This window comes from Pecten maximus, chromosome 15 (assembly GCF_902652985.1).
Source record: "Pecten maximus chromosome 15, xPecMax1.1, whole genome shotgun sequence".
Taxonomy (NCBI): Eukaryota; Metazoa; Mollusca; class Bivalvia; order Pectinida; family Pectinidae; genus Pecten; species Pecten maximus.
The window spans coordinates 18,762,515-18,906,693 of NC_047029.1; the positions used below are offsets into that span (position 1 = coordinate 18,762,515).

The 144,179-nt window shown below is 35.2% G+C and overlaps 3 protein-coding genes across 5 annotated transcripts in view; all 3 read left to right on the top strand.

Moving 5' to 3' along the window:
* The first annotated feature begins 1,070 nt into the window (after window positions 1-1,070).
* LOC117343100 (actin-related protein 2/3 complex subunit 2-like) lies at window positions 1,071-16,408 on the top strand. The gene is made up of 11 exons (XM_033905409.1): window positions 1,071-1,232; window positions 3,446-3,480; window positions 3,726-3,784; window positions 5,176-5,229; window positions 5,566-5,611; window positions 6,922-7,108; window positions 8,296-8,389; window positions 9,863-9,989; window positions 10,980-11,080; window positions 13,148-13,251; window positions 13,652-16,408. The coding sequence occupies exons 1-11, from the start codon at window positions 1,159-1,161 to the stop codon at window positions 13,674-13,676; spliced, it is 906 nt and encodes a 301-aa protein (XP_033761300.1). The 5' UTR covers window positions 1,071-1,158; the 3' UTR covers window positions 13,677-16,408.
* A 10,508-nt stretch (window positions 16,409-26,916) lies between these two features.
* On the top strand, window positions 26,917-81,670 carry LOC117343095 (SCO-spondin-like). 3 transcript variants are annotated; one of them, XM_033905393.1, is made up of 53 exons: window positions 26,917-27,131; window positions 27,515-27,678; window positions 28,358-28,391; window positions 30,422-30,483; window positions 30,881-30,985; window positions 31,806-31,967; window positions 32,588-32,793; window positions 33,765-33,882; window positions 36,036-36,206; window positions 36,572-36,651; window positions 38,429-38,542; window positions 39,984-40,140; window positions 41,243-41,489; window positions 42,139-42,280; window positions 45,738-46,070; window positions 46,472-46,630; window positions 47,144-47,387; window positions 47,535-47,787; window positions 48,715-48,913; window positions 49,703-49,794; window positions 49,955-50,004; window positions 50,725-51,075; window positions 51,864-52,069; window positions 53,989-54,128; window positions 56,700-56,809; window positions 57,081-57,236; window positions 58,234-58,327; window positions 58,564-58,721; window positions 59,485-59,595; window positions 61,296-61,415; window positions 63,415-63,528; window positions 64,827-65,027; window positions 65,211-65,470; window positions 65,636-65,777; window positions 65,918-66,127; window positions 66,882-67,141; window positions 67,306-67,447; window positions 67,589-67,798; window positions 68,553-68,812; window positions 68,977-69,118; window positions 69,260-69,469; window positions 70,224-70,483; window positions 70,648-70,789; window positions 70,931-71,083; window positions 71,496-71,725; window positions 72,734-72,872; window positions 73,744-73,917; window positions 75,102-75,337; window positions 76,041-76,179; window positions 77,173-77,346; window positions 78,311-79,394; window positions 79,604-79,676; window positions 81,340-81,670. In XM_033905393.1, exons 1-51 carry the CDS (start codon window positions 27,049-27,051, stop codon window positions 78,424-78,426), a joined length of 8,535 nt encoding a protein of 2,844 aa, XP_033761284.1. In that variant the 5' UTR covers window positions 26,917-27,048; the 3' UTR covers window positions 78,427-79,394; window positions 79,604-79,676; window positions 81,340-81,670. The 3 variants fall into 3 exon arrangements, with proteins under 3 accessions (XP_033761284.1, XP_033761285.1, XP_033761286.1); XM_033905394.1 differs by lacking the exons at window positions 75,102-75,337; window positions 76,041-76,179; window positions 77,173-77,346; XM_033905395.1 differs by lacking the exons at window positions 71,496-71,725; window positions 73,744-73,917; window positions 75,102-75,337; ... (3 more) ...; window positions 79,604-79,676; window positions 81,340-81,670 and having other exon boundaries at window positions 72,734-72,844.
* A 43,994-nt stretch (window positions 81,671-125,664) lies between these two features.
* LOC117343297 (SCO-spondin-like) overlaps window positions 125,665-144,179 on the top strand; it is a 45,149-nt gene continuing 26,634 nt past the window's right edge. The window contains exons 1-12 of the mRNA XM_033905641.1: window positions 125,665-125,860; window positions 134,496-134,656; window positions 135,608-135,650; window positions 137,433-137,494; window positions 137,733-137,837; window positions 138,437-138,592; window positions 140,984-141,195; window positions 141,910-142,024; window positions 142,428-142,589; window positions 142,850-142,926; window positions 143,327-143,440; window positions 143,888-144,044. Of these exons, the coding sequence (XP_033761532.1) occupies window positions 125,760-125,860; window positions 134,496-134,656; window positions 135,608-135,650; window positions 137,433-137,494; window positions 137,733-137,837; window positions 138,437-138,592; window positions 140,984-141,195; window positions 141,910-142,024; window positions 142,428-142,589; window positions 142,850-142,926; window positions 143,327-143,440; window positions 143,888-144,044 (1,465 nt within the window). The 5' untranslated portion in view covers window positions 125,665-125,759. The remainder of the gene's footprint in view (window positions 125,861-134,495; window positions 134,657-135,607; window positions 135,651-137,432; window positions 137,495-137,732; window positions 137,838-138,436; window positions 138,593-140,983; window positions 141,196-141,909; window positions 142,025-142,427; window positions 142,590-142,849; window positions 142,927-143,326; window positions 143,441-143,887; window positions 144,045-144,179) is intronic.

Genomic DNA, 144,179 nt, shown 5'->3' on the forward strand with positions numbered 1-144,179 from the left:
ATCATTGGCACGTATATAACTGGGACATCATTGACATATATAACTGGGATATCATTGACATACATAACTGTGATATCATTGACACGTATATAACTGGGATATCATTGACATATATTACTGTGATATCATTGACACTATATAACTGGGATATCATTGACATATATAACTTGGATATCGTTGACACGTATATAACTGGGATATCATTGACATATATAACTGTGGTATCATTGACATATATAACTGGGATATCATTTTGACATATATAACTGGGATATCATTGACACTATATAACTGGGATATCATTGACATATATAACTTGGATATCATTGACACTATATAACTGGGATATCATTGACATATATAACTGGGATATCATTGACACATATATAACTGGGATATCATTGACATTTATATAACTGGGATATCATTGACATATATAACTGGGATATCATTGACATATATATAACTGGGATATCATTGACATATATAACTGGGATATCATTTACACATATATAACTGGGATATCATTGACATATATAACTGGGATATCATTGACATATGTATAACTGGGATATCATTGACATATGTATAACTGGGATATCATTGACACGTATATAACTGGGATATCATTGACATATATAACTGGGATATCATTGACACATAAATAACTGGGATATCATTGACATATATATAACTGGGATATCATTGACACATATAACTGGGATATCATTGACACGTATATAACTGGGATATCATTGACATATATAACTGGAATAACATTGACATATGAATGGGGATAACAGTTTTATTGTCATATGTCGTCAAAATGTCTACCACCCGCAATGCGTGAAGGTTCGTACAAAAAAAAAGACACACGGAATATTAAACACCCCGCAACGCAATAAGTGAATAAGATAAGTAGAAAATCACACAATCACTGTGGTATTACTTTAAAAAATTTTTTAATCAGACAGCATACGAATATCCCTTCCCGGGCCCCATTTCCTCCCATCGACTAATTCAGCCAATAGAAATGTCCGTTATGTATTGACTTTGGTAGTCGTCGGTACTTCCTTTCCAATATTGCTCACACACCCAACTCGGAAGTGTCTTTGGCGTACAAATTTCATTCCAGAACTGTCGCCTTTCCATGCAGTCATGATTTTGTTAGAAATACAAAATCGTATTGTCGAAGAAACGCTTACGCAGAAAATCAGGAATGCCCAAGAAGGGTAAGTAATTTAATTACCTAAAGTAGTTCTATTAGTCACCGGCGAGAAACTGACTTCCGTCTTCATTTACATTGAGGACAGAATGATACCGACTATCAATGAGCTTAATGATCCACTACATTGCAAGAGAAGCTCGTTATTAAGTTAATATTATTTACGTTTATTTATAAAAGAAGTGAAAAAACAAGGACTACGTATGAAACGAAATGAATTTTATGTAGGCCTATGCACGATCAGTTAGACTGCTAAAAAGCGATTTCCTATTTGAGTATTTCCTTCCCCTTTCCTGCTTTTCCTCTGAGTCAGAGTGGGATACCCCCGGTGTTGATCATGACCAATAAGAAAATATACCACACTTCAAGTTATGTCATTCTGACATATGGATATGGATGCCATCGGTCAGTGGGTGGATTCAACCGCATGGGTCTGATGTTCATATATATGTAAGAGGAGTGGAAAAATGCACGGCCAGACCGGGGTTCGAACCCGGGACCTCCGAACACTAGCCGGATGCTCTACCGATTGAGCTACCTGGTTGCAGATGATCGACCTGGTCCAGTTCCGCTACACTCTTCGCTTCCTTTTTTAAGTCTTCGACCCTGAAGACTTCACAACTCACAACCCAGGTTCGGGTATCCCCTTGTCAAGTATTCACCTCACTTGAAAGAAGGTTTGGTCACAGGCACCAAATGTAAGAGGAGTGGAAAAATGCACGACCCGGGACCTCCGAACACTAGCTGGATGCTCTACCGATTGAGCTACCTGGTCGCCGATGATCAGCCCGGTCCAGTTCCGCTACATATATATATTATAGCGAGTATTATATATACTTATTGCTAAAATGCTCCTGTGATTCAACACTCTGACCATCCATCACTAAAGGAACCAATCTTAAACTGTCCAAGTTTACAATTATATTGAGTGTCATTGTTTTAAATGTATTCTTTTTCTTCAAAACCAAGTATGTGTCTTGTAATGTACATGACTCCTTGAGTGCATTATTATATAGTTTCTGTACAATTGTACATTTGTGTACAGTTTAAAAGTTTTAGCATAAAACTAAAGAATGTGTGATAATGATTGTTTCCTTGACACGTGCATAAGTCAGGAATTAGGTGAATGTGATATGATGTTTAACGACTGTTTAATACATGTAACATAATAAAAGTATGATATGGTGAGGGGTGAAGGAAGCAGCACTCAGTTGGAGTGAATATATTTTGTAAAGGAATGAAATTGATGTTATAGTGACATTATACTCATTATACAGGTATATCATAAAAGGAAGTTAAAATGGTAATGTTATGCTGGTAGACTGGATGAAACAGGTTTGATTTGGTATTGTTTAACTTCCTATCTACAGCCAAGGTCATTTAAGGACAGCTTTCCCTGTAGGCAAGTTTCATTTGTGTAGTGTATGTATGTGTTTTGAGAGACTGGTATGTCTTTGTGGAACTGATGCCGACTTTATAGTTCTACCTTAATGAAGCATACTGCAGAAAACACCCAGCAGAACATGTACACCCTCAATAGGAAATGTAACTATTCACTGTATCCGACTGATTGCATCAGTATTTTATGCTTAATAACCTGTCAGTGAGAGGGTCCAACTGAGAAACTTGATTATTATTTCTACACATCTTAGAAGATACTACATTTAATATGAATATGAGTAACCCAGGTATCGAATTTCTGCCAGTGTCTCTGAAAAATGATTATTGATCAAGTTATCAAATATGAGGCTCTTTGGTCACCAGATTAAAAAAAAAATGTTACCTTATTTTTTCAGTCATAATAACTTGAGTTATGTTATTTATGATCCAGGAAAATATTTTCATTTGATATATAATTAAGGTATAGCTATGACAGTAATTTAAGTTTTTATTTCGGGCATGTAAACATAAGATGGCAGCCGATTGACAGATTAAGTTTTATTTGACTTGAAGACCTGAAAGAAAGAAAGTTTCACTATGCTTTCAAATAGCTGTAGAATCTCACAAAAATCAAGATTATTTAAAAAGATCTTTTCATCTGGTTATTAGTACTATTGATAAAATGATATCAAAAGAAAAAAGAGGGTTACTGATATCTCCAAATCAATTTGTCCTCTCATTTTTTTGACAGAGAATTAAAATCATTGTATAACAAATTTATATATTTATTGCAGAGCTACAGCCAATTCATAAACTGATTGTTTATATTTTACATTTCAGTGGGAAACCTGAAGCTATAGACATCACTATTGCAGGTGAAGTAGTATTTAAGTTTTCAATGTGAAACATGTTAAGTGGCAAATTTAAGACGGTGATAAGCAGGAGTTCTAAAGTTGTGTTTACCTAGATTGCAGACTTATAATCACTGTATAATCTGGAATAAGAAACTCGTAACTGATAAAATAAATCTATTAAATCATTGATTCCTCGAAAATTATTGTTGTCCATCTGGCAGCCTTTAAATGATGTAAATAATTTTTTTGTTTTTTTTTTGTTTCAGATTTCGATGGTGTCTTGTATCACATATCAAATCCTGAGGATGATAAGTCAAAAATCAGGGTAAGTTGATTGTGCTGTATATCTGTATATGAAAATAATATCATGTAATATTTCCTTTTTATTTCAAATTCGTAATGTATAAGACAAGTTAGTATAACTAATGATAATCTCATAGGACTAAATAGAAATGTTTTCACTACTCTTCAAATTCTATAATTACCTGACAACTTTTTTGAATTCCCAAGTCCCAGAAAAGATGCATACTACAACAAGTTAAACTAATTGACAAACTAAGGAAATGTTACAAGTAGAAATTGATAATAATGTATAACTTTGTTAGAACTAAAAACATAAGTTTTTGTTTGTTACATGTCAATGTTCAAATCAGGAAAACTGCAGATGTTTCAATATATTTAGTAAAAATTGAATTTTTTTTTTCAACATTTGGGAGCTTATTAAGATTTGATGTCATTTTGTTTTAGTTTCATCGGGGTATGAAACAAATTTTGTTTGCAAACTGTATGAATCCGCGTAGCATACCCCGATGAAACTAAAAAATAATTGACATCAATGCTTATAATTAATTATTCAAAATGATTTTCTAATTTAAAACATGTTTTATGTACAATTTTGCTGGTTTTAAATGGGATTCTTTTTCTCAAATCAATACGCAACGTCAATTGTCGTATTGTGACATCACATTTTCGCGCCATTCTCGGAATTTCTTTCATAGAAGAATGAAAAGAATTTTTCGACCAATCAGAATTTACCATGAAAACAAAGAAAAATTAATTATATGATAATAAATGAAATAAAAAACAAAAAAGATTACCATCGAAATATAATGTGATAAAATTGTAATAAATATACGTTAAAACTGATTATAAAGCCCTATTGTCAGTTTAACATCCTCGGATGTAATTAATGACAACAAAGTTTTATCACCACTGGTTCGTGATCTTGTGATCAGTCAGCAACATGTCCTGTTACTGAAGCTATGTATTGTCTTAGTCAGGGCTCAAAGTGGATATTTTTACCCGGTGGCCTATTTGGCTACCAAGTCATAAAATCTAGGCGCCAATTTGAAAAGTTAGTCGCCGGCCAAGTTGTTTAGTACAGTATAAGACCTCTCTGTAACATGTTCGATTGTAAACAACATTTTAGTATTGACTGCAACCTTTGAAAGATTAACACAATCGCAACTTTATAAAAAAAATTAGGGGCCATGCAGGCGCCTTATAGGTCAATAACTGGTCGCCAATGGTGAATTTAAGGCGCCATGGCCACTAAAATAGGTGCCACTTTGAGCCCTGCTTAATGTCTCCAATGAGGGTTTTTGTTTAGGGAAATGGTAATTCTGAATTGTAAGACAAACTCTTTAAATTGTGATTTACATATGATTAAAGCGTGTATGTTTTTGTCTTACGTTACCTGTTGGTTCTAATTTACAGGTCAGCATATCGTTGAAGTTCTACAAGGAACTACAAGAACATGGAGCTGACGAGGTAGGTTATTGTAGCCCCAGCTATAGATGATGTATACAATTCAATTTTTTTCAAGTTGAAGAAGATACAAAATTTTAACTGTAATGTAAAGAGATAGACAATGAGAGAATGCTAGTTACAGATGTTTTATGTGTGTATTAGCTATTCCTTGTGTTAATTATATTACCACACGATATTTCTGATGGCAATTTGTGCAAGATCACAGTCAAATGGAAGTGCCTTTATTTGTGACGATTTCATTAAAACTTAACACATGATATTAGTTTTGACAAGAATCGATACATGATGCACAATTATATTCTCCCTTGACCCAGTGATAATGATTACATGTTTCAGTTGATAAAGCGAGTGTATGGGTCCATGCTGGTGCCATCAGAAGACGGTAAGTATAATGTTATATAATGTGAATTATTCTCCCACCAATCAGAACTCCCTGTGTAATCTGTTATAGAATTCTGTGTTTCCTGTGTTTTTTCTGTCCTGTCGGTATAATGGTTTGATCCATAGCACAGTAAACAAACTGATAATGTGAAGGAGAAAAGATATTAGAAGTAAAGCTTATAAATCTGGTAGTTGTTCCCTTTGTTTCTATAGGCATTCTGCATTGTGAAAATATAAAACCTGATCAAACTACAATTATAGTTTACTTTACTATAGAAACACATGAAATAAATAACTGTATATACCCGTTAAGGTCACAATATCTGTAATGCCCTTGTTGGAGTCTCAAGTAACACAGGGTAGCCACATTTTATATCCCCTTGAGCTGATTTTTACTATGCATCACGCCGACAGACACTATCCATCACGCCGACATACACTATCCATCACGCTGACAGACACTATCCATCACACCGACATACACTATCCATCTCGCCGACATACACTATCCATCACGCCGACATACACTATCCATCACACCGACATACACTATCCATCACACCGACATACACTATCCATCACGCCGACATACACTATCTATCACACCGACATACACTATCCATCACACCGACATACACTATCCATCACACCGACATACACTATCCATCACACCGACATACACTATCCATCACGCCGACATACACTATCTATCACACCGACATACACTATCCATCACACCGACATACACTATCCATCACACCGACATACACTATCCATCACGCCGACATACACTATCCATCACGCCGACATACACTATCCATCACGCCGACAGACACTATCCATCACGCCGACATACACTATCCATCACGCCGACATACACTATCCATCACGCCGACAGACACTATCCATCACGCCGACATACACTATCCATCACGCCGACATACACTATCCATCACGCCGACATACACTATCTATCACGCAGACGTATACTATCTATCACGCCGACATACATATGATACTTATGATACTTATGATTCTTTTAATCGCCCTATGTTTAGTGTAAATCTCTCAACAATCAAGAACGTCCCCCCTTAAGCTTGGATGGTAAGGACAGATTTCAATGAACTCATCACAATATTTGATAATGTGTGATGTGAGAAGGTACAAGGTCACCTGCCTGACCATGTAGGTTTTCTCCAGCTTTTGAGGTTTCCTTCCACAGTAAAACCCCTTCCATCTGGGCTGTGATTGATATAACTTGTTTTACAATTGTTTTTAAGTATTCATGATTGTTATTACTTATTTCACCAGGGTACGATGTGTCCTTGCTGTTTGACCTTGACAAGCTGCCTGATGAATATGAAGAGGCCGTACAGAAAGCTGGACTTCTCAAGAGAAACTGCTTTGCCTCAGTGTTTGAAAAATATTTTGATTTCCAGGAAAGGGGAGAGACTGGAAATAAGCGAGCTGTGATACCGTACAGAGATGATGAAACCATGTAAGAATCTGAAAATTATAAAAACAGTTTACGGGGAATCTTTGGTACATTTAGATCTAAATTTACCTTCATCAAAGGAGAGTTCAACAGTTTTAACACTGGTCAGAAGTTAAGAAAATATCCTAATCAGAGCTTTTCTTGGTGAAATATATATATCCAGTAGAAGGTTTTGTGAAATAAGAAATTTTATGTGTGGGGTGGTCACAAAAGAAACTACAGATTGCTATGATACTGTTTTAATTAGATCACTTCTAATGGTGGTTTCTGCTTGTCAAACCTTGAATCCTCCCATCGGGAAATTATTTTACTGGAATAGCCGTCAGTAATAAACTACTCTCTGGTATGTATAGTGATGGTACTTAGTGTACTGTAAAGTACTTAGAGAGATAAAGAGAAACATTTGGACACAAAAGAATTTTCAAGAATCTGAATCTGGGTTCTATTTTGCTGTTTCTGGTTAGTATCAATAGAAAAAATAGTAGCCCCTAATCCTGCTATGTCAACAAGGTCTTACACTCGAAAAGTTGGAAGTGGGTGGTGAATTTAAGTTCAATCTTACTAAAATATCAAAATGCACACAAATTTCAGTAACACACCTTGGTTTAGAATCCTTAAATATCAATCCATTTTATTTTTTGTCCTGTGACAATGATTTAAAGATGAGAAAATGGATCAAAAGTGATTGTGATAGCCAGAAGCTAGAAGGAGCAATCTGATTGGTCGACAGCTCTGTAAACAATACTAACTATAATTGTTGACCAATCAATAGCCTACTTCCATCCCACAGTTGATGCATCATCTGATCTTCGAGTGTTACACCTTGTTGTTGTAGTAGGAGCTAATATTTTTTCTATAAGTAGTAACCAAAAGCAGATTAAATGTGCATGGTGAAAAAAGTTTCATTTTACAAATTGATCAGGAGCAGAACTAGAATAGTCCAGATTGGAATGTTTCCTGTCATCTGTCCATCACGGTGAAGCTATTGTGATAGGATGCATAAACAAATTTTGGGAGAAACCTTTTATGCCGTGCCCTCAAATGGAAAAATCAGTTTTCTATTCTTTGAATTTCGACATGTTTCACTTTAGACGTTTGTTTACTTTAATGTGAAAGAAGGTGCATACATTTTTTATAAAATGACTTTTGTTGGTAATTATCACCTGACATGGACGTTCTGTTTGTTCCAGGTATGTGGAAGCCCTAAAAGACAGAGTCACCGTGATATTTAGTACAATCTTTAAAGATGATAGTGATATTATTATAGGAAAAGTATTTATGCAAGTAAGTATACAATGCCACTCATACTTGCCATTGACTAAACAACATTTTCTGTGTAGATCAAGAATGTTATTGTTAAAACCTATAGCATCTACAACATTCCCTCACAGAACATTGTCTTAATTTATATCACTTTATAATGTGTAATGAAAAATGCCCACTGAACCTTCCTTTTACCTTGGATATGTATGCAAAAAAGGGTGTTTTATACATACATCAGCTTTGATGAAAGTATTATGGTATGGCATTGTCCGTATGTCTCTCCGACGTAAACTTTAGTTTGTCTGGAGATCGCCGACATTTTTTGACCGATGTCATTGAAACTTGGTATACTTTATGATCAAGATATGAAGTTGTGTTTTCACAAAAAGAGACTTTTTGCAAAAAGTTATCAATCTTTGTTCATTTCAGTATTTCTTATTTTGTTCTATGCTCTATATGGCTAGAATGTGTTCCAAGTTTGAAAGAAATCAGTCAAAAAATGAAGTCATTTTTCAACTGATTTCTTTCAAACTTGGAATGCATTCTAGGCATGATATAAATATAAAATGTATAAAGTTAATTTTATGTTAACCTTGATTTAAAGTTATTGCCCTTTGTTTATACGTAACACTTTAAATTTTATCACGAGTTCTCCTACTGTTATCAAACAATTTCTTAGAAACATGGCTCACATATCAAGTTGTGTTTAATGATCTGGACACTTTGGATGACTTGTTTTCCTCAAACTGTTAGAAAATTAAACAGTGACCCTGTGATGAAAGACAAGATTTATATCATGCCAGCCAGACACCCTTAAGGTGATTCAAATCTTATTTTCATGCAAGATAATATACAACACTATAAGACATTTGATGGGTGTATATAGTCCGCCCAGCTGTAACCTTATTGTATGTTGAAAATTGTAAAATAATTTTCAGTTGGTAGAAAATAATCTGATTAATGAAACAACAATGTAGATTAAAAAAAAATTCACCTTGTATGTCGTTTCCCTGAAACCTTGACATATATTTTTCAATGTGAACATGGTAGATCCCTTGACTTTAACCAGTTTTATGTCCATGTATATTTTGCCTTTACTTTTTCTTTGTTCATATTTTTCCTGTTTTGACTCGCCTTTCCTGTAACCAACTGTAACCAGATGTATATAATTATTAATATGTTTTTACTTGATGTTGCAAAAAACATGAATTCACAAGAATCTCGCATATATATGCAGATCAAATTGTTTGTATTAAAAAGAAAATAAGAATTAAAACTGTATACTGCCTAATATTGTATGACTGTCATACTGTATAAGTATTTGTGTAGGTAGGATTTTAGACATAGTTCAATATTGACAGTGAAAACTTTATATTGAAATAAAGCATCATACTTTTTCAAACAATTGTAAAGTGAATTTTAAAATGGATTTTTATGATTATGTGTATCATTGATACGAAATGATCGATGTTTTGTTTTGGATATTTTTATTAGGAATTCAAAGAGGTACGGAGGAAGCATCAACAGGCGCCCCAAGTGTTATTTACACACCGAGAACCTCCAGCGGAACTCCAAGGCACACAGGCTCGCACCGGAGACAACATCGGCTACATCACATTTGGTTAGTAAAGTTGTGCTGAATTTGAAGTAAATAACTTTTAAAGAATTTGTATCTAAATCAGGTGTCTCCTTGATTGGTATTCCTTCACTAGGTCTAGATATTTTATCTGGACTTGTTTCTGTTTGATTCCTTCACTAGGTCTAGATATTTTATCTTGACTTGTTTCTGTTACAGTTCTGTTTCCTTCACTAGGTCTAGATATTTTATCTTGATTTGTTTCTGTTTGATTCCTTCACTAGGTCTAGATATTTATCTTGATTTGTTTCTGTTACAGTACTGTTTCCTTCACTAGGTCTAGATATTTATCTTGATTTGTTTCTGTTACAGTACTGTTTCCTTCACTAGGTCTAGATATTTTATCTTGACTTGTTTCTGTTTGATTCCTTCACTAGGTCTAGATATTTTATCTTGACTTGTTTCTGTTACTGTACTTATTCCTTCACTAGGTCTAGATTTTTTATCTTGACTTGTTTCTGTTACAGTTCTGTTTCCTTCACTAGGTCTAGATATTTATCTTGATTTGTTTCTGTTACAGTTCTGTTTCCTTCACTAGGTCTAGATATTTTATCTTGATTTGTTTCTGTTTGATTCCTTCACTAGGTCTAGATATTTATCTTGATTTGTTTCTGTTAGAGAACTGTTTCCTTCACTAGGTCTAGATATTTTATCTTGACTTGTTTCTGTTTGATTCCTTCACTAGGTCTAGATATTTTATCTTGACTTGTTTCTGTTTGATTCCTTCACTAGGTCTAGATATTTTATCTTGACTTGTTTCTGTTAGAGAACTGTTTCCTTCACTAGGTCTAGATATTTATCTTGATTTGTTTCTGTTAGAGAACTGTTTCCTTCACTAGGTCTAGATATTTTATCTTGACTTGTTTCTGTTTGATTCCTTCACTAGGTCTAGATATTTATCTTGACTTGTTTCTGTTACAGTACTGTTTCCTTCACTAGGTCTAGATATTTTATCTTGACTTGTTTCTGTTACAGTACTGTTTCCTCGTCATACGAAGCGTGATAGTCGAGACAATACAATCAACCTCATTCACACCCTGAGGGATTACCTTCACTACCACATAAAGTGCTCCAAGGTAAGGGAAACAACTCACTTCAGTTACAGACTACATCAACATTTCATTTTATATGCCAAACATCAAACCTTTGTTATGGTGACAGTAAGAGTATGGTTAGTAAGTCTAGCTTAATGAATGACTAAAATCTTGTTATCTGTGATAAATTTGTTTAACTTTTCAATAAACATTTATTCAGAGATTAATTTTTAAGGGATAACACATGTTTTGTAGTAATGCAGAAAAAAATATTGGCTGAATTTTCATCAGAAATCTTCAGGCATTAATTAACGAGAAACTGTAGGCTCTAGTTTTTGCAGTCCTTGCCATCCACATATAGATTACCACAAACTCATGTTGTCCTGTTTAGATTACCACAAACTCGTGTTGTCCTGTTTAGATTACCAAAAACTCGTGTTGTCTTGTTTAGATTACCACAAACTCATGTTGTCCTGTTTAGATTACCACAAACTCATGTTGTCCTGTTTAGATTACCAAAACCAAAAACTCGTGTTGTCTTGTTTAGATTACCACAAACTCATGTTGTCCTGTTTAGATTACCACAAACTCATGTTGTCCTGTTTAGATTACCACAAACTCATGTTGTCCTGTTTAGATTACCACAAACTCATGTTGTCCTGTTTAGATTACCACAAACTTGTGTTGTCCTGTTTAGATTACCACAAACTCATGTTTTCCTGTTTAGATTACCACAAACTCGTGTTGTCCTGTTTAGATTACCACAAACTCGAGTTGTCCTGTTTAGATTACCACAAACTCATGTTGTCCTGTTTAGATTACCAGAAACTCATGTTTTCCTGTTTAGATTACCACAAACTCGTGTTGTCCTGTTTAGATTACCACAAACTCGAGTTGTCCTGTTTAGATTACCACAAACTCATGTTGTCCTGTTTAGATTACCACAAACTCATGTTGTCCTGTTTAGATTACCACAAACTTGTGTTGTCCTGTTTAGATTACCACAAACTCGAGTTGTCCTGTTTAGATTACCACAAACTCATGTTGTCCTGTTTAGATTACCACAAACTCATGTTGTCCTGTTTAGATTACCACAAACTTGTGTTGTCCTGTTTAGATAACCACAAACTCGTGTTGTCCTGTTTAGATAACCACAAACTCGTGTTGTCCTGTACAGATTACCACAAACTTGTGTTGTCCTGTTTAGATTACCACAAACTCATGTTGTCCTGTTTAGATTACCACAAACTTGTGTTGTCCTGTTTAGATTACCACAAACTCATGTTGTCCTGTTTAGATTACCAGAAACTCATGTTGTCCTGTTTAGATTACCACAAACTTGTGTTGTCCTGTTTAGATTACCACAAACTCATGTTGTCCTGTTTGGATTACCACAAACTCGTGTTGTCCTGTTTAGATTACCACAAACTCGTGTTGTCCTGTTTAGATTACCACAAACTCAGGTTGTCCTGTTTAGATTACCACAAACTCATGTTGTCCTGTTTAGATTACCAGAAACTCATGTTGTCCTGTTTAGATTACCAGAAACTCATGTTGTCCTGTTTAGATTACCAGAAACTCATGTTGTCCTGTTTAGATTACCAGAAACTCATGTTGTCCTGTTTAGATTACCAGAAACTCATGTTGTCCTGTTTAGATTACCAGAAACTTGTGTTGTCCTGTTTAGATTACCATAAACTCGTGTTGTCCTGTTTAGATTACCACAAACTCGTGTTGTCCTGTTTAGATTACCAGAAACTCATGTTTTCCTGTTTAGATTACCACAAACTCATGTTTTCCTGTTTAGATTACCAGAAACTTGTGTTGACTTGTTTAGATTACCAGAAACTCATGTTTTCCTGTTTAGATTACCAGAAACTCATGTTGTCCTGTTTAGATTACCACAAACTCGTGTTGTCCTGTTTAGATTACCAGAAACTCATGTTTTCCTGTTTAGATTACCACAAACTCATGTTGTCCTGTTTAGATTACCACAAACTCGTGTTGTCCTGTTTAGATTACCACAAACTTGTGTTGTCTTGTTTAGACAACCACAAACTCATGTTGTCCTGTTTAGACTACCACAAACTCATGTTGTCCTGTTTTCAGGCTTACATTCACTCTCGCATGAGGGCAAAGACATCAGACTTCCTTAAGGTGTTAAACCGAGCTCGACCAGAACCTCAAAAGGACAGAGAAAGGAAAACAGTCTCGTATGTATATCTCTATAACCTATATTTTGTCAATTTTTTTTTTTTTTTAAATATCTACAACTTATGGAGTTTTGTATGTATACTTGTACAAATTATGTATTCTCCTATGTATAATCCTACAACTTGTATGTAGTGTTGTATGTAAAGTCTGGAGCTTGTATGTAGTGTTGTATGTAAAGTCTGGAACTTGTATGTAAACATTTAGTATTTATTTGGTGGTATACATTGTTTGTATGAATTCAGTATAGTATGTTTATGTCATAATTTGAATACCTGCTTTCACTTGATATTTTATGGCAAATCCTCTTTACTAGTCTTAAAAAAGCGACACGGATGTCGGACTCATTATTGGATTAAATGTTTTTCTTGATATTTGTCTATTAAATTTTTTTTTTTTCAGAGGGAAGACATTCAGACAAAATTAAAATACAGAGAACAATGCAGAGACCGGCAATGTTACAAAACTTGCATGACTTTGAAGACGAAAGAACTTACTGAGAATGATTTGTGGTTCTTGGTGTTATCTCTCTTGGGAGATTTAGATGGGTGAGAGCGGGAGAGATATTAAGGGTAATTGTGGAGACTGAATGAGCTTGTGCGTCTGTTTCTCTCATTTTACTTGTCTCTTTAGAACATTCCTTTACACAATATAGTTATACTCATTTAAAAATATTAAAGAAATTAATATGATTTTTTTAGAAAACCTTTTGGGAGTTCCTGAGATAGGATAGGGCTTCTAACCAAATCCAGATAAAAACGATTTCTCATGTTTTCTCCCCAAAACAAGATTATGATTACTGTATTTATATAGAAAATTGTGATATATACATAGGTCAAAACATATCTTTTCTATATATATAACAGCTATATAGTGGATGCATATTATAAGATATTAATTTTTTGAATTGTCTGGAAATTATTTAAATTGTATTGTTCCAGGAATGCATTTTCATGAATATACTCTGCATAAAGGAATGAATCTAGAAAATATTTGCTATATAAGTTAAATGTTATTTGGAACATAGCACATCTAAGCCAGTGTATTGTACCTAATGAGATTTTGAGGTGAGAATTATCGCCAAATTATAAATCAAATTAGTCCCTACACTAGGTTACATTCACTTTTACTGAAAAAATAAAGCAGTTTAAATATTACGTGCTAATTTATTTATGAATTGCCGGACAATTTAATTTTGCACTGGTAAAGCCAAAAAATTGGACTTTTATCACATTAGTTTTACAGATTTGGTTTTGTCCCGTAATAGTGTACAAAGAATCATAGTTTTTTGTGAATATTAAATTTACATGTACTTAAAGGACAAAAATACAAATGTAATTTTTGATTGAACACTTCCAGGGTGGATTTTCTACCATGTTACAGAGACATAGTACAGAGAAAAAAAGTAGGATAGTATTGTGTGCAAGATTGCGATTTATTGTTCCATTGTTGTGGACTTTTGTGTGAGAGTATTTTTTTCTGTTAATTGTGTCAAAACATCTGCTACGATGTGATTTTTTCAATATTTTTAATTATAACGTAATTAATATATAATGGAATGAAATTCATTTTGTTTAATACTGAATCCAGCAAACAGATCATGTATAAGCTGTATTTATCTGGCAATAAGCCCATAACTGGTAATAAGTCTACCTATACGTTTTGCTTTTTAACAGATAAAATGATTGAAATACTAAATTGAAATACTAAAATGATTGAAATACTATTTCATTGCCCTGCATTAAGCCTTCCCACATCTTTGAGACAAAGTTTATTTGTTGCCATTCTTGGCATATTAAAAATAAATATGTTGATGATAAAGATCCTGTGTACACTGTTATGATAGGGTGTAAAATATTGTATTATTTTCTTGCATTAACTGCAAGCCAATGCCAATTCATTCATGCTAGGCTAGAAATAAGTGTGTACTCAAATATTACTGCAGATACAAATGTATTACATAACTACTAGTAAAGCTATAATTTAAAATTGAGTTCAATATCGATAAAAAATAGCTCTGGCATAAAATCTTCTAAACAAGGACATATATGAAGTTAACGTAGCTGAGTAACTGAAAGGGTGGTATTCATATTTAAATATCTTAACTTTTTTTCCACAAAATGTTTGGTATGACAGGCAATATGTTTGTTTCACACAAATTTTATCAAAGCTTCTCTCATACATTGTATTTGAGATTGTGCAATCTTCATCTATGCAATTTCGTGTATAGAGTCAGCTGTTTGTTTTGTTAGAAGGTTGGCACTTTACATTGTAAAACGTTTTCCAAGTTAAAGATACACAGACAGTGGGATTGATATATAGTGCTTTCTTTGACAACGTCATTAACAAATGTCTCAATTAATTGACAAAATGAATAAAAAAAAAAAAATGTGGTCTGAACACCAAATAAGGACATTTTCATGAAATAGAGTGACTTGTTACATTTAAAAGTTAAAATTTTATGCAGATAATCATTGTACATGTAATCGTTGCACTTCCCGGGTAAAGTTGGGAGAAGTTCCTGGGAAGCTGTCGTGATGAAAGATTTTAGAACGTCATGGGACTGAAACAGCTGAGGTTACTAGTTCAGAGATTGTTAAACCGAGAAGTATTTGATAATTCCATCTTGTGTCGAAGGGTTCTGAATGACAGAAAATATAACTGACTGAAATTCCTCTCCAGTTTTCCTGTTCATTTTATGAAATGATGCAAGAAAGAATGTGTGTAAGACTATTAACAAATCTTTATTTAAATGTTACATTTTATTGTGTATTTTGTACAAAGAAATATATTCTTACAACATGTATTACTGGTTCTTATATGGTACACCATTGGAACTCTTGACAAGACTAGCGACATTCTTTAGGATACCAGTGAGAAAAAAAATGGCCAAATTGAATTGTTCTTGGAATTTCACGGATTGACAGTTGAGATGAGAATTCAGCATTTTTCAGTTGAGATGTAAAGTATGTCTGTTGGAAAGATGATTTGTTTATAGAGTACAAGTGCTATCCATCGTTTGGTACTTTTGTGTCATAACTTATAAATAATGATTTGTACAAACTTTTGTATTATCTCTATATGACTGAGCTTTGTTCATACATATTATACTAATCGATCAGTCTCATTTTATTTCAATAATAAATGTATGATATTCTCCTTATGTTCTTGGAATGATTTTTTTTCTAATTTAACATTCTAACTCGCATTTCATCAAGATGCAGTGTCCTGGTATTGTTCATCAACTATACATTTCAGCAACTTCTTCTAAAGACACAAAAGACACAGGGTCACGGACACCGAATATTTGTCAATAGCATGCTAGAAGGACTTGAGCTAGCTGAACCGAATATTTGTCAATAGCATGCTAGAAGGACTTGAACTAATTAATGGGTAATTAATGGGTAATTAATTTTTTGTTGTGATCAGCTGGTCATTTATTTCTCGCTGTATTATCCTCTTACATTGTTGGAGTAACGAGGAAGGAGGAGAGGCATAAACTCATTTATAGTCAGATGGGGAAAACAGTGATATGTTATCTTAGAGCTTAGAAGATTGTGGTGCTGAAAGTAATGATATTTGGAATACTTGTTGTAGGGCAATCACTAAGGTAAAATTCTCTTAAGGTTTTTAAACATTTGAATAGATTCAAGTTTGAGTAAAGATTCATTGTTTAGCTTGTGGTGATTGAAGACTATAATAATTGTAAAAATAGATTACCTTTGCCCACTTTTAAAAGGTGTTATAATCAAAGGTCATTGTTTCTCTTCCTTCGTCTTCTGTCATTCCTGAATTTTTTTTCCCACTTTGGACTTTGTTGTAATAACTTCCTAATGTATACAGCTATAATTTTGTGATTATTAAGTGTGTGTGCAACCAGAACGAAGTCGCAAAGGACAAACATTAGTTGTGGGAAAACGTCAAGATACATCAAAGAAGTCAAATAAGACTTATATCGATGTCTTCCAGTGATTCCAGTGATTCCAGTGATGGTGTTTCATCCCTTGTCATGCGCCATACGTAAATTTTACTTTCAAATCGCTACTCCTCCTTAATGGCAAAGCAGATTTCAACCAAATTTTATTTGAATCATCATTGGGGAGGGCAATCATATTTATATAAATTATGCTGGTTTGACCCCTGGGACAGAGGACTGGGACTCCAAATTGGAAACTTAGCTAAAATTTTGCCTTAAAACGCTACTCCTCCTTAATGTCTTAACGGATAACAATTAACTCTGTAGCCATTTCCTTCATTTATGTACATGCATGCCTCACATTTTGTTCATATTTAAGGTTCATGACCAGACCTCCAGAAAATATTATTTGCTATAGAAATAGTTTGTACAAACACCAGGGTGTTTGCGAGATTAGCTATGGTTTTACCTGTGTTTCTTTTGAAAATGGAACACTCTTGTATTCACAAATGCCTACCAACTCTTCCTAATAAACCAAACTGGCTGGTTCGTTTATTGCGAGAATAAGTAGAAACTTCCCAAAAATCTATCTCAAAACAGGTAACAGGTACGAAATTATACTTTTCTATGGAAAACCATATGGCATTTACAAAGGTACTCCTATGCTTGAATTCTAAAAATACATTTTAGATTTTGACTTTCAGTGTTGCAAACTCATGACCTACCCTATGTACAAATGTATCAACAGACCACTTCATGGGGGTAGGTACACGTGTCAATGATTTTTGGTATTTATAATCAATACTCGGGTAAAATATTGATAGCAGTACCTTTCAGACAAATTGATAAACAACTTGTTTTATTTTTATAATGATGCTAGTTCCAGAAATGGCTCTGGATTTTTTTGAAAGGAAATAAATTTTGCCATTGGATTTGCTAATATTTGGCAATGTATAGGTGAAATACACAGATAGTATGTCCTTGGTTGTAAAAGTGCAAGGTAACCTGGGGTCCATTGCAGGTACAGTATACATTTTCAATGGAATCTTACGTAACAACGTGTTTCAGTTTCGTTAAATACCCAATGCAGTACCCCACCAGCAAAACCTGTTTGGAAGCCAGTAAGGCGTCTGCGGTCAAGCATGACGGTGTTACAATTGGCTTCACTGAGAGTGTTGTCTCAATAGCCCTGGGCATATATGGCCAGGTGTGATTACCGTAGTCGCTTCGTACGAAACCCTGGATTTACAGGTAAAATAAATCTGGATGGAGATTTTATGTCAGAAGTGTGGACATGTACCTTAGGAGACTGTGTGTACGTGCAAGTTCTTTTTTGTGTGTAATATCTTTAATGCTTTTAATATTCTTAAATCATTTACTAGCTTTGCATCTTACCATAACAAAAGTAATCGAGGTAAAACATTTGGGTTTATCATCACAACAAAAACGATACACCTATATCACTTACCAGGCTGTGGTCGTGGTCTATTAACAGTTGTTTATGGTGTCACGTGATTGAATATTCCAGTGGGATGCACAACAGCAGAGTGTTGTGGATTTTCTGTATAAATATGATATTTATTCTGTGGCAGTAAATCTTAAATATGAGTGTAAGGTCTTTTAGATTACTGTGCAGCTCATATCTACCATTCGAACCACAGGGGCTTGGCCCCTGTGATTCGAACAAAAGGATGCCCGTTTAATGGATTACAGCCAAATTTGGCCTGAAATGTCATGTTGAAGGTAATCCTAATCTATATAAATAAGGCTGATCTGACGCCTGGGAACGGAGGGGGAGGCCCAAAAATGGGAAATTTAATGAAATTTTGCTTTAAAACACTTCTCACCCTAAATGCCCCTTTCAGAATAACAGCCTTTTTTTTTGTTATTCTGAAACATCATATAGGGAGGACAATCATAATTCATATGAGGAGACTGGCTCGACCCCTGGGGCAGAGGGGGTGGGGGCCAAAAGGGGGTCTTAGCTGAAAATTTGCCTTAAAACGCCACTCCTTCTGAATGTCTTAATGTATTACAACCGAATTCGGTCTGAAATATCAATGGAGAAGGGCAGTCATGTCATAATTTATATAAATGAGGCTAGTTTGACCACTTGGGATGGAGGGTGTGTCCCTGTTGTAAGTGATATTTTTGTCAGATGACCGTTTAGTCCCATGGGCCTTTTGTATTTGGCCTGAAAGATTCTTAAGGGAAAGGGGATCCAGAAAGGTTCAATGGAGGGGTCAACTCCCAAAGAGTGTGTAGTCCTTAAGTTTTAGGAAATGACATAGTTAATACCTTGGTGTGTAAGGAATATATGCTGTCCAAGCCGAGTCCGTGGATTCCCTGTTTGTCCCCAGTAAAGTAATTTGCCATAGTTTGGAGGACCAGATTCTCCGATTGTAAAATGGAAACAGCTAGAACGTAACCAACAGAACGATTTACCAGTAGATTGTAAAATAGGGAACAACCAACCTATTTTACCTAGAAACTAGTACCCCTCCCTGATAGTATTTACGTATCGCATTTACTTCAATCTGCACGGAATATACCGCATTATTACAATTTTTAAAGAGATATGTCGACTCCAGAGAAAAATACAAGGATACAGATTGAAAGTTGCTTGATTAAGGCTATCAAAACTGTCGATGATTTGGAAATAGTCAATTTTGATGCAATATAAAGTTTGACTGTTGGCCTCAGTGTGTACTTTGAGGACATGACTCCTTCTCCTATTCCTACTATATCAACATGATATAACACAATCATCACTTTATATATATGTACGTCTGAAGTTCGGGCTAAGATTGTTCCTTATATCTAATCCTATCAACAATTTAAGTTAGAGAATGTCGATTTTTTATGAACACCATGTATTTCAAAGCATTAACTATTAAATAACAGTTGCCTAGTCAGTTAAAAAAAGTGGTATGACGTCAACCGGAAAATAATTTGAATTTTAAAAAGATGTCTACTGTTTAAAATGATATTTTTTATCGATTTTAAAACAACATATGCACCAGCAAACCAAAAACGTTAGCAATAACGTGGGCATGCAGATTTAATCAAATGCAAATTTTTCATTTAGATATGGAGATAGTGTCATCTTTCAAGAAGACATCATTAAAACGGGTAGTCTATATGACACTCAATACAACACGAAAACAATACAAACAATGCATTCCAGGAGTTGTTGTTTATTCATACCGAAATGATATGTCGTACTTCCAAACTGTTACTCTAAATTGATTCGAGAAAACAATAAAATCTGACAAACGCTTACCCGGCAGCTGGCTATCATGCAAATGTATCTTCTCTATACGATCTATACAGCGCGAAGTATACAAAGGCCGTCTATTGTTCATCAAAGACAGTAATTCAACACTGACTACAGCACATGGACGAAACGCCCAATTTGGCAAGAAAACAATAAATCCGGTCAATATAAAATACTGGTAATTTGACGGAGGCATTGTGACACGCCGACAAATCAACTTCCCTTCGATTAGTAAATAAACACGTTAGACGCGGTGTCATGTGCTTTATTTCAAAACGTTGCAGAAAAAACTATTTTTTTAACTAATAAGCAAAATATGCTTACGTCAAATCATATCAACAGTCCAATTCGTGACGGGTATTGATCAGTAAACCTCCATGAAAAACTTACAAAACCCACACAAGAGAACAGAATGTCCGTAGTATACATGTTTAAAATTGTACATAAATAACAGGAACGATAGGTATAAAATATTAGCAGGAACGATAGATATTAACTCCAGTCTTCCGCCATCCTTAATGAACTTATTGTGTTAACAGGACGACAGATAAAACAGATTATTACTTAATCATCATTAATTTGAATTGTCTTAAGAGTAAATGAAAGTTAATACATGTAGCTACATTGATGTAATGTAAGAGTTAGAAGCTAATATACACCTTTATCAACGGCTTATGGACGTTCATACATAGATCAGGCGCGTAACTGCCTATACGCAAATACGCATTCCCGTACACAGGAATGTCATGGAATATAATGAAACAGCTTTCTGAACGCAGATAGATACAGACATCTAATTTTCAAATGTACAAATTTTGATATTACATATGTTCCCTCAGTCTGATCTTCGATGGAATTACTAAATTAATGTATTTTTATTTGAAGTTGTTGTCCTCTGTAACAAAGACACCACGTGTCGTCAGAATATTTCCATCAGAAGACTTCGGTCGAGTTTTCCTTCATGTTTCCAACAAGTTTTTAGATACCCGCTCTAGGGATGTTGTGTTTAAAATTGTTCATGATATTTTACCGGTTAATTCCCGGATGCATAAATTTGGAATTGAATCATCAAAACAAATGTACATCTGTTTTATGAATGTTCTTTCATTCAACCTTTAGTATCTTTAGTGAACTCTTGGATACACAATATCTCGGATAAAAAGGTCCCTACTGATTCGGAACTTTGGCGTTTCCATGCTCCTGTTAGTCTTACTCTAAAAGTATAGTCCCTTGTCCTGTATTTGGTGGCAGAATCCCTATCGTCCATTAGGTATACCCGTTGCTCCAGGAAATTATACAAAAAGTCTCTTACTTCTGATTCACTTGTCTGCCACTTTCTTAATAATGTAACTATGCGTATGTAGTCTGATTTTACCTGTTTCCCTAGAACATTTTTTCCGAGTATTGGTGTACTACAAGTGTTTTATGCTCTATCCAGGAGAATAAACTTGTAAATAAACTTTCTTTGTAATGTCATGTTTAATCTTATAATATTGTACTTTCTTGTAATACGTTTTTACTTAAGCATTTACTATTTTTGATGTTATTTTAAGTTAAGCTGGTTTCTGTTTGTAAATTGATATTACATGTACTTGTAAATATGTAAATAAACATTTTATCAAGCTTAAAAAAGCCTGGGTTGTCACGAACCAAGCTCCCTAATATTTAAGCTTCTGAACTATGAATTCCATCCGAGTGTAACTGGAACATTTATATCTACAACTGTATATTGATATATTAATAGACTATATCAGTACATGCCGTCATGAAAACATCGCCTTTTGTCGCAATGATCATCCCAAAACGTCGTGTTACGGTAACGCGTATGTAGACACGGTGACACCAAACCCAATATTATTGACATTTAAAAAAAAATTGACTGTCAAGCAGATACCTAGAAGCTCATGTCCTTCTCCACGAACTCTCAATCAAAAAGTGAGACAGTGTCAAGTAAAGAAAACAAACTTTAAGAAAGATGAGACAAGAACTAAGATTTATTCGCCTGTTACGATCGTGTAGGCACAGTTCTTATGTTCTGCCAATAGAGCAAATCGGACCCCAAAACTGAACGCCAGAATGTTGAGAACTGGTTAAGATATAGCGTATTATATCAAAATAGGTAAACCTGCTTATCAACATTCATACATCCACCACGCAGAGTGAACACAGCATGAACTTTTGTTCTGTCAGTAAATTTTAGTGGTTTGATTTTATGTGTCTATGGCAGCCATTCTGTCATAAAATACACAAAATACTTAAGGTCAAATCTTTGACCTTAAGGTCTAATCTTTTCACCTCAAGGGAAAATCAGTTTAAATCCTACATAATAGCAAAAAGTTTTTCCCTTAAGGTAAAAAAAAGATAGGTTAGATAAGTTAAACTGTAACGAATGGTTTCTTGTTTACTAAGAATTGATATTTGCTATGGTAACCTTTATGTAACATTACGGACCAGACTGATATTGGTGACTATATTGTTGATATCAACATATGCATTATCAAAGATGGAAAACGGGTTGAAGTTTGGTCGTTAATCAGGAAACATGAGTTTATCTTTCTTTAACTTTTTTTTATTAATATAAAGATTAACATATAAGTACACTTTGCTTGATTGCTTCAAAAGAGTATGGTGTGACTTTATTTCAATATCACTCCTTGTATCTGCCATTGATGACCAGTCATCGAATCGAGATATTAGGTCTGTGGCTGGTATTTGTGTGATATTAGGTCTGGGGCTGATATTGGTGTGATATTAGGTCTGGGGCTGATATTGGTGTGATATTAGGTCTGTGGCTGATATTGGTGTGATATTAGGTCTGTGGCTAATATTGGGTGAGATATTAGGTCTGTGGCTGGTATTTGTGTGATATTAGGTCTGTGGCTGATATTGGTGTGATGTTAGGTCTGTGGCTGATATTGGTGTGATGTTAGGTCTGTGGCTGATATTGGTGTGATGTTAGGTCTGTGGCTGATATTGGTGTGATATTAGGTCTGTGGCTGATATTGGTGTGATGTTAGGTCTGGGGCTGATATTGGTGAGATGTTAGGTCTGTGGCTGATATTGGTGTGATGTTAGGTCTGGGGCTGATATTGGTGTGATATTAGGTCTGTGGCTGATATTGGTGCGATATTAGGTCTGGGGCTGATATTGGTGTGATATTAGGTCTGTGGCTGATATTGGTGCGATATTAGGTAGGTCTGGGGCTGATATTGGTGTGATGTTAGGTCTGGGGCTGATATTGGTGTGATATTAGGTCTGTGGCTGATATTGGTGTGATGTTAGGTCTGGGGCTGATATTGGTGTGATATTAGGTCTGTGGCTGATATTGGTGCGATATTAGGTCTGTAGCTGATATTGGTGTGATGTTAGGTATTGGGCTGATATTGGTGTGATATTAGTTCTGTGGCTGATATTGGTGAGATATTAGGTCTGTGGCTGATATTGGTGTGATATTAGGTCTGTGGCTGATATTGGTGAGATATTAGGTCTGTGGCTGATATTGGTGTGATATTAGTTCTGTGGCTGATATTGGTGAGATATTAGGTCTGGGGCTGATATTGGTGTGATATTAGGTCTGTGGCTGATATTGGTGAGATATTAGGTCCGTGGCTGGTATTTGTGTGATATTAGGTCTGGGGCTGATATTGGTGTGATATTAGGTCTGTGGCTGATATTGGTGTGATATTAGGTCTGTGGCTTATATTGGTGTGATATTAGGTCTGGGGCTGATATTGGTGTGATATATAAGGTCTGTGGCTCATATTGGTGAGATGTTAGTTCTGTGGCTGATATTGGTGTGATATTAGGTCTGGGGCTGATATTGGTGAGATATTAGGTCCGTGGCTGATATTGGTGTGATATTAGGTCTGTGGCTGATATTGGTGAGATATTAGGTCCGTGGCTGGTATTTGTGTGATATTAGGTCTGGGGCTGATATTGGTGTGATATTAGGTCTGTGGCTGATATTGGTGTGATATTAGGTCTGTGGCTTATATTGGTGTGATATTAGGTCTGGGGCTGATATTGGTGTGATATATAAGGTCTGTGGCTCATATTGGTGAGATGTTAGTTCTGTGGCTGATATTGGTGTGATATTAGGTCTGGGGCTGATATTGGTGAGATATTCGGTCTTGGGCTAATATAGGTGTGATATTAGGTCTGGGGCTGATATTTGTATGATATTAGGTCTGTGGCTGATATTGGTGTGATATTAGGTCTTGGGCTGATATTGGGTGAGATATAAGGTCTTGGGCTGATATTGGTGTGATATTAGGTCTGTGGCTGATTTTGTTGTGATATGAGGTCTGAGGCTAATATTGGTGTGATATTAGGTCTGGGCTGATATTGGTGAGATATTAGGTCTGGGGCTGATATTGGTGTGATATTAGGTCTGGGGCTGATATTGGTGTGATATTAGGTCTGTGGCTGATATTGGTGTGATGTTAGGTCTTGGGCTGATATTGGTGTGATATTAGGTCTTGGGCTGATATTGGGTGAGATATAAGATCTTGGGCTGATATTGGTGTGATATTAGGTAGGTCTGGGACTGATATTTGTGTGATATTAGGTAGGTCTGGGACTGATATTGGTGTGATATTAGGTCTGGGGCTGATATTGGTGTGATATTAGGTCTGTGACTGATTTTGGTGTGATATTAGGTCTGCGGCTTATTTTTGTGTGTTATTAGGTCTGTGGCTGATATTGGTGTGATGTTTGGTCTGGGGCTGATATTGGTGTGATATTAGGTCTGGGGCTGATATTGGTGAGATATTAGGTCTGTGGCTGATATTGGTGTGATATTAGGTCTGGGGCTGATATTGGTGTGATATTAGGTCTGTGGCTGATATTGGTGTGATGTTAGGTCTGGGGCTGATATTGGTGTGATATTAGGTCTTGGGCTGATATTGGTGTGATATTAGGTCTGGGGCTGATATTGGTGAGATATTCGGTCTTGGGCTAATATAGGTGTGATATTAGGTCTGGGGCTGATATTTGTATGATATTAGGTCTGTGGCTGATATTGGTGTGATATTAGGTCTTGGGCTGATATTGGGTGAGATATAAGGTCTTGGGCTGATATTGGTGTGATATTAGGTCTGTGGCTGATTTTGTTGTGATATGAGGTCTGAGGCTAATATTGGTGTGATATTAGGTCTGGGCTGATATTGGTGAGATATTAGGTCTGTGGCTGATATTGGTGTGATGTTAGGTCTTGGGCTGATATTGGTGTGATATTAGGTCTTGGGCTGATATTGGGTGAGATATAAGATCTTGGGCTGATATTGGTGTGATATTAGGTAGGTCTGGGACTGATATTTGTGTGATATTAGGTAGGTCTGGGACTGATATTGGTGTGATATTAGGTCTGGGGCTGATATTGGTGTGATATTAGGTCTGGGGCTGATATTGGTGAGATATTCGGTCTGTGACTGATTTTGGTGTGATATTAGGTCTGAGGCTTATTTTGGTGTGATATTAGGTCTGTGGCTCATATTGGTGTGATATTAGGTCTGGGGCTGATATTGGTGTGATATTATGTTTCAGTTGATATTGGTGTGATAATAGGTCTGGGCTGATATTGGTGTGATATTAGGTCTGGGGCTGATATTGGTGTGATATTAGGTCTGTGGTTGATATTGGTGTGATATATAAGGTCTGTGGCTCATATTGGTGTGATATTAGGTCTGTGGCTGATATTGGTGAGATATTAGGTGTTGGGCTGAAAAAGGGTGTGGTATTAGGTGTTGGCAGGAAAAGGGTGTGATATAAGGCGTTGGCTTAAAAAGTGTATGCTTTCAGGTGTTGGCAGGAAAAGGGTATACTATTAGGTGTTTGCTGAAAAAGGGTGTGATATTAGGTGTTGGCTGAAAAGGGGTATGCTATTAGGTGTTGGCAGGAAAAGGGTATGCTATTAGGTGTTGGCAGGAAAAGGGTATGATATTAGGTGTTGGCAGGAAAAGGGTATGATATTAGGTGTTGGCAGGAAAAGGGTATGATATTAGGTGTTGGCAGGAAAAGGGTATGCTATAAGGTGCGGCTGAAAAAGGCTGTGCTATTTGGTGTGGGATAAAAAAAAAAGTGTGATATAAGTTGTGGGACTGACAGATGGTGTGATAAAATATATCTTCACCTCTGAATACTGTTAACTTGTGATGCATCATTAACCTTACTTTCGTATAAACAGGTTTGATATGTATGCATGTATGATATGACTTAAAGTCGTCATTAATTAATCTATTAAGTACTATTTCGTTATCCCGCTCTGAAAATTAGTCTACGTCCTTTTAATATCAATTGACATATAACTTCAAATTAAGATAATTTATCTTATATCCACATATCATCTGTGTCTGGCCGGTAGGAGGAGTCTCCAATTCGCATAAGCTCGCTGGACCAATTACGACTGATTAGCGCACTAATCAATATTGTAACATAACATGACGTATGGTATATAAACCGCTGAGGCGGGCTTAGGGTTCAGCGACAAACGCTCGAACGGATTAGAGGTAAAATTCACCATTTCGGTTTATTTCATTCCTAAATAAACACATAGTGAATACACCAGAAAGGAAAAAAACTTAAGGAGGAGCTACCTCCCAGCTGACGATGAAGAGTTTAGACGGGGCGATGGGGCCCGGGCTTGTCTTCTGGACCATTGTCCTTTTGATAAGTACCTTTGTTCAAACTAGGTGAGTGATTGCTTCTTAATCTTTACATTTCAAATTAGAGACATCACTATTGTTATATATGTCACTGAAAAAAAAAATAAATAAAAAAAATAAAAATAAAAAACTGTTATCATCATATATCACAAAAATCCTATCTACCCTATATTGAATCTTCAGCTTAAATATGTTTTATGAAATTACGGTTACCCTACAATGCGCATTGATATTGTATTTAAATATTATACATATAAACAAAATATATCTCATCTAAACGCCAATTTTCTGCAGCTTGATCTTTCTTTTAAGATAGATAACCCGTTTTTTAATTATTTATTGGTTTACCTACTTGAAATATCTACAAGTATCTTTTACAATACTTATATCATTAGTTCATTGCATTTTAGTGAGGGCAACATCTGTGTCAATGATGTCGAAAAGACAGAAACAAAGAGAGCACTTTGCTCCCAATTTATGGACATGATGTTCAATACCTCTGGCCAGCAAAAGTACTCATATCACTTGAAGGAAGGAACGTATGACCCCGCAGAGTTAGTAGACATACAAGCCGGTGAGTATTGTCCATGTAATTTACCTCAGTATGCAAAGGTCATCTGTCGTTTTCTTTTCTTTTCTTTTTAAGAAACAAGAACTATTTGAGAAAATGGACACTTTTTTCTGAAGGTAGAATAAATAATCAGTATATTCTTATTTAAATCAATGCTATAGATTTGAATATAAATATAACAATATTTAATCAAAAGTCTGTAAGACATAAGCAACAACATACATACGATACAGTGCTACATATGTATTTGATAACATATTATGTATATACATGTACAGTATAACATGTGTATGTAATATACAGTGTTACATATGTATATGATATTTAGTGTTACATATGTATATAATATACAGTGTTAAATATGTATATGATATACAGTATACCATACGTATATAACATATAGTATTACATATGAATATTATATACAGTATAACATATGTATAGTATATACAGTGTTACAGCGTGATATAAAGTGTTAAATATGTATATAACATATAGTATTTCATATGTGCTATAAAGTATTACATATGTATATAATGTACATGTTTGCTTTACTGTAGTACTGTAAGTTGTACTACATAGACAAAATAACACATACATTTTTCCAACAAAGGGAAATATATAAAATAAAGTATTTTCTCGGGAATGACTTGTTTTGTGATTTAACATTTCATTTTTGTAGGCAAAAGCTCAACAGCCATGTGTACCTATGAAAGGTATTTATCTATTTCTAGTTTAGTAACTCTTTATTTGTCAGTTTAGTAGCCGAAACTACTTTTATGCAGTATACATTTCATGAATGTCATTATAATTCCTTCATTTGCGTTATGGTAATAGTGAGTCTCATATTTGCCATCGAATTTCTATTTTATTTTTTCAGATGGGAATTTCATCTTTTTTTTTTATTTTACTTATGTTCAGTTTAGGTTTCAGCTTTTTGTAAAATATTGCTTTTCATTACTTTCAGAAATTTAAGCCATTCTTTTTGGAACACGTATTCAAATGTTACCACGATGCAGTTTCTTTTATCTATTAACATAAAACATGTATATATTTCGAGATCGTAAAATATTTCTCTTAGCTCGTCCTAACCTTTCTTTTATAACGAAAATGATAATGTAAAAGAAGGAAGTAAAAATAGGGACTGTTTGTTGTACTGAATAAGATAATTTCCAAAAGTGGGTTGTTGGTGTATTTTATTTCCATTAATAGCAGCGAGGCAAATTTTCAAATGATTTTATAATGAGCCTATAAAGCAATGGAATATTGAATAAGTTTAGCGTTCTACTTCAGATAATCTGTATGCGAATATATACTTTGTTTCACTGCCTATTGTGTTCTATGTGTCTTTTTCACATTTTATTTTTTTTGTATACCAAGTTTTTGTTGTATATTAAGTATGTCCGTCCCTCCTTCGAAACGTTTGCCTACTTTTTTCTTTTCTTTTCAATATTATTAATTGTATAATTAACGATTTAATTACCATGTAATGTTAAATTTCGGCTTTTCCATACCTCAACACATGACTTTAATTTTCTATTTCCACCTACTCATTACATTACATTATATTATTGATAATATAACCACGATGCTCTCAAAGTGTTATTGCGCATGGTCTTGACCAGAACATTTTTGTACAGATTTGATCAATATGATTCCACATGTCGAGGTATATACCTCTTTGTTAATATTTGAACCAGGAGCTAATTAGAATAACATTTAGACTTTGAATGTTTCTACAAACGACCGTTGGTCACAGTCAAATTCAAATATCAACAAGTATATCTATGACCGTTTCATTTTGAATTAGAAAGTTGACGCCTTTATTATTTCAACAACTTCTTATAGAGTAAGCTAGATGTTCCGCTTTAATGACATACTTTTGGAACTTGAAATGTTTGAAATGTGTAAACTATACGCGTGGTGGACGGTGCTCGAGGACAGACGAAATACGAAGGCTATACGTCATCCTGATCCTAACCTAACCTTAAAAATGGAGCTATCGGGTAGCATTGTCGCTCAGATTTCTAAAGTTGAAATAGTTTTCGTACATGTCCTTCCATGATTCAAAAGTATGGTAATGCAATCTAATTTTGCGTTAAAATTATAATGTTTTATATACTTATCCTATGCTGTCATATGCTTCATTCTTATAATTCTGACTGTTCTGAATATTTATATTAATAAAACATCTAAGATACACCTATTGGCCTCTGCTATATTTCGGCCAGTATCAAACCTTACAGATCTTGATAAATAATATAAATTACATATACTTTTATTTTGGTAACAAGAGTCGTCAGTGGTGTAATCTTTGAAGAAGATAATGGGCTATCATTGTTTGTGTGTAATGCAAATCGATTGTGTGGTTAACGAAACGACTTAACCTGACATGTTATATTTAGATTTATCTCAAATACGCCAGATATTCTATTTATTTCTCAACCTCGAAAATTGAATGTTTCGAAAGAAATACCCGATAACAAAAACGTATATATTTTTGAGAATATGTTATATGGTTTGAATGTGCTAAAAAATAGGATTAATGTTTTGCATTCATTCGCGACGGAGAAAACTTGATGCGTAGTGTATCTACTTTACCAGTACTCCTTTTGTAACGCACATACATACCACAGGAAACGAGTTTCGGTCGTCGACGGCGTTGCTGGCATCTAGCTGAGCGCTCGTATTTACTGACAATGGCTTCAGCTAACATAAGAGTCTTTCAAATTGATTTTATTCACAGGTCATATAAAGAGAAAGTGTCAGGTTGCTGTGACGGTTGGAAAGGAGACTCATGTGTTGAGCGTAAGTTATAGTATTATTTGAAATAAGTTTGTTTCCCATTCACTAATCAATGGTCTCAGTTATATTTAGAAAGTGTCGAAGAGAGTTTTCAGAGTCGTTCTAACATCTCCAGGATATTCCGTATAAGAGTATGTAGATATTTCCACAATGTGATCTAAAAACATGTATTGTTAGGTTAAAGTATGACTACAGGTTCGAAACAAAACTTTTTCAAGATAAAATGTTGACGACACAAGAAAAGGACTATTACATTAAAATAGTATTCTCCTACCGAATAGACAAGACCAGGAAAATGGTCATCTGCATTATTTTTTTTTGTCAGCACAACAGCATGTATAAATGAATAAATAAATATACATACATTTCGACTAGAATTTGTACTTTCGATTTGTTTCAGCTATCTGCGGCGATGAATGTAATAATAACGGACAGTGTGTTGAGCCTTATGTATGTGAGTGTTACTCTGACTACACGGGTCACCTCTGCGAGGACAACATTGCCGGTAAGTACCGATCTGATTTCCCCACCCATTGATTTCGTCTTTGCATTGTTTAACGTCATGTCAACCGTTATGATGATTAAAGACGGTCTCCATTGCATGCAGGTGATGTGCGGTTTTTGGGAGCTGTGATATGTCCGTGTTTGCCTCCTTGTGTGAACACAGAATTGATTCCAACTTTACAGTGCTATCTCATTGAATCATACTGCGAACACTGATTTGATTTCAATTTATAGTGTAACCTCACTGAAGCAAACATATTGGTAATTTATTATAGTGCGGATACATTTTGGTTTGTAATGTGTCAAATAACACCGGCAAGTTTGGCCGCAACAGAATATTTGAAGTACAAGATATGCTAATTAATATTCATATTAAGCAGTTTTAACTATGTACGAGGTCTTCACATCTTAACAATTTTTTACACATTTCGTTTGATTGATTTCATTTCAGTTTACCTTTTTACTCAACATTTGATAACTTTTTAGTGTTGATGGACCATGAACAATTTTATTAAAATGCTAGAAATAACGTAATTAGTATTTATCATATTATGTCTACGAAAATTGTGCTTGATAAAGGAAAAAGAAAATAATAATAGTTGATTAGTTTCCTTTCGCTTTTTCCTTAATATGTACCAGCAAACTATCATCTTATTTCAGCTAGGACTACGCCCAGCCAAAACAATGTTGCCAGTTGTATAGCTAAAACTGTAATGTATAAAGGAAAAGTGAGAGAGAAAATAACAATAACTTATTGTTTCCAATATTTTTGTTTTGTTTAACTTGAACATTTACCATCACATCATGGTCTTCTATTTTAGAATACGACTACGCCCAAACAAAACAATATTGTTATGGAACAGTCACCTGTCATGGCGATAAAGCTCCCGGTTTCAATCAGTCTCTCGTCACAAAGGACGATTGTTGTAAACTTGGCGGGAAAGGTTGGGGCGCACAAAAGAAACGATGTGACGACTGTTCAGGTAATGTATACTGAATGTAAGGGTGTAATGTCAAATATTTGAGAGATATCCTCAATATAATAGGTAATTCCTTTAACATAGCAAATATATAAAATAATCTCCTTTCATTATTTCGTGATTTAGAATTATAATAAATACCTTTAGTATATTATGATATATTTGACCTAAAGCCACACATTGGGCGTGATTTCTATCAACATATTTGTAAGTATACGTATTACGCCTTTGTGCTTATACTTATAATCTATTTTGTGGATTATGGATATCTAGGAAAAATCATAAACCGCGTGTCGATATATCATTTATAATTGCTTATATCAAAATACGTCAAAGATTGGCCAAATACTTGCTTAACTTACCTGAACGTTTTCTAAGGTATTTACCCAATTTCTGAACACTTCTATTTGTGTTACTTGGTTACAGCACTAATTCCATCGAATAATTGGAACAAAATCTACCTTCACTTCGTACACATTATATTTCCGAAGTATAAACTAAAATTCTAATGAATCGAGAGATTTTGTTTAATGAACTCTTTAAGGATCTATACAAACGAATTTAACACAGATTGGGTTCGACGTTTACAATGACCATAACGTAACCCCTTTTGTACTTAACAGTTGTTGGAAACGAAGAAAACATTAACCAGTCACATGATCCAGGGTTCCGATCGTGCTTAAGTTATGGAGGAGTATACTACAGAACATTTGATGGCAAGCAATACAATTTTGGTGGAAAATGTAAATATATACTAGCTCGGGCGTCAGAACAGTGGCAAGTGGTCATGCACCAAATCAACTGTGAAACACCAACAGGTTGTAAAAAGGTATTTTGAATAATAATAATAAAAATAATGATAATGGTTTGTTTGTACAAATTAGGCCTCCAGTAAATGAACGGTGTTTTTTACTGAAACAGCTAGAGGAATTGGCATTGCGAGGAAAAGGGAAAACATTTTAATAATCATGATAATTAAATGCTGATATTTTTGGTACCAAGGAGCGGTGAATGACAGGTAACCATTTTGGATAAATCGACAGACATTCCCCAAGATTGACAGGGCATGCAACATTGTGCAATGTCAAATAAATTTCCAAATATATCCCATATGAATTTTATTAAAAGTTCAGGGTAGTCAAAGATAGGATTTAAGCATTTTCCTCTCTTTCCCCCTCTTTTCCTCGTTGCTATGGTGAATAAACGTAGCATCGAATGAAATTTTAATGTTTTTTCCCCTTTTTCCCCTCAGTATGATCATAACTAAAATGAATAAATAAAACCCCAATAAAAACAAGAAATTAGATCATATTTGTTTGTTCGAAAATGATAACGAATCCCGGCTATTTTCGAAAAAATCCCCAAATTATCCCGATAAGACTCAAAAACAGAGATAGAGTAACATATTGAGACTTTTATAGGTCGTTAATATCATAGTCGAGACCTCTTGTGGGAATGGAGCATGATCCACTAGTCGCTATAGGGACAGGTTTTTAACGACACACTGATTTTTGTGATGTTTGAACAATAGAAGCGGCGCAGCCAATTTAATACCAATGATCGGTATGGTTGAATAGTCGTGCGAATTCAGTAGAAGACAGATTGAATGATGAGCTAGCTTGTGATATCCGCGCTAAGGCGATGCTGTATCATACAGTACGTCATTTTGTAAGCCTTTTTTTTACTGATGGTTTAGTTACTGAATCCTAATTTTTCATCTCAGTTTTTGTTTAGTAAATTGGATTCGAGAACGTTGTACGATACACATAAAAAGGCAGAACCTGTAATTTTGATTCACAGAAAATTGTTGCGACTGACAATAGAGACAATAAAATTGAAGTGGAAGATGGTATCGTCATCGCCAACGGACAGGTCGTGGATATGGTGGAACAAATGGCTAGTCAAGTCCCTGGGAACGGTACGTCAGATTCACACGTATACATGTGTGATCAAAACCGCCCCTCGACCTCATCATAAAATATAGAACATGAAAGTATAATCAGATATAAGATTGATAAAACGATACCTGGAGTGTACCACAACGAAGTTTAAGGATATATTTGTGAAACCCTGATTTAGTCACATCCCATTGAAGTTATACAACTGGGTTTATTTATTTGAATCCGCTGATTTCATTGCAGTTATTTCCCTTTTACTATGCTTTTAGACTGAATCTTTGTCCAGACAACTCTTACAGTTTTCATCCAAATATTTCAAAACTCCGCTGATGTAATCATCAATCGCTGGCGTTGTGTGCCTGTGCTTGCTGTTTAAATATGATTTGTTGCGCCTTAGTCTGAATATTTTGAATTTTGATATTTTGCAATGAAATGTTAATTTGAGAAATAATGCGAATAATGATTTAATTTGTCCTGACATTAGTTGGTACACATTGCTGATATTAGTTGGTTCACATTGCTGACATTAGTTGGTCCACATTGCTGACATTAGTTGGTCCACATTGCTGACATTAGTTGGTCCACATTGCTGACATTAGTTGGTCCACATTGCTGACATTAGTTGGTCTACATTGCTGACATTAGTTGGTCCACATTGCTGACATTAGTTGGTCCACATTGCTGACATTAGTTGGTCCACATTGCTGATATTAGTTGGTCCACATTGCTGACATTAGTTGGTCCACATTGCTGACATTAGTTGGTTCACATTGCTGACATTAGTTGGTCCACATTGCTGACATTAGTTGGTCCACATTGCTGACATTAGTTGGTCCACATTGCTGACATTAGTTGGTCCACATTGCTGATATTAGTTGGTCCACATTGCTGATATTAGTTGGTCCACATTGCTGACATTAGTTGGTTTACATTGCTGACATTAGTTGGTCCACATTGCTGACATTAGTTGGTCCACATTGCTGACATTAGTTGGTCCACATTGCTGACATTAGTTGGTCCACATTGCTGACATTAGTTGGTCCACATTGCTGACATTAGTTGGTCCACATTGCTGACATTAGTTGGTCCACATTGCTGACATTAGTTGGTCCACATTGCTGACATTAGTTGGTCCACATTGCTGACATTAGTTGGTCCACATTGCTGACATTAGTTGGTCCACATTGCTGACATTAGTTGGTCCACATTGCTGACATTAGTTGGTCCACATTGCTGACATTAGTTGGTCCACATTGCTGACATTAGTTGGTTCACATTGCTGACATTAGTTGGTACACATTGCTGACATTAGTTGGTACACATTGCTGACATTAGTTGGTCCACATTGCTGACATTAGTTGGTCTACATTGCTGACATTAGTTGGTACACATTGCTGACATTAGTTGGTCCACATTGCTGACATTAGTTGGTCCACATTGCTGACATTAGTTGGTACACATTGCTGATATTAGTTGGTTCACATTGCTGACATTAGTTGGTCCACATTGCTGACATTAGTTGGTCCACATTGCTGACATTAGTTGGTCCACATTGCTGACATTAGTTGGTCCACAGTGCTGACATTAGTTGGTCCACATTGCTGACATTAGTTGGTTCACATTGCTGACATTAGTTGGTCCACATTGCTGACATTAGTTGGTCCACATTGCTGACATTAGTTGGTTCACATTGCTGACATTAGTTGGTCCACATTGCTGACATTAGTTGGTCCACATTGCTGACATTAGTTGGTTCACATTGCTGACATTAGTTGGTCCACATTGCTGACATTAGTTGGTTCACATTGCTGACATTAGTTGGTCCACATTGCTGACATTAGTTGGTCCACATTGCTGACATTAGTTGGTACACATTGCTGACATTTGTTGGTCCACATTGCTGACATTAGTTGGTTCACATTGCTGGTTTTGGTTCGTTTAAATTCTTTAATTCGTAACACAGTTTTGTTATGTGCCGTTGTCAGTTTAAATATACTATCTCCCTCAACAGACTGGGACTAGGTATCAGTTTATATACATTCCTTTTCAACAGATTGTTTTTAGACATTTCATAGTTATTAATATATTTGTCGTTATTTCGATGGTAAGTAAGTATTGTATGATGTGATATTGCTGATATCACATTAAAACATAGCACTTTTGTGATTTTCAGCTTACACTGTCATGAAAAATGGTGACTGGATATGGATTAAATTAGAGAAGGCAGGTTTGAGGATAAAAGTGGACAAGAAAGCCACTGTGTATGTTACCCTTGACAAGAAAAATTCTGACTTGCTACCGCGTATCGATGGATTATGTGGAAACTCTAATGGAAACCCTGACGGTAAAAGACATATTGTGTTGATGAAACATTCTTAACTGTATGACGTAAAACATTTCTGGAATAATTGTAACATATTTAAACAACATTAAATCAATATTATCCCATCAAGCACTATTTTCTCGAGTCATATTGAAAAGACAGTGTTGGCAATAAAGGGGCAACGAAAATATATATCAACATATAGGTTATATGAAGGGGAAAATGTTAAACGATTCCAAATAATAGTCGTCTTTGTTTATAATAGAATAAGTGTAAGGACCCATTTATAAACGTCACACTTATTAGAGGTACCGGAAAGGTCAAGGTCGTTATTGTTTGTGATTTGTAGATTTATTGTTTTGCTACGTGTGTTTCCTTTCTTGCAGATGACTTCATAACCCAGTCGGGTGCCGATACGACTAGCCCAACATCTTTCGGTAATTCCTGGGTATACGATGACGACAAGGTATGGTCGTTTTCAGAACATCTTAAAGGAGTATATAGCTTCACCATTATCACATAAATACACATAAATATCCAAAGTGAGCATCATATTGTTGCATATATACTGAAACGAAAAAGAAACGCAACTTCAAATTGTAGGTTTAATAAAATAATACTTGTGAGCATTATGTTTAAATTTCATATGTAATAGTTAATATTGAATATTGATGTAACATCCTTTAAATGTTTAGAGATTTTTAAGAACAGGTCACTTTGCTAGAAGGTCATGATTGGTAGTACCCTACGTGAATCCAAGTTGAAATGGCAGCAGTTTTGAAACCGTGCCCTAATATCGTGTGTGTCCTCCTCGAACAGTTATCACATCTCTAATTCTTTGTTGCATTGAGTTCATCAGGGCATTGACTTTCCGTATTGGAATGTTATTCCATTCTTGGACGAGTGCATTTGCTAACTGAGGGAGGGTATTTGGGGGGTTACGGCGATTTCGAATTCTTCTGTCTAATTCATCCCACAAATGCTCGATTGGGGACAGGTCGGGGCTATATGGAGGCCAATCTATAGGAACAATTTTCTGTGTCGCAAGAAAGTCTCTACAGACTCTTGCAACGTGTGGTCTCGCGTTATCTTGCTGAAAGGTTAGATGATGCTGCCTAACAAACGGCACAACATGGGGCCTAAGGATCTCATCCCGATAGCGTACGGCCGTTAAATTCCCATTGACTATCACCAAAGGCGTCTTCAAACCATGGGAGATTCCCGCCCAAACCATAACTGATCCACCCCCAAATCGGTCGTGTTCCAAAACACAGGCGTCAGCAAAACGTTCGCCTCGACGCCGGTACACACGTTGACGGCCATCTGCTCGAAATAACGTGAATCGAGATTCATCGGTGAAGAGCATAGACCTCCAACGTCTCATAGGAAAACGTCTGGGCATATGTGCCGTTGCCCATTGAATACGACGTGCTCGACGTTGCGGTGTTAGTGGTAAACCAACGTACTGTCGCCTTGCACGCAAATTAGCCTCACGCAGTCTGTTGATCACTGTTTGGGGATGAATTCGACGGTTATGATTACCAATCGTATTCCTTGCCGTTTCAGCGGCCGTTAATCTCCTGTTACGCAGGTGTGCCAACCTAAGAACCCGGTCTTGACGTCGCGACGTTACGCGTGGACGTCCTGATCTCGGCTGGTCATCGACTCTTCCTGTTGCGTTAAGACGTGAAACTAATCGACTAATAGTCGATTTGTGAACTCTGAATTGTCGAGCGACGTGAAGTTGCGTGTTCCCTGCCAGAAGCATCGCTATAGCACGTCCTCTATCAACCTTTGATAACCGTGGCATAATTGTAAAAGGAATTATTGTTTGCAAAAGTATTGGCGATGATGTGGCTCAATGTTAGTGATGAATTGATACTGGTTTGAATGAAAAAAGAACGCATATGTTTGTACAGGCACGGTTTTTGATGTTTTTACCGCGCCGGAAGTGCATAGGTCTCTAGTCACACTTGGGTGATTTTGAAGATTGGTATGGGTGTTAGGCAGGGTGCATGTTTATTTCCGCGATTTTTATACAGATATGTATATTTAATACAAAATTAATCACAATTTACCATGTTGCGTTTCTTTTTCGTTTCAGTATATTATCAAGAATCAATTAATATTTACACAACTTTCCGCGATATTCATGATGTCTAAATTGAAGGCTCTGTTATGATCGATCCCCATTACAGTTGTCGATTTTAAATATGACGAATTGTTCTTGTTCTTCACTGTAGTGTCCACTTTCTGGATCGATTCCAAACTATTGTAAAAATGACAGCAGTAAAATTCGCGCTATGGAGGAATGTGGAATAATGAGGTCGAATCTATTTGCTGATTGCAGAGCGAAGGTAAGTAGGCATTGGTTCATCTATTAACAATAAAAAATAGAATAAGGATATGATCTGGCGTTCCGGAAGGTTAAGTGTCTGCTGATTTGTCGATTACACCTGTCAAGTATATTAATGTCAAATCCTGGCTAGGTCTCATCCACAATATGAGAGCAGGTGATGGTATTGCTTACAAAACGATTATTGTATAAAGGCTATTCAAGGGAGCAGAAAAACGGTCCGCATAGGCATGCTCATGTAACTGATTGTGTAACTCTTAGAACTGAAAAAAGGCCTTTATAGACAGGCTCTTGTCATAAACATTCGACTGTAATATTTCACCAGTCATCATGGCATCGCAAATGCTCCATTATCTGTGGACATTTTGAAATCAGTTGCCTGATTGGCTAAAGCAGCTGTTTAAAATCATAAATGAAAATATTGGTTGTCGTTTTTTTCCCTTAATCATATTATCAATGATAATTTCCCTCTAACAGAAAAAAGCATAGCTGTTTTCAGTTTTGGAAATAGATGAAAGTCTGATGGAGCGAGATCAGGTGAATAAGGCGAGTGCTCAATCAATTTAAGGCCACAATCGTGAATGGCAGCCATGGCAATGATAGACACTTTCACCCTTACCCTAACCGAATTTGTCCATTTTGCAAAACCCGCTTGTCTTTTTACTTTAGAGCGCTACCTCGTCGATATAAACTAACCAAATGAGACCAGTCCTTGTATACACGGGCATCTGGAGTCAGAGGATTGTAGGACTTAAAAAGAACATCCTTGAGTACCTCCTTCAAAACGAGGCTCACAACATATCAATCAACCCTCGTACTTGAATTAGCCCTGGTAGAGAGGAGTTCGATCTTTGATCATTGATTTATTAGCATTTTGGCATATTGTTTGAACGTATTAAAATTACTTAACATTTGACTACAAATAAAAAGAAATCAATAATGACATATTAATATTTGTTAATGACAAAAAGCAAACAATTGGAATCAGTTTTCTATTAATCATATACTTCAAAGGTTTCATGATAGAATGTATAGGGAAATAACAAAACTCTTTAGTTCCTATAAGATTTTATGGTAGAATTGCAATTTCATTGGTTTGTAAGTATTCTCCCGCTTTTCTTTATACGACAGTTAAATGTATGAAGGTTCTATTTCATAACATTTATGATTCGGGCTCGGTGAAATGGGATATATTTGATGTTATTTTGTTATTTTTTATCGTTCGATATTCCGTTTATTCCTGAAACAATTTGTGCATCACCATTCCACGGTAGTGCATGGCTAATTTCTGAAGTAATGGATTTTCAGGTCCAATAAACACAGCGTGCGATTTGCGCGAACAGACTGTATTTATGATAAAAAAGAGCTAGTGTATGCATAACTATTGGCCTAGCTTCTATTTCTTAAGATTAATGATTTATCATATTTTTTCCACACCATAGATGGACTACCTACCATGGCATAAGATATGTGTGAACGAATACTGTCAAACCCCCGATGACGAAAAAGATATATTTCGTTGTGATGAAATAGCGGCTTTTGCTAACGAGTGTGCTCAGCATGGTGCAGTTACCGACTGGAGGAGTCGAGATTTGTGTCGTGAGTATAATTCATGTCCAGTGTCTTCAATCAATCAATCGGAACTCCTCGGGCGTGATATGTGTATGAATAGGTTATACAGTATCAATACGTTTTCGATGTAACCATTGACTACAGGAAAGTGAAATGTACTGAAAAAATAGTTCCCTAGTTAAAAGACTGAAGCTTCATATTTGCGGAGTTTAGTGCACAATCAGTATCAAGCATTTTAAAGACGAAATATTCCAACTAGCAAACATATCACGGTAAGATTTTAGCAATGTTTTAGCTGTATTCACCAAGGTATATCGACCTGATACAGTGCGTGGTTATATGGTTTCTAACGGAGGAACCACTGTCAAGATTGTGCAGATAAATTCAGTTAAATTGCTTTGAAATTATCTATATTTTATGCGCTGTAGGAATATAACAAAACCGGTGAAGGTTCTGAACGCAATACAACGCCGATTTATACAATTCGACTAGCGTGACTGCTTTAAATACATAGTATGTTAAGTTCAAATGAAAAAAGCGTCAGTTTAACGATGGGAAATATCGTTAGATATCTACAAAATTGTCAGAAATTTATCCGCTAGCTCTCCGTCTTTTCTCAGATTCTGAGGGAGACATTAAAAAAACGGAGAGGAACTCTTGCGATAAGAAGCTATACATTCTCAAAGAATACTTCAAATGCACTTCTATTATTGATATAAAAACCCTAAAACATTGTAGTAGTTATCGTGCTTTGTGAATCTTTTGATTTGCTGGAGATGAATTTGAGTTGATGTTGTCATGACAACATATGGTTTTCATTCATTGTTACTCTCCCTTTAGGATTTAAAACTATTTATGACTTCCAACAAGCCAGTGGAACATCAACGTCTATTGTAATGACATTTTTTATTAATATATCTACCAGGAGGATAAATTGATAACATTAACGGATATTTTTTAATATCCTCAGAGAACATTCATGAGCTGTCTGTTTGATATGCCTATACATACAATGCAATTCAAATCAACAGTGGTATTCACCAATAGTTTGCAACAGTTCTAGAGAAGTAGCATTTTTACGGTATTTAATCTTGAAAAAATCACTGAAGTTTACATACACTCTTTACAGCGAAGTCGTGTCCTCCTGGCCTTATATACAACGAATGCGGTAGTTACTGTCCACGCTCCTGCAATCATATCCTGGTTGAGACGTCCGATACATGCGCTAAAGAACAACAGTGCGTTCCTGGATGCGAATGCCCAAGCAACAAAGTATTTCAGGATGGCAAATGTGTCTCTCCTTCCGAGTGTAACTGTCACTTCAATCGCGTAACATACAGCCCGAATGCTACCATGAAAATGGACTGTAATTCTTGGTAGGTAAAACTATATGTAACTTAATTTTGTAAACAATATGTAAAAGACAACCACTTGGGAAAACAAAGCTTACTGTGAAATCAGCAACCACGTACACACTTGTAAAACATATATACTTGCAACATTCAATTCCTAAACGTAAATGGAAATGGAAATGAAACGGCAGGCGTCGCCAGGGCACTGATCGAAAACAAGTTCAGGACAGTTGCATTTCTCAAGAGAAATCTATGTGTAATCAATTACATTTGTTTTAAATGTACATATACCACTTGCGTATACCACAATGGTCACAAATATCTACATTATGAATACAAAAGTATGAACCGATGATTGAGTCAATCACACATACTTGTCAACCTTTTTCTGTTGGAGAAATATTTTGCAAATTTGATTTTTACAATAAGGTCATTATGTCAGAATTTGTATATTCAAACATACACATCCTTACTCCAAATACACAACTATATTCCACGGGAAACAACACAGCTATTCATGAGAGTTATTAATTTATCTAGAAATGGATTATAATTAATTGATTTTTACAAGCAACGACATTGATTTGTTTTGTTATGTTATTTGATAAATGCATATAATTTTCTGTATTAGAGTACTGCGTCGTATTAAAATTGAATTATGCTATGTTAACAGTACATGCAGTTCTGGCAAGTGGATCTGCACAAATAACCCTTGTGCACAATCAGCCAGAGTAAACGGTCTGTCTCACATTACCACCTTTGATGGGAAACATTACAGCCTTGATCCGTCACCATGTTTCTACGACTTTATTAAGGTATATATATATATGTTGTAAACAATATAAAAAAAGTGATAATTCATGGAAAATGTTTCACTGTAAAGCAATTGTGCAGGATAATAATATAATGAGAATGATTATTGACATATCGGTAATAGAATTAAAGATCTTTTCGATGATGTTGATAGGCACCAGTATGCCTACGAATAATCATGTTTCCATGAAAACCAAGGGATGTGGTGTTTATCATCTAAAAGCAGATCAATAAAATAAACTATAGAAATTTGATAAAAAAAAAAAAAAAAACAACCCAAAAACCCCCACAAAAACATGGGATTAAAAAGAAATATACTTTTCAAAACCATCCAATCTCGTGCTTTCAACATTGGAGATAGGTCCATAACCTTGTCAAATGGTGTCAATAAAGCCTATCATTTTTATCTACATATGTGACATGTAAAGTGTTTCTGAAGCTTTTACAACTGCAGCTTAATCCTGGTTATTTGATTGGTCGAAATTTAGATATCGTCCGATTTTTATTAAATTTGGTATGTAGGTATATCATAGGATAACAGTCACATTTTGTGATTCGGTTTCATAATTCAACAAAATGGCCGCCATTTCCTGGCGTCTGACTGGTCGAAGTTTAAATATTGTCCGATTTTGATACAAAATTGTAAATAGGTGTTTAAGGGGACTGTGAATTTAACCGCATTGTTTTGCCTTAAAAAACTACAAGGAGGCACTTGATATCCCCCAAATGTTATTTTGGGACTTAATATATCCTCCACAACAAAATGGGTTGGGGAGGGGTATACTGGAATCAGCCTGTGTGTATGTTTGTTTGTCGTCCGCAAATATTGTGTAGGACAAGTTCTCGTAAACTTGGAATACGATTTCATTGAACGTCATACAAACATAAAAGTATGGGACTTCGATTCTTCGAAATTTGGAAGCCTTGGTAACTGGTCACTATGAACACTATGTTTTCCTATAAAGGGCAATAACACTCAGTAATTTGACTAATTTTATTCAGCCATTGTGAAATTGTGTTACTAGACAAAGCCTATAATTGGACAGAGAAATTAGTTGTTTCCGAAATTAAAACCATGGCAACGCCTTTCTGGTTTCTGAATTTAGATATTTACAGAGGTATAAGGTGATGCTGAGCATCACTGTATAGGTTTTGGTGACATGACAACCAAGCAGAAGCGCGAATTGTCTTTTATTGATCTTAAATTAATGACCAAATTTGTGTACAGGGGGATTAGGGGACGCCAACCATCACTGAGTAGGCTTAGTGGCCATGCCAACCATGCTGAAGCAAATATTGGAATCTTATTGGTTGAAATTTACATACTGATCCATTTCAAATTTGATATTTAGGTTGATAAGGGATACCGAATATATATTGGTCTCTAATGAGTTAGGTTATGACGAATAATAATAGTAATTAGAGTCAGGCTAGAACACTAGGCTAATTAGTGTCAGGCTATGACCGTATGACCATTAGAGTCAGGCTATGACAGTATGGTCATTAGAGTCAGGCTAGAACACTAGGGTAATTAGAGTCAGGCTATGACCGTATGATCATTAGAGTCAGACTATGACAGTATGGTCATTAGAGTCAGGCTATGACAGTATGGTCATTAGAGTCATGCTATGACAGTATGGTCATTAGAGTCAGGCTAGAACACTAGGGTAATTAGAGTCAGGCTATGACCGTATGATCATTAGAGTCAGGCTATGACAGTATGGTCATTAGAGCCAGACTATGACAGTATGGTCATTAGAGTCAGGCTATGACAGTATGGTCATTAGAGTCAGGCTATGACAGTATGGTCATTAGAGTCAGGCTATGACAGTATGGTCATTAGAGTCAGGCTATGACCGTATGATCATTAGAGTCAGGCTAGAACACTAGGGTAATTAGAGTCAGGCTAGAACACTAGGGTAATTAGAGTCAGGCTATGACAGTATGGTCATTGGAGTCAGGCTATGACAGTATGGTCATTAGAGTCAGGCTATGACAGTATGGTCATTAGAGTCAGGCTATGACAGTATGGTCATTAGAGTCAGGCTATTACAGTATGGTCATTAGAGTCAGGCTATGACAGTAGGGTCATTAGAGTCAGGCTATGACAGTATGGTCATTAGAGTCATGCTATGACAGTATGGTCATTAGAGTCAGGCTAGAACACTAGGGTAATTAGAGTCAGGCTATGACCGTATGATCATTAGAGTCAGGCTATGACAGTATGGTCATTAGAGCCAGACTATGACAGTATGGTCATTGGAGTCAGGCTATGACAGTAGGGTCATTAGAGTCAGGCTATGACAGTATGGTCATTAGAGTCAGGCTATGACAGTATGGTCATTAGAGTCAGGCTATGACAGTATGGTCATTAGAGTCAGGCTATGACAGTATGGTCATTAGAGTCAGGCTATGACAGTAGGGTCATTAGAGTCAGGCTATGACAGTATGGTCATTAGAGTCAGGCTATTACAGTATGGTCATTAGAGTCAGGCTATGACAGTAGGGTCATTAGAGTCAGGCTATGACAGTATGGTCATTAGAGTCAGGCTATGACAGTATGGTCATTAGAGTCAGGCTATGACAGTAGGGTCATTAGAGTCAGGCTATGACAGTATGGTCATTAGAGTCAGGCTATTACAGTATGGTCATTAGAGTCAGGCTATGACAGTAGGGTCATTAGAGTCAGGCTATGACAGTATGGTCATTAGAGTCAGGCTATGACAGTATGGTCATTAGAGTCAGGCTATGACAGTATGGTCATTGGAGTCAGGCTATGACAATAGGGTCATTAGAGTCAGGCTATGACAGTATGGTCATTGGAGTCAGGCTATGACAATAGGGTCATTAGAGCCAGGCTATGACAATAGGGTCATGCAAGAAGACAAACTCATATTTGTTTATCATTTTTGGCTTGTTACACTATGTGTCCAGAACATAAAATCAAGTAGGAAAAAATACTGCTCTTTGTTTGGTACTTCAAGTAACTTACCTGAAGCCGTAGTACCGGTGTACGAAATGTCAGTAATATGCTGCACACTATTATGATCTGCATTGGATGCATGATAATTTCTTCGATACCAGGTTTTTAGGTTGAAAACGCGCGTATGTATTGCCTAGCAATTTCTAGAGTTGTATACAAGTTGTGGCATCCTGCTTAAAACAGTAGACCGCGATTATCACTAAGTTTCGTCGGAAATATGCAGGCAATCCCACCCCACCAGCTAAGTACCAGTCATATTTGTTTTCTCTGTCAACAGCAACTCTCTAACCAAAGTCCAGTTAGTTATATACATTGCATAGTTGCCTGTAAAACTCAAAGTTTATATGGAAACCAGTCAATAGAACAAATAAAAAAGTCAATAAATCGTTTTGATTTGTATGATGACTAATCAATATGAAACTGAAATGTCTGGTGACATGGAACGTATAGTACTCTCAACATCACATGCTTTTCAGCCAAGAGATCCAGAAGGGAGTAGCAGAACTGATTTAACTGTGCAAGTTAAATTCGACACCTGTCCAACAACGAGTCCCCAGAAGGGACGACACTGTATGACATCAGTGGTTATCAAATACAAATCAACCAAAGTGGAGATCCGACGGGACGAAATATCCGTAAATGGTCAACTATTAAACAACAGACCAGGTTTGTTTAAGTATTTCTCTAACGACCTGGTTATCGAACAAGCAACAACAATGATGATATCAGTGAGGGGATTTGGATATAATATCTTCTACAATGGACGAACAGAATTGATCGTGCGTCTGGAACGTCTATATGAAAAACAGGTAACTACTCATTTATAATGTTATTATTTAATCAATGTCTTGAATAAAACCCACTAGCTCGTTCTCTATTCGATTAAAAATGATAATAATAATGATGATAAAAAAAAGTTCTCAGGACTTCCATTGTTAATAATTAGTCATGGAATTTATAAGTAACTTAATTCAGGGATGAACATTTCTAGGAAAAGCACAGACAAAAATATCATGCGATGGTAACTTGCTTTTATCTAGTTTTTTTATTCAAAAACATAGTCTTTATCACTGATATCTTTATCTGCTGTCATGTTTACTTATTACATGTATTAACAAGGTATTGGTATGAAAGATGAATTCAGTGTATTTCGGATATCTATATTTCAATTGCGTAAAATATTAATATAATACATAATTCTTGTTTTAAGGTGCTTGGATTATTCGGAAATTATGACGGTGTTACTGCAAACGATTTTGAAACACAACACGGAAGCATTGAGGCAAAGGGTTATGAATTTGCGCATGGGTATAAAGACTGTTTGGACCCATCAAAGGAATATCACCACCCTTGTGACGATATATCAAAGGTACTGTGCTGGTAATCAATGAAATAATCATTTTTGAAAGTCGATATAATCGAATTGTTAAGCGCAATGGCATAGAGGGATCATGAATATCTCTTATTTATATAATCGTAGTTATTTTACATATAAGTTGTTTTACCGTAAACATAATATTTATATCTGACAGCGATTTACATACTTGGGGTCGAAAACAACTGGACTAAAAATCAAATTTAGATAAAATCTGTTCAGCAGTGGTCAAGAAAATACAATATACCAGTCGGCCGATGGATAACCCATCTTCCATGTTTTTAGGGTACTTTAATTTTTCTTCTACAACTGATTGAAGCAAAGACAATCGTCGTAAATAAGTGATCGTTGGCAAAGGAATCAATTTTTGTGACCAAGACTGGCTAAGGACCTTGCTACCTTTTCATAGTTTATATTTTATATCATTTGATATATAAAGACCCTTTATCGCTTAAGTACAGATTGATTGAACTATCATATTGTTATTGCACATCATTTATATTTCAGAGAAAAGAGGCCGAAAATAAGTGCAAGCCACTCGTTGATCACACAATGTTTAGTAAATGCAGTGATCATGAAGCTGCGAGTGTGTTTTACTCTCAATGCATTGAGGATTACTGTGCTAGCAAAAGCCAAGAAGCTAACAATACAGTCTGTGCTACCATCGAAGCTTTTGCACTGATGTGCACCAACAAAGACGATCACAGCGCAGTGAACTGGCTTTCGGATACAACATTAGCCGAGATGTGTGGTATGCTTATTGACAAATAATATATTCATAATTTTCTTTTGGAGATTCATAAAAAAACATTTTAAGACATTTATACACTTTTTATGCGTATTTACTGGGAATGAAACACACCTTAGAATGCACAATCACTTTATTTTTCTTGTTCAGGTGGTTATGCAGTATGTCAAGGTGGAAGTGTCTATACTGCCTGCGCTAGTATATGTGAAGGGTCATGTCGTGATGTTCAAGTCAGTGATTCCACATGTATGGAAATGTGTATGCCAGGATGTGTATGTCCAGAAGGCCAACTCTTGAGTGAATCGAATGTTTGCGTCGATATCGAAGAGTGTGGATGCTTTGACAAGTATTCATCCACATATAAAGATGCCAATGTAATGACCATTCAAGGCTGCACCAACTGGTAAGCATTTTCTTGTCAATATTCTGATTTACGATATATGCAATATTGTCTCAAGATTCATTCCGATAGACTCGTTGTATCTTCAATCATAACCATTGCACCAAATGCGAACGTGAAAACCTTGACAGATCTATTCTTGTAATAAAAAGATCCTCTTAATTTTCAAATTTATGTGAACTTTCCGGATTTACTTGACGATTGCAAACAACTTGGATGGCCCAGTGTACAATTTATATTGACCCAGTTTAAAATATTGTATACCATTCAATACACTATTGCTCAAATAATGTAAGTTAAACTTTTATAACATAAAGATTTATGTTTTATGAAGATGGAAGCGGGATAATGCTACATTTACTTTGGGACTGTTATTATGTAAAGGTCTTTTGATTTTTGCTTTTAAATCAAGCATGGTTTTTAATTAATATTTTACCTTTAATCAGTGCTTTTCGGGGTAAGTGATGCTGGATTAGAATACGAAATAAATCTTTTATTGCTTCTCATACGATTTTTCATTTACTACTGTAATCGAAGGGAGACAGTTCCATCAATTTCCATGGATGAATTATATCTATCCTACTATAAAAATAGAGAAAATTGGTGTACATCTGAAATGTTAAGAAAAAGGGCAAAATCAAAAGTAAAAGGAATTTTATTAATGCAATAAGTGATTAGAGGGTGAAATATAATTCACTATGCACATATTATGGAAACATCATACAAGTGTATTGATATAATAGGACTTAATGATTCTCATATTTGTATATCATTTTCGAATTGATTTGAATACATTAATGTTTCACATGTGACATTTTGCATATATTTTGAACATACGATTACTAAAAATATATATGAGAAAAATGTGTATAAGCACATTAGTATACTGTTATATGAAAATACTCTCAATATTCATGTTCTTTTTGTCAGTACCTGCAAGAACGCGAAATGGGTGTGCGATGATGACCACTGTGATGATACCATATCGTGCCCAAAGAACCAGATCTATAGAAAAAGTTTGACTGCCTGTGAACCGACCTGTGCAACTTTGGGACGTCAAATATCTTGTGCAAATGATTTAACGTATGATGGATGTGCCTGTCCGAAGGATCTGTATCGAACCCCAAACGTATGTCGATATCTTAGAATACTTACAATGTTTCTAATATTTATTGGTAATTATTAAGCCCATTGAAGGCAAGCTCTTCACCGCGGCATCCAGGCTACATTCCTCTGCTCATAGCTATTTCGCCAATATATAAGACTAGAAAACATAAAAATGATCCTTTTTATGGATGGAGTGTTACTAATAATTCTTATGTCATCATAATCAAAATGATTGAAAAAATAATATGAACAACATATATAACAAAACAGCTCCCAAAAAACATTAAAAAAAACAAAAAAAAACAAAAAAAACACCAGTCATATATATGTACATTTAGTATGCTTTTAAAGCATAGGCAAACATTCTATGCATTTTTCATACCAACATTAGCCTCATCACAGTGTGTAGTGATGTTGGGGAACACAAAACAACAGGTAATACTCTCCACCGTCGGAGTTTTGCTTCTTCTCGTATTCTTTTAATAAACGCGATCAATATAGTATATACATAACAACATTGGCTTATGAAATTCTCCATGAATCGCAATAGATTTAATAGTTGGGTGCTTTAAAAGAAAAAAAATCATAATGTAAATATAAGGAATTAAATTTATTTTTTCAACATTAATGAGGTCATAACAACATTGGTTTTCTTCACATATTTGCCATGAATCGCAATAGATCAATCGCTAATGCGATTAATAGAATATGTCAAGAAGCCTATGTTGTAATGACCTCGTGAATGTTGAAATAATAAATTTCATTCCATAAGAGGTTGGCATTTACACGTTATTTTATACATTGTTTCCAGGGAACTTGTGTCACAAAGGATCAGTGTCCATGCCCACTTCATGGTGAATACTATAGTCCAGGTGCTACATTCGAAGAATCCTGCAAGACATAGTTAGTATATTATTTTTTCTATTAATCGATATTCCTATCTGATTAGATCTTCTATGCCGAATCCTAATAAAACAGCAAATTATTGCCATGAAAGAAACAATGGTGTGTCATACACAACTTTTGAATTATCTTGAATTATCATATTGTTGTTTCATTGCAGTCGCTGTAAAGACACACAATGGAGTATCATAGCGAAGGAAGATTGTCCAGGTAAAAATTACCATGACCTTAGATGTATATAATAATGTGAATACGAAAATATTGATACGTTATATTTGTTTGCTTTACAGATATTTTTATTTAACATTTACATGTCACACAGATTACATTGCCAAGGCAATCTGACAAGCGTTGACTGCTATATTTACATCTCTGTCTTCCCTTTAATAAATACATTATTGATTTTCTCCCATTTCCCTGTATGTTTATTTGAAAGAATAACCATAATAACGCAATTGTTTTAATTGGAATCATCGCTGCGTTTGATTCAGCCCTAGTACGATGCGAAGCATTTTCGTGACGTTGATAAATATTGTGTAAGACTCATGTGATATAGACTGCATCGTTACGCTAATAGATGCAGGTAATAATGATTGAGGAAATCGAAGACTGTGGCACCAAATGATTATTTGAAAGTTTGCTGAGGAGCAGCAATAGTTGTGAAAGCGCTAGAAAGGCCGTCGTTAAGTTTTGTTTGTTTATTGTTATATCCACCTATACACGAACGTTTATATATATATCTATATATATATAAAAGCTGTTGGAAACTTTATGATGCATTTTAATTATAATTTTGCTGTACTATATCTAAATATATCTAGGAAGGTCGGATGACACCATGGTAAAAGTTTCACCTTTGTATTGAAAGATGTCAATATCTTCTTTTATACAATATATCACTTAATCAAATATGATTTATGTCTATTGTAGCTGTGTGTTGGGCGTCCGGTGACCCTCATTACCACACATTTGACCAAAACCACTATAATTTCCAAGGAGACTGTTCATACACATTGGCGAGGGAAAAGAATGGCGATACGTTTGATATAACAGCGGAAAACATTGGATGCGGAAGTAATGGTGTCACGTGTACAAAATCAGTAGAGCTGACTGTAAAAGGTGGTTTGGTGGTATCGTTGGTCAGAGGATCACTCGTGAAAGTCGGTGATACAACTGTGAACGGCCTACGCTACAAAACATCCAGTATCGATGTAATTGTAGAGTCACCATGGGTCCGAGTAATCATTCCGGATCAAGACGTTTCCTTGCTGTGGGATAATGGTAAGCCACGTATATAATAATTTAAGGAAAAAACTGATAAGGTGGCCGATATGTGTATATAAACTTATGTACAACGTATATTGACTGGGTTCCTGTGAGACTCATATCACGTGATTCAAATTACAAATATGGCTGCAAAATGTCTTGAAACTATGTGTATAGTCAAGTTTAATCCCCAATTGTATATTTCGGTCTAAGGAGTAACCATGTAGCTGATACATATTTGGTGTATGTCCAAGCGGTGGCATATAGGCAAGGTGCCTCGACACGCACTTGTATTTGTCATGTATGCTTACTTCTACTTTTCATGTTATGAATTATATTAAATATTATTTGTGACTTGATTATTCATACGTAGCAACACGGAACCCTTTTCTAGAACTGTGCCTATATGCTGATTGAGGTAAACGTTATGTGTCTGCGATGATTGACATATTTCGAAATAAAGGTTTCCCCTAAAAGCATGTTTGACTGAGTTTAGACGCAACTCTGAAATACATATATACACATGGATATGTATGCTTTGATCAACTGAATTATCGGCATTTCCTTACTTTGAGCGTACACTATCGGTTATTATGTTATCTTTAACTAGTTTTTTTCACATGTCTCTGATAAAAAAAACAAAAACAAAAAAGCAAAAATGAGAATTCCGCACCGATCATTTCCTGAATGTATGCCTTTTGTCAGCCTTGTTTACTTATACAGAGAATACCTTACATTTTCCAAAATTATGTATTTCTATTACAGCACTGTTAACTTATTTCGTGTCTTGCCTTTTTTCACAGGCACAAGGGTATATATTTACCTGGGATCCCAATGGCGGGAGAGAGTGGAGGGTCTGTGTGGAAATTACGATGGGATCGATAATAATGATTATCAATCTCAGAATGGCATGAACACGCAGGACGTCACTGAATTTGCTAATTCGTGGAAAACCAGTAGCGCATGTGCAGATGTAGTGAATGATAAGGGGGATTTGTTGCCTTGTCAGGTCAGTGGTATGGCATCACACACACTAATTCGAGTCATTCACTAAAAAAGCAAAGATTGAAAAAACTTTAGAATTAACCAAAATTTTTTTAGAATTAAACAATCATCAATTTCCAAACTTATTTGAATATAAATGTTTTTTATACCCGGTTTTAAAACTGATAGAAAATTGTTAGTATAATCTAATAATGGTAATCTGTATAAGTTTAGTTTAAACTGTTTAAAGTCCTTTTAACAGTAAAGCTAATTTTAGGGACGGCCTCGGCTGTGTACCACATGCATGCGTATGGAGACCTTTTTAGTAGTATTTATTATTGATAAATATACTGAAACGAAAAAGAAACGCAACTTCAAATTGTAGGTTTAATAAAATAATACTTGTGAGCATTATGTTTAAATTTCATATGTAATAGTTAATATTGAATATTGATGTAACATCCTTTAAATGTTTAGAGATTTTTAAGAACAGGTCACTTTGCTAGAAGGTCATGATTGGTAGTACCCTACGTGAATCCAAGTTGAAATGGCAGCAGTTTTGAAACCGTGCCCTAATATCGTGTGTGTCCTCCTCGAACAGTTATCACATCTCTAATTCTTTGTTGCATTGAGTTCATCAGGGCATTGACTTTCCGTATTGGAATGTTATTCCATTCTTGGACGAGTGCATTTGCTAACTGAGGGAGGGTATTTGGGGGGTTACGGCGATTTCGAATTCTTCTGTCTAATTCATCCCACCAATGCTCGATTGGGGACAGGTCGGGGCTATATGGAGGCCAATCTATAGGAACAATGTTCTGTGTCGCAAGAAAGTCTCTACAGACTCTTGCAACGTGTGGTCTCGCGTTATCTTGCTGAAAGGTTAGATGATGCTGCCTAACAAACGGCACAACATGGGGCCTAAGGATCTCATCCCGATAGCGTACGGCCGTTAAATTCCCATTGACTATCACCAAAGGCGTCTTCAAACCATGGGAGATTCCCGCCCAAACCATAACTGATCCACCCCCAAATCGGTCGTGTTCCAAAACACAGGCGTCAGCAAAACGTTCGCCTCGACGCCGGTACACACGTTGACGGCCATCTGCTCGAAATAACGTGAATCGAGATTCATCGGTGAAGAGCATAGACCTCCAACGTCTCATAGGAAAACGTCTGGGCATATGTGCCGTTGCCCATTGCATACGACGTGCTCGACGTTGCGGTGTTAGTGGTAAACCAACGTACTGTCGCCTTGCACGCAAATTAGCCTCACGCAGTCTGTTGATCACTGTTTGGGGATGAATTCGACGGTTATGATTACCAATCGTATTCCTTGCCGTTTCAGCGGCCGTTAATCTCCTGTTACGCAGGTGTGCCAACCTAAGAACCCGGTCTTGACGTCGCGACGTTACGCGTGGACGTCCTGATCTCGGCTGGTCATCGACTCTTCCTGTTGCGTTAAGACGTGAAACTAATCGACTAATAGTCGATTTGTGAACTCTGAATTGTCGAGCGACGTGAAGTTGCGTGTTCCCTGCCAGAAGCATCGCTATAGCACGTCCTCTATCAACCTTTGATAACCGTGGCATAATTGTAAAAGGAATTATTGTTTGCAAAAGTATTGGCGATGATGTGGCTCAATGTTAGTGATGAATTGATACTGGTTTGAATGAAAAAAGAACGCATATGTTTGTACAGGCACGGTTTTTGATGTTTTTACCGCGCCGGAAGTGCATAGGTCTCTAGTCACACTTGGGTGATTTTGAAGATTGGTATGGGTGTTAGGCAGGGTGCATGTTTATTTCCGCGATTTTTATACAGATATGTATATTTAATACAAAATTAATCACAATTTTCCATGTTGCGTTTCTTTTTCGTTTCAGTATATAATTAAATCATCTAAATTTGTTACATAAATTCAAAACGTCATACTTTTAACAGGGTAGCCAGAGCATTCGCGCTTCCTGGGCCGAAGAGTCATGCAAAGTGATTCGGGAAGGACCGCTTTTCGAAAAATGTCGACAACACTCTAATATAGAAGCAGAAGAAATGTATCAAGATTGTTTGACCGATGCTTGCAGGTGATTTATTTTATCTTAACTCTTGATGTAAAAAAACATCAGTAGAATACATTCTTTTTCTTTGTTGGCTTCTTTAGTAATCATGAGCATTAAGAAATCCAGACATGGCTATTGTGAGATACTTTTGCTCAACGGATTCTGGATCACTGTTTCATATAAAATTACTATAGATAACGGGAAATGTCATATCGATAACGAGAAATAACATGTAGACATTTTTATATTTCTCGTTATAGAGATAACGAAAAATGTTATATAGATAGCTAGAAATGTTATATAGATAGCTGGAAATGTTTTATAAATAACTAGGTAACGAGAAATATTATATAGATAACGAGAAATGTTTTGTAGATAGCAAGAAATGTTATATAGATAACGAAAATGTTATATAGATAACGAGAAATGTTATGTAGATAACGAAAATTTTATATAGATAACGAGAAATGTTATATCGATAACGAGAAATATTATATAGATAACGAGAAATGTTATATAGATAACTAGAAAAGTTATATAGAAAACGAGAAATGTTAAATTAATAACTAGAAAAGTTATATAGATAACGAGAAGTGTCATATAGATAACGATACATTATATAGATAGCTAGAAATGTTATATAGACAGCGAGAAATGTTATATACATAACGAGATATGGTATATAGATAGCAAGAAATAAATATTGTATAGATTACGAGTAATATATGCATTCAAACATAGTCATCTAAGCTCTTTTGTACCGTGCAATTTTCTAGTTACAAATACTGTAAAATACTGTTAATTATTTTTTGGTAGTAAGAACACTTGAAAATGTGTGCAATATTTGCATAAGAGGCAAAAGTAAAATTAACTGCTAAAAGAAACCTCAAAAGAAAACATTCCTTGATTTTTGAAAGTTATTGTGGGTAACAATATGGCCTATCTCTAATGAAAACTGCTGTATACATTTGTTACCCGTTTGATTTAATGCAATGTGACCTTGACTAAAAGGTGGAAAAAATCAATGCCTCGCAAGGCTTTTGCTCAGAAAAACAATAACATCTCTAGTTGATTAGATGTTACACAACCCGACGTGTACATACACACTACACGTTCGCATACACTTTGATGTTAAATGGTAACAAATACATTTTACGACGTGTTCATCTGTACAGTTATGTTTCAAGCATCTTTTTTGATCACTCGTGTTTTGTTATTAAACTACGAAAAACCTAATGTGTTAGAAAATACAGACGTGCAAGGTCATTATTTACATTAAATTTCATGCAGAAAATCTGTCATTGTGTGGTTTTGTAATCGCCTCCCCGCGAAATGATGCTACGTGTAGAATATACGATACCGCATTATGTCCCTTTTTTTAAACCTTCCCGCGACGAGTTGCCGAGGGGAACTACGTAATTACGTAGGAACGTAAGCACATACGTGATAAATTTTCCCGAACCATAACTTTCAAACCATGCATGATAATTTTACAGTCATTAACCTTTTCCGTAGCATAACTTTCAAACCATGCATGATAATTTCATCAAATTCCATACACATCAAGACCACATTGTGGCCGAGTGCAGTGTGTCCGAACCATAACTCTTGCTACCATTTTCACAGAGTTATTCATCTTTGTGAAAAAAATCTCATTACAAAAAAAAATCTTACATCAAGTATTACTACAGAGGATATCATAATGCAGCATCCAAGAAACGTTTCTTTTGCTTCGGTTTTCACACTTAGGATTACACATCTATTCCTCTTTGTGGAGGATATGAAAACGGAGTGCAATATACAGAGTTGGGTTTGCAGGTTATTGCAGATTATTTCAAACAACCACTGAAATACAAAATTTTCATCTTTATATCATTTTTTGACTTTACTTGAAAATCAGTACAATGATGACATATGCATCACGGAGTGCTAAATAATACCACTTTCATTGATATCACCATATATGTTCACATATTTTCTTTCACACCAGGAGTTCAAATACAAATACAAATGCAGTTGAGTATCAATTTGTTTTTAATAAAACACAATGACATATGCAGCATGGAGTCCTGATAAATTGTTTGATTAATTGTCTGAGGGATACATAATATCATTTCATTGATGTCACCATATATGTTCACATCTTTTCTTTCACAACAAGAGTTCAAATACAAATACAAATGCAGTTGAGTATCAAATTGTTATTGATAAAACAGATCACATTCCACTTGTGTCAGCCTGTTCAATTCATAATTCACGTTCATCGTTAGATTTGCCGCGAGGTGGTTAGTGTCGTCCCGCGATACCTTGTTATACGTATACGTACCCAGGAGGATGCTTAATCTTTCAATTAAATATATTATGCTCCCTGCCGATGACATAAGAGCAACGCATACATATTTTAGTATCCTGTTAAAATTCTTGATATTCATATCTTATTGTAAACTCAATAATTCGCATTCAGGTGCTTACTTAATACCCCGACGTACCAAAAGATAAGAAGTCTGAAAATAAGTCTCAGGAGTGAGGCAATTAACCAATATTTACTATAGTGCAATACTACGACATTATATAGTCCTATTTTTATACCAACAGCTGTGATAAAGGTGGTGACTGCGAATGTTTGTGTACAGCGATCGCCAGTTTTGCAGAGTTATGCAATGCCGAGGGCGTACATGTTAAATGGAGAACACCTCGATTTTGTCGTAAGTATTATATTTAGGAATGTGACAGGAACGTCTCAATTGTGTCACACGTGAAGTACATACTTCTTGTTTACAATTTTGATAAACATTTAACACATATTTAAATAACACAGTTACTTTTACTTATTCAAACTCGCATTAGATATTTCACCGCTTCGAATTCTCAAGGAGACTCTTATGTATTACGCAATACTCTTTATCGATTTACCTCAACTTCAGATGGCGTTGCCTACAACCAGTTAATAAATGATTTGATATTATTTATACTCAGCTATCATGTGTGAAGGAGGTAGACGTTACACGCCTTGTCGATCGCCGTGCGAGCAAACATGTGAAAATATAGGCAACGAACCAGAGCCGTACTGTAATGATACACAATGTGTTGAAGGCTGCAGTTGTCCAGAGGGATATGTGGAAAATGGGAAAGGTAAATAAAATCTTAATTTTAGAAAATAGTTCCTTTTCAAAGAATATTCCGAACAATATATTTTACGCATTCTACCGATGCCATTATTGTATTAAACCCGTACAAATCCACTTTTATAGAAACCTGATACCCTGCATCTTCTCGGGTATAGATAGGCTGTCGGACGGAGATGATAATATATCGCTGTGTAGTGACAATTCTGTTTAAACGGTTTGGGTCTCCGAATGAGGACTTACAGACCTATTGTTGTGAATAGAAATTTCAATTTAAAGTTAGTTATTGATACGAAATTTACAGTAACAACGTCATATCGCTGGCAAAATTCTGAAGAAAATAACTTGCCAACTCTTACCAGTTGTCTGTATAGAACTCACCCTTATTCAAATGACATTGCTGTGTTGAAGAAACCAAAAATCTTGTTTCTGATATTCATGCAGAGTTAGAAAAACAAAACAAAACTGTGTTATTTTTCGGGACTATACTATGCAGATCAAGGAAATCTTACGTCCACATGCACGTAACCCGTCGGTCGATTACGACAAAGTTGCAACAATGGTCGAAGACAAGGAAAATATCGTCAGCGTGGTATAGGATATATGGGGCGCGACATGTTTACAAATAAAAATCACAACATTTAAAGAAATGAATTGATAGAAAGTTATGTAAATCCGCATTTAAGTTATTTATCTCGGTTTACGATAAGATTCACATATCTTTAATGCCGGTCTTTTTTTGAAGTCTTAGTTAATGATGTGAAAATAAATAGTAAAAGTTAATTTTGGACCATGGATATTTGATTTCGCATGATTATTTCAAATAATACTAAGACATCAAGTAGTTTCACGACACGAGTGTATGTGTGACCCTGTTTTCATTTATGTCACTATTACATGCTCATGCCCGAATATAGCAATTCGTTAAATTCTGTATGTTTATTATTTAATCAAAACTAATGTTATATTGTTGAATTTAATCCGGCCTCTTCTCCAACTTGTAGATGGCGAGTGTATGCCTGCAGACAAATGTCCATGCCGTTACCAAGGTGCAATATTTCCTGCAGAATCAGTAATACTCCAAGATTGTATGACTTGGTAAGTTAAGCATAATCTTTTATATTCTGCCGAAATCCTACATATATCAAACTCGTAACTGATTCAATTACATCACAAGACATCTTCAAATCTTCACCAAATGGTGGAACTATTAAAAAAAAGTTGTTTATGTTGTTGAATCAATATCCTTTAAATGTTCTGTTTTCGGAATGAATCTATACCTATTTGAAACGATATTATTTTTGTAAAATAATACAAACCGAATTTCATTCCAGTACATGTGTTGCCGGATCGTTTCGATGTGTGGGTGAGAGCTGCAAGCCTAACTGTACAGAGGAAGAATTCACCTGTTCTGACGGGAAATGCATTTCAAATATATACGAATGTGACACAATTCACGATTGCAATGATGGGTCTGATGAAAATAACTGCAGTGAGTTTCGTTTAAGATATCGATCCAACCGCTAACAAAAAATACAAAAAAACCCAAAACAACAACAACAGAAAATTTTATTTATTATGCTGTTCAAAATTTGGTAAAATAATACAGAACTATGTACAGTTTAGAGATATGAGTCAGTAGAGTACTGGTGTTATATCACCAGCGAAATAAGATATAGTGCATGTGTAGGTTTATCCGTCACTACACCTCAACATATCTAGTTAACAATATATTAAATGATAATGTCATGGCTTTGAAGTATTTGTTTCGGGAGCTTGAGGTGAAATTAAAGAATATCCACTCGAGATTGAAATTTTACTGGAGAGAATACCTCGGGAATCCATAGATATATTTATTTGCCATATAGTATAAACGTCCATTGTGACCAAGGAATAAAAAGAAAGGGTCGCGGTGGCCGAGTGGTGAAGGTGACTCCCATCTTTATAACTAGCCTTCCACATCTGGGTTGCGAGTTCGAAACCCACGTGGGAAGTTGCCTGGCACTGACCTTAGGTCAGTGGTGTTTGTACGCGTACTGCGGCTTTCCTACACCTCCAAAGCCATGCACATCCTGAAATGACCCTGGTTGTTAATAGGACGATAAACAATATAAACCAAAGACCCAGGAATACATTATGATGTTAATCTTAAAATGTTAACGACTTAATTGTCAACCATTTTAATGGTTCATTTAAGGTAGCCTAATAAATGACTCATTTATTATATTATGTAGTTACTAAATTTATTTTTACAGCATGCAGTACTGGCCAATTCCAGTGTCGAAACGGACAATGTATAAATGGAAACGAGGAATGCGACGGCATGAAAGATTGCTTGGACTCGACAGATGAACAAAATTGTGAACGTAAGTAAAGTAAGAAACTTGATGCTACAGCATCACAAAATACTTGTATATTGGAAGCATTATATCGTCCTTTCGTAGAAATCGTTATATACCTAGATCGGAAGGCCGTTGAACAATTACATTAAAGAATACATGTCAAGGATAGGCTCTCAACAAATTAATATTGTGGTTTACATCTACTTTGACACGAGAATTGTTATAGGTTTATACACAAGATGGTGTTCTCATGTTAGCATTAGTACGCATTGTATTTCATAGCCAACTAGTTTTTAAATATGGAATGATTTATTTTATCTTCGAAAACCAGGATATCGGTCCTACATGTCAGAATTAAATCCATGTTTGAGTATTTGATTGCCGAGGATGTTTTTCATGAATGCAAAAATGTACAAGGGATAAATCAAATAAAGGACACTTTAAGTATATGTTGCAAGAATTAAATGGGAAATATGTCGGACGTAAAAAGGAACGGGGTCACCTGCACGACCACGTGCGTTTTCCCTGGGTACTCTGGTTTCCTCCCACAGTAAGACCCCTTGGCACGCTTCCTTCTGGGCCAACAAGCATGATTAATAAAATTTGATATAACCTGCTCAGCAATTAAAAATAAAAAAAAGTTTATTTACTGGTTTTCGGCAGCTCACAGACTTAACGTATAACAAAATAACAATACCTATTTGCTTACGGAAGATAAAAGCATTATTTTTTCTACATTCTGTCGTTATTGATTATAATAGAACTCATACATTGTAAAGCACAATTAGTATTTGAAGCACTACGACGATAGACGGGTACACGTTTGTTCATTATTGTAAGCACTTGATAAACGTAAGCCATCACTAAGAACCAATACTTTTGGAAGATTATATGTAAGCAATGTAAACTAAGCTTTAGATTGAAGAAATCTGTCTCTAAATGAAAATTTTACTAATAATCACTTAATATTGATCATCATCAATCATATCACCACAACTAAATATTTTTTTACTAAGATCTTTACTGTCGACATTCGATGGCCACGGCGACTTCAGCAAAAGCAAGTGTGCATAGTTTATGATAGGAGACATTCATAATCAATTGTATGACTTCCTTTCATTTGATAGTGAAGCATTTCAATCCATCGTATTCACCATCTTTGAGTGTCCCATGCTCTTTGCTTTGATATAGTTTTTCTCTGCAAGTTCGCTTTCGATAAAAATGAGGTCATATCATTTTACATTTGAGTCTGGAAAGTAGACAGCCAAATAACCATTTGGAGACATAGTTTTTCACAATGACATCTCCATGGTTAGTTTCTACACTAAAAATGAGAATCTAGTAAATGAGTGAAACATTGAAATCACGTATACTATATCTTATATAAAAACATTGCGTTAAGCAATGTATGTTTACCTAATAAGTATTTAATTAACGTCATATATATCGCTAAATATGCTTCATTTCATTGACAACAAATATTAGAGAAATAATGAAATGACATTGAGTATTATATAATAAATCACTACATCAAGTAAGATTTAAAACATTTTGAAATACAAAACATCGAAATGAAATTGAACAGGGGAGGTAACTCTCACTTATGTGCATAAATCTTCATCATGTATGCATGGAATATTTATGATATCAATTCAATAATTATAAACAGTGTGAAATTATGCTATTCGAAATACATAATTGTTCGATGAAACATATATTCTCAGATCACTGTAAGGATGAAGAGAAGAGTTATAAATGTCCGGATGGAAACTGCATCCCGGTGACGTTTCGATGTGATGAAGAAAATGATTGTTCTGACGGATCAGATGAAGCCAACTGTACAAGTAAGACTAGATTCTCGATACGATACAGTAGATATCCAATCAAGATGTTCATCAATAAGGTTTAAGGACACGACATCGCCGACAGCCTTTACAGTGCTTATCACGAAAATGAATACAATTGTACCAAAGGTATAGAAACAAAATATAAACAGCATCCTTATCATGATTATTTAAGATCCCTAGTGTTATAAAACTATCAGCGTGATATGTGGTGTTAACTGATTGGCCTATTGTTTCCAGACGATTCGACATTTATGTAGGAAATAGGTACATATCTTATATTTCTTTTATTAAAAAAAACACTTAATTAAGGAATATTACCAAATGGTTTGAAGCAATCAGATGGTGTTCTGGATTACAGACCGATCTCTATAACCTCATGTTTCAATAAAATTAAAAAAAAAAATTAAAAGTTGTATTTACATAACTTAATAACAATCTGATTGAAAAATTCTATCGTAACAAAACATCAGTCGGGATTGATATCAGGTGATTCCATTGTTGTTTATTTGTAATAATGAAATAGATTTTAATATGGACCAGAAAAGGAGCTTACATTTCTTTTTTGTGATGCCGATAGGGTATTGCATGAAGGTATTCAAATGGATTATAAAGACAATTCAAGTTTGTAAATGCAAGGTCACTTTGTGGATCCTTTCTCGAGTCTCTTCTGTTTCTTTTCTGAATTAATGACATCGCTGACAATGTTTCTAATAATACGAACCAAGTTGCAGACGGCACCTTCTAATACGAAATTATAGATGAAAGACGAGCCGCAGCTCAAACTCTAACAACTGATACCTCTAACATTGGTGAATGGCTAGGTGGAGGGACGCGGTGGCCGAGTGGTTAAGTTGTCCCGACACTTTAACACTAGCCCTCCACCTCTGGGTTTCGAGTTCGAAACCTACGTGGGGCAGTTGCCAGGTACTGACCGTAGGCCGGTGGTTTTTCGCCGGGTACTCCGGATTTCCTCCACCTCCAAACCTGGCACGTCCTAAAATGACCCTGGCTGTTAATAGGACGTTAAACAAAAACAAACAAACAAATGGTTAGGTGCCTGGTACAACATATTGAACAAAACCAAAACCAAATCAGTGATTTGTTTTTTCAGAAAACGTAACAAAAGTATCAAAAAAAAAAAAAAAAAAAAAGGAAAAAAGCTAGAATTATAAAAGGATTGAAATTTCAAACATCTCACAATATACTATGTAAACAACTTGGTTGGGAAACACTGTCACCTCAGTACTTACAAGATGTCCTTAATCATTTCATTAATAACCAAAACAAATTATCCAATTCCACCAGACAAACGAGACTATCCAATCCACCAACAATATGCAGAACAAAAAATTATTTAGATAGTTTCTTCCCCGATAGGGGATATACTTCTGATAATAACTGATAATAACATCTTTAACTCGCCTATTCTAGAGATTTTGATTACCAACTTCACAAAAGTGTCATTATTGAAATTTAATCAACCCCTTTTAAACAACGGGGGAAAGAAAGGCTAATACTATTCTTTGTTAAAATAAGAATTATTGTATTAATTCAAATTTCGATTTATTGAACGATAGCGTATATACTTCAGTGAATAAAGTGTGAATGTAATCAAAATATACGAATGAGTTATCTCCCTTTTACTGTGGTTTTTATTTTCATTTCAAAATTTAATGTCTGTTATGAACATAATGCCAGTCTATTACTTTAGCCACCGTCGGAGGAGAATTTATATAGGTTATGCCTGTCATTTGATCCTACTGACCTCATTTTCAGTAAAATTTGAAATGAAAACAACAACGTAAGGCTCGAAACAAAATAAACATGAGCGTAATTTATTGAGACGTACTTTCGTGTTATACTTCCCTTAACGAGAATGATGATTACACACTAGACCATATTAGAAAAAGCGTTTGTTTTATAGACCATTATATAAAATCCGTCAGAAGAATATTTTATTTTCCATTTTAATATTGATATTTGTTTTCTCGTTTAGCCTGCGACCAACCAGGGATGTATCAGTGTACAACCACTCTGAGGTGCATACCACCCTATGTGTTATGTGATGGACATGATGATTGTGGGGACGCGGAGGACGAGATTGGATGCAGTAAGCCTTATTTTACATCAATAATCTATCATCTCGAAATGTTTAAACAACTTATGTTAATTTGTTAGGTGGTTACAGGTATAGAACATGATATTGTCAGCATGTTCTTGCTTGCTTTTCTACAAAAGATAACATTATAGCATTTCTGTTTTAATTTTTGGCACAGAAAAGCCGCTATATTCTTGCGTATGTACATGTTTGGACTTGAAGACCTATTTGTAAACGAATAACTTCAGAGTCTACCAATAACACATAAAAACTTATCTTATTTGCATCTTATGCCATCGGGCCTCTTACAGCGATTGAATTGACTTTATTTTTTCTTTATTTCTTTTTTCGATTAATTGTTGATAGTTTATTTTGTTGTAAGAATGCTATGCTTCTCAACCATTAGCAATACTAGACAAAATTCTAGTAGATAATGCCAGCTAATAGATCAACGTTATCAAATATATTTCACTTAACAAAATGGAGTTTGATGTTTGCTACACATCAGATATTACCGCGACAATAAAAGGAAATTGGCGGATCCTATTTCAAAATGTTTCACTTTTGCAGCAGGTTTCAGCTCGACACCAATAATTTCTTATGCTGGAAATTGGCATTCAACTGCCTCTAAGTATGTTTGAAAAAATGAAATAAAGTAGCAATTAAAAATACAAATGTTGAAGTGCCGTTTGCTGTATGATATCGAGAATCTAGTCTTGCTTGTTCCATATAAAGGATGTTTACCTTTGCTTACACCATACATCAACATTCCCATAATTTCCAACGTGACCCTATATCATGCACGTACACTGAGGTGTGTTTATAAGTAAAATTGCATGCTTACATATCTTATAGCAGAAATGTTTGATATAACAGTATTTCACAAATCTCATATCGATATATCCATTCACCAAGATTTTTTTTTCATATTAAAGTTGATTCACAAAAATAATAGCAAAATATCTTACATTCTGTTTAGTGTTGTAACTTGATGATCTCTCTTCATGTGATGTAACCAGGTACTACATCCATTTGTGTCTCATGTATGATGTCCCAGAAGGATTTGGATATAAGTGTCTGGCTAACATCAAACCACAATCAGGAATGATAACACGTTTCGTCCACACACACTCATCATTTCACCTCTACCAATTAGTGCACTTAATCAACAACTACACGTTTCACACCGGTACGGGCCCACTTCTAGCCGGCATTTAAATGGCACTGGCTGTTTAACAAAATACACCAAATGTTTCGTTTATGACGGTCAAATGTATGCATTCAACAATCAATCTTTTTTCGAATTGTAGCAACAACAACTACAAGGGTGACAACAACCACAACGCCAACCACCACTGCTCCAGAAACCACGTCTACTACTACATCGACTGCACCTACAACAACGACCATACCGACAACTACAGAATCAACGACTCCCGAGGGAACGACATCTACAACTACGGCTACCACTAGCACAGCCACGTCTACGACCACTCAAAGCACAACAACAGGTATACATTCAGAATTATGAATGCTGAAACATATGATTATACATATAACGCATTATGTACTGTAATGTATGTTTGAAAATTATCTATTAGTTACCGATTGATTGGACGTTGGTTTAATAACGAGTGTGGAATGTAGAGGAAAACGGTACCATTTGCTGATAAACATGCACTTTATATTTTCAGAATGTGACATCCAAATGATTTCTAAAGATAACTCGACTGAGGTTGATTCCAGCACTACTGATGGAAACGGGAATGGATTGGATGAAACATTTGTTCCAGACTCTAACGTTTTAAAGTCAACAATTAGATATACGATAAAGTCTACCAATGATTACGTTAAGTTCTTCCAATTTTCGGCCAAAGTATGGAACGTCGCAAGTATCCAAGTGTTTGTACTTGACAAAAACAACAATCCAGTTGCTCCTATCAATACCCTAGAGGTACGTGTAAACAGTAGTATTATGACATATTATAGAGCGTGAAATCTGAATACCACATCATTCAATCAAACTATCATTGAATCTAAGGTAAGCAAAATATCAAGGGTTATGTCGATATAATCAGCGAATTAAAAATGCGATATTTCATGTCTTTGTTGTTTGCAGGTGACAGCTTCCGAACCCTATCCGAAAACGTTAAGTGTGAATCTAGATGGTGCTGTAGGTGTGACGTTGGAGATAGTTCTTGAACCAGCATATGGCAGTCCTAGACTTGACGGCGTGACGTTTGTTGTTTGCTATACACCAGGTATTATTTTTGTATTACATTGATTATCATTATTGACGTGCTACGACAATGATGGCAAAGTCAATATTATGAACATTTGCAAGACGACCAATGTATTTCCTGGGTATGTATTCAAGTGAGTTACTTTCCCCGAATTGCAGCAACAACAACTTCAAGTGTGACCACAAGCACAACGCCAACGACAACGACTGCTCCAGAAACAACGTCTACTACAACAACGACAATAACTGTACCCACAACAACAACTTCGCCGACAACTACAGAATCAACAACTTCCCAGGAAACGACATCTACAACTGCGGCTAGCACTAGCACAACCATATCTGCGACTACGCTTAGCACCACCACAGGTATGCATCGAAAATTATCTATGCTATAATACATTGTTATAGAATGATGTTGATCTGTATTAAATACTTTGAATTGTATTCTTTCTCTTCGAAACCGTATTGCCACGAATTATAGAAACATTATGATCGCTGATACATGTGAGCAATTTCCAGTGCCTGATAGTTCGCGAGGAAGCGACAGAGACACCCGTTTGCAAGTGAATGTTAATCAATGGAAGTATAGTGTTCTATTTCCAGTTAGAGATTAACAAAGAAAGTTAAACATTTAGATATGAATATTGTTGGTCGTTGTGATTTTTCGTCAGCCATCTGACATAACGTGATGTCACATGGCGATGAATATGGGACGTTATCTTGAAAACTGTTACATTTTCGAAAAGAAACGCCAGTCATTATGAAAAGCTTGACCAATTTGGACATTTATTGAGCAAATGTTTGACTTACAAATATAAACATGAATTTGATGTGCTTAGACTAAGATAAATACATACTATAATATCAATGCGTGATTTAAGAAAATATGGTTTGATTGACACTTAGTTTAATACAGTATCTGTATCTTGAAAGAAAACGAATAGTTCAATTTTAAAACATAAATCGACTGAAATTGGTTCAATCTAGAGTTGATACATAACACGATGTCAATGTTGGAATTAAAAAGTTGCCGATTGCTTGGATGTTGGTGTAATAACGAGCGTGAAATATAGAGGAAAACGGTACCATTCGCTGATGAGCATGCACTTTATATTTTCAGAATGTGACATCCAAATGATTTCTAAAGATAACTCGACAGAGGTTGTTTCCAGCACTACTGATGGAAACGGGAATGGATTGACTGAGGCATTCGTTCCAAACTCTAACGTTTCAAAGCCGACAATTAGCTATACGATTAAGTCTACCAATGATTACGTTAAGTTCTTCCAATTTTCGGCCAAAGTATGGAACGTCGCAAATATCCAAGTGTTTGTTCTTGACAAAAACAACCATTCCGTTGCACCTATCAACCCCCGAACGGTACGTGAAAACAATGACATTATGACATATTATTGAGCGTAAAATCTGAATACCACATTTTCAATCAAACTATTATTAAATCCAAGGTTAGCAAGATATCGAGGGCTATGTTGATATAATCAGCGAATTAAATATGCGATATTTCATGTCTTTATTGATTGTAGGTGTCAGTTTTCGGATCCTATCCGCAAACGTTAAATGTGAATCTAGATGGTACTGTGGGTGTGACGTTGAAGATAGTTCTTGAACCAGCATATGACAGTCCTAGACTTGACGGCGTGACGTTTGTTGTTTGCTACACACCAGGTATTATTTTTGTATTAAATTGATTATCATTATTGACGTGCTTCGATAAAGATGTTCAAGTCAACATTATGAACATTTGCAAGACGACCAATATATTTCCTGTGTATGCTTTCAACAGTCAGTTATTTTATCGAATTGTAGCAACAACAACTACAAGTGTGACCACAGCAACAACGCCAACAACAACAACTGCTCCAGAAACAACGTCTACTACAACAACGACAATAACTGTACCAACAACAACAACTTCGCCGACAACTACAGAATCAACAACTTCCCAGGAAACGACATCTACAACTGCGGCTAGCACTAGCACAACCATATCTGCGACTACGCTTAGCACCACCACAGGTATGCATCGAAAATTATCTATGCTACAATACATTGTTATAGAATGATGTTGATCTGTATTAAATACTTTGAATTGTATTCTTTCTCTTCGAAACCGTATTGCCACGAATTATAGAAACATTATGATCGCTGATACATGTGAACAATTTCCAGTGCCTGATAGTTCGCGAGGAAGCGACAGAGACACCCGTTTGCAAGTGAATTTTAATCAATGGAAGTATAGTGTTCTATTTCAAGTTAGAAATTAACAAAGAAAGTTAAACATTTAGATATGAATATTGTTGGTCTTTGTGATTTTTCGTCAGCCATCTGACATAACGTGATGTCACATGGCGATGAATATGGGACGTTATCTTGAAAACTGTTACATTTTCGAAAAGAAACGCCAGTCATTATGAAAAGCTTGACCAATTTGGACATTTATTGAGCAAATGTTTGACTTACAAATATAAACATGAATTTGATGTGCTTAGACTAAGATAAATACATACTATAATATCAATGCGTGATTTAAGAAAATATGGTTTGATTGACACTTAGTTTAATACAGTATCTGTATCTTGAAAGAAAACGAATAGTTCAATTTTAAAACATAAATCGACTGAAATTGGTTCAATCTAGAGTTGATACATAACACGATGTCAATGTTGGAATTAAAAAGTTGCCGATTGATTGGATGTTGGTGTAATAACGAGCGTGAAATATAGAGGAAAACGGTACCATTCGCTGATGAGCATGCACTTTATATTTTCAGAATGTGACATCCAAATGATTTCTAAAGATAACTCGACAGAGGTTGTTTCCAGCACTACTGATGGAAACGGGAATGGATTGACTGAGGCATTCGTTCCAAACTCTAACGTTTCAAAGCCGACAATTAGCTATACGATTAAGTCTACCAATGATTACGTTAAGTTCTTCCAATTTTCGGCCAAAGTATGGAACGTCGCAAATATCCAAGTGTTTGTTCTTGACAAAAACAACCATTCCGTTGCACCTATCAACCCCCGAACGGTACGTGAAAACAATGACATTATGACATATTATTGAGCGTAAAATCTGAATACCACATTTTCAATCAAACTATTATTAAATCCAAGGTTAGCAAGATATCGAGGGCTATGTTGATATAATCAGCGAATTAAATATGCGATATTTCATGTCTTTATTGATTGTAGGTGTCAGTTTTCGGATCCTATCCGCAAACGTTAAATGTGAATCTAGATGGTACTGTGGGTGTGACGTTGAAGATAGTTCTTGAACCAGCATATGACAGTCCTAGACTTGACGGCGTGACGTTTGTTGTTTGCTACACACCAGGTATTATTTTTGTATTAAATTGATTATCATTATTGACGTGCTTCGATAAAGATGTTCAAGTCAACATTATGAACATTTGCAAGACGACCAATATATTTCCTGTGTATGCTTTCAACAGTCAGTTATTTTATCGAATTGTAGCAACAACAACTACAAGTGTGACCACAGCAACAACGCCAACAACAACAACTGCTCCAGAAACAACGTCTACTACAACAACGACAATAACTGTACCAACAACAACAACTTCGCCGACAACTACAGAATCAACAACTTCCCAGGAAACGACATCTACAACTGCGGCTAGCACTAGCACAACCATATCTGCGACTACGCTTAGCACCACCACAGGTATGCATCGAAAATTATCTATGCTACAATACATTGTTATAGAATGATGTTGATCTGTATTAAATACTTTGAATTGTATTCTTTCTCTTCGAAACCGTATTGCCACGAATTATAGAAACATTATGATCGCTGATACATGTGAACAATTTCCAGTGCCTGATAGTTCGCGAGGAAGCGACAGAGACACCCGTTTGCAAGTGAATTTTAATCAATGGAAGTATAGTGTTCTATTTCAAGTTAGAAATTAACAAAGAAAGTTAAACATTTAGATATGAATATTGTTGGTCTTTGTGATTTTTCGTCAGCCATCTGACATAACGTGATGTCACATGGCGATGAATATGGGACGTTATCTTGAAAACTGTTACATTTTCGAAAAGAAACGCCAGTCATTATGAAAAGCTTGACCAATTTGGACATTTATTGAGCAAATGTTTGACTTACAAATATAAACATGAATTTGATGTGCTTAGACTAAGATAAATACATACTATAATATCAATGCGTGATTTAAGAAAATATGGTTTGATTGACACTTAGTTTAATACAGTATCTGTATCTTGAAAGAAAACGAATAGTTCAATTTTAAAACATAAATCGACTGAAATTGGTTCAATCTAGAGTTGATACATAACACGATGTCAATGTTGGAATTAAAAAGTTGCCGATTGATTGGATGTTGGTGTAATAACGAGCGTGAAATATAGAGGAAAACGGTACCATTCGCTGATGAGCATGCACTTTATATTTTCAGAATGTGACATCCAAATGATTTCTAAAGATAACTCGACAGAGGTTGTTTCCAGCACTACTGATGGAAACGGGAATGGATTGACTGAGGCATTCGTTCCAAACTCTAACGTTTCAAAGCCGACAATTAGCTATACGATTAAGTCTACCAATGATTACGTTAAGTTCTTCCAATTTTCGGCCAAAGTATGGAACGTCGCAAATATCCAAGTGTTTGTTCTTGACAAAAACAACCATTCCGTTGCACCTATCAACCCCCGAACGGTACGTGAAAACAATGACATTATGACATATTATTGAGCGTAAAATCTGAATACCACATTTTCAATCAAACTATTATTAAATCCAAGGTTAGCAAGATATCGAGGGCTATGTTGATATAATCAGCGAATTAAATATGCGATATTTCATGTCTTTATTGATTGTAGGTGTCAGTTTTCGGATCCTATCCGCAAACGTTAAATGTGAATCTAGATGGTACTGTGGGTGTGACGTTGAAGATAGTTCTTGAACCAGCATATGACAGTCCTAGACTTGACGGCGTGACGTTTGTTGTTTGCTACACACCAGGTATTATTTTTGTATTAAATTGATTATCATTATTGACGTGCTTCGATAAAGATGTTCAAGTCAACATTATGAACATTTGCAAGACGACCAATATATTTCCTGTGTATGCTTTCAACAGTCAGTTATTTTATCGAATTGTAGCAACAACAACTACAAGTGTGACCACAGCAACAACGCCAACAACAACAACTGCTCCAGAAACAACGTCTACTACAACAACGACAATAACTGTACCAACAACAACTTCACCAACAACTACCAAATCAACTAGTCTGCTGACAACGACGCCGAAAGGTACATATCTATAGATAATACATTTTTAACACACAGGCACAGACACTGGAACACATAAACACACAGACACAAACCGCAGACATATTCACACACCCACACCCATCCACAATCACACCCACACTAACCCACACATCTCCACACCAACACTCACCCACACTCTCCCACACTCACCCCCCACACACACCCACAAACACACCACTCACACACTTCTACACCGACCCACATCCACACCCAACCACACCAACCCATCCTGTCTCCCCCCCCCCCCCCCACAGTGATGGGTTGATTAACAATTAACAGCTGACGTCTGCTGCACGGGTAATGATTAATAGCTCCTTGTCGCTCTGTACGCGTTTCAAGAGGATAAAGACATTTTAATGAGATGATAACTAGTTCTACATTGTACTTTCAGAATGCCAGGAGACAATGGTGAACCCAGAGGAATTCACTCAGAGCACAAGCGACGGAGTGACATATCAACTAAATGAAATGTTGAATATTTCCAAACAAAGCATTTACTATGAGCCAAAAGACACATTTACGTATATCACGTTCAGATCATATTCTGCTTTGGTGTCTGATGTCAACAAAATTACTGTTTCTGTGCTGGATAGTCATGGTGACCCATTGAAATCGTTTGACGTAAGTTGCCATATAGAATATCAGACTGATGATAAAAACTGTGCTATAAGTTAAAAAACGAGAAAAGTACCTTTGGAAATGTCATAGATAAACTAAGAACAATATATTTTTTCCGAATAGCACTCGTGGTTGTTCTCTCAACATCGTTTACATCATACAATATATCCGGTATATAAAAGCTTTTTTTTTTTTTTTTTTTTAACTGAAAACACTTGCCATAAACAAATGTTAAGTGAAAATAAAGAACAGAATAAAAAGTTCGATTCTTGTAAAAAAAACCCAAACCAGAATGGAATCGATTATCTTAAAAATGCAGGATTTAAGCAATTTTTCCTCCTTAAATCCAATTTAAGTCCAGTAATATTTTTCTTCGGAAAATTATAGGTTACGAAATTTAGAGAACGGTGCTAAAACTCAGGCCTTGTGATTGTTAAGGCAATATCTTTTCCCAAAGGTGCTGGTATTTCATCAATAATTTTATCAACCTATGAATCAGCATTCATTTGTATTACACTTACCTGGCCTTTAATGATTATTACAGACAAACCCTTATTGACGTGTTTGCGTTATGCATACTTGCATATCCTGACCAGGATAGAGCAATTATGCCATATCACAATATATATAGGGGCCTTAAAGTGGTGAACGCATTCATAAGGAACATCCCATTTTACGCAATTGAATTCCCACATGCATGTTAATGATGTAAACATGAATTCAATCGTATCTTTGCTAAATCGATTAAGTGTTGGGAAACTGCTTTTTACGCTTATGTTGAACATTAATATTACCCAAAGTATTTTAAAGGTTAAGTCTTTTCATTAGAATATAACTTTATCCTTAACATTTTTTTCTTATTGTTTTTTTCGTAGCTTTCGAAACATTGATTGCTAAAAGATATGCATCAGATTATGCAATTTCAGTGTAAAATGAGCTGTAAGAAGCGTACTTGAATTTTAAAAAATACGATAAAAATAGACATTTGCAGAATGCGACTTGTGTTGACAGATGCCAGTTGAGAATGATGGCAGGGTTGTGGTACCATTGGAAGACACAAAGGGCGTGGCGTTGAAGATTGAACTCCAAGCTGGATCATATTCTAACATGACTTTAATGCTTATAGAATTACTCGTTTGCTTCCCAACAGGTAAAGATTTGATTGTTCCTTGTATAGTGATGCATGTTGATATGAAATGTCTGAGTTACAGGAAAAGAACAAACTGTATAGATTCTTGCTTCAGCAAAATGAGTATAACATAAATTATTCATCGCTTAGGTGTCTTAAATAGTTATTATATTGACGAAAATGTAAAGTATACATTAGTATCAATTATATAAAATGATGCTAGCTGTTCCTTATCCCTACAAAAAAAAATACTTTCAATGGAGATTATTAAGACTTACTGTTTTGGGTAGACAAAAATATTGTGGTTTAGAATTGTATTACTAAGAATGATAATGATCTTCATATCAGAAACAAAGGCGATCCCTGTGGTTTTAGTTGATAAAGAGCTATTGAGCCTTTACTACAAAGAGAAATAACCACATGACAGTTATCTAAGATTTACAGACAATTAGAAATATATATTGATTTTATTGTACAGAAGTATTTAGTCTATAAAACTATAGTAAAAAATTCTCGAAATTGTTCATACAAAAATAAAAGATGACTTTCAGAACAACGCAAACCTCAGTTTTTATCAATAGATCTTGAAGAACTAAAGACAATGTGTTCTTTCGGACATTAACCATCAATGAGCAAAATATAATTCCACAGCTTATAGAATTTGTTTGTATTAAAATATTACGCGAAGAAAAGTTCCGCCAAGCAGAATAATGACCTATGGTATAATTGAGTGTTATGTAATCAACGGATTTTTATCTAGGGCTGTTTGAAAGATTTTGACACCATCCAGCCATTACCTCAAGTATATTTGACATAACCTGTATATCTGCTTCTGAAAAAAACCACGCCCACGCCATATTATGATATGTATAATTATATTTTTTCATGAAAGCTACCGCAACGTCACCGGTTACAGAGACGTCCTCCACCACTACGACATCAACTACAACAACGACAACTACAACAACTACACCACCCACAACGACTGCATCAACGAGCCCAACATCCACAACTAGTAGTCCGCCAACTACTTCCACAAGTCCGACAACGACAATTACCACGGAAGGTATACATTGCATAACAAAGTCGTGAGGAGTGATTAGAAAGGATTGTAATGAATGCATCCTTTGGTGAGAAGGGATACTTGCTTGTATATTATGTAGATTCAGTATAGGTAGAACTTATTTGCTTCATTTAAGATACATTTTTTATTTGTGTGACGTAATACTTCCCTTTATTAGAAAGAAAAGAAATAAGGGCACACACACGTATGTAACAATCATCTATATTTAATTGTGGATGTTCATTTTTCAAGTCATTTGATATCTACATAGACAGAGTCAATAATTCGAAGAATATTTTATAGTTACTACATGTCTGATGCAATATGTGTCAAATATCAATTTCTCACATTTTGCAATGTCTAATTCGTAATTGGCAATTCATTGACAAAATTACAAAATATTCATTGAATCTTTCACTATTATTTTGAGGCAATGTACAATTCCAAAACCATAAAAAAGAAAACTAATAAAATAGAGCCTTTAGGAAAAAAGTAGATCACGGCAACCTAGTTTTATTTCTGCCAATAATGTCAAAGATCTACACTAAATTGAGCCTCAGTACATACAAGACAAATGCATTGATCTTATCATGTTCTTAAGAAAAAAGTTTGCTGTAGTATAGAAAAGCTGAAGAAGTAAGTGATCAGAGGGAAGTTGTAATTTTCGACATATTGAAGTCCGACAACTGCTTTGTTCATCAATCAACTGAAGGGCGTCATACATTAAAGGGGTCACTTACTACGAACTCGTAAATCAAAGGGCGTTACTTACTGCCCACTCATAAATCAAGGGGCGTCACTTGCTGCCCATTCATAAATCAAAGGGCGTCACTTACTGCTAACACATCAATCACAGATCATTTTACTGCCCACTCATAAATCAAAGATAATTTTACTGCCCACCCGTAAATCAAAGATAATTTTACTGCCCACTCATAAACCAAAGGACGTCACTTACTACCCACATACTAATCAAACAGAGTCACTTAATGTTCGTTGGCATAGATCAACCGACATCCTTTATTGCCTACTGGCAGCATTACGAGCACAAAAAAGACGAGAAAAACAAACTTTAATTGCAAAATAACTTTTATTCGGAGAGATTTCGGTGATGTGTTCTGATGCGTTTTGCGATCCCGGAATTGTAAAGACATGATAACAAGTCCTCAATTATGTTTTTCTTACAGAATGCCAGGACACAATGGTGAACTCATCCTCAGAGGCTTTTATTCAGACCACGAGCGATGGAGTGACACACGAGTTGAATGAAAAAATTGATGTAAACCAACGAAGCATTTACTATGAGCCAAAAGACACATATACAGATATAATATTCAGAACGTTTGCTGCTTATTTGACTGGTGTCAAACTCATTACTTTGACTGTCCTGAATAAATATGGCGCCACAGTGAACTCGTTTGACGTAAGTTGTGATGTATCCATATAGAATACTTTAATATATAACTAATGAAACTGTTTGGATCCTATATGAATAATGATTAAAGACAGCATGATGTTATCAGGCCCAGGGCAGGAACTGTACTAATATGTAAAGTAGGAAAACACAATATTTTGATATGGCATAGAGGAACTCATGATTTGCCGAAGAGCACTTAGTTGAGAAATAATGTCCCTGTATACATTTGTAACAGTTTGTCAATGGGTGCTTGGTAAGCTTCCACAGAATATGTGTTCCTTCCTTAGTCTTCTTCATCTTTCTTATATGACCGTCATCGACCGGGTTTTTGTTTTGAAATGATTATTGTTCTTACTCTGTCAAATAACAATATTAATAATCCTTAAAGAGATGAACGCGGCAGATCATTCGTGTGAAACATTCCATTCTACTATCATAGAAGTATTTTTAAGGCGTGGCCTGTTCATCGGAATATAACTATATCCTTTAACGGACATTCCGAAATTCATTTTTTTTTCGCAACAGATATTTTCACTATTACTGTAACGCTAATAAGTTTTATGGTGAAATGCTTTTGAAACATTGATTGCAAGAAAGGATATTAATCGGATTAAGAAATCTCATTGTAAAATGAGCTGTTGGAAGGCTACACCAAGTTAATGATTATACAATATAAATACACTATAGCAGAATACCATTTGTACCACAGGTAGTAGTCCGTAATAATGGCATGGTTGTGGTACCATTGGAAGACACAGATGGATTGGCGTTGGAGATTGAACTCCAAGCTATACAATATTTTGACGCGAGTTTACTGTTTGAGTACTTACACGTTTGCTTCCCACCAGGTAAAGATTTTATTGTTCAACTCATATACTTTCATAAACTGTCCTTGTATAGTGATGCATGTTAATATGAAATGTCTGAAATGCAGGATGAGTATAATATCAATTATCCATCGCTTATGTGTCTTTAAATAGTGATTATATTGGCAAATATGCAAACGATATACTAGCATCCATTATATAAAATGATACTAGCTATTCGTTATCCCTACAAGAGAATATTTTCAATAGAGATGATTAAGATTTACTGTTTTTGGTAGAGAAAAATATCGTGGTTTGGAAAATATATTACTAAGAACGACAATGATCTTCACATCTGATGCAAAGATGAGCCTGGCTGATAAAAAAAACTTGATTTTTTTGCTACAAAGAGAAATAACCATATGACAGTCATATAAGATTTTCAGACAAACAGAAATATATCAATAATATTGTACAAGAGTGTTTAGTCTGACATAACTAAAGTAAGGAAATCTCGAAATTGTTCATAGAAAAATAAAAGATGATTTTCAGAACAACGCAAACTTCATTTTTTATCAATAGATCCTGAAGAACTCAAAACAATGTGTTTTTCGGACAATAACCAATGATGAGCGAAAGATAATTCCACAGCTTATAGAATTTGTTTGTATCAAAATATTACTCGAAAAAAGTTCCCCAAAGCAGAATAATGACATATGGTATAAGTGAGTGTTATGTAATCAACGGATTTTTATCTAGGGCTGTTTGCAAGATTTTTACACCTTCCAGCTATGACCTCAAGTATATTAGAAAGAACCCTCATATCTGCTACTGACAAAAGACGCCTAAAATACGACGAAAGCATTTAGGAAAAATAATCCCAATCCTAATTATAAAAAGACATTGATGACATCAACATATCATCAACATGTCATCATCTTTCATATTACACTCATTAATTGATATAGCCAGCAGTAATATGAAGCTTTAGCCGATATTATGATATGTAAAATGATATTTTTTTTTTCATGAAAGCTACCGCAACGTCACCGGTTACAGAGACGTCCTCCACCACTACGACATCAACTACAACAACGACAACTACAACAACTACACCACCCACAACGACTTCATCAACGAGTCCAACATCTTCAACGAGTAGTCCGCCAACTACTTCCACAAGTCCGACAACGACAATTACCACGGAAGGTATATATTGCATAACAAAGTCGTGAGGAGTGATTAAAAAGGATTGTAATGTGTGCATATTTTGGTGGGAAGGGTTAATTACTTGTATATTATGTAGATTCAGTATAAGCAGTACCTAAATGCTTCATTTAAAGATACACTTTGGTTCGTGAGACGTTATACTTCCCTTAATTAGAAAGAACCGAAATTAGAGCATACACATCCGTAACAATCACCTTTATTTAATTGTGGATGATCATTTGTTAAAGAATATTTTAAATGTTCCATAGATATGTGTCAAACTTCAATTTCTAACATTTTGCCCGGTCTTTTTCGTAATTAGTAATGTAGTGACAGAATTGCAAAATATTGATTTAATCTTTCTTGCATAATTTTTAAGCACTGTACAATTCCAAAACTGTAGAAAATAGTAATGATAAAACATAGCCCATAGTCAAAAATGAGGTCACGGCGTCCTGCTTTTATTTCTGCTAATAATGTTAACGCGTTAACCATAGAAATGTTCGTTGCCAACTGCGGTCATACTACCGTATACGAAGTCAAAATGAGGTACAATCCTTCAATAATGAATTTTTAAAATAGTCTTATTCCTCTAGGAAGAAACAATGTTCTAGATCCAGATTAAAATGATCTTGGTCGTCGATGGTGTGTTAAAATTACGATGTCTATAACGTAACGGAAACGATTTTACTAAAGACAAACTATAGAGCATTATCGCATTTTTGGTGGATAGATATCACTTTAGATCAATTGCTTGCTTTTATCGTGAATTTTATCAATGTAATGTGTTTTTGTTGGCTGAAAATGTCGGATAAAATGTATATTTTCCTTTACATATTTGCAATCGTAAAAAACTTTAAACTTTTCACGATTATCATGATAGTGAATGAGATGGTAATAATTTACGTGCAAATATTACTGTTTTAATGTATTATATGTTCATTTATATATTTTTTTCTTTTAGCGTCATCAACTGTTACCTCTTCTCCTACATCGACTAAAGGGACAACATTAAGTAGTACGCTAACCTCAACTCCAACTTCCACAACCGCAAGTGAGTATTTAAATGTTGAAATCTAAATAGATATTTAAATGTTATTTCAGCAGGTATGAAGATCATCATGAAGACGAATGGGAAGGGACTGGTAAGTATTATTATTAAATAATAATCACATACTTCCAAACAAGGACTTTACCGCAACGAAAGGAGTGATTCAGCATTTAATTACCAATCAAAAAATAAAAAAAAAAACTATAAAAATGCGAGGTATGTTTCGATCCTTTGGGTTTATGAAGAAATGCTGTTTAAAGCATTAAGATATGCTGCAATCATCCTTTTATAGTATGTTGTTAACATCGATTGTTTTTCTTCATGAACATAAATTCAGGTTTCTTTTCAGCACTGAGACATTATATCGATAATATATTTCAAATGAAAACTGTACCAATCTATGAACGTACAATGACTTTGCCTTTTAGAAAGAAATCTCTTTGTCATCACGGAAGGAACGAAAGAAGGTAATACTATTTTGTATGGAACACTTTTGCTTTATATAAGTTGTGCTTCTAGTAAAATTTCTTTCAGCTGATATTTACATTCAACGCATACAGTACTAAGATGGTGTACCATCAAGCTGCGGAGAAAGAAGGCTGTGGTAAGGAATGCGTTTGTACGAATTTAAACCTGTAAGAAATATATATATGTTTAAACTGCTTTGTTTGATACAGCAAAGAGGTAAGTATCTAAGAGAAGCTGTCGGCGCCCAATGAAAACTGTCTCCCAACGACTGCGTAACATCAAAGAATGAAAACCGGAAAGGTAAGTATTGATAATCTTGTAGCAAACATAAAAATTAGGTATCTAATTCCAAACAATTTGGTAACTGATATGATAAGCAATATAAAAAGATGCTTTTTGTTTTAGAAGATGTTCTGTTTTAGATGATGCTTTGTTTTAGAAGAAGTAAACATATGAATTTGCCTTGTGTTTGGCATCTGCAAAAAGTCAACTCATCGAAATGGAACCGGCCAAAAGAAGTTCGATTACAGTAAGTTCGTATAAAAACATAACAAAATACAACCTAATAATAGATTAAACGAGGGCAATACAAATATATAGAATATATAGAATTACCTATGATTTTTTTTTGTTTCTCATTATGTAATAACTAAAGATATTCTGTACATAATGGTGCATATCTTCCTGGTTGCCTGATGTCATTTCTATCTCATTGCGATGTACCGTACCATTTTTCAGTGGTTCTGTTCCATCGGCGCCCGATGTCTCTCTGGATCCGAGCATGACATGACCTGAACCAATGGCTATACCAGTAAGTATATCTAAATGTTTTATTCAGTTTTGGTGGATATTGTCCATCAATCATCTAAACGAATACGTTAAGAGATTATGCCATCTTCCCGCCCATTTTTTTTTTCTAAATATTTGTTTCACCCTAATTAGACTTTTCATATTTCTTGTTTTGCTCCTTACTGATACTGAAGAGTCATAAAAAGATAAAACAGCTTTGTCATGCAGTTGTATAATTATTATTAGACATAACATGTATGCATTACTAAATTCATATTAAAACATATTTTACCCCGGTGGGGGATAATGTTATATTCAGTTTGAGTACGAGTTTCAATATCATAACGTCATGCCTAGATTTAACAAAGACTTTCCAAAGTAAATCAATCAGCGTATTTAGCCGCAAATATGATGCTTATACTCTTTAGATAATGAGTTCTTGGCGAACATTCAATTCATCGTGTAAGCTGATCACTTCCAAAGAAAAATTTGAAAGCATTTTGACGAAATGCATCTCATTCTGAACCTGTATGTATATTAAACCCTGTAGCAATGTTCGACCTGTCGTAATATATAAACTGAATTGCTTTTTTAGTCCCCTGCCGTTTGAAAAACGGTGGGACTATAGGTTTACCCTCCGTCTGTCTGCCTGTCTGTCTGTCTGTCTGTCTGTCTGCCTGTCACGCAATATTTGTCCGGACAACTCCTTCTAAAGTACGACTCCGATTTTAATGAAACTTGGTGCATCCCACATTTTTTTTTCTCGAAAAACCAATTTTCAAAATGGCCGCCGACTTCTCATTGGTTGAGACTTGTCCGGACAACTCCTCCTAAAGTACTACTCCGATTTTAATGAAACTTGGTATACATGATCAGTATAACATATAGTTGTGCATCCCACATTTTTTTATTTCGAAAAATCAATTTTCAAAATGGCCGCCGACTTCTCATTGGTTGAGACTTGTCCGGACAACTCCTTCTAAAGCACTACTCCGATTTTAATGAAACTTGATATATATGATCAGTATAACATGTAGTTGTGCATCCTACATTTTCTTTTCTCGAAAAACCAATTTTCAAAATGGCCGCCGACTTCTCATTGGTTGAGGCGTGTCCGGACAATCCTAAAGTACTACTCCGATTTTAACGAAACTTGGTATACGTGATCAGTATAACACGTAGTTTAAAAAATGGGAAATAAATAGTTGCACTCCTGGTTCAGGCAGGGGACTTTGTATTGCTGTTGCAATACTATCCATCCTTGTTTAACTTTGATGACCTTGTTTTGCTAGGCACAAGCGCCTTACAGTTTAAAACCAGTGACCCCCACCAACCAATATCACATGATTCATCATCGTGTTTTATTTCTTCATAGTGTAAAACTTAAGTATTGTACAGACGATTAACAAAATACCAGCTCCCTTCAAAACAATTTGAGAATTATAAACAGACCCTCAATGTCATACAGCTGTTTCGTCATTCTAGTGCTTGTCAGGAATGCTAATAGCTCTAAAGATGTTTATTCTAGTTAGGTGGTGTGGCTGAAATAGGTCTATCAAAATGTAAAAGTCTACTTGGGAAGTTGCAATAGCCCCATTGTTCTAATAAATGTCAAAATGTGTGTTGCGTATGATTTGTATGGTGAACTATATATACCAATATCTGATCGCTTCGCTTTCTTTCAGGTTGACGTCTAACCATATATTAACTGATTGGATCCTGTATTAGGGAGCTGGTAATAACAATGGTTGGATGAGGAGTAACAGTTGCAGATTTACATGTCAAAGGAACTGATGTGTTATTGGGTGGTCGGGCAGCGTAGTGTTGATGTGCTAGCCTTTAGCCTAGGTATAGGGGTCACTTGCCCGACCACGTGGGTTTTCTCCGGGTACTCCGGTTTCCTCCCACACTGACCCCACCTGAGTGTCCATTTGGACCAACAAACGCGATCAATATCAATGAATATTAACATGTTTCGTAATTAACGTAAAATAAATAACGTTTATAATATTATAAGTACATGTATGTTGTTCTTTATGCTACCTTAATGCTTTTCTCATATCTACAAAACTCGCTGCTTTCGTCATCGTTATGAAGCCAACGCTTGATACCATGCCAAAGGAGTAGGATCTTATCAGAGAAGCTATTCAGTATATTTTACATTTCTGAAAATAGATACATTGATTCTTCTTCAGCACCTTAATAAATAATTGCATCAGCCTCTGATCGGGATTTCTCTTTCAATGTATTGTTTTAAAAAATCATTATGCTAATTAATACAATAATATACACATCAATCAACTATCTACGTTGTCAAAAAAATTGTTAAAAATTGAAGATTTTAATGCAAATTCTAGTAACAGACTACAACATCGATAACATAACCCAATATACACCTGTACATACATTTATCGAAGCTTGGACCAAAATATTGATCTGCTTGGAAACCCATGAATAAAGATAAATATTTGATTAGATCAAAAACCTACTTCACCAAAAACCATACTTTAAAATTAATAGATAAAATAATAATAAACAATATATTGTGCATCCAAACAGGCATTGTATACGGATGTCCGATTAATCATTGAACGTCATTTAAAGACGATATCCACTGATGCTTTCATAGTGACACACTTTTAGTGCAAGATCTCAACCAGACAACATAACACTGATTATGGATAGATATATTTGAACCACCAACTTAAATATTAACCAGTGTATTTATAAAACCAAATAAGTCTTTAGAGGACCAAAACTTATCTGCCCAATTTCAACATTCTTCATCTTTTCCGTTGCGTTCTCTAATAAGTGTCCCTATAGACACGACACAACCAGTTTCATTCCCTATTACTCTAGCTGCCCATTCAATCCCTGTCATTTAACCCTTTGCAACAAACATCTTCATGTTTATTTAGGTCAAATCCTTCAAATGAAACACATCCAACTGAATTAGACATGTAACAACTGCCAGGTATATACAGTAGACAGTAGTACATGTACATCACAGCCTAATCATAAATACACTCGTAATTTGATGTCGTGTAGCATCTTTCACATTTTTTAAATATAACTTTTCTGGAACAGGATAGAACCATAGGATCTGCTATCAAAGTATGCAGTGCCTGACTGCAAGTCTTAGGCAGATAGGTTAATTCTTCTATTGGTACCGGAGATGAAATTCATAAGAGAAAACGACATTATAATTGAATTAATTTTTAAATGTTAATTTTAATATCTTGATAAGCTTTGAATTTAAAGTAATGGTTTTTGGTTAATAGCCGAGTATAGATATCGTGCTACTTAGAAATACAAACAAATAAGATATCTGATAAAGATCAGGGGGGATAATTCAATGTTATCTCCTCCACCCCCTAATTTCTGGACTTTTTTGTAAAATATCAAGGAAAAAAAGGCCGACCGAGAAAAAAAAAACAGGATTAGAGCCATTATTTAGATCAAAGAGTCGAAACAGACATAGGACACGGAACCGGGCTAATGACAACAAAACAGCCATATATATCACCAAACACTTGACTGGGGTGGTGACAACAGAACAACCAAACACATCACCGAATAACGAATCGGGGTAGTGACAACCGGACCCCGATACCGCTACCATTGAAATACAGAATGTATGTCCGTATCTTCCCTGGTCTATGGTCCTCTTGTAACTATACATGGGTCATATTTTCCTTATAAATCCCCTCTGCATCTAAATTCCTCTCTAAATTCTGCTACAATGCCTCAAAGATGAGAATCCCATCCGAAAATGTGGCTAGTCGGTCCCATCATCTGGTTTCCAGGGACTCTGGATAGCACAAAATGTCTTATGCGGCAGCTCGCTATAGGGAGCAACGAACCATTTGTTTTCCCATAGACTTTAGTGTTAACGTTTTGGAGTATTCCATTCAAATTCTTGAATTCAATATGGCAATTATATTTTATAACAAAAGTTTAGGGTTTGATATAACACCTTATCAAAAAGAAAAGTTGGGTCCTTCAGCTCAAATTTTTTCCAGGGTAGCCATTTTGAAAATGGGTGAATTTCGCAGTAAAAATTCTCAAAAATCTTTAATGTTTACCTGTCAATTGTTATTACCTGAACTTTTGGGGAAAAAAAATCAATCGGACTTACGAAATTTATATCGATAGTTACCTATCAGGCTACATATCTATTTTCTCGCTTCATAACATACTGGCCAATCAGTGGCTGCCAGACATTTTATCCTTGGCTCAACTTTCTATACACAGGGGCTGTTTCAAAAATATTTTTTTTCAATTGGTTGGTTGTTCCTTATAAGGCTAACATATTATTGGTTTTGTATTGTTTAAAGCCCTTTCAACACCTATGGTCATTCAAGGATAGCCCCCATGTGTGCGAGATGCCTGCGTGTAGTGCACGTATGTGTTCTGGAGGCCGCGATATGTGCCTATTTGTCTCCTTGTGATGGCGCTAATCTGATGTCGACTTCATACTGCTACCTCATGAAGTGCAGAAGACACCCAGCAGGACACACCACCTTGTCCTATTTCATTGACATCGAGCGAACCAGTCGCCTCACTCTTAAAATACTGAGCGTTTAGAGGAGAAGCAAGGACCATTTTATAGACTCTGGTATGTCTCGGCCAGGAGACAGAACCTTAAGCCTTCCTCACAAAAGAGAGGCAGTGTCCAGGAAGACATTAGGAAGAAGAAAAGATTTTTTGAAAGAAAAGAAAATAATGACATCCCAAATTTAGCCGTCCCTGATGATCATGCAATGGTGACAGCAGGTACTATATTGGTATCCTATCTGCTGGGCTAACTAACTTAAACTATGATGACAATTTAATCTATGATCACACCAGCACAGTTCATATATATGCCCGATAAAATAAGTCGTCTCTCCACCTTTTACAATCATAACATAACAAAAGAAAGTGTGTAAAAATATGTTGTTTTAGATACATATGATACATGTCTTTTGCTGTCCCATACCGTTGATTAAGGTTAAGATTAAAAAATTAATAAAACGCTATTGAAAGGTTTACCAAAGAAATACAAATCGAGAATTATTGACAGAATTTGTCATTCAGCTTGGACATACATTCGATTTTAAAACTGCATACGCCCCATATATAGCTAGCCACAGATGTCCACATTTATTCTGAAATTTTATTCTCATAATCTTAATCGCTTATGCGCGATCGCTCGTTCCTACGGATCAACCTCATTATTAACCTCTGAATGCCAAACCAAATACGAATTATGCCTAATTATATCTATTTTCGCACTAGGTAGAAAAACCATGTTATTATATAGACATCCGTAAAAGATCGTTATCAGTGATATTACAATATATATTGAAAGAAGCAAAAATATATATAGGTTAAAGGGGATTAGCAAAGGTAACAGATTGCTGCTTTCTCTGTATGTATGAGATCGACTTATATTTTAACAGTGAGTTATGTTCTAAAATCAGTGTTATGCTAATAGTCCGTGAAAACTGTTGACACTTATACCGTTGTATCAGACGGAATTTTAAAACAAGACATCATATTTTTCATATGTATTGCTTTCTTGACATAAACGTCAGTCGACTTAACGATATGTATGAGCAATAGCTTAAGATATGGCGCAACATTGAATTTATACTGCATGAATGGTCATATTTACTTAGATAAATCCAATCTCGAGTTATTAACAGTTATCAAACACATATGCACACAGCTTTCCTCATCCTTTTTCATCGAGGTAGAACAAAGTTATTGCATCATTCAAAATAGGTCCATTTTATTTAAATACTGCCAAAACGAGAGTATGAAGATATATGATTTCAGTTTTGTGTTTGTGAATATGACTTGGTTTATTTGGGTACCCAATTGCTATACACCCCATATACAAATTTAGGCCATTTATTTTGTCCAAGAATGATAGGACCACTGAGGGAAGTTGTTATAGTGTCATCACACTGCAATGACACACCTGAACACATGACCTGGTGTAAGACTGTGGTATTATACTGACATAGAGGAAACCCATCCGTAACGCCATCTAAACATCTCAACGTAGGGCAAAAAACAGGTTTAGATTGTATGTTCCTCAGTTTGTTTTGAACATAGCTAATAATATTCCTCTTTACAGTACTTCGACGGAAATTATTGAATGGTATACAATAACATGGTCTTGTCATATTGTCATGTACGGAAAAACCAACACTAAAACAGAAGAAGGTACATGTATTGCTCATCTGAATATTTCAGTGATCCTTGGAAAACATATATTAAAGAAATGTTACAAATATTTCCCTCATCATGGGATCTACCTTTCAGAATCACGAGTAGAAGTAAACTTCTTTTTTTCCCTTTTACTAACACTTTACTTTTTACATATAGTTCAAAGATGATTCAAAGCAAATTCTAAAGCACTTTCATAAATGATTTTGGCCCGTCCACAATTTCGCCTCGCCCCGTGCCAAAGAGGGTTGGGGTGAGTTTTGGTGTGGGCAAGGGTTGTGATTGGTGGGGATATGGTAAAAACGTTCGGCTCCCATCACACAAGAATTTGACAGACCAAATTCGATAAGAATAAAAACATAGTGTATATCAACACACATTCAAAGACATGTTATAAGCAAAATCTACTCAATGGTTCAGGTAGCTTGAGTTTCACCTGGTCGAGATATGAGGCTTGGACATTTGGACATCTAGATGCGTTGTGTAGGCTCTGGCCCTATTCCAGACATGGTGTCAGGGCTAGCGGAAATCTGGGTTATAGTTCAGGACTAGTAGCGATTTAACTGATTTAAGTCTATGCCACATAATGGTTTCCGCCTCTGTCGCATCAACAAGTTGATTGAAAATGATCACTGTATGGTGACATATTAAGTCTTTTAAAATACATTCAACCATATCAATTACGAATATGACAAACATAGCAAAAAGTAAAAGAAAATGCACATTTTTCTACAAAAATGCCACTGAACAAAAGCCCATGTGGGTGTTGTCAAACTCTGCCAATAAAGATAAAAAACATTGCTGAAATTCCCTCAATGGCTGTCAACGTTATATTGTGATAGAAGCAAAAGCTCAAACAGTCTGCGTATAAAACTGACCTAAAATCAATAAACGAGGGGTCAAGGTTACCCTGTTGATGAGAAGAGTGATGAAAGTTTATATACTTAAATAATAATCACTCTTCAACGATCCACAGTCTACATTAAAATCTCAAAATCCTGTCAGTTGCGTTGTTTGGGCGTTCTCCATTATTTCGCTGAATACAAAAGCGGAAACGGGTTGAAAAAAATCAAGATTATCATTTTTTTTCTTCAAATTATGTGGACAGATTTGCTCAATGAAGCGAATAAAACTACTGCTTCTATCTATAATTATCTGCTGTTTTCACAAAAGGGAAGTTTGTAAATATCTTTCGAAAGAAAATACAAGATAATCCTTATTCAATTATACGTAAACTAATATATGTAATGTTATAAAGGTTCAACACGGCCCCTATGCTATTGATATTTGGGTAACTTGGATTCAGAAATAATTTACATAACATTCATAAGCAAAGAAAAAAATACATATATAAACATCAATAGTGTGCTGTTAATTTATATAAGAAAACAACAGATAGTCATATTGTCAAGCTAAAATAATACGTAAGTAAAGATTTTTTAAAAGTTTAACGTGTCGATCTATTTGTACGAACAATCAGCTTGTAAAATGTACAGCAAATGTCAAAGGCGTTATTTTGTGTATCACAAGTTTATAAACTGCGCTTACCTCGTGCTTCGTAGGGGTACTATAACATAAACACTATAACATAAACACTATAACATAAACACCATAAACACTATAACATAAACACTATACATTTTCAGAAATACCATTTACAGAGAAAAGTACCTTTATTGGAAACTATAGATTTGAACAAATCTACTTGTATAAGATGATCTATATTTTATCGTGTCATTATTGTACAAAAGGACCTTTGGATTACCAGGCTTGGTGAACATTAAGCTAAGTGTTAAACTGCCCTTCATACCATATTGGCTCTCCTTTATACATCCAGACCAATATCCATTTAATGGTCCAGTACTCACAGCGAATAAAAGAAGTCAGGTGGGTTTAAACACCAAACTAAAATGAGTTGCGGTAAAAGACTAGGAATCACTCATAGAGAATGGAATCGTGGGGAATAAATAAATAAACATATCTTGGAGAGAATGTTAAGAAACTGTTATAAAATGACAAAAATATAGTTGATTACAAGGTAGGTTGAATCTACCTGTCGTGCATTCGATTTAATCTAACATAGATTGTTTTGTTTGAATTATATGGACAAGGGTCAGAATATTCACATCTATCTAAAGCTATTATTGAAAATTACGAAAATAATAAAATGTATTGAATTATTGGTCTTTTGTATATTTCCTTCCATATTTTGGCATTTATCTTTCGATTTTGTTTTGTCATATCATCAACACTATATCTCTCTCTGTAAAAGGACAGAACATCTGTGTGGTGCACGCAGAGTCCACTTGTCAATGGTGGTAATATCTTGTGTGTTCTGTGTACAATGTAGTGAAGAGTTACCTTTCTTCGTACTTGTATACGTACCAGGATCTATATTTATAAAAGTTCATTATGGAATACAGTATATCGGTTATATTTTGAGTTTTTTTTCAATGTTTCCTATATTTGCGTTTTCCATTAAATACGCGAATTCTGAACGCCAGCGAAATATTTAGCATACCACTGACGTTATGAAAATGTGTCATAGTAATGGAGCATACCTCTGTCAAAATGTAAATCAACAACATTATATAATTGTAAAGCCCATGCTAATCAAATGAGGAAAAAAACAGCACCTCGTGTCAAATATTCTGGACTATTTGAACTGACACCCATGATGTATTTGGATAATATAGGGGAAAATGAAGTCATAATTGATTAGATCATGGAGGAAAATACACATAGTTTCATAGTCATAGTTGATTAGATTATATTGAAAATTCTACCATGTTTGCTATGTAACGCCAGTTTTGATTGGTTTAAAACCATGTATTTTTTTCCAATAACCCACGCTCGTGCCAATAATACACGGTCGTGAGTCACGGCTGTTACAATTTTAAATATCTAATATTCACCCGTTTCATAAAAGGTTGCTATAGCCGAGTGGGCTAATGGGTTAGTCTTTCAATACATTATTATCACTACGCGAGTTCGAATCCTACGGAGGCCCCCCTCTTTTTTTTATCCTTTTTTTTTTTTTAAATTTTCAATATCAATGCCATATGATATATGCTCTTGATCGTAGTACTGTATTGCCTGTATATTTCATCAACAAATAATGCAATACTCCAGAAATAAATTACAAGGTTTTCCCGGGGTTTCTTTGCTGTTTTTCTATTAGAAAGAGGTCGATCTCAGAACTAAACAGTACATGGCAGAATAGAAATAATCAACTTTGACTCGTGTATTGTTGCAGGATATACAACTCGGACTCCGATATTTTGCAATTTTAATTAATAACTCAGGCCTGCGGCCTTCGTTATTAATTTAATTGCAAAATATCCTCGTCCTCGTTGTATATCCTGCAATAATACACGAATCATCGTTAATTATTTCTTAAATATATGATCACGGTTGATAAGATTATATAGGGAAATAAAATGTCTTGGTTGATAAAACTATATAGGGAAATATATAGTCACGGTTGATTTGACTATACAGAGAAATATAAAGTCATTGTAGATTATATCGGGAACTATAAAGTCATGGTTGATTAGATTATATAAGGAAATAAATAGTCATGGTTGATTAAATCATACAGGGAAATGTAAATAATGGTTGATCAGACTATATAGGGACATATAAAGTCACGGTTGATTAGACTATATAGGGAAATGTTTAGTCACTGTTGATTAAATCATATAGTGAACTATAAAGTCACGGTTGATTAGACTAAATAGGGAAATATATAATAACGGTTGATTAAATCATATAGTGAACTATAAAGTCATGGTTGATTAGACTAAATAGGGAAATATATAGTCACGGTTGATTACATCATATAGTGAACTATAAAGTCATGGTTGATTAGACTAAATAGGGAAATATATAATCACGGTTGATTAAATCATATAGTGAACTATAAAGTCATGGTTGATTAGACTAAATAGGGAAATATATAGTCACGGTTGATTACATCATATAGTGAACTATAAAGTCATGGTTGATTAGATCATATAGATAAATATAAAGTCATGGTTGATTAGATCATATAGATAAATATAAAGTCATGGTTGATTAGATCATATAGATAAATATAAAGTCATGGTTTATTAGATCATATAGATAAATATAATGTCACGGTGGACAAGGCTATATAGGGAAATATGTCGTAATGGTTGACAATATAATGCTATGGTTGATTAGCTCATATAGGGAACTATAAAGTCATGGTTGATTAGATCACAAAGGGAAATAACTGAACATTCTTAAGTCTGTTCTTATCATGACAACCTTGTATAAAAATGTATCAATATGGCTCACAGAGCAGATCATCATACAGAAGGAATACAAAATACCGATCTTATACCTGTGGTTGAGGTTGTCATTTTCTAGAAGTCAGGATATTTGTATTCATATTTTCAGTATCGGCTGTTAAATGTGTTCGGCAGCATCAGCAGTTCCGTTTTCAGCTTGCATGCATAATTCAGTTTACCCCCGATTCGGTTTCTCAGATATGCCCACCACAATACTGGTATTTTCTTACTTTCGCTTTACCTTTTAAGGATTGGATAATAAGGACAATCGACATATGAAATCACAGAGGTTCTATCGGCTTAAGTTCCAAGATTGCTGCATATTGGGCTTATACAAGTAGAGACCAAATATAACCTACGTATGAATCCTCGAAAGAACATTCTGAGAGATAAAGAGATTCGACTGTAACAAAGGCAGGCTAGGTATGAAGTTTTGTTTTTTCGATCAGACTTCAAGTGGCGGCCATCTTGGATTTCGGACTAATCCACAAAATAACAGCACTTGGTCAGGACCATCTCAGGATTATTTCAGGAAAGTCTGTGGTTTTTGGTTTCATGTAAATCCTTATACAAAACTTGTAAAAAACAGTTGTAGTTGCTACTCCTGCTTTGCGGTTAGCATTTTGGTAGTGTGACGACTGGTTTGTCCGTTGTCAGTATAATGTGACCAAGTTTTTTCTTGTTTTCTTCATCAGTATGCTTCAGTGAGGTAGCACTTCAAATCGGCAAAAGTTCCGGCCTATCACTAGGAGACTTAACGCAAACATACCGCATCCTCCCAATTACACATGCGCACCCAACACACGTATGCATGTTGCACGAGAAGCCGTCCTGAAATGGCATTAGCTGCTGACAGGACGTTAAACGAAAATAAACCATACAAACTTCAATGTTTGTTCAAATAATACTATTCTGTATTTGATATTATGATATATACTCATTGTTACTTATAGAAAAGGACTTATAAAGTATATGCCTGTTGTTAAATCTTTTTCTTATATTATATTTCGATTAAACGAAATAATATTTTGGTAAAACGAGATAATATTTCGATATAACGAAATAACAGTTCGATTAAACGAAATATTATTTCGATATAACGAAACAAGATTTCGATAAAAAGAAATAAAATAAGTGTGTGACATGTCAGTCAAGGGGCTCCGTACATACCACTGCATATCATGGGAATATTAATCATTTCGTGACGTTCATCCTAATGATGTAGCAATCACATCATGCGATCTCGACATTCATCTATCGGCTTATTGATGTAGCCGAGACTAACAAAGGAGTAATAGGAGACTGCAATGCCAAATGTTACCATTTACGGTATATAATCTTTTAATTTCCACTTTGTTCAATTTAATCAGAAAATTGTATTTTGCGTTGGCAGTGACTGCCTTTAAGCAGGATTAGAATGGAGAGAGAACATATTCTAAATCCTTCCCCACTGGGGAGAATGAATAAACATCTTATAATAATTAAACAAATCACATTTAAAAGATATTTAAATACGGTGATATGTTGATTGATTAGAGGATTGTACATAAGACAGAGCAAGTAGATTGTAGATGTATGTATGTTTGTAGATGTTTGTTTGTTTGTAGATGTATGTTTGTTTGTAGATGTTTGTTTGTAGATGTATGTTTGTAGATGTATGTATGTTTGTAGATGTTTGTTTGTTTGTAGATGTATGTTTGTTTGTAGATGATTGTTTGTAGATGTATGTTTGTTTGTAGATGTATGTTTGGTTGTAGATGTATGTTTGTTTGTAGATATATGTTTGTTTGTAGAAGTTTGTTTGTTTGTAGATGTTTGTTTCTAGATGTATGTTTGTTTGTAGATGTATGTTTGTTTGTAGAAGTTTGTTTGTTTGTAGATGTTTGTTTGGTTGTAGATGTATGTTTGGTTGTAGATGTATGTTTGGTTGTAGATGTATGTTTGGTTGTAGATATATGTTTGTTTGTAGATGTATGATTGTTTGTAGATGTATGTTTGTTTGTAGATGTTTGTTTCTAGATGTATGTTTGTTTGTAGATGTTTGTTTGGTTGTAGATGTTTGTTTGGTTGTAGATGTTTGTTTGGTTGTAGATGTTTGTTTGTTTGTATATGTTTGTTTGTTTGTAGATGTATGTTTGTTTGTAGATGTATGTTTGTTTGTAGATGTATGTTTGTTTGTAGATGTATGTTTGTTTGTAGATGTTTGTTTGTTTGTAGATGTATGTTTGTTTGTAGATGTTTGTTTGTTTGTAGATATATGTTTGTTTGTAGATGTTTGTATGTTTGTTTGTAGATGTATGTTTGTTTGTAGATGTATGTTTGTTTGTAGATGTATGTTTGGTTGTAGATGTATGTTTGTTTGTAAATGTTTGTTTGTTTGTAGATGTTTGTTTGTAGATGTATGTTTGTAGAAGTTTGTTTTTGTAGATGTTTGTTTGTTTGTAGATGTATGTTTGTTTGTAGATGTTTGTTTGTAGATGTTTGTTTGTAGAAGTTTGTTTTTGTAGATGTTTGTTTGTTTGTAGATGTATGATTGTTTGTAGATGTATGATTGTTTGTAGATGTGTGTTTGTTTGTAGAAGTTTGTTTGTTTGTAGATGTATGTTTGGTTGTAGATGTATGTTTGTTTGTAAATGTTTGTTTGTTTGTAGATGTTTGTTTGTAGATGTATGTTTGTAGAAGTTTGTTTTTGTAGATGTTTGTTTGTTTGTAGATGTATGTTTGTTTGTAGATGTTTGTTTGTAGATGTTTGTTTGTAGAAGTTTGTTTTTGTAGATGTTTGTTTGTTTGTAGATGTATGTTTGTTTGTAGATGTATGTTTGTTTGTAGATGTATGTTTGTTTGTAGATGTATGTTTGTTTGTAGATATATGTTTGTTTGTAGATGTATGTTTGTTTGTAGATGTTTGTTTGTAGATGTTTGTTTGTAGAAGTTTGTTTTTGTAGATGTTTGTTTGTTTGTAGATGTATGTTTGTTTGTAGATGTATGTTTGTTTGTAGATGTATGTTTGTTTGTAGATGTTTGTTTGTTTGTAGAAGTTTGTTTTTGTAGATGTTTGTTTGTTTGTAGATGTATGTTTGTTTGTAGATGTATGTTTGTTTGTAGATGTATGTTTGTTTGTAGATGTATGTTTGTTTGTAGATGTTTGTTTGTTTGTAGAAGTTTGTTTTTGTAGATGTTTGTTTGTTTGTAGATGTATGTTTGTTTGTAGATGTATGTTTGTTTGTAGATGTATGTTTGTTTGTAGATGTTTGTTTGTTTGTAGATGTATGTTTGTTTGTAGATGTTTGTTTGTAGATGTATGTTTGTTTTTAGATGTTTGTTTGTTTGTAGAAGTTTGTTTTGTAGATGTGTGTTTGTTTGTAGAAGTATGATTGTTTGTAGATGTATGCTTGTTTGTTGATGTATGTTTGTTTGTAGATGTTTGTTTGTAGATGTATGTTTGTTTGTAGATGTATGATTGTTTGTAGATGTATGTTTGTTTGTAGATGTTTGTTTGTTTGTAGAAGTTTGTTTTTGTAGATGTGTGTTTGTTTGTAGAAGTTTGTTTGTTTGTAGATGTATGTTTTTGTAGATGTATGTTTGTTTGTAGATATATGTTTGTTTGTAGATATATGTTTGTTTGTAGATGTATGTTTGTTTTTAGATGTTTGTTTGTTTGTAGATGTTTGTTTGTAGAAGTATGTTTGTAGATGTTTGTTTGTAGATATGTTTGTTTGTAGATGTATGTTTGTTTGTAGATGTTTGTTTGTAGATGTTTGTTTGTAGATGTGTGTTTGTTTGTAGAAGTATGTTTGTAGATGTATGTTTGTAGATATATGTTTGTTTGTAAATGTATGTTTGTAGATGTATGTTTGTAGATGTATGTTTGTAGATGTTTGTTTGTAGATGTTTGTTTGTTTTTAGATGTTTGTTTGTTTGTAGATGTGTGTTTGTTTGTAGAAGTATGTTTGTAGATGTTTGTTTGTAGATGTATGTTTGTTTTTAGATGTATGTTTGGTTGTAGATGTATGTTTGTTTGTAGATGTATGTTTGGTTGTAGATGTATGTTTGTTTGTAGAAGTATGTTTGTAGATGTTTGTTTGTAGATGTATGTTTGTTTGTAAATGTATGTTTGTAGATGTATGTTTGTAGATGTATGTTTGTTTGTAAATGTATGTTTGTTTGTAGATGTATGTTTGTTTGTAGATATATGTTTGTAGATGTATGTTTGTTTGTAGATGTATGTTTGTTTGTAGATATATGTTTGTAGATGTATGTTTGTTTGTAGATGTTTGTTTGTTTGTAGAAGTTTGTTTTTGTAGATGTTTGTTTGTTTGTAGAAGTTTGTTTGTTTGTAGATGTATGTTTGTTTATAGATGTTTGTTTGTTTGTAGATGTATGTTTGTTTGTAGATGTATGATTGTTTGTAGATGTGTGTTTGTTTGTAGAAGTTTGTTTGTTTGTAGATGTATGTTTGTTTGTAGATGTATGTTTGTTTTTAGATGTTTGTTTGTTTGTAGATGTTTGTTTGTAGATGTATGTTTGTTTGTAGATATATGTTTGTAGATGTATGTTTGTTTTGTAGAAGTTTGTTTGTATATGTATGTGTTTGTAGATGTATGTTTGTTTGTAGATGTATGTGTTCCTAGATGTATGTTTGTTTGTAGATGAACTTGAAATAAGGTTATTCTAATATTCTGGGCAATAAACGAACTACAATGATAACGAAGTTACATCAACCATGTAAGGTATGTGAATTATTTCTACACAGGTCTGTTTTGTTTCAACATTTATTTAAAATTAGTATTTAAACAACTTTTTGGGTAGTCCCCGAAAAAGTTAAAATGAGAAAATTAATAATATAAGTTAGTTAATTAAAATTTGTGGAAAATAAAAATATTATTTTAAGGTTAAATTGATGACAAAACTTTTAAAAAATTGGGGAAAATTAAATATTTAATTTCGTGGTTCCTTTGGTGACAATTTTAAAGGAAGGTTAAAACATTTAACAAATCAAAAATTTAAAAGGTTTTTAAGGTTCCCTTTGGCGAAAATTAAAACATTTTTAAAAAACCTTTTCACTTCATTATGAAAATACACATTGAGGACAAAGAAGGGTATTTAAAAAAATTTGGTTTTCATTTTTTTTGGGTTTAAAAAAGAACAATATAAAAATAAACGTATTTTGGGGTTAAAATTTGGGGGAAAAAAATTTAAACTTTTGGGAAGGACTTTTTGTAAAATATATCTTTTAATTATCAAAGTTCTATTAAGTTTGATGTACAAAATAGTAAGTACAATTCTATAATTTATTTGTTAAGGTTACAACACCAGTGACTATTATGGAGCCATTAGGGATGTTAAGGTTAGACAACATGTAGTTAACGAAGTCAATATACAAATAAGGCAAATGTAGTGGTAAAAGTTGTTAGAGTTACAACAGGGTGACAATGTATAAGTTATGTTAGGTTACAACATTGTAGTATATATAGTATGTTAAATTACACCTTGTGTGACAATATTATACATATGTAGTATACAACATTGTAGTGACAATATATACATTTATTTAAGGTTACAAATGTAGTGACAATTATACAGTTATGTTAAGGTTACAACATTGTAGGTATATACAACAGTTCTGTAAGGTAACAACGAGTGCAATTATACAGCTATGTTAAGGTTACAACATTGTAGTGACAATATATATATATAGTTATGTTAAGGTTACAACATTGTAGTGACAATATATGTATACAATTATGTTCAGGTTACAACATTATACAGTGACAATATACAATGTATATACAGTTATGTTAAGGTTACAACATTGTAGTGACAATATGTACAGTTATGTTAAGGTTAAAACATTGTAGTGACAATATATACAGTTATGTTAAGGTTAAAACATTGTAGTGACAATATATATACAGTTATGTTAAGGTTACAACATTGTAGTGACAATATGTACAGTTATGTTAAGGTTAAAACATTGTAGTGACAATATATACAGTTATGTTAAGGTTACAACATTGTAGTGACAATATATATATAGTTATGTTAAGGTTACAACATTGTAGTGACAATATGTACAGTTATATTAAGGTTACAACATTGTAGTGACAATATATATACAGTTATGTTAAGGTTACAACATTGTAGTGACAATATATATACAGTTATGTTAAGGTTACAACATTGTAGTGACAATATATATATAGTTATGTTAAGGTTACAACATTGTAGTGACAATATGTACAGTTATGTTAAGGTTACAACATTGTAGTGACAATATATTTACAGTTATGTTAAGGTTACAACATTGTAGTGACAATATATCATTAGAAAGGTTAAAACATTGTAGTGCCCAAATTTTTCAGTTTGTTAAGGTTAAACTTAAAACAGACATACAATTTTTTACAGATGTTAATTTTAACATTTAAAGTGACAATAATAATAGTTATTTAAGGTTACAAATTTAGGACAATATAATATTATTTAATTTAAAAAGTTTAAAATGTTAAAGGTTACAACATTGTATGACAATTATAATTTGAAAGGTTAAACATTGTAGTACAATTTTAAAGTTTGTTGGGGGTTACAACTTTTGTAGGACAATTTATATATAGTTATTTTAAGGTTCCCAAATTGTAGTGACAATATATAATTAGGTTAAAGGTACAACTTGTAGAAAAATAAAAAGAAAGGTTTTTGGGAAACAATTTTTTTTAAGTTTTTTAAAGGTTAAAACATTGTAGTACAATAATATATATTTATTTAAGGTTACAACTTGTATGACAATATTAAGTTATTAAGGTTACAACATTGTAGTGACAATATATATATATAGTTATGTTAAGGTTACAACATTGTAGTGACAATATGTACAGTTATGTTAAGGTTAAAACATTGTAGTATATAGAGGTGACAATATATACAGTTACGCTAATGTTACAACATTGTAGTGACAATATATATACAGTTATGTTAAGGTTACAACATTGTAGTATACAGACGAGGTGACAATATATACAGCTATGTTAAGGTTACAACATTGTAGTGACAATATATATATAGTTATGTTAAGGTTACAACATTGTAGTGACAATATATATATAGTTATGTTAAGGTTACAACATTGTAGTGACAATATATATATAGTTATGTTAAGGTTACAACATTGTAGTGACAATATATATATAGTTATGTTAAGGTTACAACATTGTAGTGACAATATATATACAGTTATGTTAAGGTTACACATTGTAGTGACAATATATATATAGTTATTTTAAGGTTACAACATTGTAGTGACAATATATATATAGTTATTTTAAGGTTACAACATTGTAGTGACAATATATATACAGTTATGTTAAGGTTACAACATTGTAGTGACAATATATATATAGTTATGTTAAGGTTACAACATTGTAGTGACAATATATATACAGTTATGTTAAGGTTACAACATTGTAGTGACAATATATACAGTTATGTTAAGGTTACAACATTGTAGTGACAATATATACAGTTATGTTAAGAGTACAACATTGTAGTGACAATATATATATAGTTATGTTAAGGTTACAACATTGTAGTGACAATATATATATAGTTATGTTAAGGTTACAACATTGTAGTGACAATATATATACAGTTATGTTAAGGTTACAACATTGTAGTGACAATATATATATAGTTATGTTAAGGTTACAACATTGTAGTGACAATATATATACAGTTATGTTAAGGTTACAACATTGTAGTGACAATATATATACAGTTATGTTAAGGTTACAACATTGTAGTGACAATATATACAGTTATGTTAAGGTTACAACATTGTAGTGACAATATATACAGTTATGTTAAGGTTACAACATTGTAGTGACAATATGTACAGTTATGTTAAGGTTAAACATTGTAGTGACAATATGTACAGTTTGTTAAGGTTACAACATTTAGTGACAATATATATATGTTTTAAGGTTCAACTTTGTAGGACAATATATATAAGTTATTTTAAAGGTTAAACTTTGTAGTGAAATAAAATATTTTATTTAAGGTTACAACATTTAGTACAAAAATTACAGTTTTTTAAAGGTAAAACTTTGTGTGACAAAATATTTTAAGTTATTTTAAAGGGAAAAAGTAGGACAAAAAATATAATTTATGTAAGGTAAAAATTGTGACAATATTTAAAGTTATGTTAGGTTAAAACATTGTATGAAAATATATAAGTTATGTTAAAGGTTTAAAAATTGTGTAAATAATCGTTATGTTGGGTTACAACTTTGTAGTGAAAATATTAATAGTTTTTTTAAGGTTAACAAACAATTATCATTTTGAAAAAAATTTTACAAATATATATTATGTTAAGGTTACAACATTGTAGTGACAATATATATATAGTTATTTTAAGGTTACAACATTATACAGTGACAATATACAATATATATAGTTATTTTAAGGTTACAACATTATACAGTGACAATATGCAATATATATATATAGTTATGTTAAGGTTACAACATTGTAGTGACAATATATATACAGTTATGTTAAGGTTACAATATTGTAGTGACAATATATATATAGTTATGTTAAGGTTACAACATTGTAGTGACAATATATATATAGTTATGTTAAGAGTACAACATTGTAGTGACAATATATATACAGTTATGTTAAGGTTACAATATTGTAGTGACAATATATATATAGTTATGTTAAGGTTACAACATTGTAGTGACAATATATATATAGTTATGTTAAGAGTACAACATTGTAGTGACAATATATACAGTTATGTTAAGGTTACAACATTATACAGTGACAATATACAATATATATACAGTTATGTTAAGGTTACAACATTATACAGTGACAATATACAATATATATACAGTTATGTTAAGGTTACAACATTGTAGTGACAATATATATAGTTATGTTAAGTTTACAACATTGTAGTGACAATATATATATAGTTATGTTAAGAGTACTACATTGTAGTGACAATATATACAGTTATGTTAAGGTTACAACATTATACAGTGACAATATACAATATATATACAGTTATGTTAAGGTTACAACATTATACAGTGACAATATATAATATATATACAGTTATGTTAAGGTTACAACATTGTAGTGACAATATATATACAGTTATGTTAAGAGTACAACATTGTAGTGACAATATATATATAGTTATGTTAAGAGTACAACATTGTACTATACACAAGAGGTGACAATGTATATAGTTATGTTAAGGTTTTGTTTGATGTCGTCATGATCTGATTTTTGCGGTTATACAGAAAGAAGAAAAAATAATGCGAATGATGCATCTTTTTTTTATTTGTCCAATGAGAAACAACGCAATTACATACGTTATGTATAACTACGCACGTGATGAAACCGGTTTGAACAGGATGGGCAGTAAGACATTCAATACCCAGGACAATTGACATCTCTATCACACACATGGTATCTTATATTGATTCTTCTAAGTTCTGTTATAGGACATATATGTAGATATCAATTGTCACGCTGTCTAATCCCTCTACTTATACAAAAATCGTTAATGGATCGTTTTTACCTTTACGTACAAGATGTTACAGGTCTCGGTAAATACATATCTCTGTAGCAACAGGCATCAGACTACCTTCGGCCCGATCAATTATCGCGAACAAAGCCCCAATATATTGTGTTTGTGAAACCTGTGTAACATGTGGTCTTCATGCTAGGGGTAACGGGCAAGGCATGATAAATTACTGAACACTTGGGGATAGACTAGCAAAAAATAGTGTCCTCGTCTTACTTGATATGACAACTCTCGACCACAGAAATGCAAATTAAATTGATTTCCATATATAAATTAATTTTTGTTTTTGCTTTTTCCGACATAAATTGATTCAGAAATTAAAAAGCTATTACTTACTGCTTATCCATCAATTTCGGCGGTTAAAGTAAACAATTCACAATCTTATTAATCTTTACATCTCAAAACTGCCGGTGAAATGATATCGCAATGTTTGCCGTTAGCCAGCATGGCACGCCTTAAAATCTAAATAACGACAAGAGTTCATACTAACTATACGTTTTACTTTGGCATATAGAATCATCATATATTCAACACTTACGAATTTATAAGTTATAAGTTAATACATCCACTTTTTATATTTAACATTTTTTTTTCTTCTCAATTCCTTAAGATCTCCGCACTATTTGCTCTGGCATCCTTGACCGAGTCCTAAAATGGCGAATTTCTTTTTTCGGTCTATATAATACTGATATATATTGTTATAATTTGTTAGAGGGGCTATTCAGTTGTGTCTTTTGTGAGAACTGTACAGATAATGTAGCATGACTTTTATTGATTCAAATACCTTTACTCCACACACACATATAAACCTGGTAAATACCAGTCGAAATATACCGCTCGGCTAGGGAGAACTTTTTTTTCGCTCGATCGGTTGAACGTTAGACTAGTATGCCAGAGGTTCCGTGTTCGATCCCTAGCAGAGGAAGTGATTCAAATTTAATTACTCGTGTGTTTATTTAATGATTCATGATTTGCTATGTCAACTTATAATTTAATGATAGTTAACATATAATTTAAGGATATACATCTGATTAATAGTTTATTAATTTAACATATAATTTAAAGGCGCAAACTTGATAAATGATTTGTTAAGTAAACATATAATTTAATGTTACACCAGAGATTAATGATTTGGTATGTAACATGAAATGTGTGTGTTGTCTATATAACATGTCTCGGTATGAAATGTGGGTGTTGTCTATATAACATGTCTCGGTATGAAATGTGTGTTGTCTATATAATATGTCTCGGTATGAAATGTGTGTGTTGTCTATATAATATGTCTCGGTATGAAATGTGTGTGTTGTCTATATAACATGTCTCGGTATGAAATGTATGTGTTGTCTATATAACATGTCTCGGTATGAAATGTCGGTGTTGTCTATATAACATGTCTCGGTATGAAATGTGTGTGTTGTCTATATAACATGTCTCTGTATGAAATGTGTGTTGTCTATATAATATGTCTCGGTATAGAATGTGTGTGTTGTCTATATAACATGTCTCGGTATGAAATGTGTGTGTTGTCTATATAACATGTCTCGGTATAGAATGTGTGTATTGTCTATATAACATGTCTCGGTATGAAATGTGGGTGTTGTCTATATAACATGTCTCGGTATGAAATGTGTGTGTTGTCTATATAACATGTATCGGTATAAAATGTGTGTGTTGTCTATATAACATGCCTCGGTATGAAATGTGTGTGTTGTCTATATAACATGTCTCGGTATGAAATGTGTGTGTTGTCTATATAACATGTCTCGGTATGAAATGTGTGTGTTGTCTATATAACGTGTCTCGGTATAAAATGTGTGTGTTGTCTATATAACATGTCTCGGTATGAAATGTGTGTGTTGTTTATATAACATGTCTCGGTATGAAATGTGTGTGTTGTCTATATAACATGTCTCGGTATGAAATGTGTGTGTTGTCTATATAACATGTCTCGGTATGAAATGTGTGTGTTGTCTATATAACATGTCTCGGTATGAATGTGTGTGTTGTCTATATAACATGTCTCGGTATGAAATGTGTGTGTTGTCTATATAACATGTCTCGGTATGAAATGTGTGTTGTCTATATAATATGTCTCGGTATGAAATGTGTGTGTTGTCTATATAACATGTCTCGGTATGAAATGTGTGTGTTGTCTATATAACATGTCTCGGTATGAAATGTGTGTTGTCTATATAACATGCCTCGGTATGAAATGTGTGTGTTGTCTATATAACATGTCTCGGTATGAAATGTGTGTGTTGTCTATATAACATGTCTCGGTATGAAATGTGTGTGTTGTCTATATAACATGTCTCGGTATGAAATGTGTGTTGTCTATATAACATGTCTCGGTATGAAATGTGTGTGTTGTCTATATAACATGTCTCGGTATGAAATGTGTGTGTTGTCTATATAACATGTCTCGGTATGAAATGTGTGTGTTGTCTATATAACATGTCTCGGTATGAAATGTGTGTGTTGTCTATATAACATGTCTCGGTATGAAATGTGTGTGTTGTCTATATAACATGTCTCGGTATGAAATGTGTGTGTTGTTTATATAACATGTCTCGGTATGAAATGTGTGTGTGTTGTCTATATAACATGTCTCGGTATGAAATGTGTGTGTTGTCTATATAACATGTCTCGGTATGAAATGTGTGTGTTGTCTATATAACATCTCGGTATGAAATGTGTGTGTTGTCTATATAACATGTCTCGGTATGAAATGTGTGTTTGTCTATATAACATGCTCGGTATGAAATGTGTGTGTTGTCTATATAACAATGTCTCGGTATGAAATGTGTGTATTGTCTATATAACATGTCTTCTCGGTATGAAATGATGTGTGTATTGTCTATATAACATGCCTCGGTATGAAATGTGTGTGTTGTCTATATATAACATGTCTCGGTATGAAATGTGTGGTTGTCTTATATACAAATATGTTCTTTACACTGAAATGTGTGTGTTGTCTATATAACATGTCTCGGTATGAAATGTGTGTGTTGTCTATATAACATGCCTCGGTATGAAATGTGTGTGTTGTCTATATAACATGTCTCGGTATGAAATGTGTGTGTTGTTTATATAACATGTCTCGGTATGAAATGTGTGTGTTGTCTATATAACATGTATCGGTATGAAATGTGTGTGTTGTCTATATAACATGTCTCGGTATGAAATGTGTGTTGTCTATATAATATGTCTCGGTATGAAATGTGTGTGTTGTCTATATAATATATCTCGGTATGAAATGTGTGTGTTGTCTATATAACATGTATCGGTATGAAATGTGTGTGTTGTCTATATAACATGTCTCGGTATGAAATGTGTGTTGTCTATATAACATGTCTCGGTATGAAATGTGTGTTGTCTATATAACATGTCTCGGTATGAAATGTGTGTGTTGTCTATATAATATGTCTCGGTATGAAATGTGTGTGTTGTCTATATAACATGTCTCGGTATGAAATGTGTGTTGTCTATATAATATGTCTCGGTATGAAATGTGTGTGTTGTCTATATAATATATCTCGGTATGAAATGTGTGTGTTGTCTATATAACATGTCTCGGTATGAAATGTGTGTGTTGTCTATATAACATGTCTCGGTATGAAATGTGTGTGTTGTCTATATAATATATCTCGGTATGGAATGTGGGTGTTGTCTATATAACATGTCTCGGTATAGAATGTGTGTGTTGTCTATATAACATGTCTCGGTATAGAATGTGTGTGTTGTCTATATAACATGCCTCGGTATGGAATGTGTGTGTTGTCTATATAACATGCCTCGGTATGAAATGTGTTTGGTGTCTATATAACATGTCTCGGTATGAAATGTGTGTGTTGTCTATATAACATGTCTCGGTATGAAATGTGTGTGTTGTCTATATAACATGTCTCGGTATGGAGTGTGGGTGTTATCTATATAACATGCCTCGGTATAGAATGTGTGTGTTGTCTATATAATATGTCTTGGTATAAAATGTGGGTGTTTTCCAATATGTCTCGGAAAGAAATGTCTTGGTATGGAATATATGTTATACGCTAGATGTTCTATTGAGCATAATGAGTGTTTGCTATACACGTGATTTTTTATTGAACATAATGAATGTTTGCTATACACGTGATTTTTTTATTGAACATAATGAATGTTTGCTATACACGAGATTTTTTATTGAACATAATGAATGTTGGTGACCTATGATTGACCATAGTGGTGACCTATGATTGACCATAGTGGAATTATATTACTTTACACATACCGTAGAAAAAGGAATGATTATAATTATGAAAGTGATCATATCGTGGACTTATTATTTTTTTTCCAACTTTTGTATGAAGCACAGATATGTTACTTAATTAACAAATAATTGTCCAGTGTTTGTATGAAGTACAGATATATTACTTAATTAATAAATAATTGTCCAGTGTTTGTATGAAGTACAGATATATTACTTAATTAATAAATAATTGTCCAGCGTTTGTATGAAGTACAGATATATTACTTAATTAATAAATAATTGTCCAGCGTTTGTATGAAGTACAGATATATTACTTAATTAATTAATAATTGTCCAGCGTTTGTATGAAGTACAGATATATTACTTAATTAATAAATAATTGTGCAGTGTTTGTATGAAGTACAAATATATTACTTAATTGATAAATAAGTGTCCAGTGTTTGTATGAAGTACAGATATATTACTTAATTAATAAATAATTGTCCAGTGTTTGTATGAAGTACAGATATATTACTTAATTAATAAATAATTGTCCAGCGTTTGTATGAAGTACAGATATATTACTTAATTAATAAATAATTGTCCAGCGTTTGTATGAAGTACAGATATATTACTTAATTAATTAATAATTGTCCAGCGTTTGTATGAAGTACAGATATATTACTTAATTAATAAATAATTGTGCAGTGTTTGTATGAAGTACAAATATATTACTTAATTGATAAATAAGTGTCCAGTGTTTGTATGAAGTACAGATATATTACTTACATGTAATTAATAAATAATTGTCCAGTGTTTGTATGAAGTACAGATATATTACTTAATTAATAAATAAATGTCCAGTGTTTGTATGAAGTACAGATATATTACTTAATTAATAAATAATTGTGCAGTGTTTGTATGAAGTACAGATATATTACTTAATTAATAAATAATTGTCCAGTGTTTGCAGATTGCAGCTTTCTGGTTGGTTGAGATATTTTGTTCATACCTCTATGAAAAAAATCCGAAAATGGCGCAATTTATGTGACCGCCATTGACATTGCGAATTGATTTGTGAAAAAGAATCCCTTGTAAGATCAGTTCAATTGTACATAAAACATGTTTTAATTTTGAAAATCAATTTCAAAAAATAATTATAAGCGTTGATGTCAATCATTGTTTAGTTTCATATCGGTATGAAAAAAATTGTTTTCAAACTTCTGTAAGAATCCGCTACATTCCTACAGTTTGCAAACAATTTTTTTTCATACTCCAATGAAACTAAAAAATTGACATCAATGCTTAATTGATGTAAACTGCGTATTAAAACCATATCAAACATCAATAGAAAAGGAACAAATGATAATACAAAATAGCCATAGCCCTGTCTCACATAAAATACTGCCATCCGTTGTATAAGATGTCCCGACACCTCTGGGTTGCTAGTTCGAAACCCATGTCGGACAGTTGTCAGGTATTGACCGTAGGTCGGTGTTTTTCACCGCGGTACTCCGGCTTTCATCCACCTCCAAAACCTGGCACGTCCTTAATTGACCCTGGGTGTCTTAACCAAATTACAGTGATATCAACATATGATATTGGCATCGAAATGATGTATGTTAACTTGAAATATGACAAAAAACAAAACTTATTTTACCAAATACGGTAACAAAAAAAGTTTATTATCAAAAGTAATGATATCAGATTCGTAAATTGTCATAAGAAATGAAATAAACTGTGTTGTTATAGTATACGGTTCTTATCATCAATATAAATCACACAGGAATCTCTTTGTATATCTATATATATCATTACCGTAGTTGGATTGAATCAATCACAGTGGGGTTGGGTGGGGTGGGCAACCATATGTTTTTGCCCCCCCCCCCCCCCCCCCCCCTTTGTGACATCTAAAATCTAAAAAAAGGACAAAAACTAAATAATTTTGATATTTGTTTCGATAAATACCTAAATTTTCGAACCGAAAATGTTTTCTTGAAGGCAACGATAAAAACTTAATCTTGTACATCCGGAACATTCCGACTTTTATACTAGTATATCAATCCTCAGACTTGTGTGTCGGTCGTCTGCTCTAGTCTGGTAAGTCAATATTTATATCTTAATACGAAATTTAACTTAACTTCATCTCATAGATTCGATAAGTTGTTGATAATTTGTGAAGTTGATTGATTTCAAATGAGAAAGACAGAAACAACTCGGATATGAAAGTACGGTTTTAATGTGAATAGAGTATATACTAATTACCGACAAGTACGAATGATGGAAACACCGTATAACATGAAACGGCACTGGCATCTGTTGTCGACAAATTAGCGGCATATACGGTTCGCGTTAGATACACATTCTATCAGATTTGAAAAGTTAAAAACCTGTCCATTATTAAGGAAAAATGATAAGTTTTTAAAGTGAATGCCTATTCTAGGTAAATTAAATATATGAATTTATTGCATTTTTGCCAGTGAAATATAGAAATTTATCAAACTCATAAAAGTTATATTTTTACTGCAGCGATGAGCAGTGAAAATATAAGATTTTGCAGTGAAATTAAAAATTTTGCAGTACAACCTTGGGGTCAGGACCACCCCCCCTCTTTTTCGGAAGAGGAAAATTTTTTATAGCCTTAAAAATGAAAAAGAATTCGCATTACCACTTCATTACTGGACCGCCCCCCCCCCCCCCCCCCCCCTTCCAAAATCCTTGATCGGCGAATGGTGATTCATGTTCTACTATGAATTATTATATGTATAACTTATTTTGTACTACATAAATTATCATGGAAATGTTGAAATGATAATTATTGGCTAACTTTAAATGGCATTCGATTTGTTTGGTGCGTACAATTTAAGGTTAAAAAAATATTGCCCCCCCCCCCCCCCCCCTCCACTTTTTGACGACTTCCGACGCCACTGAATCATAATGGTGTTTACTTGTATGGACAACTGTATGGGAAGAACCGATGGTAATGGTGGTCGGACCTCTTTCGCCTAACTTTGGATTTGTATTGTTTAACGTCCTATTGAATGCTATGTTTATGCATTTCAATAGATCTTATTAGAGTTGAGGGATGAGGCTTGACAGGGGAGAGGGTATACTTGGTGATTTGTATGTTATAAGAACATATTCTGTGTATAAATATAGTGGTGACCTACCATTGGCCATAGTGGTGAGCCTACACTGACCATAGTGTTGACCTCTCAATGACCATAGTGGTGTCCTATCACTGACCATAGTGGTGACCTATCACTGACCATAGTGTTGACCTCTCATTGACCATAGTGGTGTCCTATCACTGACCATAGTGGTGACCTATGACTGACCATAGTGTTGACCTCTCAATGACCATAGTGTTGACCTCTCAATGACCATAGTGGTGTCCTATCACTGATCATAGTGGTGACTTATGACTGACCATAGTGTTGACCTCTCAATGACCATAGTGTTGACCTCTCAATGACCATAGTGGTGTCCTATCACTGACCATAGTGGTGACCTATCACTGACCATAGTGTTGACCTCTCATTGACCATAGTAATCCTATGATTGACCATAGTGGTGACCTATGACTGACCTTAGTGGTGACCTGTCACTGACCATAGTGGTGACCTCTCATTTACCATAGTGGTGACCTCTCATTGACCATAATGACCTTTTTTCTGGTTTATTCGTTAAGACTAATATATTAAGAACGCATTTGCATTACACCAGACATACTGTATCTGATGTAACTTGAATATGCCTTTATTAAGGGTAATGAGATATATCAATTTATATCTGTTACAATATAACAATTCTAAATACCTACAAACACAGCCATTCAGTAGCGATCTGTAAATAAAAAGCCAGTCACCAACGTCATTATACATTACATTACAAAAGGTTATTTAAAACTTATAATACACGCAATTGTTTTTGTTTCACGTCCTAACAACAGCCAGGGTCATTTAAGGACGTGCCAGGTTTTGGAGGTGGAGGAAAGCCACCGGCCTACGGTCAGTACCTGGCAACTGCCCCACGTAGGTTTCGAACTCGCAACCCAGAGGTGGAGGGCTAGTGATAAAGTGTCGGGACACCTTAACCACTTGGCCACCGCGGCCCCTGAGAAATTAACATATGGAATAGGTACTTCCTATGTATGAGAATGAAGAAAAAGAAACAATCCTAATCAAAAATAAAATGACGTGGGACTTAAGTTGAACAATGGCGGGAATTCCCCAGATGGGGTTTCCCCGTCCATTGTAATGTCAGGATTACTGTCTGTCTAGTACCCGTATGGTCTTATTACTGTCTGTCTAGTACCCGTATTGTCTTATTACTGTCTGTCTAGTACCCGTATGGTCTTATTACTGTCTGTCTAGTACCCGTATTGTCTTATTACTGTCTGTCTAGTACCCGTATTGTCTTATTACTGTCTGTCTAGTACCCGTATGGTCTTATTACTGTCTGTCTCGTACCCGTATGGTCTTATTACTGTCTGTCTAGTACCCGTATGGTCTTATTACTGTTTGTATAGTACCCGTATAGTCTTATTGCTGTCTGTCTCGTACCCGTATGGTCTTATTACTGTCTGTCTAGTACCCGTATGGTCTTATTACTGTCTGTCTCGTACCCGTATGGTCTTATTACTGTCTGTCTAGTACCCGTATGGTCTTATTACTGTCTGTCTAGTACCCGTATGGTCTTATTACTGTCTGTCTAGTACCCGTATGGTCTTATTACTGTCTGTCTAGTACCCGTATGATCTTATTACTGTCTGTCTAGTACCCGTACGGTCTTATTACTGTCTATCTAGTACCCGTACGGTCTTATTACTGTCTGTCTAGTACCCGTACGGTCTTATTACTGTCTGTCTAGTACCCGTACGGTCTTATTACTGTCTATCTAGTACCCGTATTGTCTTATTACTGTCTCTCTAGTACCCGTATGGTCTTATTACTGTCTGTCTAGTACCCGTATGGTCTTATTACTGTCTGTCTAGTACCCGTATGGTCTTATTACTGTCTGTCTAGTACCCGTATGATCTTATTACTGTCTGTCTCGTACCCGTATGGTATTATTACTGTCTGTCTAGTACCCGTATGGTCTTATTACTGTCTGTCTAGTACCCGTATTGCCTTATTACTGTTTGTCTAGTACCAGTATGGTCTTATTACTGTCTGTCTAGTACCCGTATGGTCTTATTACTGTCTGTCTAGTACCCGTATGATCTTATTACTGTCTGTCTAGTACCCGTATGGTCTTATTACTGTCTGTCTAGTACCCGTATGGTCTTATTACTGTCTGTCTAGTACCCGTATGGTCTTATTACTGTCTGTCTAGTACCCGTATGATCTTATTACTGTCTGTCTAGTACCCGTATGGTCTTATTACTGTCTGTCTCGTACCCGTATGGTCTTATTACTGTCTGTCTAGTACCAGTCTGATCTTATTACTGTCTGTCTAGTACCCGTATGGTCTTATTACTGTCTGTCTAGTACCCGTATTGTCTTATTACTGTCTGTCTAGTACCCGCATGGTCTTATTACTGTGTGTCTCGTACCCGTATGGTCTTATTACTGTGTGTCTCGTACCCGTATGGTCTTATTACTGTCTGTCTAGTACCCGTATGGTCTTATTACTGTCTGTCTAGTACCCGTATTGTCTTATTACTGTCTGTCTAGTACCCGTATGGTCTTATTACTGTCTGTCTAGTACCCGTATGGTCTTATTGCTGTCTGTCTCGTACCCGTATGGTCTTATTACTGTCTGTCTAGTACCCGTATGGTCTTATTGCTGTCTGTCTAGTACCCGTATGGTCTTATTGCTGTCTGTCTAGTACCCGTATGGTCTTATTGCTGTCTGTCTAGTACCCGTATGGTCTTATTACTGTCTGTCTAGTACCCGTATGGTCTTATTACTGTCTGTCTCTTACCCGTATGGTCTTATTACTGTCTGTCTAGTACCCGTATGGTCTTATTACTGTCTATCTAGTACCCGTATGGTCTTATTACTGTCTGTCTCTTACTCGTATGGTCTTATTACTGTCTGTCTCTTACCCGTATGGTCTTATTACTGTCTGTCTCTTACCCGTATGGTCTTATTGCTGTCTGTCTAGTACCCGTTTGGTCTTATTACTGTCTGTCTAGTACCCGTATGGTCTTATTACTGTCTGTCTCTTACCCGTATGGTCTTATTACTGTCTGTCTAGTACCCGTATTGTCTTATTACTGTCTGTCTAGTACCCGTATGGTCTTATTACTGTCTGTCTAGTACCCGTATGGTCTTATTACTGTCTGTCTAGTACCCGTATGGTCTTATTACTGTCTGTCTCGTACCCGTATGGTCATATTACTGTCTGTCTAGTACCCGTATGGTCTTATTACTGTCTGTCTAGTATCCGTATTGTCTTATTACTGTCTGTCTAGTACCCGTATGGTCTTATTACTGTCTGTCTAGTACCCGTATTGTCTTATTACTGTCTATCTAGTACCCGTATGGTCTTATTACTGTCTGTCTAGTACCCGTATTGTCTCATTACTGTCTGTCTAGTACCCGTATGGTCTTATTACTGTCTGTCTAGTACCCGTATGGTCTTATTGCTGTCTGTCTAGTACCCGTATGGTCTTAATGCTGTCTGTCTAGTACCCGTATTGTCTTATTGCTGTCTGTTTAGTACCCGTATGGTCTTATTACTGTCTGTCTAGTACCCGTATGGTCTTATTTTCCATTAAACCTTTAAAATAAAATGTTTTTTTTCAGGTAGTGGGAACTTCAAAGTTCCATTTGATATAAAGTTCATATGATTTAAATTTCAAATGAACGGACGAAGGGATGGAGCCATAATGATGATACATATTTAGTTTTGCTAATATTTTATAGTAAGCAGCTACAGTACAACAAAATGAAATTATATGTAATTAATATCACCATGCGTCGCTGAACCTTAAGGCGTTTCAGTCAAGATATAAAGTTTAAATTTGCATTGTACCATACAAGAAATGTAAACAAGTAAGGTTTAAAAAACTCATTATCAATCTTTATGCAATTTTTCATTCGCATAAACCTTAAATCAATACCTCATGACATGTTGATGCACACTTAAGCTTTGAATGGCAATCGATGCACAAATGTTAACCAATGGTATTTTTTAACATGTTTGTCACGTGCTTGCTTCATGGGGTGTGGTGCTTGAAATAAACGCATTGATTTCCTTTCTGGTGGACGAATGTTCAGAAATTTCATAAAATATTTGGTATTTCCTATCGTGCGAATTATTAGTCAAATACTATTATCCATTTTTGGTAGTCTTACTATCAATTCAAAGGGATTAAAAAAATGCAGAGAAAAAAATTAAGAAAATTAATACCAGTTTTTGATGCTTTCAATTATGTTCCGATTTCATTAATAACTGAATCAAGATTTGAACTGTTTAACGTCCTATTAACACCTGGTCATTTAAGGATGGCTCTCCATCTGTTTTAGAAGTATGAGTGTGGTACGAATGTATGATTTAATATTATTAACATCATATTAACAGCTGGTCAGTTAAGGACGGTCTCCCACGTGTTTTAGAAGTATGAGTGTGGTTCTTGTGTAGGGTTTACATTGTATCACGTCCTATTAACAGCTGGTCATTAAAGGAGAGACTCCCACGTGTTTTAGAAGTATGAGTGTGGTACGTGGGTGTGGTTTAATATTATTAACATCATATTAACAGCTGGTCAGTTAAGGACGGTCTCCCACATGTTTTACATGTATGAGTGTGGTACGTGTGTATCACGTCCTATTAACAGCTGGTCATTAAAGGAGAGACTCCCACGTGTTTTAGAAGTATGAGTGTGGTACGTGGGTGTGGTTTAATATTATTAACATCATATTAACAGCTGGTCAGTTAAGGACGGTCTCCCACATGTTTTACATGTATGAGTGTGGTACGTGTGTATCACGTCCTATTAACAGCTGGTCATTAAAGGAGAGCCTCCCACGTGTTTTAGAAGTATGAGTGTGGTACGTGAGTGTGGTTTAATATTATTAACATCATATTAACAGCTGGTCAGTTAAGGACGGTCTCCCACGTGTTTTACATGTATGAGTGTGGTACGTGTGTAGGGTTTACATTGTATCACGTCCTATTAACAGCTGGTCATTAAAGGAGAGACTCCCACGTGTTTTAGAAGTATGAGTGTGGTACGTGGGTGTGGTTTAATATTATTAACATCATATTAACAGCTGGTCAGTTAAGGACGGCCTCACATGTGTTTTAGAAGTACGAGTGTGATGAGTGTGTGTGGTTTGGGAGGATGCGGTTTAGTTTAGTAATGTTTAACGTATTATCAGCTGCAATGGTCATTTAAGGGTGGCCTCTTCTGTGTGTCCGATCGGCATGCGTGTGGTGAGTCCGTGGAGGGCTGAAGTGTAAAACTATGATTTAATGGTGTCTATTAGCATTGTACACAATAAGTCTTCATTAAATTACAAGTCCAGACCTGGCACATGTAATGCAGATTTCCCCGCTCGCTGTCCAATAGTTATTACAATGACATGGGACATTTGCATATATGTCTATCGGAACGGCAACCCACAAATCGATTGACCAATCAGGGATGTACAGGTATGTACTAACAAGCTGTGTCACAGACGTCTATATAATCTGAGCACTACATGTGCTCTATACCACGTGACAGTCAGAAACCGGTGATGACATTGGAGAAAGGAATTCCAATACATCTACATTGTAACTTACAAAAGTTTCGCCGATATATTATCGGGAGAAAAAGTTTCGTCTTTTATATCAATTCAAACACACCACGGATATTTTTCTGTTACTAATTTACCTTATATCTGTCAAGTATCTGGAGTCTAGGTCTTTTGAAACTTAATCAGATAAAAAAAAATGTCTTAAGATCAGTTTGAAATAGGACTTAACTTGATATTCAATACAAAGGAAAGACCAGTGGTTCCGATCAGCTAAGCGTTTTCTGCTTGATCGATGACACCGCCATACAAATTTTGGTCAAATCTCATTCTATAAATGAGAGTTTGGATAGTGATAACCGAATCATTAGGCATATTAAGCAAGCGTCAAAAAGCCTGACTTCGTATTGTATAAGGAAATCGAATATTCCCAAATCAGATAACGATGTCGACCATTACACTTCCCCCTGTTCTTCATCACAGCCTGAATATCTCGACATTTTGTGTTATTATTTCCCGTGGGTTGTCGACATCTGTCCCGAAAATCATGATATCCCTGGATATCGAATCAAATTGGGAAATGGACATTGGAGAAATTGAAATCATCAGGCTTTTCATGTATTATAGTTGTATGCTTTCTCTGACTGCTGGTTATGTTGTAAGTAAAGATCGAGGTAAATAACTGATGTTGAAGAGTCTGGAGTGTCTTTGATTTCAAGTTCTACAGGGTATATATACCACCATGATCAATAAAGAATCGCCCTACGTCCGTGGTTCGTCCGTCTGTCCGGACCTTTTAAAGGTATTTTTCTTTTTTTTACCCATAAAACAACATTAAATCTCACTGCGCATGCGCTTTTAAGGGACGGAATGAACGGAAACAAAAACAGATTTTGAAATTCTGATCGACTTGCGCCGTGCACCCCGCAAGTTTATAGACAAAACACTACACCCCACTAGTCGACTCTTGTCGTTCGTCCGTTCTTGTTATCGCTAGTTCTCAGAAAGTACTGAAGGGATCTTTCTCAAATTTTATATGCATTTTTCCTTCGGTACCTTATTATGCATAATGCATTTTTGGACCGATAAGAAAATAACATGGCGGACAGGCAGTCATCTTTGATTTTGATAATTAAAGGTTGTTTTCGGTATTTCTCAGAAAGAAATATAGGGATCTTTCTCAAATGCCATATGTACATTCACATAGGTCCCTAGTTATGCATATTGCATTTTGGGACCAATCGGAAACAACATGGCCGACAGACGGCCATCTTGGATTTTTACAATCGAAGTTTGTTATCACTTTTTGTCAGAAAGTACAGACGTGATCTTTCTCATATCTCATATGTACATGTCCTGTGGTCCCTAGGTATGCATATTGCATTTTGGGACCAATCGGTCCATAGGTGGCCATCCTGGATTATGACAATCAAATATTGTTATTGCTATTTCTCAGAAAGTACTGAAGAGATCTTTCCCAAATCTCATATGCAAGTTCCACTAGGTCCATATTTATGCATATTTAATTTGGGACCGATCAGAAAACAATATGGCACACAGGCGGCCATCTCTGATAATTGCAGGTTGCTCCTGCTATTTCGTGTTATAAAGTAATTTAATGTTTTGAAAGAAGAGTAAAAGAAGAGTAAAGATCAGTCTTCCATTTGACTGATGTGGATCATTCAATGGTGGACGCCAAGATCCCTATGGACTCTCTTGTTTGTTTTAGTTGGTGTCAATTCTGTTTGGAAACCTTCTTTCTTGGTTTGTTCTGTGTGAACTGTTGAGAAAACTTTAGTAATTTCCTTATGAGTTCATGTAGGGTATCATCACTACATTTTGCCTCAATTTTACATGACGGAATATTCAGTTATGTACTATAATCGTATTTGAAATGGCACACTCAAGTTAGCGCAATGCTGAAGTTTATTTTACAACAGCGCAATGGCGAAGTTTGCGTAACAACAGTTATATTATCTATTTATTTACTTTACTTTACCATCCGTACACCACCTAAGATAATTTATAATTAATCATAATAGGCCCTCGGCAAATTAGTTATCCACCGAGGAGATCGTTTTCACAACATAACGATATATTTCATTGTTTATACCCACTATATTTGTGAAACTGTTCCATGTTCTATGTCTATATGTGATCGTTTGTAATTTACTTGTGTCTTGAAAATTCAACAATTTACGTGACTTGTCTGTACTGTCGTTATTACTACTTGACAAATTTCAAATATATATCGTAATATTGTGAAAACGATCCCCTCGGTCGATAATTATTTCGCCGAGGGCCTAAAAAAATAAGGATAAGGATAAGGATTAAGGATAAAAATAGTTAGAAAATTTGGTTAGTAGAAAGTTTGGATGATGTGGTACGACGTTTCAAATGAATGACTTTTCAATTTTTCTTATTCAATGTGAAAGGTGCCAGAAAGATCGTAAAAAATATGAGATACAATTTTGTCAGCCAGATGGATGACCTTGATGAATGAAACGGTCACAAGAGTTAAATGCGCGAATAATGATAATAATGATGAAAAAAGGAATACCGAAATGTCCATGTTTATGATATTTGACTTGAATCACAAGCTAAAATGAAAAGGTATTCACTTTTTGCGTCTTAACAACACGAAGAGAATATTTTATTTTACATCTTATTGCGCAACTTTGCCTTAAGTCTGCCCACTTTTGCCATTTAGTTCAACGCTTGCGCTGTGATTAAGGAACTGAATCATCTCCCATGATCGCAACTAAAGTGTATATATACATGTATATATAATCTGTTCATGCCTGAATGTGCGGTAAGGAATTTTTCGCTGCTGGTTAGTCTTGTGATCAGGTGGGGTGTCAGTCTGGTGGTCAGTATATGATCAGGTGGGGTGTCAGTCTGGTGGTCAGTATGTGATCAGGTGGGGTGTCAGTCTGGTGGTCAGTATGTAATCAGGTGGGGTGTAAGTCTGGTGGTCAGTATGTGATCAGGTGGGGTGTCAGTCTGGTGGTCAGTATGTGATCAGGTGGGGTGTCAGTCTGGTGGTCAGTATGTGATCAGGTGGGGTGTCAGTCTGGTGGTCAGTATGTGACCAGGTGGGGTGTCAGTCTGGTGGTCAGTATGTGATCAGGTGGGGTGTCAGTCTGGTGGTCAGTATGTAATCAGGTGGGGTGTCAGTCTGGTGGTCAGTATATGATCAGGTGGGGTGTCAGTCTGGTGGTCAGTATGTGATCAGGTGGGGTGTCAGTCTGGTGGTCAGTATGTGATCAGGTGGGGTGTCAGTCTGGTGGTCAGTATGTGACCAGGTGGGGTGTCAGTCTGGTGGTCAGTATATGATCAGGTGGGGTGTCAGTCTGGTGGTCAGTATGTGATCAGGTGGGGTGTCAGTCTGGTGGTCAGTATGTAATCAGGTGGGGTGTCAGTCTGGTGGTCAGTATGTGATCAGGTGGGGTGTCAGTCTGGTGGTCAGTATGTAATCAGGTGGGGTGTAAGTCTGGTGGTCAGTATGTGATCAGGTGGGGTGTCAGTCTGGTGGTCAGTATGTGATCAGGTGGGGTGTCAGTCTGGTGGTCAGTATGTGATCAGGTGGGGTGTAAGTCTGGTGGTCAGTATATGATCAGGTGGGGTGTCAGTCTGGTGGTCAGTATGTAATCAGGTGGGGTGTCAGTCTGGTGGTCAGTATATGATCAGGTGGGGTGTAAGTCTGGTGGTCAGTATGTGATCAGGTGGGGTGTCAGTCTGGTGGTCAGTATATGATCAGGTGGGGTGTCAGTCTGGTGGTCAGTATATGATCAGGTGGGGTGTCAGTCTGGTGGTCAGTATGTGATCAGGTGGGGTGTCAGTCTGGTGGTCAGTATGTGATCAGGTGGGGTGTCAGTCTGGTGGTCAGTATATAATCAGGTGGGGTGTCAGTCTGGTGGTCAGTATGTGACCAGGTGGGGTGTCAGTCTGGTGGTCAGTATATGATCAGGTGGGGTGTAAGTCTGGTGGTCAGTATATGATCAGGTGGGGTGTCAGTCTGGTGGTCAGTATATGATCAGGTGGGGTGTCAGTCTGGTGGTCAGTATGTGACCAGGTGGGGTGTCAGTCTGGTGGTCAGTATATGATCAGGTGGGGTGTCAGTCTGGTGGTCAGTATATGATCAGGTGGGGTGTCAGTCTGGTGGTCAGTATGTGACCAGGTGGGGTGTCAGTCTGGTGGTCAGTATATGATCAGGTGGGGTGTCAGTCTGGTGGTCAGTATGTGACCAGGTGGGGTGTCAGTCTGGTGGTCAGTATATGATCAGGTGGGGTGTCAGTCTGGTGGTCAGTATGTGATCAGGTGGGGTGTAAGTCTGGTGGTCAGTATATGATCAGGTGGGGTGTAAGTCTGGTGGTCAGTATATGATCAGGTGGGGTGTCAGTCTGGTGGTCAGTATGTGATCAGGTGGGGTGTCAGTCTGGTGGTCAGTATATGATCAGGTGGGGTGTCAGTCTGGTGGTCAGTATATGATCAGGTGGGGTGTCAGTCTGGTGGTCAGTATGTGATCAGGTGGGGTGTCAGTCTGGTGGTCAGTATGTGATCAGGTGGGGTGTCAGTCTGGTGGTCAGTATGTAATCAGGTGGGGTGTCACTCATGTGGTCAGTATGTGATCAGGTGGGGTGTCAGTCTGGTGGTCAGTATGTGATCAGGTGGGGTGTCAGTCTGGTGGTCAGTATGTAATCAGGTGGGGTGTCACTCATGTGGTCAGTATGTGACCAGGTGGGGTGTCAGTCTGGTGGTCAGTATATGATCAGGTGGGGTGTCAGTCTGGTGGTCAGTATGTGATCAGGTGGGGTGTCAGTCTGGTGGTCAGTATGTGATCAGGTGGGGTGTCAGTCTGGTGGTCAGTATGTGATCAGGTGGGGTGTCAGTCTGGTGGTCAGTATGTGATCAGGTGGGGTGTCAGTCTGGTGGTCAGTATGTGACCAGGTGGGGTGTCAGTCTGGTGGTCAGTATGTAATCAGGTGGGGTGTCAGTCTGGTGGTCAGTATGTGATCAGGTGGGGTGTCAGTCTGGTGGTCAGTATGTGATCAGGTGGGGTGTCAGTCTGGTGGTCAGTATGTGATCAGGTGGGGTGTCAGTCTGGTGGTCAGTATGTGACCAGGTGGGGTGTCAGTCTGGTGGTCAGTATGTGATCAGGTGGGGTGTCAGTCTGGTGGTCAGTATGTGATCAGGTGGGGTGTCAGTCTGGTGGTCAGTATATGATCAGGTGGGGTGTCAGTCTGGTGGTCAGTATGTAATCAGGTGGGGTGTCAGTCTGGTGGTCAGTATGTGATCAGGTGGGGTGTAAGTCTGGTGGTCAGTATGTGATCAGGTGGGGTGTAAGTCTGGTGGTCAGTATGTGATCAGGTGGGGTGTAAGTCTGGTGGTCAGTATGTGATCAGGTGGGGTGTCAGTCTGGTGGTCAGTATGTGATCAGGTGGGGTGTCAGTCTGGTGGTCAGTATGTGATCAGGTGGGGTGTAAGTCTGGTGGTCAGTATGTAATCAGGTGGGGTGTCAGTCTGGTGGTCAGTATGTGATCAGGTGGGGTGTCAGTCTGGTGGTCAGTATGTGATCAGGTGGGGTGTCAGTCTGGTGGTCAGTATGTGATCAGGTGGGGTGTCAGTCTGGTGGTCAGTATGTGATCAGGTGGGGTGTCAGTCTGGTGGTCAGTATGTGACCAGGTGGGGTGTCAGTCTGGTGGTCAGTATGTGATCAGGTGGGGTGTCAGTCTGGTGGTCAGTATGTGATCAGGTGGGGTGTCAGTCTGGTGGTCAGTATGTGATCAGGTGGGGTGTCAGTCTGGTGGTCAGTATGTGACCAGGTGGGGTGTCAGTCTGGTGGTCAGTATGTGATCAGGTGGGGTGTCAGTCTGGTGGTCAGTATATGATCAGGTGGGGTGTAAGTCTGGTGGTCAGTATGTAATCAGGTGGGGTGTCAGTCTGGTGGTCAGTATATGATCAGGTGGGGTGTAAGTCTGGTGGTCAGTATGTGACCAGGTGGGGTGTCACTCATGTGGTCAGTATGTGACCAGGTGGGGTGTCACTCATGTGGTCAGTATGTGATCAGGTGGGGTGTCAGTCTGGTGGTCAGTATGTGATCAGGTGGGGTGTCAGTCTGGTGGTCAGTATATGATCAGGTGGGGTGTCAGTCTGGTGGTCAGTATGTGATCAGGTGGGGTGTCAGTCTGGTGGTCAGTATGTGATCAGGTGGGGTGTCAGTCTGGTGGTCAGTATGTGATCAGGTGGGGTGTCAGTCTGGTGGTCAGTATGTGACCAGGTGGGGTGTCAGTCTGGTGGTCAGTATGTGATCAGGTGGGGTGTCAGTCTGGTGGTCAGTATGTGATCAGGTGGGGTGTCAGTCTGGTGGTCAGTATGTGATCAGGTGGGGTGTCAGTCTGGTGGTCAGTATGTAATCAGGTGGGGTGTCACTCATGTGGTCAGTATGTGACCAGGTGGGGTGTCACTCTCGTGGAATGAAAGCAGATGAACAACCTCCATCGGCTAAGGGTGCTATCCTATGTGGGCCGAAATGAATCTTCTTGGGAAGATCCTTCAGGGGCCAGGCGCTATTATTTGGGGTGGAGAACATTCTCTTGAGATCGAGAAACATTCCTTGGAATTGAAGGACATCCTCTAGATGCTGGGAGCCAACATGAAATACATATTGAGGAATTATCTATCAAAATGGTTTAAAATAGGGACTGAAATGACGGTACAAAAAGAAGGTACACTAAAATGGGCAACGGAGAGTCATTGATTGTATGGGGATGGGGATTATTGAAAGTAACTATAATTATACAATTAGAAACGATGATGTTTACAATAATGTATAATACAAAGCTTTACAAAAAAAAAATACAAAAAAAAAATACAAAAAAAAAATACAAAAAAAAAAAAAAAAAAATACAAAAAAAAATACTGTAAATAATGAGATTAATGTGTAAAAAAAGTTGTATTAGATGAAGAATCCTATACAAATATAAATTAGTGTACAGATGCTACAGTGAACTTTACCTGAAGTTCTGAAGGTGTGTCGATAGGTAAGCAAGCCACCAAATGATTTGGAGACCAAATTATATTGTGGATACGCCGATGGTATAGGACGACCTAGAACATTAGCAAATAAATAAATCTGCTAATTACTATGTAACTGCCTTAATTCATGTTGATTCACAGTTGGAGGGGACAACTTTGTTAGCCTATAACATTGGCACATTGAATCAATGAGAGTTATTGATCGTCATGGTTAACTTCATCATTGTTGACTGAGTCAATGATTATCCGTGCACTAATCTCACAGAAGTTATTTTCAATTTCAAAATGTCAATGAGCTGCCTGCTCATAGCAAGCCCATCGACATTGTAACGATTTTTTTCACAGGAAAAAACCGGAATGACCAGGAATATTAACAGGCATTAGATTTATGATCAGTTGATACACTTCTTTTCTCACAGATAGAATAGTACATGGATACTAATGAGTAATGTTCCTTCAAAAACTGTTCTTCTATTCTTCAATTTGACTTCCTTTTGCTGAATTTCAATGTATGAGTTCCTTAAAATGAGCAATGACTCTTTCAGAAATTCGCTAATCTAATTTGTTATTTAAAAATAACGCATAGGTGACATTTCATAATTAATTCATCATTGATTCGATTTCAAATGATTGAGCAACAAAACTAAGGGAAGGGCCGACCATTATACTGTTAACATATACTGAAACGAAAAAGAAACGCAACTTCAAATTGTAGGTTTAATAAAATAATACTTGTGAGCATTATGTTTAAATTTCATATGTAATAGTTAATATTGAATATTGATGTAACATCCTTTAAATGTTTAGAGATTTTTAAGAACAGGTCACTTTGCTAGAAGGTCATGATTGGTAGTACCCTACGTGAATCCAAGTTGAAATGGCAGCAGTTTTGAAACCGTGCCCTAATATCGTGTGTGTCCTCCTCGAACAGTTATCACATCTCTAATTCTTTGTTGCATTGAGTTCATCAGGGCATTGACTTTCCGTATTGGAATGTTATTCCATTCTTGGACGAGTGCATTTGCTAACTGAGGGAGGGTATTTGGGGGGTTACGGCGATTTCGAATTCTTCTGTCTAATTCATCCCACAAATGCTCGATTGGGGACAGGTCGGGGCTATATGGAGGCCAATCTATAGGAACAATGTTCTGTGTCGCAAGAAAGTCTCTACAGACTCTTGCAACGTGTGGTCTCGCGTTATCTTGCTGAAAGGTTAGATGATGCTGCCTAACAAACGGCACAACATGGGGCCTAAGGATCTCATCCCGATAGCGTACGGCCGTTAAATTCCCATTGACTATCACCAAAGGCGTATTCAAACCATGGGAGATTCCCGCCCAAACCATAACTGATCCACCCCCAAATCGGTCGTGTTCCAAAACACAGGCGTCAGCAAAACGTTCGCCTCGACGCCGGTACACACGTTGACGGCCATCTGCTCGAAATAACGTGAATCGAGATTCATCGGTGAAGAGCATAGACCTCCAACGTCTCATAGGAAAACGTCTGGGCATATGTGCCGTTGCCCATTGCATACGACGTGCTCGACGTTGCGGTGTTAGTGGTAAACCAACGTACTGTCGCCTTGCACGCAAATTAGCCTCACGCAGTCTGTTGATCACTGTTTGGGGATGAATTCGACGGTTATGATTACCAATCGTATTCCTTGCCGTTTCAGCGGCCGTTAATCTCCTGTTACGCAGGTGTGCCAACCTAAGAACCCGGTCTTGACGTCGCGACGTTACGCGTGGACGTCCTGATCTCGGCTGGTCATCGACTCTTCCTGTTGCGTTAAGACGTGAAACTAATCGACTAATAGTCGATTTGTGAACTCTGAATTGTCGAGCGACGTGAAGTTGCGTGTTCCCTGCCAGAAGCATCGCTATAGCACGTCCTCTATCAACCTTTGATAACCGTGGCATAATTGTAAAAGGAATTATTGTTTGCAAAAGTATTGGCGATGATGTGGCTCAATGTTAGTGATGAATTGATACTGGTTTGAATGAAAAAAGAACGCATATGTTTGTACAGGCACGGTTTTTGATGTTTTTACCGCGCCGGAAGTGCATAGGTCTCTAGTCACACTTGGGTGATTTTGAAGATTGGTATGGGTGTTAGGCAGGGTGCATGTTTATTTCCGCGATTTTTATACAGATATGTATATTTAATACAAAATTAATCACAATTTTCCATGTTGCGTTTCTTTTTCGTTTCAGTATATATATATACATATGTTGATGCATTTCATTTGTGAGAAATTTTCTCTAATTAAATTATCCTGTATAACCAACCTAACTTCAGATTTCATTTCATTTCATTTCAAAATATTTTATTGTCACAAGGACAATAGTATTGGACAGCAGGCAAAGCCTATATAAGTCCTCTCCCAAAACAGTAACATACACAATGGTACAAACATGGACATAATATAACACATTACATATTACAATCTCAATGCTTTACAAAGAGGCAGCTCCATTAGATTAGTATTAATTTAGTTTTATGAAGAGAATGCTCTAACCTTTTAAAATAGATAAAACGTTATTTAAAGCAAAAAGACAGAAAAGGCATTTATATCCTAATTGAATAAAATTTAACATACAAACTGTATGGAATAAACATCTGATGATATTGAATTTCCCTATCCCAACAGATACAGGCCACATAGTCAACCTAACTTCAGATGTCACTGGACTTAGACAATACATAACTATTATAAGAACAAACTATCGCGACTTTAAGATAGTTTGCTGTCGTGAGTTTAAAGCAATGTCAGTCGTAACCTATTTATTTATGGAAATATTATTGCTATAGCTTAAATAATAAGATACGCTGCAGAAGAAATAAATACTTTGTATTTTATTATGAAATTCATCAATTAATTATCTTGTTTATATTTGTCTTGCTCTAGGTTTTTTTCTGTTTCTATATTGACTAAAGTACATATACATCTGAATGAATCCGCCGAGCTTGATACATATGTATTATTTTTTTTTCTGCTGAATTATTAAAAAAACTACATTTACAAAGTGCGAAATAACTAAAGGAAAATATTTTTTTTGAAAGAAAAATGCAGACTTCATCATTTTTTCAGGCTCTAAATCAATATTTGCTGTATTAAATGTTTTGTTTAATTTCTTTTTGACAGAGCGACAGTTGGAGAGATGACATGACTTGTAAATAAAGGATCTAGAGTATTCTTTTATCTCGCAAAAATCATTATTCTTGTTAAGAAGAGATCTGAGACAGATGTAAACTGTATATACAGCTAACATCTCGGGGAACAAATAAATCATTACTAATCAAATGGCAGTCCGTACGCCCCAGCGCTTGGTCGCGACGGATACCGGTGACATCTGGTCGAAATAAAAACGTTTGTCAATAGGATGTGTATTCTTGATATACTCTACGTAATACTGCTAGTTATCCATTTTTATATAGAGTGTAAAGCATTTTTATAATATCTTTAAATATAGAGTGAAGATTACCTAGGGGTACCAAGTAAATATATGTGCGTCTGTTCTTAGGCTTGGCGACAGAACCCAAACTTGGATACCGCGATGATATAAAATCAAGCATGATATCGTACTAAATCCAACTAAGACTTCATGATTTAATTTAGACAGAGACAGAATAAATATGTGCTTGCTGTATCTCGCTACTAGTTAGATGCGCCCTCCTTCAGGAATTTTTGTGTGAAGTGGGATGGGTTTGGGGGCGGCCTTTCTATTCTATGTCTGTTTCAAGAACTACTGTGACGTATTGGAGCCATGAAAGATACCAAAACAGACAGTTACAACAACAATCAGTCTTTATTTTATTTTCTTCTCTACTTGCCCTAATGTTTCCGGTGTCACCAGCCTAGGTCCCATTCAAAGCTCTCCTTGACCTTAATTTACATGGCACGTGATAATGATGAAGACGCTTACCCCCGGATACACCTGGTCCTATCTTCTTTTCTAGGGTCTTGATGAAATTCTCAATTATCAACATGGTGTAAGAATTACGGTTATAGTATTATGTATATATTCTTTGTTGCTTCCAATGTTGAAATATATTCGAAACTGTTAACATAAACGAAATTATGAACCACGTGAAGGCTGTCGCTCTGTTCCCTGATATTTAAATAACTGTAGTCCCGTTTATCATTTTAATATATACAAGATGTATATACATTAATATATGTATGTATGAACATATTTTTTATTTATACATATATCTTGTTTGATGTTGTTTCATTAAATACCATTTTGTTGTTTACCATTTATTGGCCCCAATGACCTGTTAATGTAATATAATAATAAGTAATGCAAAAAATTCCATTTCTTCAGTTTGCATCTTTCTGCATGGAGGGCCTATCAATTGTACCTGCTGCCCTTCACGCCATGATTAGTAAGATTCGACTTAATTTGGCTGGCTATTTCCCCCCTTTTTTTCTAAACAGATTTCCGTTTCCCTGCAATTACGCGCTGTTACAAACTACAACCTCCCAAATGCATACACATTTGACAATCCCAACAAGCATGGAGCTAGCACACATTGGAGGCCGTCCTTAAATGACCATTGTTATTAATACAAAACAAAATCAAATTAGATAACCGTGACAACTGTCATCCAGTGCCAATGCGGGGAAAGAATGTCTCCGTACAGGTATCACATTACAAGTCGTGGTGTTATCGACATTATTCGGATTCCATGACAGGTTTTTTGAGCGAATAGATCTCCTGTCTGCTCTTTTTTTCGTGCTTTATTTTTCCTTAATGGGTGTATCGTTTATATCGACTTTCATCACCAGGACTGTTATGTGGTCAAAAATTCGGTTTTGGCTGATTTCTGATAATTGTAAATAATCGCTAGTCGCTAGCAAATCTGCTGATATTTCAGGTAGGAATTTAAAAAAGAAACAAACATATGTAGGGCGTAAGAATTGTGCCTGCTGCACCTTTTGCATACACGATTCAGAAGAGGTGATTAAATTTGGGATCTTATCATATCTTATTTTTTCTTTTTCATTTTTCCCTTCCTGATATCTCCCTTGACATCGCCTTATTTTTGGCCTTCCGTTGAGCATTCACTCTTCAATCATGTCTCCTGTCATGTCTCCTGGCCGAGCTATACTACTCCTGCTTAGAGCTAAGCATTTTGCGAGTGGCACGGCTGATTTGCCCGTTGTCAGTATAATGTGACCGGGTGTCCTGCGGTGTCTTTGGCAGTATGCTGTAGTGAGGTAGCACTTTAAAGTTCTTCGTTATCACAAGGAGTATATTAATAACTGTAATAATTGCAGTTTAACGATTAAATACAACTTCATGAACTTACAAATTGGAAATCTTTCAGTTATTGGCAAATACATTATTTCCCCACGAGATGTATAAATTGATTTATGTAATTATTGTTTGTTATCAAGAAAAATGTGTATACAGCGTTTTTCAAAGATATATATGCTAAATATAATGATTTTCAATCAAAAAGATGACGTCCAATTGCAAAATGTTGCACGCAGATTTGTTGTATAACTTTCGACATGAAACGATACTATTGAAATAGTATGCCATATATTCTGATTAAAAATTGCGTCGTATACTGCTTATTTGTTTGGTCTTATTGACATAAGTTGATCGCCATAGAAATCACTATATCCCTGTAGAAAGGATAACAAAGCAGCTCGTTTTTAAGTCCACAGCCAACAAATTGTATATGCCTCGTCAGTCAATTTGTCAATAACAAACATAGACTAGCCAATGAGATTGGAGCCAAATGGCGAAGGGAGGCCCACAAACTAAATAAGAAATATCGAATGCATTAAGCAAACATAATGCACAATAGGATTGCTTACGTAAAAAATCCGGTATAAAACCAAACGGTAGCCATTGGTGTGACAGCGACCAACGCTCCGTGAAGAGAGAGAGAGAGATAACTAATATTTTTATGTTAAGTTTCGGATCACAACAATACCTATAAAGAAAGAGGTGATAAGGGAAGCTCGATTTTTATTTCTTACCAGCCCTATTCGGGACCATGGCAAAGAGCTTCCATAGCTTCTCGGGATTTGTGACATGGATACTCTTTCTAGGAACAACTGGCTTATGGAATGCCGCACAGGGTTACACATACGGCAAGTAAGTGACGGCATTATCAGGATGTAAAAAGGTTTTATCACATAAAACATGTTTGTTCAACACTTAAAACTTGAACCACTAATTAAATTCATAAGTGCCACTTGTAATCTTTATAAAAATGGACTACTTTCTCATGAGATATAAATTATTGTGTCTTGAGGAATGCAAATTTGTCTTTATTATACAACTAAGAAACTGGACTGACCTACGGCGGAAATTTGTATCTCTTCTTTTTTTTATTCTTGTTGTTTGATAGATTTGCGATTGAAAATAATGCTTTTTTTGTTTTGTTTTTGGTATTAACATATTATTCTGATATCTAATTTTTATAAGCCTTTTTTGAGATTTAACCCGTATAAAACTAAAGTCTGAATAAGTAACCACTGTATTCACCAAATACTGCTATCATTTCATGAACATAAATACAATTGTCTCAAATGGTATACTTTGTTTGTATCAAATATAGTTATCCAATCGTAATAGTTTGAATACTCATGCTTTTAATATCAGTTCATGCCTATAAAAATACAGAAGTAATCATTTTTGTCAGTTTTAAATTATTCTGTCGCGTGATACTTGAGATGAATAATCCTTTAGAGAATTATCACATAAAATCAGTACATTGGGCCAGCGTGATCTAGGGTTCTGGGGCCCTGATTGCGATCAACGCTGCCCAGTAGGGGTTCCGCCGTTTTGAATTCACAAAAGGCTGCCGTGCGTCTCAATTCGCCCCCCCCCCCCCCCCCCCCCTTTTGAGTCCATTTGACACAGTTTTAGCTAGTCTGATAATTACTAACTGGTATTCCGCGTTACCTTTCCTTTTTGGTAGACGTAATATAATTGGCAAGCCATACTTTGCTTCTTTTCCTCGCTGTTGTTGTTGCAGATACTATTTAGTAAATATTATTTTACATTACGTACATGTACTGCTGATTTACATATTATCAGAATTATTCCATGTTGACTATTTAATTTGTGATGCCACTAGATTTTGACAGTAATTTAGCATGCAGTAACTCGGTATCAATTGGTCGAATATGTGAATATCCATCCATCGATAGATGATTTTTAAGACGGATGATTCAATCTTGTATGCATCAAAATAAAAACATTATTGCATCTCTGAAAAAAAAAACTACTTAGAGATTTCCCATATCACGGAGTATTTTTCCATGATTAGTTTTTCATTCACCGGTAGAGTAAAGCATTGAGCAATTATGAGGCCGAAAAAGATTATCGAAGGCAAAATTATATGTGTTGATATTAGTATCGGGTATTTCATTTAGAATTTGAAGATTAACTTAACGAAGGATTGTCCTTTTGCGAAATTGCATTCAGTAATGATGACACAACGCAAGTTAAAACACACATATACATCGTCCTTTGTGTGATTGCATCATAGCGTTTCCTTTGGGGATGTCAAACTTTTTTACAATATCTTAGTACTAATATATAATTCAAATTTGTATCAAGAAATTGTAGCTCCATAAAAAATTTTGTGGGTTGTAAGCAAGTACTTGACCTAATGGATAAAAGGGAACTGTATTTCATATATAAAATTCCAAAAGGACACATCATTACGGATGAACAGTGGTTTCTGCAATGGGTTTTCATCAATAATTGTCCAAATAGACTCCCAGATTAATCAAATATTTTCTTGAATTTCACATTAATTTACCAAGTATCATCAGTAATTTTCATGAATGTAATAATCTAAGATATTGAACCGCAATGACCAGTAGGAATGGTATTTTCAATGTTTTTTTCCCGTAGTAATAAAATTTCAAAACCGCGTTAGTTTAATATTAAATTATATAATTGGCATTGTGGTTTTCAGAACAGTAAACAATAATTCTCGTAAAATATAATGCCATTTTACCCATAACATGTTGTGTATCATTCTTTAACATTGAACGCGAATTACTCTCCAAATACATGACAGGCTGGACTCCAAAAAAACATAGCGATATTTTCTTTTCATCTTGTTTTCCTTATCAATAAGAATTGCACAAATACAGAAAGATGTAATAATTTATAATTAATCGAATATATAGTTTAAATTATCAATAAATACAAAAATAAGTTGAGAGCGTGAAAATGCAAACCATTGAAATAATTAACAATTAATAAAAAAAAGTCTGTGATGTCTTAATAAAGAACACGCAAATATTAACGCTTGATGAAACACATAAAGAAATTGAACGAGAGTGACAAGAACACAATTAAGAGCTACAATCCGATTGCGTCAGAAATAAATTAAGACTTTATGAAGGAATAAGTTTTTGGCTAGTGCAGCCGTCTTCGACATTTCTATTTTAAACAAATAACAAGACTTTTATCAAGTTTTTCTTTTGAATTGCAGTGTCACGATGAATCTTATTTGACAAATTTATTTAACCTTCCTATTATGATATTCTTTATTAATTTTGATTTCAATTCCCCTGTCTTGATTACCTGCTTTGTCTATGATCTTTGGCAAAATGTTTAATTCACTGACACAATACACTTGTGCTGACGAAGATTAAGCTAATATGGTTGTTTCCGAATCCAGTTTGAAGAGTTAAAGGAAAATTAAATTTACATTCGAATAGAAAATTATATTTAGAGCCCTTTTCTTTTTGTCTTTGTATATGCTTGTACACCCGTGGATGATATTTTCATATTATATATAAATGATATATAATTCCTCATTGATTAATTTTGTGCTGGTCGTCATTATAAATTATATCATTTCATAATTACTAAGCATCCCATTATCTCACAATGATCAACGGTGGCACTGCATTCTTCTGAAGAAGGTATAAAAAGCCCACCAAAACTTGTAAATTCCATATCATACACCGTGGGTCTTCACATTGAATATTATTATCTCTAAAAGTATCCAAACTTCAAATCTATTTTGATCAGCAAACAATAAAATAATTAAAATAACTTTTTGTTTCGTCAGTCAAATTTGATTGGTCAAATTCAAACGATTTCAAAAAAATATTTTGCTAATGGATGTCGGGATTAGTTCCATTTTATTATTAGAATTGTATACATTTTTCAACTTTGTCACTTTACATAGCTTCACAATGACATGAAATAACAATAGTATTTCTCTACTCCAATTTCATAAGGGAGTGTCCAGTTGCCTTTTGGCGTAAGATAACAAATACATTATCAAAGCTACTACAATACCATATGTGTGAAGTAACATAGCTTTGCTGTACTGTGAAAAAGCTTTACCAACGAGACAGGTAATAAAGTAGAGAATTAGTTTTCATATATCATGTTGTGGAAATATCCCTTTGTCACTCCATAATATAAATCTATTAAGTAGATCGATAAATCCAGACACACCCGGATAGTTTACTTCGGAACAGCTGTGACTCTACTGTACAAACTGATTTGAATAGGTTTGATTTAGTATATTTACGTCACATGCTTCAGTATCATACTGATATTTAACACAGACGGCCATAGATTTTTCTTTCTTTTCCCCTTCCTGTGCAATAATCATTATTGTGCCTTAGCTGTTGCTGTATATGAAAACTTTTTTGTGATAAAGTTATTTTAGCGATTTCGTAATAAAACTATTGCTTTATTATGTTGCTGGACGTTTATTTTTCGCTCTATAATGTTACATATATCAATGGATTAATCAATTAAGTTCCAATAATTAGCAAAAATTTCTGTCCTTTGAAATAAGGTATCTTACAACAGTATAACTTGTTTATCCATAAGTAAAAACCGTTGCGATTTCAGTGTTCTTAATTGAACTTGATACTGACGTCATGATATACTTAATATACTTGCACTTTTGTTTCGTGGACATGGTTTAATCACGGTACAACTGACATTGTGTTGACGGGTCGCGATAGCTCAGTCGGCTAGAGCGCCGGCCACGTAGCCCCAGATGAAAATCCGAGGTACATAGCTCGACGGTCCCTACCACTGTTGGTTTGGAAAACTGAGAAACGGTTCAGTCTGTGTTGTCGTGGTTGTGTTTTAAGGATTTTACGCTAACTGCTCTGGATGGCATGCGACATGCCTCCGATACGCCGTTTAGTGCGTAGGTATCAATTTCTATAATGAGAACCCGTTTCAAAATTACATTGACTGTTCACAGGGCGTTAAACCCAGCCAACAAACAACCAATCTAAATAGGACGTTATCACTATATTACTGACATAACTGTAATACATTATCACCATATTACTGCATTAGTGACATTAGTGCAGTACATTCTCACTGTATGACTGGCATTACTGTAGTACGTGATCACTATTACTGACATTACTGTAGTACGTGATCACTATAACTGGCATTACTGTAGTACATTCTCACTGTATGACTGACATTACCGTAGTACGTGATCACTATTACTGACATTACTGTAGTACGTGATCACTGTATAACTGACATTACTGTAGTACGTGATCACTATAACTGGCATTACTGTAGTACGTGATCACTATAACTGGCATTACTGTAGTACGTGATCACTATAACTGGCATTACTGTAGTACGTGATCACTATTACTGACATTACCGTAGTACGTGATCACTGTATAACTGACATTACTGTAGTACGTGATCACTGTATAACTGACATTACTGTAGTACGTGATCACTATAACTGGCATTACTGTAGTACGTGATCACTATTACTGACATTACTGTAGTACGTGATCACTGTATTACTGACATTACTGTAGTACGTGATCACTGTTACTGACATGACTGTAGTACGTGATCACTATAACTGGCATTACTGTAGTACGTGATCACTATTACTGACATTACTGTAGTACGTGATCACTATTACTGACATTACTGTAGTACGTGATCACTGTATAACTGACATGACTGTAGTACGTGATCACTATAACTGGCATTACTGTAGTACGTGATCACTATAACTGGCATTACTGTAGTACGTGATCACTATTACTGACATTACTTTAGTACGTGATCACTATTACTGACATTACTGTAGTACGTGATCACTGTATAACTGACATGACTGTAGTACGTGATCACTATAACTGGCATTACTGTAGTACGTGATCACTATAACTGGCATTACTGTAGTACGTGATCACTATAACTGGCATTACTGTAGTACGTGATCACTATTACTGACATTACTTTAGTACGTGATCACTATTACTGACATTACTGTAGTACGTGATCACTGTATAACTGACATTACTGTAGTACGTGATCACTGTTTTACTGACATTACTGTAGTACGTGATCACTGTTTTACTGACATTACTGTAGTACGTGATCACTGTATAACTGACATTACTTTAGTACGTGATCACTGTTACTGACATTACTGTAGTACGTGATCACTGTATAACTGACATTACTGTAGTACGTGATCACTGTATAACTGACATTACTTTAGTACGTGATCACTGTATAACTGACATGACTGTAGTACGTGATCACTGTATTACTGACATTACTGTAGTAAGTGATTACTATTACTGACATTACTGTAGTACGTGATCACTATTACTGACATTACTGTAGTACGTGATCACTGTATTACTGACATTACTGTAGTACGTGATCACTGTATTACTGACATTACTGTAGTACGTGATCACTGTATTACTGACATTACTGTAGTACGTGATCACTGTATAACTGACATTACTGTAGTACGTGATCACTGTATTACTGACATTACTGTAGTACGTGATCACTGTATAACTGACATTACTGTAGTACGTGATCACTGTATTACTGACATGACTGTAGTACGTGATCACTGTATTACTGACATTACTGTAGTACGTGATCACTGTATAACTGACATTACTGTAGTACGTGATCACTGTTACTGACATTACTGTAGTACGTGATCACTGTATAACTGACATTACTGTAGTACGTGATCACTGTATAACTGACATTACTGTAGTACGTGATCACTGTATTACTGACATTACTGTAGTACGTGATCACTGTATTACTGACATTACTGTAGTACGTGATCACTATTACTGACATTACTGTAGTACGTGATCACTGTTACTGACATGACTGTAGTACGTGATCACTATTACTGACATTACTGTAGTACGTGATCACTGTATTACTGACATTACTGTAGTACGTGATCACTGTATTACTGACATTACTGTAGTACGTGATCACTGTTACTGACATTACTGTAGTACGTGATCACTGTATAACTGACATTACTGTAGTACGTGATCACTGTATTACTGACATTACTGTAGTACGTGATCACTGTATTACTAACATTACTGTAGTACGTGATCACTGTTACTGACATTACTGTAGTACGTGATCACTGTATAACTGACATTACTGTAGTACGTGATCACTGTATAACTGACATTACTGTAGTACGTAATCACTGTATTACTGACATTACTGTAGTACGTAATCACTGTATTACTGACATTACTGTAGTACGTGATCACTGTATAACTGACATTACTGTAGTACGTGATCACTGTATAACTGAGACATTGTAGTCTATTTAAACGACCGAAGAACGTAATATATATATATTTATAATAGATAATAAATTGTTTTTATCCTTACGGACGAATTATAAAAGTAAAATAAAAAAAACAACAACTCTCCGTTAGCGCTTTCGTCGCGTCATGGCGACTCTTCAGAATGATTTTATTTTCAAAATAGATGATTATGACGTCATATATTATGACGTCATAGACGTAGACATAGAGACAGTAATACACAACACAGAATGGCAACATTGTGAAAATAAAAATATTCGAAATAAAAATGAAAATAAAACTGCCCTCACGAGGGATCGATCTAACGACCATAAGACTGAAATACCGGGTGTCTTACCCGTTCAGCTATGCGGGCTGTGATTTAAACATTATGTTTTTTAAATATTAAATTCTAGAGATGTTGTATAAATACGGAAACAACAAGAAAAATGTGTACATATTGTTCACAATACCGAGATATTTCAAACGTGTCCCGTCTCCGGGAGTACATCCGGAAACAATATATATTGTATATTGATATATATCATGGTTTAAAGCATGTTCATGTATATTTGCTCTAAGTTTTAAAACAAGATAATGTTAAATCGCTGTGTAACTTACATAGCATAATTTATAGAATAATAGTACATAGTCTTACATTTCTCTTCCTAGTTGTTAATATCAATACAAATCTAGACTGTAGGGAAGATGTTGATCAGTTCAGGTATATTATTCAAACTTTATTCGAGTCTTCCAAATTCTTCGCAATGTTAATAGTGTAATTTAAAATTACAACCTTTTTGATCCACCATTTATTGGATCAAATGGCTATCTATGTTGGTAAACCGTTAGGAATTTAATAATAATCTTTTATATAATTTGATAATTTAATTTTGTATGAAACACGCATTTTCATTGGCTGAAATAATTTTGTTATACCTCCATAACAAATTTTTGACGTTGCGAAATGTAGCGTCATTTTTGATTGGCTGATGACGTGGCGTAATATTTTATCACAGAAAAGAGTTCGCCAAAGAAAGTGAAATATCTTGGTGTGTATAAGACGAAATTAAATTATAAGAATTAACATTAATTATTTTTTCTGTTATACAGTCATAACATAAAAAAACTGGAGTGTACTCTCTTCATAAACCGCTTCGCGGTTTATTTAGAGTACACTCCAGTTTTTTCTGTTATGACTGTATAACAGAAAAAATAATTGATGTTAATCCTTAAATAATTACATCACTTCAAACTAAATGGTATCACAAGGGGTACGCAGAGTATTTGGCGAACATGTGTACCTTGTGTATACAATACGATGTACCGCATTATACAATTAGCCAAATTTTGATATTTAACAGATGAGTGAACATACAGTAATAAAAAAGTACGTAACTATGAATAATTTTGGTATCATTCAACCCATTTGACAACCAATGCGTGGCCAACCTTTAGAGCCTGCTATGAGACGTCTATTTCTGGGATCTGTGAGAGACATACATGTATTTATCATGGGTACACGTACACGTGTAGGGGAGGGTGGGGTTATGCGTGAGCGACGGGTTGATAATTGTATGCATGGTGTTGCACGTGAGCACGTGCTTTTAGTGGCCCTAACAGGTGTTTTCAGGTGCGCGTGGCCGGCTCGCCATTCGAGCCTTGTAGTCACTATAGCAAGCACGCATACCCCCCCCCCCCCCCCCCCCCCGAAAAAAATTGACGAGACAAATGTTTTTTATTTGGTTTTCTTCTTTTACGCTTTTTACCTTATAGGTAATTTGTCGACAATCGCTGGTGACTTAAGACTGGACAGGTGTGAAAAATGTTTTACTTAGAAGGCATTGTGTACACAGGTCGAGGGACTTCGAAGGAGACGGATTAATTCCATGGTCCAATTGTTTTGCCTAAATCCCAGAGTTTCGCATCCACATGTCGATTTAATTGTAAAAATCTCCCGCAATAAATGGTGCTTTGCTCACTACAGAGGCTTCCTCCCATACAAGTGTTTGTGTTGTGATGATAAATTATTTATGTGCGTTTGAGACGGTCGAATTAGCACATAATTGTTTTTATGAGGAGCGAAAAAAAAACCCATCCTTTGAAATTCTTTCACACAATTTACAGAACATGTGTTTTATTTACAGTGAAAATGTCTGTATGCTCAACGAAACACGAACAAGGCAAACGGAAGCTCCATGCAAAGACTATCTTGACATGGTGCTGATAGATAACCCATATACGTTGATGTTGAAGGAAAGTTTCACAACACAAGAGGAATATGACAACAGAATTAACATACTAATGGGTAAGTATTTTTAATTCATTCGTCCGGTATCACCGTAAGATTTAACGGTGATGTGCATTGCAATTGGTATATCTTATGAACTAATGCGAAATACACCAATTCATGAACAGCTTGTCATTAATCGTATAGTGACACCATCCTCTATGTCTTCTGTGGCAGTGACTAACCCATGTCCAAGCTGAACAGATGGTTATATTTTAACGTTGAGAGGTTTGAAAACATCTTCTATATGTTGTCAACCCCTGTAGGTAGGGCGTAAGAATTGTACCTGCTGACCTCTGCTCACCACTCTTACTCTTATCCGACCTACTCTCTTGTAGGAACTCCCAGCTTTGCCTTTTAATGTACCGTAGGAGTAATGGCGCATCATTTGAACCTTCATAAAGGTGATCAGAATATTAAGGGTTCTATCTCCATTTATTTTTCTTGTACACTGATATGTATTTCAGATAAAGATAGTTCCTGTATGTTACGTTCATACAAAATGTATTTCAATCTCTGTTAAAAACGAGAACGTTAAATATCTAATAAAAAGTTAGCGTCACTCTATTTTGGAAAACATATGAACAATTGTGTTTAGCTATAATACAATCATTCCTTTTGTAGTAAGCCGTTAATTTAAATAAAAAATCGAAGATGCTGGATTTTGTTTAAATGTACAGTCGATCCTCGGTATCTCTTATGGTATTGGGTGGTTGTAATATTATTAAAGCTTCGAAATATCCGGGTATTCGAGGTATATTTCATATAGCTATTTTTGCTGTCGAAACTGAAATTTTACCTCGAATTGTTAGAAACTATGCTGTTTTGAAACAAATACTGATGGTACCTTGTAAGAGTGCCATAATGTAGCTACCGAGTCCTAAAACAAACAATATATTTTACATAGATACTGTTTAAACATGTTGAATGAGAATAATGATTTTAATTCAAAATGTTCCTTTTTAACAGACAAAGATCCGAAATATACAAACAAGCAATGTATATTTTCAAGGTAAGTACTTTCACTTAAACGCATAGGATATTTTAGTTGGGTATATATAATAAGTACGGTATGGATACCTAGGCTGGAGTAATGTAGATAGATTGAAGATATTATCATCAGGAGGACAGGATGTAATGACTGAATATGGCGGCATGCTTGATGATATACGTTTTATATACAATATCAATTTAAGTAGATGACATCCTGTAGGATACCTTATACCCTGAGGAAAACGGGCCCGCATACATTATTGCATAATGAAACTATATTATGCTGTTGAAATATTACTATTAGATTTTATATTGTAATAATTTATTTATAGGCATGGTCATATTGGCTGTATAACCATTTACTTAGAAAACTACTAGATACCACTGGATCGCCCTGCCGTATTCCCACTGAAAACATAGATTAGAATGGGGGTCGCTTTGTTTAGAATACCTCACCATTACAGTGTATACATTTTGTTAGAGTATGGAAATAATGATAAGTGACTTTTAAGATATACAGATGTAATCTTACCATATACTTTGTAGTGCTGCCATGCATGTACCATGAACTGACAGGGTTCGTCTAGATCACATTTGAAACAAACAAACATCACGTGAATTTCTTTCAAAAGTAAACTAAGGAACATACGTCAAACCACAAATCAGTATCTGTCGATATTCCAAACAATATGTGACCCAGCTTTAATATATCACCGTCCTTTTTATTCGATACTGATTTATACTACAATTTTCTCAATATTTCCACAGGATCAATACTATTTTACTAATTCACCTGAAAGACATTTATTTTCATTATTCACTTTGTTCTTTAAACCTTTTTTTTTATTTTTACGTAAATGTTATTTGTTTAATATATGTATGTATTTTCCCTAGACCCGTGTCCCCCATATATGCCTTCACAAAACCCTTCCATTCGCATGTAGTCACCATTCCTCAAAACCTGGGATGAGCTTAAACTGATGACATACTTTTTTTGGATACCATTCTTTACCCTTACATATGTAGTCACATATCCCCAAAGCTGCACGTGCACTTACACTGGGGACGTCAATTAGCACATTTTTATATCACTCCCTTTCTATTATCTTTACACATATAACCACCAATCTCATACCCGCACGTGCATTTGAACTGATGATGTCCGTCACTTTTCTATCACAACCTTTCCCTCACCATCACACAAATAGTCACTTCCCAGTATTCACGCGTGCAGTCGCATTGATGACGTCACTTACATGACACATTCAACAAAACATGCCTTTACAGAACATTGACACAGAACAGGACACAATTGTAGGAAAGCCCACACCGAAAAAGAAGGTAAATGTGACCATGGATACAGTTTTTTTTAGCCTTTAAGTAACAAGTATCACTTCTTAAGTGAGACACTCAAATTTAAGCGAAACCAAACTAAATCAGATTCGCGGAATGATGAAATACCGCACCAGGTGAGAGATACAAGTGCGTTGGGCCTCTTGCTTGTTATGATTTTATAATTCTTATCTAATATAACATATGTGCATTGGTGGTGATTTAATCAAGCTTAAAATTAAATAAGAATTATGATGTACTATAATCAATTACTGGTGTGTGGAAAATAATACCGACTACTATACTATATATTTAATAAAGAAGTGTAATTTATGAAAACGTAACTGTTAACAAAAATATCCACATGTAGCTAAATATATAAGTATGTACGTTGTCGCTTTTTAAGCACAATTATGTACTGCATCAATTTTACTATGGCTACACATTTATATTTTTTATTATGTATCAGATCGTACATAGAACAAATACCGGGATGTTGCCCTGGTTGGACGGGACCAAGTTGTCTAACAGGTAAGTGCACGTGGTGCCATATTATATAAAAATAATTCAACCTATTGATTCTTATCATACCAGTTAACCTCATGTAGAACACTGTTGTATGACAATTCAATTGTTCTTTCCTTTGGTCCTGCATCTAACGTTATGTACATCGCAATAAAACAAATTCTATATTCAAATATGGTATTATCGTAAGTTTACAAATATTTAAATATAAGTAAAATGATTGATGTCTTTTGTTTTGTTAAAGCAATTTGTGAGCCACCGTGTTCCAGTAATGGTCGGTGTACTAGTCCACACGTGTGTACCTGTCAACCAGGATTTACAGGGGCGTTCTGTGATGAAGTCGTACTAGGTAGGAATGCTTAGCAAACTCATCATTTAACCATGCAAGCTGTTGAACATACAAAATGGCTGATCATCATCTCCCATGGCATTACTTAAATGTTAAATTAAGAATGATGCTCAACATTGTATTCCTTCAAACTTTATTTTTAGTAGCATGTAAAGTAAGCATCGCATATCCATATAACATATTTTAAGCTAAAAAAAGACACAGTAAAATGCAGTATGTCTATTTTTTCCCAAAATATTGCAAATCTATTGTAAATTAAGAATTGGCTGTATTACATTGACTATTATTTGTGCTAAAAAAATATGGCTGATGATACATCAAATGAGGAATTATAATAACAATGAAAATATTTTGTGTATATTCAATAATTAGAGCAATAGTCAGCACTACATTTTGGTGCTGTGTTTTCGTTTAATTGATGACGTCATTAATTTGTTTGCTGATGTCAATTTTCTTTCAGAATAAAAAAACTAAATTTTGTGAAACATGGCCAAACATTAACATTTACTTTAGACTAAAAATTTCCAGCTGTATCTGTAAAGCTAAAAAAGACACTGAAACAAAAATGCAATGAATGATATTAATTTTCCTTTTTGTAGATATGAACGCGGTCAAACAGTACTGTTACAGTAGCCCATACTGTCATGGTGAGAAGGCCGAGGGATTTGAAAACCAACTCAGTTACGAGGACGACTGCTGCAAAGGTGGCGGTGCTGGCTGGGGAGCAAGTGGGGGCAAATGTGAAGACTGTTCTGGTAAGAATTGGTAACTTTTTTCAAGACCTTTAAAAATCGATTGTAATAGTATTTTCAATGGTACTGATATGTTTAAATTAATGCAACTGAAGTTAAAATACAAAAGACAAGTGAACACGACAATAGACAAATGAACACGAAAAAAAAAAAAAAAAAAAAACAAGCACAAGGGAAATGTGTGTGGTTCCAAAGTAACAAGTGGTGATGTCAAAACTAGTTTCGGTCTAATGTGGTATATTTGTATTTATATACAGCACACATGTACAGTTATGTACATTTATATTTAAGATTTCGCGTGGTTCATATTTGATGAATCACCATACACAAGCATATATCTATGCTGTACATTTTATCTATTATATTTCAACATACACACTATTATATATAAATGCATCCTTTTGGACTGTAAGTTGTGTGGAGAGATAGCATAATTCATCTTAAGACAACACTATCAGATCAAAGTACCTTAAAATGACAAGTTTTATTACTTCATACTTATATTTAGTTTGCTATTTCAATAATCAACTGAAAATTCGCCACTGTAGTGTCAACCATAGCTGTCAACCATTTTCGTCATCAGCGTAATTCAAAACAGTTACAGTGTTCAATATCGCATCGAAGTGTCCGGAGGAATGGTTACTATCGCTTAATAGGTCCCATAAGTTAAGTTAATGGAACTCCAGTATTCTACCATTTTATGTACTAAAATTGGTTATTTAGTTTAATAACATATTCTGAAACCAAAGAAAAAACATTGTACCTGTCCTATTATCATATGAATCGAATGATGTTATACGATTGTTATATGATAGTGATGGTAGTTGGAAATAGCTTAATACGTGGTATTGAAACATTTTATCCATTGCCTGGTAGATTGTGTAACATTAACTTCTGCATTGTACATACCAAATACCTCTGGAACTCAGAAATGTATATCTTATTCATGCTATACCAATACATTATTGATTGAAAATAATTGCTTTTCTATTTAAATCTTAAAAAAAGGATAGTCTTCTAAAAGTGTTCAGTCAACAATTTCTGATGAAAACGGAACACGTGTTGCCTCCTTTCTTGTCAAAAGTCAATGGGAATATTTGACAGAAACAGTTTTATGTCTTTATGTAAGTTGTAACACATGTTCAGATTGTTTGCGATACTGTCAATACAACAAAGGAATTCGTTTACGCTTTGTCCCCATTGTCCACAGATGGGCATGGTGACAAAGGATTTGGATACCTTTATACCATTGTAAGATGTTAAAAATCAAAGGCTGGTATCATGAAATCGTCACGAGTGTGGCGGAATTATAATCGGCTGAATTCCGATGGCTAGGTAGCTCAATTGATCAGCCTACAGTTCAGGGGTGACGGGTTCCAGTCCCATTCTTATCGTTGTTTTTTTCTTTCCTATTATAATGTTAATGATAGCGTCCGACCTTGTTTACAATATCAACAGTCAGGAAGTAAATAATCCGACATACATCATCCACTCTCGCCGGTGCGTCTCAAACAAGCACTAGGGTAGAGCTTGGGAGGTATCTGAAGCCCACGCATGGCTGCACTCCCCTGCACGCGAAGCCTAAAATTACATATATACAAAAATACGTCAACTTACCACAATGTTCTTTTGTTTGATTATAGTTAGAATTGGACGAATTACCCATTACAACGCACGTACACAGATTAGTATCCAAATACTGATGGTGCGAGTGCACATGTTACTATTTTGTTATCTAGCTTCGCTCTTGAGTGACAATCACGTAGCCTACCATTCCCAACTTATCGGGTATTGTCCATGAAATAGTATATTCCCCGAGGAGGAGTTCCGGTTGGTAATTTTCATACCCAAATGAAATCCAGCACGATCGAAAATAATAATAGAATCAATAGTAAAATACTGTAATAATATATTTTAATTAGTCATACATTGACCATCAATCATGTCCAGTTTTGAATTTTACTTTTAATACAATTGCATTAATGTGTATCATCATTTTACTTACATATTAAAACGTCAGTATGTATTATAATCAACTGTCATCTAAAACAAGGAAGAAAAAATATAATAAAATAGCAAATCAATAAAACATCAAATTCAAAGTTCTTAACATCAATTAAGAATGGAACAATAACAAGAATAAAGAATTTAAGGTGTAATAAGAAAAGAAACCAATCGAAAATTCTGAATGAATATATTCAACTTTGTAACAAAAGTATGACACCATCTTTTATCATGCCATATATTATATTTTTAAAGCGCAATCAATTATTTAATAGCATTTGAAAAAAAATTGATGGTCGCGATTGTTGCATGTTTGTTTAAAGTATCTTTTTAATTTTCCTTACATATACATGTCATTTATTTCCATATTTAATGCTATTGTTATTTTAGTCGTATATGGCGGAGAGGGCGTTGTGGAACAGGTCAAGGATGTGGGCTTCAGAACCTGCCTTAATTGTGGGAGCAGCTACTACAGGACGTTTGATGGTCGCGAATATCAGTTTCAAGGAAGGTGTAAATATACGATGGCCGCGGACAGCCAAGGCAAATGGCAGGTGGATATTGAACCCATCGACTGCGATGTATTTGAAACCTGCAGGAAAGTAAGTAGTTTATTTCGGTTGTTCTAAGATTTATTAAACAATTTTAGTTGATATACTATAACGCATGGAATGTACGTTACATGTATATGATATGTTCAATAAACACAACGGCTTATCAAAAATCATTTCATCTCCAACTAGATATGTTTTTTTTTTATATAAAACAATATTGTTATTGTCATTTACTCAAATGGCTTTTAGCTGATACAACATAAAGTACCGACCTGTTTAAAATAAACAAATTACACCAAAACACAGCTCAGCAGCAGTGGGGAAAGAGTGTTTGTTATAAAATCGGGATGAATAATTCTACGGCTTCAGTCGGTTAAGCCCTGGATATCTTTAAAGAAATGTCAAAGGCGACTGAAATTTTGAGAATCGAGGATTTTCGTTCGTGGTCTGCAAGGCGTAACCATCATGCCCCATGGTGTCCCGTAACGTCCTGGTATTTTCCTTTGTCTCCTATCTTCTCTTCCTTTCTGTATATTGTTTGTCTTTCTTTTTGACACTCGCATAATTTGTATGTTGCATGGACGTTTATCTCTGTAAAGGAAATATTTCCTCTTGTTTCTTATGGTTATTAATCTTTGAATAAGAGCATTTGGTATTCGTTTGTTATAAGTAGACTCAAGTGGTCTACTTCTATTTATTAACAATGTCGTCACTTAACAGACAAAGGGTAATTTACACCTGTCTATACTTTTACTCTTTCAGGAAGTTACAATAATTGTTGCATCCGGTGAAAACTTATCAGTGAAAACTGGAGAGGTTTTTGTAGATGGCGTAGAGTTTACAGTAACAACTGAAGCTAAAAGCACAGCGGGAAACAGTGAGTGATTAACAAATGATAGAGATACCTTAATACTTATGTTGGAATTGTAAGCAAAATATATTAAAATTTTGTCGACCTAGCGCACACGTGTTTAATATAAAATCAGATAAGCAGTTGTAATTTGATTATTCATAATTTATAGACAGACATATTTGTAAGCAAGATTTGACAAATTATATTATTTCCGTTCATTCTAAGATTCGTTGTCTTGTGTGATATTGCATACTATCATACAATCAGTCGTTGAAGATGTTGGTATGCTAATAGGTTTGGATTATTTGTATCGAGTACATGGCAAGTCATCATTTATTTGTAATTAAGTATATACACGTTATTATTGTGTGAAGATAAATCCTTCGAAAGCAATTTGATCGAATTTACATTGTCTTCTGTTCTTCAGCATACACTATTCTGAAGAAAGGCGACTGGATTATGATCACAACAGCAAACAACAACCTGCGATTGAAGGTAGACTACTTTTCAACATGCTATTTGACGCTTGACGACAGTTTGCATGGATCAACAAGTGGACTCTGTGGAAATTTTAACGAGGACTTCAAAGGTAACGCCTTGATGTTGACCATCTTGTGTGTCTTATCTTATATGACTAATCCAATTCCAGACATATGCTGTTTGGGACGTGCAGATGTGTCCAGTTCCACTTCATAACAAGTATATGTTTTCATCAATCACCTATCTTGAGATCCGATTAAATAAAGATATACTATGTGTTACATCAAAGCTAATCATAATGAATAACCATTGGTCTGTCAATGACATCCATGAAATGTTGTTTATTTATCTTAATCTATTTTTCTGCAGACGATTTGAGAACAAAGGCTGGAGAACTCACAACAAATCCATCAAATTTCGGTAACTCATGGAGAACCGATAGTTCGGTTAGTATATTTGGATAGAGAATTATTCTCGTTACCCTTTCTCTTTTTGAGATAGTATAGTTTAAGGTTTAAAAAAAAACAAAAAAAAACCCAACAACATTTAACTGGAAAACAATATTTGAGATTAAGCATCGATTTTGTTGAGTATGCTTCAGAGCTATTTTGCAGAACATATATTTCGAATTATACACATTCCATAGCGCCATACGTAAAATAAGCGAAAGCGATTAAAAGTGCAGATGTGTAATTTAAATTTGGATAATGAACTGACAAATCTAAGTGGACAGAAATGCTTTCTGTAATATAAATATATATCGAAAATAAAATGATATACAATCGCCAAACAGATTAGCTGGCCAGTGATTTGATATTTAGCAGAACTATGTATCTATAATTTTAGTGTTCACCAACGGGACCCATTGTCGACAATTGTCAGGACATTGCAATGAAATCTGAAGCGATGGAAGCATGTGGTATACTCAGAACTGGACTTTTTAGAGACTGCAGGGCTAAGGTATATGTTGTTGACTCATGAAGTTTTGAATGCATTGACTATCATACAATACAATGACGAATCATTGTATCGGCAAATGGGGTATTGATAGAATAGTAATAATCAATATAGGCGACACATACTCACATTAAGATATATCTGTCCAAAAACAGACCGTGACCTCTAAGACAACGTTATGGTAAAATTTGAGAACATAACGTTATTTGAGCGGTTGTAAACTATTTGTATATATTGTTATATACTTGAACTTCTTTAGTGATATTTTAATCCATTTTGTGTATTAACTTACTCAGAGATTGGTGAAATATTCATAGAAATAATAGCAAAATAAATCTGCTGTGTTATAATCCGATAGACAAATTGAAGAATGAACTATGTTTGAAGTTTTTCGACCCATCGCTTGGTGATGATGAAGTATAAAGTGTCCTGCTATTTGATAAATTTCAGATTAGCTACGTGAGTTGGTACCAGATGTGTGTGAATGAATATTGTAAAGCAGGTGTAGATCAAAAGGAAAACGTGCGATGTTATCATGTTGGCGCATTCGCCCATGAATGTGCCCAGGTAGATATTATTGTCTCCTGGAGAAGCAGGGACGTTTGTGGTAAGCATATAAGAACAACGGATGTAACGCCTTTATAAGTATATAAGGCGATGTATTTTTAACCACGTTAATGAAATATATTCTATGTACTCGTTCATGTAGATGTATGTAAACGGATGGTAACTAGAGCAAGAT

Coding starts and splice junctions, on each gene's coding strand:
- LOC117343100 (XM_033905409.1), top strand. CDS start 1,159: ATGATTTTGTTAGAAATACAAAATCGTATTGTCGAAGAAACGCTTACG. Junction 5,230..5,565: donor AAGAACATGGAGCTGACGAG/GTAGGTTATTGT, acceptor TACATGTTTCAG/TTGATAAAGCGAGTGTATGG. Junction 9,990..10,979: donor CATCGGCTACATCACATTTG/GTTAGTAAAGTT, acceptor TTTCTGTTACAG/TACTGTTTCCTCGTCATACG.
- LOC117343095 (XM_033905393.1), top strand. CDS start 27,049: ATGAAGAGTTTAGACGGGGCGATGGGGCCCGGGCTTGTCTTCTGGACC. Junction 56,810..57,080: donor GAGAACACCTCGATTTTGTC/GTAAGTATTATA, acceptor ATTTATACTCAG/CTATCATGTGTGAAGGAGGT. Junction 72,873..73,743: donor ACTCGTTTGCTTCCCAACAG/GTAAAGATTTGA, acceptor TTTTCATGAAAG/CTACCGCAACGTCACCGGTT.